This window comes from Nicotiana sylvestris, chromosome 3 (genome assembly GCF_000393655.2).
Source record: "Nicotiana sylvestris chromosome 3, ASM39365v2, whole genome shotgun sequence".
Lineage (NCBI taxonomy): Eukaryota > Viridiplantae > Streptophyta > Magnoliopsida > Solanales > Solanaceae > Nicotiana > Nicotiana sylvestris.
In genome coordinates, this window is record NC_091059.1 from 6029518 (window position 1) to 6173696 (window position 144179).

Sequence of the window (144179 nt, forward strand, 5' to 3'; positions counted from 1 at the left end):
ATTTCGTGAATTATTCGCCGGGAAGTTCATAAAATTGATGAAAGAGGATATGAATGCTCAGCTCAGGGTTGGAGCCCTAATACCGACTAGCTGGGGAGAAGTTCAGTTTAGAGTTGAAACTCTAACGCTGATCAACTGGGGAAAAGTTCAGTTTAGGGTTGGGGCCCTAATGCTGACTGGAATGGAAAAATTCAGTTTAGGGTTTAAGACCCTAATGCTGACCAAATGGAAAAGTTCAGTTTAGGGTTTAAAACCCTAATGCTGACTAAATGGAAAAAGTTCAGTTTAGGGTTTAAAACCCTGATGCTGACTAAATGGAAAAAGTTCAGTTTAGGGTTTAAACCCTAATGCTGACTAAATGAAAAAAGTTCAGTTTAGGGTTTAAAACCCTAATGCTGACTGAATGGAAAAAGTTCAGTTTAGGGTTTAAAACCCTAATGCTGATTAAATGGAAAAATTCAGTTCAGGGTTTAAAACCCTAATGCTGACTAAGTGGAAAAGTTTAGTTTAGGGTTTAAAACCCTAATGCTGACTAAATGGAAAAAGTTCAGTTTAGGGTTTAAAACCCTAATGCTGACTAAATGGAAAAATTCAGTTCAAGATTTAAAACCCTAATGCTGACTAAGTGGAAAAGTTTAGTTTAGGGTTTAAAACCCTAATGCTGACTAAATGGAAAAAGTTTGGTTTAGGGTTTTAAAACCCTAATGCTGATTGAAGGGAAAAAGTTCAGTTTAGGGTTTAAAACCCTAATGCTGACTAAGTGGAAAAGTTCAGTTTAAGGTTTAAAACCCTAATGCTGATTAAAGGAAAAAGTTCAGTTTAGGGTTTAAAACCCTAATACTGACTAAGGAAAAGAGTTCAGTTTATAGTTTAAAAACCCTAATCCTGATTAAAGGGCAAAGTTCAGTTTAAGGTTTAAAACCGTAATGCTGATTAAAGGAAAGAGTTCAGTTTAGGGTTTAAAACCCTAATGCTGACTGAAAGGAAAAAGTTCAGTTTAGGGTTTAAAACCCTAATGCTGACTAAGGAAAAGAGTTCAGTTTAGGGTTTAAAACCCTAATCCTGATTAAAGGGCAAAGTTCAGTTTAAGGTTTAAAACCCTAATGCTGATTAAAGGAAAGAGTTCAGTTTAGGGTTTAAAACCCTAATGCTGACTGAAAGGAAAAAGTTCAGTTTAGGGTTTAAAACCCTAATGCTGACTAAGGAAAAGAGTTCAGTTTAAGGTTTAAAACTCTAATCCTGATTAAAGGGCAAAGTTCAGTTTAAGGTTTAAAACCCTAATGCTGATTAAAGGAAAGAGTTCAGTTTAGGGTTTAAAACCCTAATGCTGACTAAATTGGAAAAGTTTAGTTTAGGGTTTAAAACCCTAATGCTGACTAAATGGGAAAAGTTCAGTTTAGGGTTTAAGACCCTAATGTTGACTGAAGGAAAAAGTTCAGTTTAGGGTTTAAAACCCTAATGCTGACTGAAGGAAAAAGTTCAGTTTAGGGTTTAAAACCCTAATGCTGACTAAAGGGAAGAGTTCAGTTTAGGGTTTAAAACCTTAATGCTGACTAAATGGGAAAAGTTCAGTTTAGGGTTTAAAACCCTAATGCTGACTAAATGGGAAAAGTTCAGTTTAGGGTTTAAAACCCTAATGCTAACTAAAGGAAAAGTTCAGTTTAGGGTTTAAAACCCTAATGCTGACTAAATGGGAAAAGTTCAGTTTAGGGTTTAAAACCCTAATGCTGACTAAATGGGAAAAGTTCAGTTTAGGGTTTAAAACCCTAATGCTGACTAAAGGAAAAGTTCAGTTTAGGGTTTAAAACCTTAATGCTGACTGAATGGGAAAGTTTAGTGCAGGGTTTAAAACCCTAATGCTGACTGAAGGAAAGATTCAGTTTAGGGTTTAAAACCCTAATGCTGACTAAATGGGAAAAGTTCAGTTTAGGGTTTAAAACCCTAATGCTGACTAAAGGAAAAGTTCAGTTTAGGGTTTAAAACCCTAATGTTGACTGAGAGGAAAAAGTTCAGTTTAGGGTTTAAAACCTTAATGCTGACTGAATGGGAAAGTTCAGTGCAGGGTTTAAAACCCTAATGCTGACTGAAGGAAAGATTCAGTTTAGGGTTTAAAACCCTAATGCTGACTAAATGGGAAAAGTTCAGTTTAGGGTTTAAAACCCTAATGCTGACTAAATGGGAAAAGTTCAGGTTAGGGTTTAAAACCCTAATGCTGACTAAAGGAAAAGTTCAGTTTAGGGTTTAAAACCCTAATGTTGACTGAGAGGAAAAAGTTCAGTTTAGGGTTTAAAACCCTAATGCTGGCCAAAGGAAAGATTCAGTTTAGGGTTTAAAACCCTAATGCTGATTAAAGGAAAGAGTTCAGTTTAGGGTTTAAAACCCTAATGCTGACTGGTTGGGGGTAAAGTTTGAGAATGCTAGCTAACCTCTCTTTTTTTTTGGATTTTCTTGTTTTAGTAGAAGATAAAAGGGAGTCTCGTGGAAACTTACCTTTCGAGTGAGTTCCTTATTGCCAAAATATTTCTTGTACCCATGTACCTTCTTCTTTGGGCGACACCTGCTTCTTGCACGATTGTCTTGGATTATACCTGTTTCAACTTTTCAGACAAAGAACAATTGTTAGTTCGGAAATGACGGTCGGTTCGGTGACCTTGATCATTCCCAGTTGCTTTGTTGCGTCCTTATTTCCGTTGCAAAGTCCTGCCATTGATTGGATTCAAATGGCGAAACCCTTTAGACTGCTCAGGCTTGTATTTCCAGATTCTGTGATGATTTGCCTCGTAAGGCTCCATTTTTTTTTTGTGTGCCCCGTTTTCCTTGGAGACTCTCAACGGGGATGTTATTGGAGGTATTCTGTGGGGATTTGTACCAAGGGAAACTCTGTGAGGGAATATCTACAAAATGGATTCTTTGTAAGTACAAAAGGGACATGCTGGGGATTTGTCTTAAAGCGGACTTTCCAGGATTTGTTGGTGTAAGCTTGCTGGGGGATTTTTACAAAAGGGACTCGCTGGGGATATGCTGGGGAAATCCTTTTTTTTTCTTTTTTTTTGTATATATTTTTTTACTAAGAAAGGGAAGACTCTGTGGGGATCTGTACAAGAGAAAATCCGTGTGGATTTCGCTGGAGCAAACCTTTTGGGGAATATTTACAAAGTGGATTCTTTGTGCGGATTTGTACAAAGGGAAGCCCTGTGGGGATTTGTCCGAGGCGGACTTGCTGGGGAAATTTCTCTCTTTCCTCTTTACGTCGAACGCCGTCAAACATCATGATTCATTAGGTTTGGACAGACGCACCAACGAACGAAGTGTTTTCCTTCATGAAACGGAATTCCGTGAAACCAAACCTGCCACATGTCCTTTCCGGTATATCTAGAACTTGGGGTTAAACATGAAAGAGATTTGAAGAAGAACAAAGAAAAGAGAAAACGAATTTCAGAAAAGGAGTGTCCCCTTCGGGACGAGAAAGACTTATCTGAGGAAGACAATGCTGGCTTTAAATGGACATGACATGCTTTTTGGACTGGACGCCTGATCTTCAATGAACTTAAGTTTCCTGCCGAACCAAAACGGATCTGTGATTCCAAACCGCTGGAACTTTGCCGAGATCTCCTTGGGTGGAGTCATTCTTTCGGCCAACAGCGCCCTTTGCGGGTTTTCGCTGGCTGACCTCTCTCATTTCTCTTCCTGTCATCGCTTGATAGCACTCTTTGCGAGTTTTTACTAAACAAGCTCTCTCATTTTGGTTTCCCTACTCTCGTCGCCTCATGGTGCCCGAAGGTTTTCACCAATGAAACTCTCTCGTTTTATTTCTCTCAATTTACAGTGTACCGGTCTCCATTTGTGACGTTTTTTGGTTCCCCGTTACCTTTGGTAATTGATCTGGAAGGCTTGTGTTTGGCGAAGAAAAGTAGATGATCTAAACCGCTTGACGTGCCCCGGTTTCAATTTCAGGGTGAATGGGATTTTATTGTTGGTGTGACTGAACCTCAGGGAGAGGCTGCCTACGTATCCTTTCGGAATCAAGTCAAACATAGTTCAGGCTCAATCAATTGTTTTTTTTTCTTTTTTCGGAGCATCGGGGATTTTTTGATCCTCAAACCTAACTGCAATGGCTAGTCGCGTGGGACTTAACCTTTCCAACTTTATTTTGCCTTTGTAGGCATTTCTTTTCTGTCTTCTTTCTTCCAACTTCAATTTTAGAGCATTTGGGGGTACCTTGGTTTCTTCTACTTTGCTGAGGCGATTAGCCATGTGAAACTCAACCCTTTCAACTTCAATTGCATTTATAGGCACTTTAATTTGATTTTCTCCTTCCAAGAGTTTTGATTCCTGAGCATTGGCCGCCATGGCCAGTCGAGGTCGACTTGATGCACCTGCTGAGGCTGGGTGCCTTTTGCACATTAGCGTGTGTCAAACGAAAGCCCTGTAAATCAGTCTTGCCAATCTTTCTTTGTCTTGGTTTTGGAACAGTGTTAGACCAAAAGGGATTCAAAGAGAAACAAATAATTGAATGGAGAGAGTTTAAAACTAGAAGTGTCCCTTTCGGGGAAAGGAGAGAAGGACTTATCCGGAGCACATGCGGACTTCAATGAACATGACATGCCTTTTGGACTGGATGCCTGATCTGTGTAAACCGTCTGACTCCCAAAAATTTATCACAACTTTGTTTTGAATACCGAGGAACCTTGCTAGGACTCTGTTGATGACGGTGGTTGTGAGGATCTCATTTTCGATCATGGGCGCCCTTTGCGGGTTTTCACGAGCTGGCATTTTCATTTCATTTCTTACCATCTCCTTATAGTGCCCGTGTGGGTGTTCACTAATAAGACTTCTCATTTGATTTTCTCTGCTTACCGTCGCCTTACGGTGCCCGTGTGGGTTTTCACCAATAAGAGTCTCTCATTTTATTCTTCTCATTTTGTTGTATCAGGTCCAAATAACTCCATCATCCCATTTTGAACCGCTTTGTCGATTGATCAGAAGGACTTGAACAAGGTTTGGGGTAAAAAGAATTTGGGTTGAACTACAACTTTGGAACCTTTTGGGTGGGATCATTGCCGAACCATTATAACTTCTGCCCCAGTTTCACTTTTGGGAGACTTCTTGGATTTTATTTTGGTGTGACTGAACCCCAAGGAGAGGTTGCCTACGTATCCTTTCGGAATCAAGTCAGACGTAGTTCAGACCACTTTTGTTTTTGGATTTTTTTTGTATATATATTTTCTTATTTTTCCAATTCCTTCTTCTTCTTTTTTCATTTTTCTTTTTCATTTTATTTTCAATAATATTTTCAGGTTCCAAAGAGGGTAATCAAAGAAGAGTAACCAACTCAAATGGGTTTTGCAAAGGGTTGATAGTGTTTGGGTAGCGAGAATGAAAGCCTTCGTCATCTCAAACGGATAAGATTTTATTATATAAAGGATCCAACATAGTACCTTTTGACTGCATTTGCATTGATAGTTATTTCAAGGACATTTCCTTCGATGTGTCCCAAGTACAACGCACTCTTTCTGGCAGTACTCTTGTTGTAATGTATGGACCTTTCCAATTTCGGGAATCAATTTTCCTTCAGTTGTTCCAACTCTTTGTCTTGTTTCCTTAAGCTATTCTTCATGGCGACCCAATTCTTGATTCATTATTTCGAGGTCTGACAGAGTTTTAAGATCCGGGCATGAAGTCCGCAAGCATGTCATATTATTGAAATCTGCATTTAACAGAACTAAAAGAGAATGAGAAAATTGACAAGATTTAAGAAAAGAGACATTCCGGGAAAATGAAATATCAATTTCATTTGATTTTCTTCTTTTTTCTTCTTTTTTTTTTTTAATTTTTGAAGATAGAAGGGTTTACATCGGAAAGTAAGACAATAAAGTAAAACATCTGGATCACACCCTGAGATAATCCAGATGCAGAAAGGATAGCAAGACAGGCTACCGAGACTCCCGTCTGATGGGGAACTTTCAGGCTTGACAATCATTTTTTGGCTTTTCTTCTGTCTCGACAATAGTTGCAATAGCCTTCAATGCCGGATCAAATTCCTCAGCTTCACAGATCATTCCGTCTATTGGCCCATTTGTGAGAGTAGGCATGGGAATGTTCATCATATTAGGAACCTTTTCGTCCCGGGGAACGATTCTTTCAGCTTCAATCAAGTCTTCAACTGCCATTTTGAGGGTCCAATGACCAAAAGTCCTTTGTACCGTGCCCCACTGCTCCAAAGTGGTATTCACATCTAGTATCAGCTCGATGCGGGGAGGGGTGACTCGGTGTTTGGCCGATTTGGGGCCACTGGCTGCAGCAAACTTCGCCTGACTAGCTTTTGGAACAAGCCTGAGTATGATTCACCAATAGAGGTGAACTGATTCCTTTTGAAAGACTCTCTTGGGTGAGGATTGTACTGATGAACATTTGATTGGGGGACTATATGGAGCTTGGTAAGGATGGGCGTTTCTGGGAGGTGGAGCTCAGTTTTGTATAATGTTGTGGCGCGTGCGAGGCTGCTCATCACTGCATACCAACAAAACCAATCACCTGAACAGAACCTGGCTAATTTACTCACACACACAACCTTGTTAGTTTTGAAGCATTTAACATATAGGAAATCGCAAGATGGGATGCAATGCACCTAAACAGTTAAACGCTTTTACCATGTGTTTGAACGGGTTGCATGTTTCATCCCGACCCTAAACTAGCCCTCTTCACTATGTACCTCTTTTCTTTTATTCTTGCCTCTCTTTAGTCACTCTTGATCTTGTTTTTGCCGCTCTTTTATTTTTTGCACTCTTTTTTTTTCTTTTTTCCTTTTTTGTTTTTTTTTCTATTTTCTTTTTCACTCGATTTTCTTTTTCCTTTTCTTTCAGTTTGTTTTTTTTCTCAATTTATTTTATAGCTATGATCGAATCCGATGGAGATTGCCTACGTATCATGACCCCGCATGAATCAGATCTTGCGTAGTTCGGGCCAAATGAAAGGTAAAAGTAATGAAACATTTTTTTTTCTTCATAATAAAAAATTGGGTTTCAACACTCACAAAATGCAACCGAACGGTTATTTTTTGCAAACGTGGCCCCTTCCAAATTTCACATGAATTTTGAGGCCGGGGAGGATCATTTTACAAACTTGTCCGTTCTTTTACGAAAATAACCTTTCGACAACTGAAAGATACTCTAAGGCTACTTCGGCAAGAACGGTTTAAGACGCGACCGAAGCTGGCTCGGCTTATTATGACAAAATTCAAATGGTATTCACCTGACCGCTGACTCTTTGTTTTGTTTTTTTTGTTTGTTTTTTTTTTCAAATTACAATAAAAACCTGGTGTTGCAACCACGGCCCTTCAGCGCCTCGGGGCGAAGGTTTTTAAGGCTGTGTGGGTCAACTGGATAAAAAATACTAAACAAGACCCAAAGGTGGCTGTTTATGCAAAGTCAGCCTTCCGGCGTCCCTTTCGGGAACATTCGGCTATTTATGACAAAACAGCATCACCTGACTTATTTATGACTCTTTTTATCGTTTTTCAAATTAGAAAACTCAATATTGCCAACACGGCCTTTCAACGCCTCGGTGACGAAGATTTTAAGGCTGTGTGGGTCAACTGGACCAAACCTTAAAAAATGACCCAAAGGTGGCTGTTTATGCAAAGTCAGCCTTCCGGCGTCCCTTTCGGGAACATTCGGCTATTTATGACAAAACAGCATCACCTGACTTATTTATGACTCTTTTTATCGTTTTTCAAATTAGAAAACTCAATATTGCCAACACGGCCTTTCAACGCCTCGGTGACGAAGATTTTAAGGCTGTGTGGGTCAACTGGACCAAACCTTAAAAAATGACCCAAAGGTGGCTGTTTATGCAAAGTCAGCCTTCCGGCGTCCCTTTCGGGAACATTCGGCTATTTATGACAAAACAGCATCACCTGACTTATTTATGACTCTTTTTATCGTTTTTCAAATTAGAAAACTCAATATTGCCAACACGGCCTTTCAACGCCTCGGTGACGAAGATTTTAAGGCTGTGTGGGTCAACTGGACCAAACCTTAAAAAATGACCCAAAGGTGGCTGTTTATGCAAAGTCAGCCTTCCGGCGTCCCTTTCGGGAACATTCGGCTATTTATGACAAAACAGCATCACCTGACTTATTTATGACTCTTTTTATCGTTTTTCAAATTAGAAAACTCAATATTGCCAACACGGCCTTTCAACGCCTCGGTGACGAAGATTTTAAGGCTGTGTGGGTCAACTGGACCAAACCTTAAAAAATGACCCAAAGGTGGCTGTTTATGCAAAGTCAGCCTTCCGGCGTAGTTCGGGCATCGAAAATGGAGTAACTAGACTAACCCTTTGAAAGAAATGCTTTAAAAGAAGAAAGAAATTTTTGTTTATTTTGATTTTTGTTTTATTTTTTAAAGAAAGACTTCTAAAATTTTATTTGCTTTTGACTTGAACTTTAGAAATGTTTTTTTTATTTTTTAAACAAAAAGGAAAATGTGTTTGGTTGATTTTTTTTTGTTTGTTTTACCTTTTCTACGGAAGAAAGAATGTATATTTTTTTTTATTCGTGATGTTGCCTCTTAAATTTTGAAAGAGGGACTTTTAAGAAAATGATGTGGAATTCTGAGTTTTATTTATTTACAAAAGCACTTCTAAAGAAAAGTCCTAATATTTTGGAATTCAATTTTTCAATTTTTTTTTGGACATTTACAAAAGAGATACTAAAAAGCAAAGAGTATTTTTGGATTTTTGTTGCTGATTTTTAATTCTTATTTTATTTTATTTTTTCGTATAAAGACTTCCGAAGGAAACTTTTTTTTTATTTGAGTTTTTTTTTAAAAAAAAAACTTCTATATTATTTTTTATTTCTTTTTTTTTGTATTTTCTAAAGAAAGATTTATAAAGAAAGAACTAAAGGAAAATATTTTATTTTTTTTGGATTTTTGAAAATTGGGGCCGGAACCGATGAGGTTTGCCTACGTATCTCACATCCGGTGAGAATCAGATCCGCGTAGTTCGGTTAAATTAATCGAATTATTTTAGAACAAAATTCTTTCCTTTTCAACAAACAACTTTCCAAAAATAAAAGACTATTTTTCTATATTTTTTTTTCTTTTTCTTAGTAAAGCAAATTATTGAAAACAAAACATTTTCCCTTTTTATTATCGCAAAATTTCGGCAGAGTTTTGACAGTAATTGGGCATTGCTATTTTTCAAAGTAGAAAATTAGCCCTATACACTGTTATTATTATTTATTTATTTTTGTTTATATTTTTCAAATACTCCAAAGTCAGGCAGCATGCATGTCCGAGACAAATAAATGCACGGAAACAAATAGGATGCAACAGGATGGTCTTTTCATTTCAGGTTGCTAGTCCTAGACGGACCCAACCCCTGTGTTGAGTCCCCTAAGTCAAATGCAACATGATGCAAATAAGCGTTCCTACTAGGGATCCGGCATGAAGTCAAGTTATTCTAGGTTCGTAACCTGGGTATTTGTTCTAGACTGTGTACCCGAGCGGACAACTCGAGTCGAGGAGGGGGCTACGTACCGGGGACCCGCGAGATCGTCCGGCTTTGTAACTTGTCCGGCCTCTTTCTTATTTCAGGTATTGACACTAACAGAATAGGGAGTCTCGACCAGCGAGCTTCTCCCCGGAGGTAAGAAGAGAAGGGTTTCGGCACAGTTTATATATAGTTCAGATAATATCAAAGCGGTAAAAGACAACATTTAGCACGTTATGCAAAAACATGTAATAAAGATCAGATAATAAAGCCAAATATAACAATTATTGTAAGCTCGAATTATTGAACCCTGAACCAGTGGTTCTGGGAACAAATCCCCAGCAGAGTCGCCAGAGCTGTCACACCTCCTTTTTGCGCGCCCGCCCCGAAGGGTTAAATACGCGAGGGAGCTTTTCCAATTTAAGTGACAATATTCGAAATGAGATTATTTATTTAATTCAGAGTCGCCACTTGGGAAAGGTTTGGTTTTTGGTGTCCCAAGTCACTGGTTTATCTTGAATCCCAAATCGAGGAAATTTTCGACTTTTCCAAATGAAGTCTGCGAACCAGAAATTCTAAGTAAGGAATTCTGTTGACCCGAGGGAAGGTGTTAGGCACCCTCGAATCCCGTGGTTCTAGCACGGTCGCTTAAATTGTTATAATGGCTAAATATCTGATTTAAATACATGTTGTGACTTATGTGCTTTTATTAAGTTTAAACCGCTTTTATTATTATCATTTATTTTTATAGAATTGCAACGTCGTGAAAATGCATCTCGAACCACGTCACAATCAATGCACCCGTAGTTGTTAACACATTTCGACTCCGTTGAGATTTGAATTTGGGTCACATAAATGCGCACCCGAATTTAAGAATGTAATTTAATTAAGTCGCGCCTAAAGAGTCTAACGCATTATTATTTTTGGGGAAGGCCATGAAACTCACTAAACGGCCTGTCCTGAATTCTAAATATTTATTATGGTTAGTTATTGAGGGCCCCGCAATTTGCATTTTATTTGGCGAGGCTCGTCTCCATTTTAGAAAGGATATCCTAAAGCGACTACATTTCTAATGTGTTTGTCTCTAAAAATAGAAGAAGAAAGATACATGCTAATTCAAGTATATGCTTTGGCCTAATCCGGATCCTTATCAATTTCTGATTAATTATTTATAAAATGAAGAGATGTCATACCTTATGAAAAATGCTTTAATTGGACAAAGAAGTTACATACGAGATTGACGAAATACAACACTTAATCCGAACAACATCCTTAAGTCGGATTTAAATTAACTTGCTTAAACAGGATTAATAGAATTCCTTATTAAAGGATGTTACCGAGGATGTTCAAAACTCGTCCTATAAACTGCCTAAGGAAGTCGAAACTGGGTGATTCAAAACTGTATTATATTTGGCTAGATTTAACAGCCATTCGCCCTTACCTATTCAAAGCATGCTAAAAGAGTGAGTTTAATTTTAACAATCGTATTAAATAGTTGCACATTCCATGAATTGTATTTACATCCTGTATATTACTAAACGAGTCAAATGTCACAGTTTCAGATCAGCATAAACTTTAATTAAGTACAAACTTACTAATGTATTCTCTATTAGACTAACAAACTAAAACTTACACAGCTTAACAACATTTATAAAAATTTGCAAGTGAAGCAACAGATGATTATAATTCCTTCAGATCTTTCGATTCAACTTTCATTGCGACATCAGTTACATCAGACGGATTCGAAATGTGTACCTGAGGAGATGCTTACAATGAAGAAAGCAGGGGAGTCAGTTGAGCAGCAGTGTAAACGAAACAGCAGCAGTAACAGATAAATAGCAGCAGGACAAATTCCAGTGCAAGATGAAATTATAGACGAGGGAAGAGGCAGCAAAATGACAGCAATAAGCAGGGAAGTAGAATCAGAATTCAGACAATCCAATTCCAAGAGAAACAGCCAATACAAACCAAACAACAAACTTAGCTGATACTTGAGAGAAAAACAGAACTGATTTGAACAGGTTGAACCAACTAAGAATCGAACAAACAGCAGGAAGAAAATAGTTTCTGATTTTGTTTGTTTTATCCCTCTCACTATCTCCTTTCTTTTCAAAATCCAATGTCAATTTTCAGTCTTGAAATCTATTTGAGCTATCAAAAAGAATTCTTTTTCAGTGTTCTCTGTTTTTCAGAACTCAGCTCTCAATGTTCAATCTGAGTTCCCTATATGTGTCTGTGTGTGTATCTCAATGTGTATCCCCCACTCTTATAAGCCTAAAACTCAACCCTTTAACAGCCTGTTTATCAATCAGAAAACCCCTCCCATATGTTGTCTTCTTTTCAGTTTCCACTTACTATTTAAATAAAAACACACCCCCATGATATTCCCTGGCAGACTTACCTTTTGAGTAAGGTTTATTATTTCTGAACTAAAGCAGAATATGGGCAGCAGAATGTAATCTGACAGCATATGCTGTCAAACTATTTTAACCCAAAAAGGGCCTTTATGCACATGTTGTGCACAAGTGCACATGCCCTCCAATTCAGATTGCAGCTAACAATCTAACCTTTTTATTTTCAGATTCAAATACAGCAACTATAAGTGGCCATACTTGATTCTTACTTTGATTCAAACAAAGTTGCAGCAAGCAACAGATTCAATTATTAACATTCTAACTACTGAGATTAATTGACGACATTTGTCGACTCGACTATACTAATTATAACATATACAATCAAAGACCATGATCAGAAATCTAACAGTATCAAACATGCGATTCAAATTACACTGTCAAAACAAAATGCCCTTGGGAACTAAATAATCTAACAATTTCGAATTCAACTGACTACACAGTTTAACCACACACTCATTATTAGTGAATGAAGAAGGACTTGACCAAATGCAAGGTCCCGGGCAAGGTGGACAACAACAGTTGATGAAAATCCGAAACACAAACTAAACAAGACATTTCGGCCATACAAACGGACCTTTAACAAACACATGACATGAATAAAAACAAAGAGAAACAAGCTTACCTTAAAAATCCTTGGAAAAATCAGCTTGTGTTTGAACAGACCCTTCTCAAGGTTGAACGGACTTTAATCGAAGTGTTTCTCAAATGAGAAACACTTCGATTAAGGTCCATTAGACCCTAATCTCTTGGCTTAAACGGACACGGACCAGGCTTGGGGTTTCTAGGGTTCGTAGATGGTAGATTTGGGACTTGGGCTTCCATGGTTAGATTCGGACCAAACCAAGCATGGTTTGGTCACGAGGGAGGTCCGGGGACTATCTGGTATGAAACTGGGGTGCATCGGTGTAAGTTGAGGTTCTGCTCGAATCTTTAAATGAAGATTCGAGCAGCTAGGAACTGATTCGAGGGAAAAGGATAACAGCTCTATGCTCAGGATAATGAGGTGGTCCTATGGTGTCAAAGAGGGGGTCACCGGCGTCCATGCCGCCGGCTTTCATGGTGAAGGTGTACAGGGGCGGCTAGGGTTTGGGGGACTATGGTGAGGACGATAGAAGGTAGGGGTATTTGGATAGGGGGTGGGGTACGAGTGGAAGCTTATATATGGAGTGGGTGAATGGATCCTGGCCGTTGGATGAGACACGATGAAGGGCCAGGATCCTTCAGCTAACGGGAAACGGTGTCGTTTCAAGTGTAAAGGGTTGGGGTCGGTCCGGGTGGAATGGGTCGGGTTCATCATGGGTTATGGGGAAGTGATTCTTGGCCGTTGATCAATCTGAGATCAACGGCCTAGATCAGACTCGATCACTACGACGTCGTTTGGACGCTCTGGATGTCAGCTGGTGTGGACCGGGTACACATGGGGTTTTGGGTTTGATTTTGGGCCTCGAATTAAAACGAAAACTGGCCCAAACTGATTTCAACCCAATTCTGCACTCTCTTTTTATTATATTTTTTATTTTAAAACAAAACCTAAGTAAATCAAATTAAAATTTATTACTTAAACATTTAATACAATTATTTTCACACATATATTAAAATATTTAAAGCAAGTAAAATCAAACAAAATAACAATCACGGACAAAGATGCATATTTATGATTTTTCTATTTAATAACCGAATTACAGTTCAAACTGCACATGACACACACATTTTTTGTATTTTGTTTTAATAATAATAAAAAATGGACAAAAATCATAGATAATTAACAAAATGCCACGTGAAAAATCCAAAAATTGTACAGCAAGACCGATCGCTATTATTTTTTGTTTCTTTTGGAGTGATTGTCGCGTAAAACAAAAATCACGTGCTCACAACTTGAAATCGAAGAAGAGGCCCAATTCCGACTATGGTGAAGGCTTGATACAACTTGTTCAGACTTATACAATGTGTAGATGCGAGATTCTGATCTTATAGAAATTCCGGATGTTGGGAATTGGATTCTAAGGCATATAGGCTAAGGTTGAAGTAATGATTTTCAGTTATGTTGTGTTGTCGGCCTATATGGAATATGGCGGCGTGGTATCACCCTCGGTTATGTGCATGGTAAGGTTACACGACAATTTGATGGCTTTTGGAACAACTCTAAGCACGTTCGAGGACGAGCGTGTGTTTAAGTGGGGGAGGATGTAATGACCTGATCAGTGATTTTGAGCATTTCCATCCCGTTCAGCTATTTGAAGTCTTGAGTAGCATCGTTTCATGTATTATGATTTATGTGAATTGTCGGTTTTAGTTTTCAAGTTATTCAGAATTGATTTGGAAAAATGATTCTCAGCTACAAGATTTAAATTTGAAAGGTTTGACCAGGTTTGACCAAGTTTGACTTTTTAGTATCTGACCTCGGATTGAATTTCTGATGGTTCTATTAGCTCCGTTGGGTGATTTTGGACTTAGGAGCGCGTCCGGATTGTGATTTGGAGGTCCACAGTAGAATTAGGCTTGAAATGGTAAAAATAGGAAATTTAAGTTTGGAAGTTTGATCGGGGAGTTGACTTTTTGATATCGGGGTTAGAATCCAGTTCTGAAACTTTTCATAGCTTCGTTATGTCATTTATGACTTTTGTGCAAAATTTGAGGTCAATCGGACTTGAATTGATAGGTTTCGGCATCGAATATAGAAGTTAGAAGTTCTTAGTTTCATTAAGCTTGAATTGGGGTGTAATTCATGATTTTAGCTATGTTTGATGTGATTTGAGGTTTCGATTAAGTTTGTATCATGTTTTAGGACTTGTTGGTATGTTTGGTTGAGGTCACGAGGGCCTTGGGTGGTTAACGGATCATTTTTGGAATTTGGTTGATGGTTGATGTCTGTTGGTGTGATTCTTCTAGTTTTCTTCATCTGTCAAAATCGAGGTCATGATCGAGGTCATAATCGAGGCTATGATCGAGGCTATGATCGAGGGCAAAATCGAGGGTAGAATCGAGGTCAGGATTGAGGTCAAGAACTAGGCCAATCGAGGTCAGGATCAAGGTCAAGATCGGGGGCAGCGATCGAGGGCAGCGACCAAGGGTAGCCTGGGCAGAAACCTTAAGTTATAAAAAGGGGGGGCTTCGCCCCATTTTTCATTTTTGATGAATTGGAGCTTGGGGAGAGGCTATTTTGAGATATTTTCAAGGAAAAAACATCGGGGTAAGTGATTCTAACTCAGATTTGGTTAATATATATGAATATACCATTGTTTTTATCATCCAATTAGTATATTTGAGATGGAACTTTGGGGAAGATTGTAGAAATTTCATAAAATGAATTTTTGGGATTTGAATATCGATTTGAAGCCGGATTTGAGTGAAACTAGTATGGTTTGACTCGTAATTGAATGGTTTGTCGAATTTTGTGAGTTTTGTCGGGTTTCGAGGCGATGGGCCCGGGTATAATGTTTTGACCGGTTTTGGGTTTTGATTAAGGATTCGATCTTTATCATTTGGAATTGTTTCCTTGGGCTTTATTTGATGCATTTGAGTTGCTTTTGGCTAGTTTTGAGCCGTTCGGAGGTTGGTACGTGCGAGATGCCATTTTCGGAGCATCGCTTGGCTTGCTCGATATTGGAATTGGCTTGTTCGGAGTAAGTAACTCTTCTAAATTTAGTGTTGAGGGCATGAAACTCCAAATTATATGTTATGTGATTGGTATTGAGGTGACGCACATAATAGGTGACGGGCGTGTGGGCATGCACCGTGGGAATTGTGACTCTGTTGTTTCCACGGGATTGTATAGTGGTCCTATTTTGCTGATTTTTGTGTTTTACCATGTGATAAAGTAATGAGTTGTCAATCATGCTAGATATCATGTTTAGGCTTTATGTCGGTATTGTTGGGACCCATAGTGATCGTTTCTTGTTGTCATCTCACTGATTTCATTAATATTTTATACGCAGTCATATTCATGCATTCATATTATATCTCAGTATCAGTTATTATTTATTTGTACATCACATCATTGTTGTTGGGCTAGCTTCATGACATTTGTGAGCCCGTGAGTGAGACTGGAGAGATTGATGACTGAGTGATGACAAGGGCCTGATTGTAAGATATTGATACTTTAGCACGTGAGTTGTCCGTGCAGATCCAGATATTGATACCATGGCACATGAGTTGTCCGTGCGGATTTAGATATTGATGTTATAGCATGTGAGTTGTCTGTGCAGATTATAGCGCTTGGGTTATAGGAGCCCCTCCGGAGTCTGCACACCCCTAGTGAGCGCAGTTGACTATATATATATCGGGTTGCACGTCACAACAGTATTGTTCAGTGTTGCGTGATTGAGTGTGCTGAGTATTGATCACGGTAAAAAAGAAATGCGAGATAGTGAGATGGAGTACTCTGAGAGTGTGAGTACATGAGTTCATCACTGAGAGGCATTGCATTTGACATGCGTACTTCAGATACATGCATAGAGATGCATTTCCCTCTACTGTCCGATTTTGGTGACATTCAAGATTTTACCTGTACCTTGACATGTAGGCATAGAGATGTATTTTCCTCATGCTATTTGAAAACAAAACATTTACCTAATGAAAGATTTTTTGGGAAAAATTAAACTTTCAAACTTACTCATATTCTTTTGACAATTTCGGTAAAGCATTTGGGTTTTCACTATTATACTTGAAAAGCGAAACTATTTTTGGAAAACTATGAAAAGGTTGAGTATTTTATCTCTGAGCTACTTCTTTATGTAATTGTGTTACATTGTTATGAACTGCTGTTGGTTTTTGGTGTTGGATCCGACCTATGTTTCAGCTCGTCACTACTTTCAATCTAAGTTTAGGTTTGTTACTTATTGAGTAGATAGGGTCGGTTGTACTCATACTATACTTCTGCACATTGCGTGCAGATATTGGCTGTTGTTGCTTATGTGTTCGATGGGAGCTGGATTTGAAGGTGTACCTGCGTCCTTGTTGTAGCTGCCTTTTGTTCATTGTAGCCTTAGATTTATAAAAACTCTGTTTATGTACTTTTCAAATAGAAGATGTATTTACTTCATATCAGTTTTGTAAACTCTATTCTTAGAAGCCCATGATTTGTACTACCTTGGGAAATGTATAAGATTTAGATAAATTTCTTTGTTTAATTGTCTTATTAACATTATTGGAAATTGGATAGTTGTTAGTTGGATTACCTAGCGGGTTGGGTTAAGTGTCATCACGACTAGTTGGATTTTGGGTTGTGACAATATCGGTCTGAGAAGATGAATCCTGATGTTATTGACCATTTACATGTACTCGTGTTACTTGCCTTCGGTGTGGGAGTTGTCCTATTGACACGTGAGTTGTCCGTGTACTCGTGAGTCATTGTTATTGTTGGCACGTGAGTTGTCCTTGCAGATATGAGATATTGTCACTCCCTCGGCACGTGAGTCGTCCGTGTGGTTACGAATTGTAATGTGAGCACCAGATGCCAAGAGATTAATGTTCATGAATTGGGACCCATGAAATGTGACTATGAGGTGAAGCATTTCGGAAAAATCCTTGATCAAATCTTGTGTGAAAGCGGTTGTTCTTATTGAGTTGTTACTTACTTTCCTTTATTTGATTTCACCAGACTTAAACTGTGTTCAGCTTACTCTACGGTGTACTACCTGTTTGTTCCTTGTTGCTAATTATTATCTCTAGTTTCCTACTATGAGCGTTGTTTTGTTATTTCTACCATGCTTAGCTTTATAATGATATTGTTCCCTGTCAGTTTCACATTCATACTTGTACAGGTTACTAAGTCTAGTAGGTGTCTTGACTGTCCCTCATCCCTACTTCACCGATGTTAGTCTTGATACTTACTGGGTACAGTTGTGGCATACTCATGCTACACTTTCTGTATATTTTTGTGCATATCCAGGTACTTCGGAGGGTTGATCATTAGCTAGCTAGCCGGGCATTACTGCAGAGACTGTTGCTTTCACAAACCTCAGAGTCACCTTCTGAAATTTTTACTTTGTGTATAGAAACTCCCGCTTTGTAATTAACAGTTGTTGGTTAAATTTTGCTATTGATTCAGTAGGTGTTAGGCTTACCTAGTCCCCAAGACTAGGTGCACTCACGATATCCTATGGAGGAAAATTGGGGTCGTGACAAGTTCCTTTTGGGTTCATCAGTTAGTCTTGGAATTACTTAGGGTTTGTCAATGGCATTCATTCTATTCTAAGCTATTTTTTGTCTTTTCTTTTGCTTTTTTCTTTTTTAAATTTGGTTTTTTGGAGGGTAAGCCTAAAAATAAGGCAAAGAAAGGTTGTTTGTACAAAATTTAATTAGGATGCATTACAGCTAATAAGTTACCATTCTAATATACTCCACTATTTATCAATCATTACATGTTCAAATGCTTACTATAGCCTGTTCGGCCAAATTTTTTCAAAGCCAAAAGCACTTTTTTGAAAATAAAAAGTCTTTTTTTAAGTTGAAGTGTTTGGCCAAGCTTTTAGAAGGAAAAAAAGATGTTTTTGAGTAGAAGCAGAAGCAGGTTTGGAGAAGCAGAAAAAAGTAGCTTATCCCCAAAAGCACTTTTTTTAAAAGTATTTTTGAGAAAAATACACTTAGAAACACTTTTTAAAAGCTTGGTCAAATACTAATTGATGCTCAGAAGTGCTTTTTAAATTAATTAGCAAACACAAACTGCTTCTCAACAAAAGTACATTTGAGAAAAATACTTCTAAAAAAGTATTTCTCAAAATAAATTGATTTTTGAAGCTTGACCAAACAGACTTTTATTATATGTTCCAACCAATTTATGTGGTACTAATTGACTAAACATAAAGTTTAATAAAGAGTGGAAGACTTTTGAATTGATAGTCTAAAACAAACCTTAAATATTTATGTGGCTATAAATTATAATTTAAAAGTTAAATTATTTTTAAATAAATATGCGATATTTATTTTAAGGATATATAATAAAGAAAAGTGTGTAATATAAATATGTGATTCAGAGTTGAGGGTTGGACCCTCACGATTTCATATGATTTCATACGTTTGAACCGGGCCGCGTACCGCGGTGGGAGTTATATCAGGATGAGAACTTTATGATTTTTTCATGTACTTTGATTTTCCTATTTTAAATTTATTTATAGTATGGTATTGATAGAGCGTTGTGCCTGTCGGATTTGTTTGATATTTCTCTTATGTGTTTCTCTTTACATATTCAATCATTTTCGTTCTGTGCTTCTTGAGTTTTAGCTTACGGGGTGTGTGCCCGGTGGTGTTAGTTGTGACTTGTTGATTCGGCTGCATTGCTATGAGGTCTTCGCGGTTCTTGCATCATCCCCAGTGTTGTGGAGGTTTGAAACAGGTTTCTATCAGATATGAGGCTAATGGTCGGTGCTGGTTTTGATTACGAGCAGCTATTATGATCAGAAATGTTATTTTCGGCCTATATGTGGTGTGTCATGTTGTGTGGTCGTACCTTGGAGGTGTAGGCATGAGTTGTTGCATCTGGTTGAGACTGATATTGGATATGGATTAAGAGTCGGGTCTTTTGGAAATGAGCGGAAGGTGAGAATTTTGACTATAAGGCTTATCGGTGTTAGTAGAAAGGCTAATTTACAGTTGAGATGGTGTCGTCTGGCTTATGTGGATTGGGGTAATGTGGGATCACCCGCGGGTGTATCTTGGAAGTGTGTATTCAGTGATTTGATAACTTCGAGGCGATTCTTGGCACGTTCGAGGACGAACGTTTGTTTAAGAGGAGGAGGATGTAATGACCCGGCCGGTCGTTTTGAGAATTTAAGTTCCGTTCAGTGGCTTAAGGTCTTGAGCAGCTTCGTATTAGGTGTATTGACTTGCGTGCGTGGCCGAAGTCAGTTACCGAATGATTCGGAGTCAAATTGGAAGAAAGATTTCAATTTTGGAAGCTTAGGTAGTAAGAATTGACGGAACTTGTCTTTGGTGCAAAAGGCTCCAGAATGAGTTTTGGATGATGTCAACAGCTTTGTATGGTGATTTTGAACTTAGGTGCGCGTCCAGATTTGGATTTGGAGGTCGGTAGGTTGGGGACATCAAGCACAACTCTATATTGAATACTCATTGAGCTCATAACGATTAGAATGAAAGTCATGAACGAGTTATGAAGCTAGATAATAGAAGTTTTGCGACTATTCAAGGAACTAGGCTTAACTATATTTTTTTAGGCAAGTAGTAACGTCTTAAAAGAAATGTAGTGTAGGGAGAATTATTAACATTACCAAACATAGAGAGTTAGCCTCACATACCTTGACACTGGTCCTTTTTAAGAGTATCACGATGTTCGTCGCCTCTTTCAACGATAATCTACTAAAGCAGAATATACATCAAACCAGCTGAAACCTTCTACTAGATCATTTTCCGTCACAAAATTTTAACAAGTATTGGCTCCCACATCGGTGGGGCATCTAAATCACACCTCGTAACCAAAATACTCAGGAATCACATCAACTTACGTAATGGACAACATGAATTCCACTACTAGTCTCATAACTCTCAATAATGAATAAAAACAAAGGATAGACGTGGCTATCGCTCATAGAATCTCCCAACATGGCAAACCATAAACAAAATACTAAGTCATGAACTCACTCATAGGTGGGGCAACAAATAGGGGAACCTGCCCTGAAATGTAACAAAATACGGATGGTGCTGCTCTAGAACAAATCGAAAGCATACATGTATGACATCATCTGGTACAGCAGCCTCAAGCCTACTATATAAAACACATCAACAAGCCGGGCCTCCCCTTATTGGGCGCCCTCTACTCACCTGAATACCTCGTTGTGACACATTTGTCTGAACTCTAGGACAATCTCTCACCATGTGGCTAGTATATCCACACTCAAAGCAACCTCTCTGCTAATGTGACTGTGGAAACTGTATGGTACGGGTGCTCTGAGACGCAAAGGCACCTGAAACACCATGCGAAGCCAAAGTGCAAACTGAACTGGCTGACCCACAAAACCTCTACCATGTCGTACCTAGTAGATCTCTCCGATATACGAGGTCTTCTTGCCTCTCTGTCCTCTCTCTCTCCTGACCTCGCCTCGTCTTCCCTCTCTCTCCTGGCCTCGTCTTCCCTCTCTCTCCTAGCCCTGCCTGTCCTCTCTCTCCTGATCCCACATGCCCTCTATCCGGCGAGCGATCCCTACCACCTGCTGAAATGGAATATCCGACTCTAACTCCCGAGCCATGTTGAACTGATTATCATGCCTGAGCCCCTCAATGGATCTACGGACAGTTCTCTAACTATGGCGACCAAAGCAAGTGCATGCCTGGACGAATCATTAAATCTTACAGCATACTCTGATACTGACATAGTGCCCAGGCGCAAATGCTCAAACTTCGCACGCCATGCATCTCTAAGGGACTGAGTTACAAACTCTCTTAGAAATATCTCGGAAAACTGAACCCCTGTGAATGAAGCTGACTCACCCCCCCCCACCACTAATAAGACGCTCCCCTGAGCTGAAACGTAACAAAAGAAACCCCGCTCATCTCCACAATACCCATAGTGCGAAGAATGCGGTGACACTCCTCCAGAAACCCTGGGCATCATTTGTCGCCAATCCACTAAAGGTAGGAGGATTGTACTTCTTGTACCTCTCAAGTCTAACATGTTCTTCCTTAGATGTTGTTGCCCTAACCACGGGCTGAACTGGGGCCATAGGTTGTGTCGTCATGACTCCTGGAAGCTGACCAACATGAACTTGCCACTCTAGAGTGCGGGCGGCCGGAGTCTGAGATCCTCCCCCGGCCTGTGAAGTAGCTGGTGCAACCAGAACCAACTCCGCCTGAGCCAATGTACCAAATATACTCAGAAACTGTGCTAAGGTCTCCTGAAGTCCGGGGGTAACAGCAGGCGCCTCTGATACCTTCCCCCCAACTGGAGCTACTGGCAGCTTCTCAACTGCTTCTCTAGTAGGTGTTCTAGTTGCGGCACGTGCTCCTCGTAGGCCTCTGCCTATACCTCTAGCGACACCTGCTTCGGGAGCAGCATCGTCGGTAACTATAGCTCATGTCCTCACCATCTGTGAGAGAATGGAATGATAAAAGTTCAAACTTTCAATGAACTCGCATGATATGAATGAAGGAAATGATATTGTCCTAATAGTTTTGTAGCCTCTCGAAGATAAGTACAGACGTCTCCGTACCGATCCACAAGACACTTACTAAACTCGCTTATGAATCGCAACACCTATGAACCTAGAGCCCTAATAGCAACTTGTCACGCCCAATTTTCCCTCTGTTGGGTATCGTGATGGCACCTAGTCTTAGGTACTAGGTAAGCCTAACATTAATTAAATTAACATCAATATTTAAATAACATCTAACAATTGAAATAGAAATCTCTTTAAAATTTACAACCCCAAAACCGGTAGTACAAGTCATAAGCTCTATAGAATTATTGCTAGAAAACTTTTAAATATAACTGTTCAAATTTAAGAATAAACAGTGCAAAAACGAAAACTAGAAGGTGACTCTGAAGCCTGCAAACGCGGCGGCAGGTTTACCTTGAGTCTCCACAGCAACAATCCGCAGAGCTGTCACACCTCCTTTTTGCGCGCCCGCCCCGAAGGGTTAAATGCGCGAGGGAGTTTTTCCAATTTAAGTGACAATATTCGAAATGGGATTATTTATTTAATTCAGAGTCGCCACTTGGGAAAGGTTTAGCTTTTGGTGTCCCAAGTCACCGGTTTATCTTGAATCCCAAATCGAGGAAATTTTCGACTTTTCCAAATGAAGTCTGCGAACCAGAAATTCTAAGTAAGGAATTCTGTTGACCCGAGGGAAGGTGTTAGGCACCCTCGAATCCCGTGGTTCTAGCACGGTCGCTTAAATTATTATAATGGCTAAATATCTGATTTAAATACATGTTGTGACTTATGTGCTTTTATTAAGTTTTAACCGCTTTTATTATTATCATTTATTTTACAGAATTGCAACATCGTGGAAATGCATCTCGAACCACGTCACAATCAATGCACCCGTGATTGTCGACACATTTGGACTTCGTTGAGATTTGGATTTGGGTCACATCAATGTGCACCCGAATTTAAGAATGGGATTTAATTAAGCCGCGCCAACAGAGTCTAACGCGTTATTATCTTTGTAGAAGGCCATGAAATTTATTAAATGGCCTATCTTGAATTCTAAATAATTATCATCAGTTGTTGAGGGCCCCGCAATTGTTTTTTTTTATTTGGCGAGGCTTGTCTTATTATTTTTAGAAGGGTATCCTACAGTGACTACATTTCTATTATTTTTATTTCCAGAGATAGAAGAAAGGAAAGTGTGTGTGCTAATTGAAGTATATACTTCAGCTTAAACCAAACTCCTGTCAATTTTGATTGATTACTTTTAAAGTAAAAAAAACGTCATGCCTTTTACGAAAATGATTTGGTCGAATAAAAGATTACATATGAGATAGATGAAATGCAATACTTAATCCGAACATTTCTTAATTTGAACTTAACTGAACTTATTTGAACTAGGTTAAAGGATAACTGGCGAAGTAAAATGCTTTAATTTGACAAGGAATCATATACGAGTTAGCGAAATACAACGTTTAATCTGAGCATTTCTTGTATTGAACTTAACCAAACTTATATGGACTAGTCTTACTAAAAAAAACTAAATGAAACAGAAAACAGTATTGTGTAAAGTCGAAATATGCATACTTATACTAACAGACAATTGTCGAGCTCAAATACAAAGGGGTGAAACTCAGTCGGCTATCAGTATACTCTTTTGAACTATTGAAACATAAGCTAAATCAATTTCCACAAGGCCTGTTAATGTACTATGAATATTACAGCAAATGCTTGAACTTCTTCAACCTTTTTCATTTCATGCTTTCAAACTGTTCCAATTACATCAATATGGGACTTGAAATGTGTACCTGAAAATGCTGAAAGTGCAAAGGAGAAGAAGAAGAAGATGGGAATCAGCAGCAGCAAAAGGGCAGAATTAACAGTAGCAGCAGGACAAAAATGCAGCAGCAATAGCGAGCAAGATAGCAGCAGCAATCAGAACAGCACAACAGAAAGGATTCTGTTGCGAGATGGAACTAGAGTTGAAGGAGAAACAACTCGATAAAACAGCACACAGGGTGATACTCCAGACAGTCCAATTCCGGAATATACCAAATGCAGCAGAACACTAACAATAATCCCGATTGAAATTTAGAAGAAAGAACACTGCCTAACGTATTGACAATAAATGAACTTCAGACAAACAAGACCAAGTTTCTGATTTCTTAATCTGTTTTCTCTCTTTCTTGCTCTCTTTCTATTCCTGTCAACTCTCTCTTTTCTTTCTATCTTCACAGTGTGGGTGTGTTTCTTTTTCTAATCTTTTACCTACAGAAAATCCAGTCTTCCTCTTAAGCTCCTCACCTCCCCCTCTTATAGGCCTCAACACTATCCCTTTTAAACAACCTGTTCAGACTATTACCATACCCCTCCCATGTGCCTTTAAACTTTTCAGTTCCACTTTAGTTAATTAGGTATAAAAACCCCATCATTCCCTGGCAGATTTAGCTTTTCCATTTTATTTAACTAAAAGCAAGTATGGGCAGTAGGATATGTTGACAGCATATGCTGTCAAACCATTTTAAAATTAAACAAGGACCTTTATGCAGGCCACAGGTTGTGCACAAAGCACATGAGGTGCACCAATGCACATGAGGTGCACCAATGCAAATGCTGTGCAAGAGTGCACATGCCCTCCAATTCAGCATTTAAACCAAACATCCCTTTTACATTACTAATCCAAATCAACAGCTATAAGTAAACAAAATTGGTTCTTAATTGATTTAACAAATGTTCAACAGAAGAAAATCGATTTGCTATGCTCAGACAGTTGAAACTAATTGACGACTCATGTCGACTTGACTATATTAGCATTAACGTACACAATCGTAGCCAAAAATCAGGCATTCAGAAGTATGGGACACATGACTCGACTTATACTGATTAAAATAGAATGGTACTTCGAGGAATCAGTTAGTCAGTACAAATTGGAATACAACCAATACGCATGCCGTATCAGAATAGGAGGAGAGGGATTCAGACAAACACAGATGTTCAAACAAAGTGGACAAACAAAAGTTGATAAAAATTAAAACAAATATGAACAGTCTTTTAAAACAAATCATACGGACTAAAAACAAATAAAGGAAAAGAAAGCAGACTTACCTTAAAACTTGAAAAGTTTAACAGTTTGAACTTGGATTTGGACAAACTTTCTTAAGGCTGAATGGACTTTAATCGAAGTGTTTCTCAGATGAGAAACACTTTGATTGAAGTCCATTAGACCTTAATCTCTTCGGTTGAACCGGTATGAACCAGTGACGAAGGACACAAAACCTTTCAAACTTAGATCTGGGATTCAGGCTTCCCTGATCAGATTCGGACCAAACCAAGTATGGTTTGGTCACGAGGGGGTCTGGGGAGTATCTGGTGTGAAGCTAGGGTTGAACCGTGTAGATCGAGTTTCGACTCGAACCTTCAAATGAAGATTCGAGAAGGTGGGGAGGGATTCGAACTACAGGGTTAATGGATTCATGCTCAGGATGGCAAGGGGGTTCTAGGGTGTTAAGGGGAAGGTCACCGGCGTCCATGCCGCCGGTTTTCATGGTGGAGGATACAGGGGCGGCTCTAGGGTTTGATGGGGATGAGGTTGAAGACGGGAGCTGGGGTATCTGATGGGGGGGCAGGGTAAGGTTATAGGCTTATATATGGAATAGGCGGCTGATCTCAGCCATCGGATTAACTGGAATCAATGGCTTGGATCTAAAGGCCTCGGGGAAACGATGTCGTTTCAACTAAAGGGGGTTCGGGTTGGTCCGGGTGGAAACGGGTCGGGTTCTGTTCGTGGGTATAGGAAATGTGATCTTGGCCGTTGATCAATTTGAGATCAACGGCCCAGATCAACCTGTACCAAAACGACGTCGTTTGGATTCTCTGGGCATCAGGTGGTGTTGGACCGGGCAGGCCTGGGTTTTGGGCTGTTTGTTTGGGCCAATTTTGTTAAAATTGGCCCAAGTCCGGGAGGGAAAGGGGTCCTTTCAATATTTTTTTTTTCTTTTTTTTCTTATTTATTTTAAAACTAAGCCAAAAAAATCAAATTAAAATTAAACACACACTCAATACAATTATTTGCACACACACTAAAATATTTCAAAACAGGTAAATTTAATCAAAATAAAATCACGGACGAAGATGCCCATTCGTGATTTTCTTATTCAATGACCGGATTACGGTTCGAATTATGCAGGACACATATATTTTTTTGAATTTTGTTTTAATAAAGTAAATAAATAAAAATGGGCCGAAGTCACAAATAAATCAACAAGGTGCCGCACAGAAATCCAAAATTTGTACAGCAGGGCCAATTATTATTTTTTATTTCCTTTTGGAGCGATTGTCGTGCGAAACAAAAATCACGTGCTCACAGCTGCCCCTCTTTGTTCGGAAACACGAAGGGTTTTCGTGCAAAGATAAAGTGAGCGTGTATGAGCGATTTTTGCCTATAGACCACTCCGTATGAAGCATGTTTTTAAAGATCTGACCGAATCTTGCTTCAAAGATTTCCTACATATCCTGGGCTAAACAGGAATCAGGTCAATGTAGTTCGGGAAGTTTTGGTAGCTAGGACTACCATGGGATTGCAATGCTTGCTGCTACTGTTGCTGTTGTTGTTACTGCTACGTCACTGACCGCCTTATTACAACCAAACAAAAATTAGAAACTGAACTAACTACTTATATGTATGTCAACTGCTAGTTACAAGATTCCTATCTATGATTCTTTTACGACTTGATCTTGGGTCTTAGCTGATTCTGCTTGTAGACTCTGATCTGAATCTTGATGCTTGCGAGTTGCGGCGACTTGTTTAATCTCCGGGATACCGAATAAAATGTGACTGGCAGAGTTCAGGACCTTAGTCAAATGTTGGAGTCGATCTGCTTTCCCTTTACTCTGATATCTCGGGATATCTTCTTTTGTCTTTCTTCTTCTTTGATTCCGAACTGGGATTTATCTCGTGGGTCATTTCGATCCATGTGGCTCGAGGTCAGACCTGCGGGAGAAAACAAACAAACGAACGAAATTTTCTGCCCCAGTTTCACTAGGAAAATTTCGTTAATTATTCACCAGGAAGTTCATAAAATTGATGAAAGAGGATATACATGTTCAGTTCAGGGCTGGAGCCCTAACACCGGCTAGCTGGGGAGAGGTTCGGTTTGGGGTTTAAAAAACCTAACGCTGAACAAAGGAAGAATTCAGTTTAGGGTTTAAAACCCTAATGCTGACTAGAAGGAAAATTCAGTTTAGGGTTTAAAACCCTAATGCTGATTTCATGGAAAAGCTCAGTTTAGAGTTTAAAACTCTAATGCTGGCTGAAAGGAAAAAGTTCAGTTTAGGGTTTAAAACCCTAATGCTGACTAAAAGGAAAATTCAGTTTAGGGTTTAAAACCCTAATGCTGATTGCATGGAAAAGCTCAGTTTAGAGTTTAAAACTCTAAATGCTGATTTCATGGAAAAGCTCAGTTTAGAGTTTAAAACTCTAATGCTGGCTGAAAGGAAAAAGTTCAGTTTAGGGTTTAAAACCCTAATGCTGACTAAAAGGAAAATTCAGTTTAGGGTTTAAAACCCTAATGCTGATTGCATGGAAAAGCTCAGTTTAGGGTTTAAAACCCTAATACTGATTGCATGGAAAAGCTCAGTTTAGAGTTTAAAACTCTAATGCTGGCTGAAAGGGAAAAGTTCAGTTTAGGGTTTAAAACCCTAATGCTGACTAAAAGGAAAATTCAGTTTAGGGTTTAAAACCCTAATGCTGATTGCATGGAAAAGCTCAGTTTAGGGTTTAAAACCCTAATGCTGGCTGAAAGGGAAAAGTTCAGTTTAGGGTTTAAAACCCTAATGCTGACTAAAAGGAAAATTCAGTTTAGGGTTTAAAACCCTAATGCTGATTGCATGGAAAAGCTCAGTTTAGGGTTTAAAACCCTAATGCTGATTGCATGGAAAAGCTCAGTTTAGGGTTTAAAACCCTAATGCTGGCTGAAAGGAAAAAGTTCAGTTTAGGGTTTAAAACCCTAATGCTGACTAAAAGGAAAGTTCAGTTTAGAGTTTAAAACTCTAATGCTGGCTGAAAGGAAAAAGGTTCAGTTTAGGGTTTAAAACCCTAATGCTGATTGCATGGAAAGCTCAGTTTAGAGTTTAAAACTCTAATGCTGGCTGAAAGGAAAAAGTTCAGTTTAGGGTTTAAAACCCTAATGCTGACTGCATGAAAAAGCTCAGTTTAGAGTTTAAAACTCTAATGCTGGCTGAAAGGAAAAAGTTCAGTTTAGGGTTTAAAACCCTAATGCTGACTGCATGAAAAAGCTCAGTTTAGAGTTTAAAACTCTAATGCTGGCTGAAAGGAAAAAGTTCAGTTTAGGGTTTAAAACCCTAATGCTGACTGCATGAAAAAGCTCAGTTCAGAGTTTAAAACTCTAATGCTGGCTGAAAGGAAAAGTTCAGTTTAGGGTTTAAAACCCCAATGCTGACTAAAAGGAAAATTCAGTTTAGGGTTTAAAACCCTAATGCTGATTGCATGGAAAAGCTCAGTTTAGGGTTTAAAACCCTAATGCTGGCTGAATGGAAAAGAATTCAGTTTAGGGTTTAAAACCCTAATGCTGATTAAAGGAAAAATTCAGTTTAGGGTTTAAAACCCCAATGCTGATTGCATGGAAAAGCTCAGTTTAGGGTTTAAAACCCTAATGCTGGCTGAATGGAAAAAAAGGAACATTCAGTTTGGGGTTTAAAACCCTAATGCTGATTGGCTGGGGATAAAGCTTGATAATACTACACGACCTATTTTTGAGTTTTCTCGTTTTAATAGAAGGAAAAAGGGAGTTTTGTGGGAACTTACCTTTTGAGCGAATTCCTTATTGCCAAAATGTTTCTTGTACCCGTGTACCTTCTTCTTTGGGCGACACCTGCTTCTAGCATGGTTGTCTTGGATTAACACCTGTTTCAACTTCTCAGACAAAGAACAATTGTTAGTTCGGAAATGACGGTTGGTTCGGTGACCTTGATCGTTCCCAATTGCGCTGTTGCGTCTTTACTTCTGTTGCGAAGTCCCGCCATTGATTCGATTCGAATGGCGAAACCTTTAGACTGCTCAGGCTTGTATTTCTGGATTCTGTGATGATTTGCCTCGTGAGGCCCCCTTTTTTTTTGTCTCATTTTGATTGAGGGTTCTCAACGGGGGTTTCATTGGAGGTGTTCTATGGGAATTTATACAAAAAAACGCTCTGTGGGGGAAATATTTACAAAATGAATCCTTTTGTGCGGATTCTGTACAATGGGGTGTGCTGGGTTTTTATTTCAAAACGGGTTTCCCAGGGTTTGTTGGGGTAAGCTTGTTGGGGAATATTTACAAAAGGACTCGCTGGGGATGTGTTGATGAAATTCCAACGGGGATTTTTTTTTTTATTATTTTTTTTATACTGGGGAGACTTTGTGGGAGATTGTACACAAGAGAAATTCTGTGGGGTTTTGTATAGGGGGAGACTCTGTGGGGATTTGTCCGAAGGTGGACTTGCTGGGGAAGATTCCAAGATTTCATTCTTTTTTCTTTACTCCAGAACACCATCAAACGTCATGATTCATCATGCTTGGGTAATCATATCAATGAGATGAGGTGCTTTCCCTCATGAGACGGGATTCCGTGCAAACAAACCTGCCACCTGTCCTTTCCGGTGTGTCCTGAACTCGGGGTTAAAATGCGAAAGGGATTCGAAAAGAAAACAAAGAAAGGGAAAAACAAATCAGAAAAGGAATACCCTTTTCGGGATGAGAAAGACTTATCTGAGGAAGATAACGCTGGCTTTAAATGACATGACATGCTTTTTGGACTGGACGTTTGACCTTCTAAAAGCTTGCGTTTTCCTGAACCAGAACAGATCTGTGATTCCAAAACCGGTGGAACTTTGCCGAGACCTTCTTGGGGTGGCGTCATTCCCTTTCGGCCAACAGCGCCCTTTGCGGGTTTTCGCTGGCTGACCTCTCTCATTTCTCTTCCTGTCATCGCTTGATAGCACTCTTTGCGAGTTTTTACTAAACAAGCTCTCTCATTTTGGTTTCTCTACTCCCGTCGCCTCGTGGTGCCCGAAGGTTTTCACCGCCGAGACTCTCTCATTTTATCTCTCTCCATTCAGAGTGTGACGGTCTTCGTTTGTGACGCTTATTGATTCCCCACCATATTTGGTAATTGATTTGAAGGCTCGTGCTTGGTAAAGAGAGGTAGTGATACTAACTTCTCAACTACTCGATGTGCCCCGGTTTTCAATTTCAGGGTGGATGGGATTTTATTGTTGGTGTGACTGAACCTCAGGGAGAGGCTGCCTACGTATCCTTTCGGAATCAAGTCAAACGTAGTTCAGGCCTCAATCAATGTTTGTTTTGTTTTTCTTCTCTTTTTTTTTGTTTTGTAAGCGGCTCAAAAGTTGGTAGAGAGAATTGGGTAGTTTTTCTTTTTGGGGAGTAGTGGGGAATAAACACCTTCGCCATTTTCAACGTGTCAGGACTATTGGAGTATGATTTAGACGTAGTACCTCTTGACCGCATCTGCATTTACTGCTGTGTCGGGGTCATTTCCTTCGAGATCACCTAAATACAATGCTCCTCTTGGCAATATTTTCCTTACGATGTATGGGCCTTTCCAATTTGGGGCAAACTTTCCTTTTGCTTCTTCATGATGCGGCAGAATACGCCTCAGTACCAGCTGACCTACTTCGAAATTCCGGGGTCGGACTTTCTTGTTGTAAGCACGGGCCATCCTTCGTTGGTATAACTGTCCGTGACAAACTGCAGCCATCCGCTTTTCATCAATCAACGTCAATTGCTCTAACCGAGTCTTAACCCACTCGCTGTCCTCGATTTCTGCTTCGACAATGATTCGAAGCGAAGGAATTTCTACCTCTGCCGGTATTACAGCCTCGGTCCCATAAACCAAAAGATAAGGAGTCGCTCCCACCGATGTGCGTACCGTAGTGCGGTACCCCAATAATGCAAAAGGTAACTGCTCATGCCACTGTCGGGAACTTTGTATTGTCTTCCTCAAAATCTTCTTGATGTTTTTATTTGCAGCTTCCACAGCACCATTGGCTTTTGGCCGATAAGGAGTGGAATTCCTGTGTGTTATCTTGAATTGCTCGCACACATCTCCCATCAAGTGACTGTTCAAGTTTGCCGCATTATCTGTAATGATAGTCGCAGGAATACCGAAGCGACAGATAAGATTTGAGTGTACAAAATCCACTACAGCTTTCTTGGTGACCGACTTGAGAGTGACAGCCTCTACCCATTTCGTAAAGTAGTCTATGGCAACTAGTATAAACCTGTGTCCGTTTGAGGCCTTTGGTTCAATTGGTCCAATGACGTCCATGCCCCAGGCGACAAATGGCCATGGTGCGGACATGGGATGCAGTTCCGTGGGAGGTGCATGAATCAAATCACCGTGCACCTGACACTGATGACACTTCCGAACGAAACTAAAGCAATCCTTTTCCATGGTCATCCAGTAATAACCTGCTCGGAGGATTTTCTTCGCTAAGACATACCCGTTCATGTGAGGTCCGCACACACCTGCGTGTACTTCGTGCATGATCTTTCTCGCTTCCTCGATATCGACACATCTTAAGAGATTGAGGTCCGGAGTCCTCTTATATAACAATTCACCGCTCAAAAAGAAACCACTTGCATGTCGCCTAATGGTCCTCTTTTGATCTCCAGTAGCGTGCTCGGGGTATTCTTGCGTCTTCAGGAACCTCTTGATGTCATGGTACCAAGGCTGCGTATTTGATCCCGCCTCGATTACACTGCAGTAACCGTGTCTTTCCTTGATTTGGATTTCCAAAGGATCGACGTGGGCGTTGCCCGGGTAGGGTAGCATAGAAGCCAGAGTAGCAAGTGCATCTGCCAGTTCATTGTGACACCTCGGAATATACCTGAACTCTATTGAGGTAAAGCGCTTGCTGAGGTCCTCTACATGTTGTCGGTATGGGATAAGCTTGACATCCCGAGTTTCCCACTCGCCTTGAACTTGCCGGATGATCAGGTCAGAATCTCCCATAATCAGTAAGTCTTTGACATCCTGATCGATTGCCATATGTATGCCCATAATGCAGGCTTCATATTCAGCTGTATTATTTGTGCAGAAGAAACGAAGTCTAGCTGTGGCGGGATAATGCTGACCGGCAGGTGAGATCAAAATTGCCCCAATCCCTATACCCTTGGCGTTCACGGCTCCGTCAAAGAACATCTTCCAAACATGAGCTTCCTCCGAGATCACTTCTACGGTGTTTACCTCTTCATCTGGAAAGTAGGTATCTAATGGCTGGTATTCCTCATCGACCGGGTTTTCGGCCAAATGATCTGCTAACGCCTGGGCTTTCATTGCCGTGCGAGTGACATAAACTATGTCGAATTCCGTAAGCAAGATTTGCCATTTAGCCAGTCTCCCAGTAGGCATTGGTTTCTGAAATATATATTTCAAGGGATCCAACCTGCTTATGAGGAATGTAGTGTGGGCTTGGAGATAATGCCTCAGCTTTTGAGCAACCCATGTGAGAGCGCAGCATGTCTTTTCCAACAGAGTGTATTTGGCCTCGTAGCTGGTGAATTTCTTGCTCAGGTAGTAGATCGCCTGCTCCCTTTTCCCGGTTACGTCGTGTTGCCCGAGGACGCAGCCAAAAGAGTTCTCCAAGACTGTCAGATACAAGAAAAGTGGCCTCCCTGGTTCTGGAGGGACCAAGACTGGGGGATTCGAAAGGTACTCTTTGACTTTATCAAAGGCTTCTTGACACTCCGTTGTCCACTTAATCGCCGCATCTTTTCTTAACAACTTGAATATGGGCTCACACGTGCTTGTCAGCTGGGCAATAAACCGACTGATGTAGTTCAGCCTGCCCAAAAGACTCATCACGTCTTTCTTCGTTCTTGGGGGAGGTAGATCTTTGATAGATTTTATCTTAGTCGGATCTAGCTCGATACCTCTCCTGCTTACGATGAAACCCAAAAGTTTACCTGACGGAACTCCGAAAGCGCATTTGGCTGGATTTAGCTTCAAGTCATACTTCCTTAGCCTCTCGAAGAATTTCCTCAAGTCTTGGATGTGATTATCCTGCGTCCTGGACTTGACTATTACATCGTCCACGTACACCTCTATTTCCTGATGCATCATGTCATGGAAAATGGCGGTCATGGCCCTCATGTAAGTAGCCCCAGCATTCTTTAGACCAAATGGCATGACCCGATAACAGTAGGTGCCCCAAGGCGTGGTGAAAGCGGTTTTCTCGGCGTCCTCTTCATCCATCAGTACCTGATGATACCCAGCATAACAATCTACAAAAGACTGTATCTCGTGTTTGGCACAATTATCAACGAGGATGTGGATGTTGGGCAGCGGGAAATTATCTTTGGGACTTGCTCTGTTCAGATCTCGGTAATCTACACATACCCGAGTTTTCCCGTCCTTTTTCGGTACTGGAACCACATTCGCCAACCATGTTGTATATTGGACTACCCGGATCACTCCTGTTTTCAGTTGCTTGGTGATCTCCTCTTTAATTTTGTCACTGACCTCGGTTTTGAACTTTCGTTGCTTTTGTTGAACCGGAGGACAATCAGGATGAATCGGCAATTTGTGAACCACTAGATCGACACCTAGTCCCGGCATGTCATCATATGACCAAGCAAACACGTCTTTGAATTCGAAAAGAAGTTGAATTATCGCCTCTCTCATTTTCTTGTCCGTGTGAATGCTTATCTTGGTCTCCCGGATTTCTTCCGGGGTTCCTAAATTTACCGGTTCAGTGTCATTTAGATTCGGCTTAGGTTTATTCTCAAAATATTCCAACTCTCGGTTTATCTCCCTAAAAGCCTCTTCCGCATCATATTCTGGTTCTGGGTTCATTAATTCGCAGTTAAATAGCTCATTGTGATCTGGGCGTGAAGTCCGCAAGCATGTCATATTTAAAGCCGCATTATTAGGACTGAAAAGGAAGATGAAAGGAAAACTAATAAAAATCAGAACAAAGAAAGAATAGGAAAGCAATGATGATTTTTTTTGTATATTTTCTTTGGAAAATTGGAAGACAACAACGTTTACAACTAGGAACAACAATTGAAAAGAAGAAAACGTTCAAGTCATGTCCCGGAGATAACTTGTGATACAGGAAAGGTGGCAGGACAGGTCTACCCGGACTTCCGTCTAGTTGGGAATGGCGTGATCTCCCAGTTTTGGAGTTTGGCGTTTGGCCCCATGTACATCATCTCAGCAGTGCTCGTGCCTTCGCCTGGTTGAACCATGTGGACCTCGTAGAGCATTTCCCTCATTGCCCCACATATTTCCTCGATTTCCTCAGCTGTGAAGACCTCATCATCTTCTTCTTCAGCGTACCTTGGCCTGACGAAAGTCGCATGTAAATCCGGCAGTGGTTGAGGCAACTTCCAGCCCTCATTTCTCCTTTTCTTTGCCCATTTTTCGTCTGCTGGGGTAGGTTTGAAACCTAGTCCAAAAGGTTTCTTGATGACTGGTAAAGTAATGGGTTCCGTCATTCCCTGAAGGGTTCGTCCAAGCCCCTTCCCCGGCCTAAATCCGTGTCGGATCATCTCTTTGGCCACCATAACCGAAGTGTTAGACAAGAAAGGCTGGGGGCAAGGTACTCCCTCTTCGTGCTGCTCTGCCAATACCACCTCGAAAGCTTGATAGACCGTATGCTCGCTCCCTTCTCTTGGTTCAAGATACGGGATGGATGGGTCCCGATAAATGGCATGTTCGTCTTCCCCATGGACCACGATCTCTTGGTCTTCATACTCGAACTTCACCATCTGGTGAAGAGTAGAAGGCACGGCTCCTGCCGCATGGATCCAAGGCCTGCCAAGGAGGAAATTGTAAGATGTGTCCATGTCGATCACTTGGAAAGTGACTCGAAATTCGACTGGTCCTATGACCAGCAGCATGTCTATTTCTCCCATGGTGTCTCTCTTGATACCATCGAAAGCTCTCACGCAGACATTGTTGGGTCGGATTCTTCCGGTCCCAATTTCCATTCTCTGTAGCGTGGAGAGCTGGCAAATGTCAACGCCTGAACCTCCATCCAACATTACCCGCTTGACATAGTAGTCCTCGCATTTGACTGTTAAATGCAAAGCCTTGTTGTGTGCTGCTCCTTCCGGGGGTAGATCTTTCTTGCTGAAGGAGATTTGGTTGACGGCGAAGAATCTTTCTGTCATCCGCTCTAATTGTTCAACCGAGGTTTCAACCGGCACATATGCCTCATTCAGGGTCTTTAGTAAGATCTTTTGATGCTCGGCCGACCTTGTCAATAATGATAGCATGGACACCTGCTCAGGGTGCTTGCGCAGCTGATCTATCACTTCGTAATCCGGCATCTTCATTTGTTGGAAGAACACTTCCGCCTCTTCAACACTCACAGGCTTCTTTGGAGGAAAGCGCCTTTGTGTGGCGTTGTTCAGTTCTTGGGTATTTGAGTACCCTCTAATGAAAGTATTTTCTGGAAGTTCTCCCACGACCTCTTTTCCTTTGTACATCACCAAGGTCTTTTGATAATTCCACGGCACTGTGGTCGGGTTGGTCATTGGCTTTTGTGGCACGCGTCCGATAACCACTGGCTCATTCAGCCGAGGTGGTTGAATCGTCCCCCGGACCACATAGGCCCCTTTTGGCACATACATAGGTTTTGTCTTTTTGATCCCGGATCTCTGCGTCTTCTCAGCTTGACCTCGCGGTACGTAAAGAACTCCGCCCTTTGCTGGTACCACTTTCTTTTCCACCTTCTTTTCAGACTTGCTCTCTGCGACCTTGGCCTCCTCCCCTTTTTCTGATTTTTGGTCTATTTCAGGCCTCTTCCCCGTGTCGACAATGGCAATTATGGCTTTCAAAGCAGGGTCGAACTCTTTGTCTTCACAAATCATGCCGATCAACGGCCCATTATTGTGAGCGGGCAATGGATTGTTTGTTACATTCGGGATCTCCTCGTCCCTTAGCACTATTTTCCCCTGCTCTATCAAATTTTCGACCACTCTTTTCAATGACCAGCAGTCGTTTGTATCATGTCCCTCGGCCCCTGAATGATAGGCGCATCTGACTCCGGCTTTGTAAGAAGGAGATGTCGGGTTTTGCCTTGTTTGAGGGATGGGTTGCAAGAAACCCAACTGGACCAACTTTGGGAACAAAGTTGAGTATGGCTCACCGATGGGCGTGAAAGTCCGCCGTCGAGGTGGCTCTTGGGGGCGGTAGTTATTCTTGCGGGGGTTGTGGGTTATAGTGGTTGCGGTAGTGAGGCTGATTTCTGGGAGGTGGAGCTGGGCCTCGGTTGGCTTGTTGTGGTGGATGGTTATAAGGTTGGGCATTCATGACCATATAAGGTTGATGAGCATATGCCGAATTTGAATGGGGGTAATAGTGTTGTGGGGCTCTTCCCGGAAAATGGGGCCTGGGATGACGATACTCCCTTGCTTCAGAGGCTGCCATAGTCGTTTCTTCTTTCTTCTTCCCCCTTGTTGTTCCTCCAGACCCACTTTGGACGGCCTGGGAGGTTGCCCTTATGGCTGCTTGACTCAAAATCCTTCCCGTTTTCAAACCGTTCTCCACCATCTCTCCAATCTTGATCGCTTCCGCGAATGGCTTACCCATGGCCGACATCATGTTCTGGAAATAGTCAGACTCTTGAGCCTGGAGAAAGGTAGTGACCATTTCCACTTCATCCATGGGAGGCTTCACTCTCGATGCCTGTTCACGCCACTTAATAGCATACTCTCTAAAGCTTTCTGAAGGCTTCTTCTTCAAATTTGAAAGAGAGTTTCGGTCTGGCGCAATGTCGATGTTATACTGGAATTGTTTTACAAAATCTCTGGCGAGATCATCCCATATATGCCATCGGGACATTTCCTGATCCATATACCATTCCGAGGCTATCCCTACTAAACTTTCCCCAAAGTATGCCATTAGCAGTTCTTCTTTTCCGCCGGCTCCCCGCAATTGGTTGCAGTATTTCTTAAGATGTGCAATGGGGTCACCGTGCCCATCGTACTTCTCAAACTTGGGGGTCTTGAAACCCGTTGGCAGGTGTATGTGAGGAAACATGCATAGGTCGGCGTAAGAGATGCTCTTTTGCCCGCTCAATCCTTGCATATTCTTCAGACTTTGCTCAAGGCTTCTCATCCTTTTGGCCATCTCGTTTTGTTCTACAACTCTGGGGTTCTGATCCTGCCCTGGTACAAGCTCGTACTGAGGTGGTAGAGGATTAGTACTGGTAGCGAACCTATTTGGTTCCATTGAGAACGACGGTGCTTGGAATGTAAAAGAGGATGAGTCAAGGCTTGGCTTGTACGTGGCAGGCTGTGCCGTAGCTGGGCAAGGCGATGCAGTAAAGATGTTCATGCTTGCATCATTGGCCGACATTCGGGGATGAGGCTCAGAAGGTGATCCTGCAGAGAAGGCGGAGGTGGCTGGGTACCCAAATGGGGTAGCAGGGTAATTTATGGGAACATTAGAAGTCCCACTTGACCTGGAGAATAGTTCAGGGAATCCGGGGACGACACTTGGCGGCTCTTTCCCATTGTTCCAGTCATCCAGCATTTCCAACATGCGGAGCCGTAGGATCCTATTTTCCTCCGCAGTTGCGGATTCAGGTGTGAGGACGGCTGAGATTGAGCTCTCCTCAGAGACGGGGACTGTTTGCAATGGAATTTCCGAAGACATTTCCACACTTCCTTTTGACCTGGTGAAATAAGTGTGAGTACTGCTTCTGGTCCTAACAATAGGTAGTTGAACACCTTTCCTTGATCTCGTGAAGTATGAGTGCGAGGCCAGACTTTCACCAAACCAACCGTCTTTTCAAAAAACCCTGAAAATGCTGAATGACAAATGCACGGTCAATTCTGAAGCAAATAATAGATAGTTAATCTCACGTTGGGCATGATGCACCTATACAGTTAAGTGGATTACTATATGTTTGCTACGAGAGCATGCGTCATTCCGGCATTTTTTCTCTTATTAGTTTTTCCCTTTTTTTTCTTTTCTTTTCTCTTTTGTTTTCCTTGTATTTTATATATATATATTTATTTATTATATATATATATATATTTTTATTTTTGTAGTAAAAGAAATGCGACCGGATCCGATGAGGATTGCCTACGTATCACGATGCCTACGTGAATCAGATCATTACGTAGTTCGAAAAACACAAATGGACGTAAAAGAAACAACCTCTTCATTGTTGAAATGTTCTATTACAAGCTACATTCTGCAAAAGAAAAAGCAAACTTGGAAAATGAACCTAGACTCAAAATAGACTGAAAATCACCTTGATGAAAAAACAGGCAGAAGATGCTAAAATACAGATTTGACCTATGAATGCATTATGGTTTTAAAAATTGGTTTCCGCGGGGCATCGTTCGGCCTCGCCGCGGTCCTAGGCGTGAGATCCCTCTCAAGTTGCTCCAGCTCGTGCATAGTCTGCTTGACATAACCCATTACTGCCGAGAGGACGGTAGCGCTGGACATGTTCTCACATCGTAGACATCGTCTGGTGATGGCATGGGCAATGGCCTTGATCCTATCTCTGGTTTGCTTCTTCTCTATGAGTAGGTGCCTTATCTGATCACTGCTCGTCTTGAATACCTGTGAGTCCTGTATGTGCTGATCCCTCAACTGCCGCACTTCTTCCTTCATTTGGGCCAACAAGTCGTAACAGTATCTATTCTCCATTTGGAAATCCCTGGCCTGCTTAACTGCTTTAAACTCAAGTGTAGCCATCTCCCTTTTTATTTTGGAAACAGCCTTCTCGTGATCACGTTTCAATTGGTTCAAACATCGGCGATGCTTATCTACTCTTGTTTCCCACCGTGCCTTGAATTCTGTCATGACCTTTTCGGATTCTTCTAACCTGTCTCGCCATTCCGTGATCTCTCTTTTCAAACCCTTTATCAACCGCTGGTCTGATTGACTTCTGGGTTGCTCATCAAGAGACAATCTCAATTTTTGGACTTGGGCCTTAAGTTCTTCATTCTCTTGGATCAACCTATTCTTTTCGCTTCGATCCGCCGCGATTTGTATGCTGTTATCGAATTTCAAACTATCTATTTGTAGCTTCAAATCGCCAATTTCTGCTCGATAACCCTTCTCTTTTGCTAACCAGTTCCATTGCCCTTGGGATGATTCTACGAAATCTTTGAGATGCGGCCTCTTAGCCGGTCTTTCGTAAGACAGACTACCTCTAAACCAAGCGTAATATCCTGGGGCGACTTCCCCTTTTGCCGTATCGATCACACAAGTGTTTGCTGTCAGATGTTGGCATTCAATCCAGATTTGGCGAACTTCTTCTTCAGGGAAATGACCGTGCGGACTGATTTCAATCACTTGGGTACTCAAATCTTCGTCTTTCGGTACCACTTGGTACCTCCCAAGTTGCCTCAAAACCCGATACGGTGCATAGGGTTGGATACTTTTCAGTCCCATCAACAGAAAGTGAGGCCGGGTTGCCGGCATGTATATGATTTCCTCGATAGGTGACCATCCGAGCGTCCATTGGATTTGGCTGGCAGTGAGAGTTCGGAGAAATGAGGTCCATGATGTGACTCCCTCAGGTAAATTGAGCCCTTTGATTCTCGTGTAGAATTCTCCAATACAAGTTTTCTCTGGCGAACCATAACCCACAAGTGAGGAGCGATGACATAAATGATCGGTCATCCATACTTGCAACAGTAGGTTACATCCTTCGAAGAAGTCACCCCTGGCTCGACAAACAGTGAGAGCCTGGAAAATGTCAGCCATAATCATAGGCGCCAGAGTACTTTTATCTTGGGTAAGCAAAGTACTGACAACCCCAGTTATTCTTAGATCGATGTTGCCGTCCTTCCTTGGGAACACTATAAGACCTAAGAAAGCCGTCATGAAAGCCAATTGCCTGTGTTCGTCCCATTTTTGCCGGTTGCCTTTACTACATAGTTTGAAATCCGGCTTATTGAACCCACCCTCATGACCGTATCTAGCATACATGAGATGGAGACTGCAGAAGCCTTTGGCAAGATCTGGATGGTGAAATGTTCGGGGTATTTTCAGAAAGTCCAAAAATCGGTGTACCGTGACGGCTCTAGGTGCAATCAAGTACTTGAACCTTAACGGAGCTTCATCACCCCCAATGTATCCCGCTATTTCCTCCAGCGTCGGGGTGAGTTCGAAGTCTGAAAAATGGAATACATTGTGCGCCGAGTCCCAGTAAGTGACCAATGATCTGATAATATCACCCCGAGGCTGAATGTCTAGTAAATCCGGGAGATTTTTCAGATATTTCCTCACTTTTCCTTGCCCCTCTTTGCCTAAGTCATTCCACCATAATCGCAACTCAAAAGGGATCTTGGTCATTATTGAAAACGATTCATTTTGTATCGTGCTCATCCTGCACATTTATTTAAGGCCATAAACTTTATTAGACTCAAAAAAATTAAAATTATCTAGATTTTTTGAAAACGGGAGGTTGGACCCGCCGAGGGTTGCCTACGTTTCTCACCCCGTGCGAGAATCAAACCGGCGTAATTCGGTCATATCGCGAATAGAGAAAATCAAATAAACCTAGTAATCAAGAATAAGCATTTTTATTGCTTTTGGAGAAAGATAAATACTAAAATATATATATATATATATATATATATATATATATATATATATATATATATTTTTTGTTTTTTTTTTTGCAATATTTGGACTATTAGTCCTGAATTTATAAAAGGATATTACAAAAGAAACAACACATTTTTTGAATTATGAGTTTTCCATTTTTTTTATTTTTTTTTTGAAATAAATACCCCTTTTTTTCTTAAAAGAAAAGAAACAATTTTTATATGTTTTTTTTTAATCAGACTAAAAGGCAACTTTTGGTTTTATTCTTTTCTTTTTTTTAAAAAAAAAAAATTCCGACGAGGTTTCGACACTACTTGGACATTGGTTTTATTTTTCCAAAATAAGTAATTATCTCCCTACGCTGCTATTTTTCTTTTTTTTTAGAAACCGATCAACATGCGGAACCGAAGCAAATAAATGCGCAAAACAAATAAGATGCAGCAGGGTGGCCTTTTCATTTCTGGTTGCTTGTCCTAGACGGACCCAACCCCTGTGTTGAGCCCCCTAAGTCAAATGCAACATGATGCAAATAAGCGTTCCTACTAGGGATCCGGCATGAAGTCGAGTTATACTAGGTTTAAACCTTGGTATTTGTTCTAGACTGTGTACCCGAGCGGACAACTCGAGTCGAGGAGGGGCAACTTACCGGGAACCAAAAGGCCGTCCGGCTTCGTAACTTATCCGTCCTCTTTCTTATTTCGGGTATTGACACTAACAGAATAGGGAGTCTCGACCAGCGAGCTTCTCCCCGGAGGTGAAGAGAGAAGGGTTTCGACACAGTTATATAAAGTTCAGATAATATCAAAGCGGTGAAAGACAACATTTAGCACGTTATGCAAAATATGTAATAAAGATCAGATAATAAAGCCAAATATAACAATTATTCTAAGCTCGAATTCTTGAACCCTGAACCAGTGGTTCTGGTTTTTTTTTCCCAGTGGAGTCGCCAGAGCTGTCACACCTCCTTTTTGCGCGCCCGCCCCGAAGGGTTAAATGCGCGAGGGAGTTTTTCCAATTTAAGTGACAATATTCGAAATGGGATTATTTATTTAATTCAGAGTCGCCACTTGGGAAAGGTTTAGCTTTTGGTGTCCCAAGTCACCGGTTTATCTTGAATCCCAAATCGAGGGAATTTTCGACTTTTCCAAATGAAGTCTGCGAACCAGAAATTCTAAGTAAGGAATTCTGTTGACCCGAGGGAAGGTGTTAGGCACCCTCGAATCCCGTGGTTCTAGCACGGTCGCTTAAATTGTTATAATGGCTAAATATCTGATTTAAATACATGTTGTGACTTATGTGCTTTTATTAAGTTTTAACCGCTTTTATTATTATCATTTATTTTACAGAATTGCAACGTCGTGAAAATGCATCTCGAACCACGTCACAATCAATGCACCCGTGATTGTCGACACATTTGGACTTCGTTGAGATTTGGATTTGGGTCACATCAATGTGCACCCGAATTTAAGAATGTGATTTAATTAAGCCGCGCCAACAGAGTCTAACGCGTTATTATCTTTGTAGAAGGCCATGAAATTTATTAAATGGCCTATCTTGAATTCTAAATAATTATCATCAGTTGTTGAGGGCCCCGCAATTGTTTTTTTTTATTTATTTGGCGAGGCTTGTCTTATTATTTTTAGAAGGGTATCCTACAGTGACTACATTTCTATTATTTTTATTTCCAGAGATAGAAGAAAGGAAAGTGTGTGTGCTAATTGAAGTATATACTTCAGTTTAAACCAAACTCCTGTCAATTTTGATTGATTACTTTTAAAGTAAAAAAACGTCATGCCTTTTACGAAAATGATTTGGTCGAATAAAAGATTACATATGAGATAGATGAAATGTAATACTTAATCCGAACATTTCTTAATTTGAACTTAACTGAACTTATTTGAACTAGGTTAAAAGATAACTGGCGAAGTAAAATGTTTTAATTTGACAAGGAATCATATACGAGTTAGCGAAATACAACGTCTAATCTGAGCATTTCTTGTATTGAACTTAACCAAACTTATATGGACTAGTCTTACTAAAAAAAAAACTAAATGAAACAGAAAACAGTATTGTGTAAAGTCGAAATATGCATACTTATACTAACAGACAATTGTCGAGCTCAAATACAAAGGGGTGAAACTCAGTCGGCTATCAGTATACTCTTTTGAACTATTGAAACATAAGCTAAATCAATTTCCACAAGGCCTGTTAATGTACTATGAATATTACAGCAAATGCTTGAACTTCTTCAACCTTTTTCATTTCATGCTTTCAAACTGTTCCAATTACATCAATATGGGACTTGAAATGTGTACCTGAAAATGCTGAAAGTGCAAAGGAGAAGAAGAAGAAGATGGGAATCAGCAGCAGCAAAAGGGCAGAATTAACAGTAGCAGCAGGACAAAAATGCAGCAGCAATAGCGAGCAAGATAGCAGCAGCAATCAGAACAACACAACAGAAAGGATTCTGTTGCGAGATGGAACTAGAGTTGAAGGAGAAACAACTCGATGAAACAGCACACAGGGTGATACTCCAGACAGTCCAATTCCGGAATATACCAAATGCAGCAGAACACTAACAATAATCCCGATTGAAATTTAGAAGAAAGAACACTGCCTAACGTATTGACAATAAATGAACTTCAGACAAACAAGACCAAGTTTCTGATTTCTTAATTTGTTTTCTCTCTTTCTTGCTCTCTTTCTATTCCTGTCAACTCTCTCTTTTCTTTCTATCTTCACAGTGTGGGTGTGTTTCTTTTTCTAATCTTTTACCTACAGAAAATCCAGTCTTCCTCTTAAGCTCCTCACCTCCCCCTCTTATAGGCCTCAACACTATCCCTTTTAAACAGCCTGTTCAGACTATTACCATACCCCTCACATGTGCCTTTAAACTTTTCAGTTCCACTTTAGTTAATTAGGTATAAAAACCCCATCATTCCCTGGCAGATTTAGCTTTTCCATTTTATTTAACTAAAAGCAAGTATGGGCAGTAGGATATGTTGACAGCATATGCTGTCAAACCATTTTAAAATTAAACAAGGACCTTTATGCAGGCCACAGGTTGTGCACAAAGCACATGCGGTGCACCAATGCACATGAGGTGTACCAATGCAAATGTTGTGCAAGAGTGCACATGCCCTCCAATTCAGCATTTAAACCAAACATCCCTTTTACATTACTGATCCAAATCAACAGCTATAAGTAAACAAGATCGTTTCTCAATTGATTCAAAAAATGTTCGACAGAAGCAAATCGATTTGCTATGCTCAGACAGTTGAAACTAATTGATGACTCATGTCGACTTGACTATATTAGCATTAACGTACACAATCGTAGCCAAAAATCAGGCATTCAGAAGTATGGGACACATGACTCGACTTATACTGATTAAAATAGAATGGTACTTCGAGGAATCAGTTAGTCAGTACAAATTGGAATACAACCAATATGCATGTCGTATCAGAATAGGAGGAGAGGGATTCAGACAAACACAGATGTTCAAACAAAGTGGACAAACAAAAGTTGATAAAAATTAAAACAAATATGAACAGTCTTTTAAAACAAATCATACGGACTAAAAACAAATAAAGGAAAAGAAAGCAGACTTACCTTAAAACTTGAAAAGTTTAACAGTTTGAACTTGGATTTGGACAAACTTTCTTAAGGCTGAATGGACTTTAATCGAAGTGTTTCTCAGATGAGAAACACTTTGATTGAAGTCCATTAGACCTTAATCTCTTCGGTTGAACCGGTATGAACCAGTGACGAAGGACACAAAACCTTTCAAACTTAGATCTGGGATTCAGGCTTCCCTGATCAGATTCGGACCAAACCAAGTATGGTTTGGTCACGAGGGGGGTCTGGGGAGTATCTGGTGTGAAGCTAGGGTTGAACCGTGTAGATCGAGTTTCGACTCGAACCTTCAAATGAAGATTCGAGAAGGTGGGGAGGGATTCGAACTACAGGGTTAATGGATTCATGCTCAGGATGGCAAGGGGGTTCTAGGGTGTTAAGGGGAAGGTCACCGGCGTCCATGCCGCCGGTTTTCATGGTGGAGGATACAGGGGCGGCTCTAGGGTTTGATGGGGATGAGGTTGAAGACGGGAGCTGGGGTATCTGATGGGGGGGCAGGGTAAGGTTATAGGCTTATATATGGAATAGGCGGCTGATCTCAGCCATCGGATTAACTGGAATCAATGGCTTGGATCTAAAGGCCTCGGGGAAACGATGTCGTTTCAACTAAAGGGGGTTCGGGTTGGTCCGGGTGGAAACGGGTCGGGTTCTGTTCGTGGGTATAGGAAATGTGATCTTGGCCGTTGATCAATTTGAGATCAACGGCCCAGATCAACCTGTACCAAAACGACGTCGTTTGGATTCTCTGGGCATCAGGTGGTGTTGGACCGGGCAGGCCTGGGTTTTGGGCTGTTTGTTTGGGCCAATTTTGTTAAAATTGGCCCAAGTCCGGGAGGGAAAGGGGTCCTTTCAATATTTTTTTTTTCTTTTTTTTTTCTTTTTTTTTCTTATTTATTTTTAAACTAAGCCAAAAAAATCAAATTAAAATTAAACACACACTCAATACAATTATTTGCACACACACTAAAATATTTCAAAACAGGTAAAGTTAATCAAAATAAAATCACGGACGAAGATGCCCATTCGTGATTTTCTTATTCAACGACCGGATTACGGTTCGAATTATGCAGGACACATATATTTTTTTGAATTTTGTTTTAATAAAGTAAATAAATAAAAATGGGCCGAAGTCACAAATAAATCAACAAGGTGCCGCACAGAAATCCAAAATTTGTACAGCAGGGCCAATTATTATTTTTTATTTCCTTTTGGAGCGATTGTCGTGCGAAACAAAAATCACGTGCTCACAACAGCTACTAACGATCAATACCTGGATTTGCACAAAAATGTACAGAAGTGTAGTATGAGCATACCACAGCGGTAACCGGCAAGTATCAAGACTAACCTCGGTGGAGTAGTGACGAAGGACAGTCAAGACATCTACTGGACTAAATAATATGAACAAGTATAAGTATGGGAACAACAGAGTATGGTATCTATATAAAGACTACGCGATATGGCTGACAATACAGTAATTACAATAAGAAGGAGAACAACAAGTATCAGTGGAATACCATAATAATGATACAGAAGAGTGAACGGAAACATAACCTAAATTCAAAATCACATATACAATAAAAGACAAGTAATAACTCAGCAACTACGACCGCTTTCACATCAGGTTTTAGTCAATAACTCCATGAGGTACCGAACCTCGGACAAATCACAACTCACGGGTCTCAATACCTGAACCCTAACACTGGGCATCGTGTGCCCTCATTACACCTCATAACTGCAATGATGACTCACGTGCCAAATAGAGCCATTCTTACATAGAAGGCAAGTAGACAAGGTGTGCATCTATACTCAACAATATCAAGAAAACCTCTTAACCAATAAGAGTGCTTAACTACTTGTATGCTTGTGCAAGTGTCCTAACATAGTTCATACTAGCTAGTAAGCATTAGGAAAAGAATGGACAATACATAGAATATTTTCTCACAACCTTCACAAGATAAAGCTCACACAGGTAAGTGTACCACTACACAAATATCAACAATGAGAAAGCCCCCAGGTCATCACAAATCATCACAAAAAATTCCCTGACATAGCCCACCTTGTCTCGCCAAGTGTGCAATAGTAAAGTAAATGCCCGCCTTATCTCGCCACACGTACATAATAATGTTCCCACCTTATCTCACCACATACGCAACCCCCCCATACACACACACACATACACACACATATACACACACACACACACACACACACACACACACATATATATATATATATATATATATATATATATATATATATATATACACACCCGCCTTATCACGTCGCATGTGCAAATATCAATAGTAACAACAGCATGGTAGAAACCTCGTGCAACCCCATAACAACACTGCATGGAAAAACCTCATGCATCATCACAACAAGTACAACAACAACAATGACAATAATACAAAGTACGACAAGCAAATCAACTCAAGGACCTTTGATCACAAGAAATGGTAGAACTAGTTCACAAGAAATAATCATAATAAAGAATACTAGGAATAATAAAAACAGCTCAACAAGTAAGGAAAATAGTATGTAACGGCGGTCCCACAATGTACAGTTTAACAACAAGGAACTAACACGAGTCAAATAATTCCAAATAAGGGCAAGTCAACTAAGGCATAAGTATCTAAGCTTCTTTTAAAGTTGGGTAATTACGAAAAAGATACAACCAAGTCAAATAAAGGTAGGCAGCAGGAACATAACCATAACCTCAATTAAGGGTGAACATTCACAAAAAGGGTAACTACAACTTCAAATAAAGATAAGCAGTTTAGGGAAAAGATAACATGACTATAAAAGAGATAACAGTTTCAATTAAGGCATATATGAATCAACTAACAATAGTAGTAGATCATGAAGCAATTGACTCTAATTAAGTAGCTAGATGTGGAACTAGTAGTTAAGGAATGTAATCATAACAAGAACAACTGCATATTCATGAATACAAGGATCTAGGAAACCTAAAAGGCCAATTTCCACAAATAAGTCCGAGCACGTACTCATTACCTCACGTACACGGGCTACAATCAACATAGAAAACTCAAATCCTAAAGGGTGGTTCCCCCACACAAGGTTAGTCAAGATACTTACCTCAAAGAAGACAAAACGATGCTCTAAAATGAACTTCTCGGGTGAAATGACCTCCAGACAGCTCAAATCTAACCAAAATAACTTCAAAGAACAAATAAAACTCATAAGAAACTATTCACGATCATAAAGACTCAATCTTCATCAAAATCTTAAAATCGACCCAAAAGTCGACCCCTGTGCCCGCACCTCGGAACCTGACAAATTTCACAAAACCTGAACACCCATTCCGATACGAGTTCAACCATACTAAAATTATCAATTTTTTATACCAATTCGTCCCTCAAATTATGATTTTTCATTTTTAAAATTTTCTTCAAAAACCTCCATTTACCTCAACTCAAAACACAAATTAAATGATAAAAATAAATATAAAATCATGGAATATAATAAATTCTAGGTGAAGAATACTTACCCAATCGATTTGCTTGAAAAAATCCACAAAGAATTGCTCAAAACTGAGCTCTACAAGTCAAAATATGATAAAATGGCCTAACTCTCGATTTGAAGATATTATATTCTGCCCAGGTCTTTATGCATCGTGAACGCGGAGAAAGGATCGCGTTCGCGAAGAAGAAAAATGAAAGCTGCCTAGTTGGTTCATCGTGAACGCGACAACAAGCTCGCAAACGCAGAGAAGGATAAGCCTGATGGCTCACAACTGGCCTACGCGAACACTAGGAAAGGTACACGATCGCGAAAGAACGAAAAGCATACGTGCGTTCGCCGATAGAAGAATCAGAATGCGTAGAAGGAATGGTCACCAGTTTCTAGGGCCTAGTCTATACGAACGCGAGGAGGTAGCTGCGAACGCAAAGAAAGAAGAGGCAGACCTTCGCGATTGCGGATGGAGGCTCGCGAACACGAAGAACAAATAATCCCTCCTCCAAAATAACACTTAGCAAATGCAAAGGAAGTGACGCGAATGCGATTAAAGAAACCAGATGACAGAAAAAAAAAGTTCAAAATAGGGGAAAATGACTCGTAGCCTATTCAAAACACACCCGAGGACCCCGAGACCCCGTCTAAACATACCAGCAAGTTCCATAACCTAACACGGACTCGTTCGAGGTCTCAAATCATATCAAACAATGCCAAAACTATGAATCGCACCATGAATCAAAATTATGAACATTCAAATCTTCCAACTTCTAAAACTTGTGCCGAAACCTATTAAATCAACCCAGAACGATGCCAATTTTTGCAGACAAGTCCCAAATGAACTAACGAAGCTGCCAAAACTCTCAGAGTTGCATTCCGACCCTGATATCACAAAAATCATCTATTGGTCAATCTTCCGAACTTCAACGTTTTTCAACTTTCGCCAAAATGCTTCAAATTACCCTACGGATATCAAATCCAAATCCGGGCGCGCACCTAATCACCATACAAAGCTGTTGATAACATCCAAAACTCATTCCGGAGACGTATACACCAAAGTCAAATTCCGGTCAATTTGATAAGTTGGTATTTTACCAACTTATGTTGTCTTTAAACGTATACTTTTGCTATGTTTGAGTGATAAAATCGTGTGTTTAATGTCATTTGCTTCTATTTCACAGGTTGTATGTGATTTAGAGATAATGGTGAAGAAACCAAGTGAAAACAAGTCAAAAAGAAGCTAAAATGGACAATGAGAACTTGCCCAGTGATTTACTCTTCGCGAACGCGAAGAAGCAAGAAGCCAGACATTTGCGAATGCGAAGGACACAATTCAAATGCGATGCATTAGAACTCAAACCTTCACGAATGTGAAGGACCAAATGCGAACGCGAAGCCTAAGGAAAGCAAACCTTTGCGAATGCGAAGAAGGAACTGGGCGAGAAAACTTGGTAGTTCTGGAAATTCACATTTTTGACCCCAAACCAGCTCATTTATAAATATCTTTTGGCATATTTTCAGTTCCAAATACTTGAGAGAACAAGGTTGGAAGCTAGGGTTTTGCACATACACTTTGGTCTTGAAGATTCGAAGCTTTTGGTTGAGAATTTCTTACCCATTTATATTCATTTCTTCATTTCCTTGCTTGGTATCGTATATCTAAGTGTGTAATATTTTATTCCACACTTGAATCTTGTTTATGAAAATATTCATGTTTAAGGTGTGGATTAAATACCTTGTTGTGCTTATGTATTGAATGATTTTTATTCTTTTATGAAGAGAGTTATTGTTACTTTAATTATCCTTGTTCTTTAATATTTCCAAAGGGATTAGCTAACCCTAGGACTCGCCCATTAACTCTGAATTAATTTTGAGAAAGATTATTTGGGGTTGGGAAAGTTTAATTAACAAGAACTTGAGGCTTTAACCCTCATTTTATAGATTCTACCTAGGGATAGGATTGAACTACTTGTAGCCATATTCGGGTGTGATTAATCTCTTAATTGTTTTAGGGATAATTCAATTAATAAGTCTTGTTAGTTTTTGGAAGAAGCTAATATAGAATTATTACCCGTGGCTAATTAACATTAACTCGCTCATATTTGTAAAATCGTAAAATATATTGGATCGTTACTTGAGTGTAATTCCCGATGCATCCATCCTTGTAGCCATTGATTATTTTACTCGCTTTCTAGGTTAGTTTACATTTCCTCATTTAGGTATAAATCTTTTCTAAAACCAATTCTAAGTGTTTGGCATTGCATAACAAGTGAAAATTCTCTTACATTCCTAATAGCCTACATATTGTTCTCTGTGGGATTCGACCCCGACTCATAGTTGGGTATATTATATTGCATGCGATTGTGTCCATTTACCTTTTAGTAGTGGATTTGGACGTCATCGAAAATTGGCGTCGTTGCTGGCGAACAATTTGGCGTAATTTTGGTTGTTTGAGAAATAAGTGTAAGTGCTTTGGTCCAAACTTGTGAATATTTGTGTAATTATTTTTCTTATCTTGGTCTATTTTTCTTGTTTGTTTCTTGTTTATTTTTTTATTTTTGAAAAATGGCATCATATAATGAAAATTGGTCGGATGGTAGTTGTTCATACTTTGATGACCCTTGTCTTTATTGTGGAGGACCACACTCGTGGCAAAATTGTTTAAATCTCCCGGAGGTGGATTGTGCGTACCATCTCAAACCCATGAGTGGAGTATTTATGATAAGTGTGGTTTTCAAAATGGTCATTGGGATGATTGTGATTATTTGTCCTTCCCTTCCTCAAGCCCCCGCTATGATGATTCTACTTTTTGTGATGAAAATGATAGGGCTATGAAAATGGAAGAAGTTGAGCATGGTCAAAATGGAGAGTTCAAGCTCATGTTAGAATGCCTACTTGAGGGAGAAAACAAAGAGTAAAGTGCCTTGGATGAGCTTTTGGAGAATAGTCTTCAAAATGACTTGGCACTTGAAAGGTTGCACTCACAAATAGGAGAAATGCTTGAAACTTTAGAGGTCCAAAAATCCTCGGAAATTTATGATAGCCAAAAAAAATTCTTAGATGTGGAAGCCGAAAATCCTTCCTTGGCACTTGATCAAAATGAATAAGAACTCTCAAATGCTCAAAATGAGAAGATGATGCTCATGTTGGAGACCATTCTTGAAAATGAGGAGAAGCACAACTTTGCACTCGAGGACTTGAAACAAGGCTTGGCTCACAATGATGAACATATCCGCACTTTGGAAGAGCAAATGAAAATATTAGTTGAGGCTCACTATGCCCACCAACTTGAGAGTGTGGAAGGAAGTCAAGAAGAGTCCAATTTCAAGGAAGAAAGTGAGCTCTACTTTGAGGAATCAAGAATTGAACATCTGCCAACCGACTCCATGAGTGTTAGTAATGCCAAGAAAAATATGGAATTAGAGTCAACCGGTGTAAATGAAAATATGGTTGATATTGACTATAGTTCGGGGGAAAAAGAGGATGTCAAAATCCGGGAAGAATTGAAATTTGAAGGGTTGATGTCACATTCCAAGCATTTTTCAACATTGGAATTGTGTGGTGAAATGGGAATTGAACTACACGAGTCAATGAGGGATTGCAAGGAGGAAAGACAAAGGCCATACATTTTACAATTTGAAGGAACAAGAAGGCAAAATGGCATTCCTCACATGAAAGCCAAGAAGTGCAAAATGAATAAATTGAGGTTTGGCTTGATCATCAACTTACCACCCCTCACCGCTCGTGGTGACAAGCTTGATTCCAAGTTGGGTGACCAATTCATATCATCCAAGTGGCAAGAAAAGTGGTAAAGTTGTTTTGCGCCATACCACGACGTTAAATGTGGCGCTTCCAGAGAGCCAAAACCAGTAGCTGTCAGAACTGTAGAACTGCATAAAAGAACAACTCTTCGCGTTCGTGAGGACATATCACGTTCGCGTAGGTTTAGCAAATTTTAACCCTTCGCGTTCGCGTGAAAATCACTCGTGTTCGCAGCCTTTGACAGTTTTTACCGTTCGCGTAGGCGACACATCCCTCGCGAACGCGGGGGGTCAGGTAAGTTAAAATACATAATGCCCACTGGAAACGAGAAACTCACCCCCTGCTCAAACAACAATTCCCTCTACTCCTTAAGCCTCTAAAAATCAAATCATCCATAATCTTCAAGTCTTTTGCAATTTTCCATCTCCATTCTCAAGGTATGTGATTTCTTCGCTTCCCTCTTGAATCTTTCTTCTCTTTCGTGATATGAAACAATGGAAGAACAACCATGGTTGATTGGTTCTTAGGGTTCAAAAATTTTGTGATCTTAAATGTCAAATTTGTGTGTGAAATTTGTTGTGCTTGCTGGGTGAGGTTGGTTGAGTGTGAGTGTTTGTTGTTTAAGAAAAATTTGGGCAAGATCTGTGCTTAAATGGTCTATAAAATGAACAAAGAAAAGAGGGAACCCCAACTATTTGAAAAAAAGCCTGAAAGAAAGCTAGGTCTGGGGGAGGAAGACAACCTTCGCGAACGCGAGGGTATTCTCGCGAACGCGAAGGCAAAACAGTGGAGCAGAATTTTTTGACCTTCGCGAATGCGAAGAGCAACCACTGGAAGTCCCAAAACTGGACAGCTCTGCCCGAGACCCTTTTTGCCCATTTCTTTGGCCTAAATACTTCCTAATACATTGTTTTAAGTGTCTATATGAGCTTTTAACATTGTTGGTATATTTTGTAGGTACTTTGGGCATAAAATGGATCCGGAACACAATGAAATTAAGCAAGAACATGTCTTTGGAGCTGAACAAGAGGAACCCTTTGATAATGACCGATTTCTATCTACAGCATGTGAGCAAAGATATGATGAACTCTTGTCAAAGACCATCGTTCGGGAAAGAGGCATAAACTTGGAAAAGGTCGAAGCTAAAATGTCGGGCTTCTACACACGGTTGATAGAAAGCAGGTGGATTTGTTTTGCCGAGCAACCAACCAATGCCAGCCACACAATAGTTTTGGAATTCTATGCAAATGCCTTGAGAACCAACTTCCAAGGTGCCTTTGTTACTACTGTACAGGGCGTGCAATTCCATTTCGGCCCTGAGATAATCAATGGTATTTATGGCCTTCTCAATGCTAATAATGAGGTCTACAGAGACAGAGCTAAAGCAGGAGAAAACCAGTAGCTAGTGGATAAGTTACATGACGGGGTTACCCCGAAGTGGATAACAGTGCACAAGGGAGTTGACTCTTATGATTTCACGGCTGAGGCAAAGACATGGCTCTCTATTATCTATTCAAGAGTGTCTCCCTCTACAAATAACACTGATGTGACACCATACCCGGCACTGATACTTGCTGCTATCATGGATGGACTACCTGTGAGCGTGGGGGAGCACATTATCCGAGAAATTGATGAAGCCACTCGTGGGAGGTCCAAGATCCTTTTCTTCCCATCCTTGATCACTAGACTTTGCTATGATGTTGGGGTGCCAAAGTACCCAATTGATGTTGAGAAAGGTCCAGGAAAGCCAATGATCCATCCTTTTTCTGAAAAGGGGACCTAGTGACAAGCAGAAAAAAGGAGAATTGATGTTGCTTCCTCTTCATTTGGGCAGTTCTCTGAGGCCACCACTGATCCCGCCGGATCCTTTGCACCTGCATCAGGGTCCTTTGACCCCATGGGACCACTCCAGTCCGGTCCCCACACTATGAGCCACTTATCCAGTCAGATACATGGAGTAGATGCGCATATTAGGCAGCTTATTGCTGGCCTTCCCATTGGACCACTTGGGGCTGGCACATCTACTAGGGCGGCTTCCCCACTATCCATGGAGGATGTGGTCAAAGAGCAAAAAGCAATCACGGGCAAGATGGAGGCCATTAACACTAGGTTGGAGAACATGAGTCGCTGGCAAGGAAAGATTGATAAGAGGCAGGGAAAGTTCAAGGAGCATGAGAAGAAGAAAAGCAAACTTATGTCCAAGATGATGCAAAAGCTGAGTACATTTTGTGGTTCACATGAATCGGAGGATGATAATGATGCAGACTTGGAGCTCAAATTTCCCACCACCTCCAGCTCCGACTGATGCAGTATTCAGGGAGCACTTTCCACCATTTTACTCTATCATGTTTAGTTGCATTGGGGACATTGCAACATCTTTAGTTTGGGGTGGCTTCTTGTATAACTATGGTTCTTGTATAATTGTGGATAACTGTGGGTATGGCAGATTGGTACTGTGGTTGTTTTCATTTTGCTGTTACAGTATTTTCATGTGATGTGTGATGTTATTATGTTTATTAGCTTCTTAAATTCTTGTTTTTATATATATTATGTTTTAGTTACTTGATGTTTATTAGCTTCTTAATTTTGGTTATTAGCTTCTTAAATAATGTTTTATACATAGTATGTTTTATGTTAGTGGCGATATCCTTGGTTTTCTTTGTACCACGGTTCTTTTTCCAATGATGCCAATTTTCTTCTTGAACCGGGTAATTGTTAGTAAATTTTTGTCGATTTTTCCCGATGATGGATAGATAGACAACTTTCTTAAGGGAATTAGTCTTGTAGTTTAGATATAGCTTATGATAATTTAGGAAGAATAAATGGTTTGAGTTGGGGTTTGTGCCCATTGACCAAGTTGTGGCTTGCTTGGTACCAACATGATTGAAACCTCGGCATATGAATTTTTGGTGGTTGAAAAAGAAAAATAATTGAAGTAAAGATGTCATGACTTTTAGACTCAAATTTTGGCTCTTTGATTCACTAAATAGCTTCATATGCTATATGTAACCTTTTGAGTCATTGGTTTCAATTGGATTTTGGATTTGTATTCCACTTGAGTGTTCATGTGCCATGTGTGGTGAGATTTATTGTGAGTTTTTTTGCATTACTTGTAGTCTAGAACTTGCCCGGAATGTGCTTCAAGGCAAAATCATAGACTAACTTGGTTTGAAAAATGATATTAGGCCTTCCTTGGACCGCCATTGTGCCTTAAATTTCCTACCCTTGAATATTCTCCCTAGTCAACCCATTTTGAGCCTTTAACCTTGTTCTTTGGCAACCATGTTACAAGCTTTAATCCTTTGTTCTTTATTGGTCTAGCTCTCGACACCCTACCTCCCTAAGTACTTTGTAAGTGTAAACATAGGCTAAAAGCCTAAGTTTGAGGGTGAAGGTTGGGAAAGTTGTGATATGGAAGTTGTTTAAAAGGTGGAAGGTAGAAAAAAATGATAAAAAGTGAAACCTTTCTTGATTTTGAAAAGGAAGGAAGAAAAAAATAAAATAAAATAATAAGAAGTTGTGAATAAAGGGAAGATTAGATGTGGAATGAAAAGTGAAGAAAGGATGGAAAATGTTTTTGAAGGAATTGGACTTTAATTGTAAATTTTGTAGTGCTTGGGGAGGTTTTGAGTCATTTTAACCAAAATTGTGTCTTACCTTAACCAAAAGCCTAAACTACAACCCTTTAAGTCCTAATTGATTTTGAACCAAGTTGTCTACATTAGTGGAGAATTACATGAAGGTAAAGCCTATGGTACTACTTGTATGCATTTGAACATCTTTGAGAGAGTGAGAGTTAATTCTTTCCAATTGATATCCCATGTATGTTTAAATTGCAATTTAAAAGTTGGTATTCTCTCTTAAATGTGAGGGCACATGAGATTTGATTTGTGAATTTAATCACATTTTTAATTGGAAGGAATGACCAAAGAAAGTTAATTGTGATAAAGAGGCAAATTGTGAAGCTTTAGTGTCATGACTTGATTGCTACTTTGATTTGCATAGTGTTTGAGCACTTGAAATGTAATGAAGTTCATGAGAAATGTTTGATAATTCATATGCTTTGGAGTAATTTTTGGTACCAATCGAAGTCATGCGTTTATGCTTATAGTAGATCTTTTTGGATTGGCATGATATGGATGCACTATTGAGTTAAATACTTGGGAGGAGATTTTGTCGCTTTCATTACTTGAGGACAAGCAATAGTTTAAGTTTGGGGGTTTGATAAGTTGGTGTTTTACCAACTTAGCTTGTCTTTAAACCTATACGTTTGCTATGTTTGAGTGAAAAAATTGTGTGTTTAATGTCATTTACTTCTATTTTACAGGTTGTATGTGATTTAGAGGTAATGGTGAAGAAACCAAGTGAAAACAAGTCAAAAAGAGCTAAAATGGACAATAAGAACTTGCTCAGTGATTTACTCTTCGCGAACGTGATGGACCATCGCGAACGCGAAGAAGCAGGAAGTCGGACCTTCGGGAACGCGAAGGACACAACGCGAACGCGATGCATCAGAACTCAAACCTTCGTGAATGCGAAGGACTAAACGCGAAGCATAAGGAAAGCAAACCTTCGCGAACGCGATGGTACAGTCGTGAACGCGAAGAAGGAACTGGGCAAGAAAATTGGGCAGTTCTGGATATTTACATTTTTGACCCCAAACCATTTAATACCCAAACCAGCCATTTGTAAATATCTTTTGGCAAATTTTCAATTCCAAAGACTTGAGAGAACAAGGTTGGAATCTAGGGTTTTGCACACACACTTTGGTCTTGAAGATTCGAAGCTTTTGGTTGAGAGTTTCTTACCCATTTATGTTCATTTCTTCATTTTCTTGCTTTGTATTGTATATCTAAGTGTGTAGTATTTTATTCAATGCTTGAATCTTGTTTATGGAAATATTCATGTTTAAGGTGTAGATTAAATACCTTGTTGTGCTTATGTATTGAATGATTTTTATTCTTTTATGAAGTGAGTTATTGTTACTTTAATTATCCTTGTTCTTTAATGTTTCCAAAGGGATTAGCTAACCCTAGGACTCGCCCATTAACTCCGAATTAATTTTGGAAAAAATTAATTAACAAGAACTTGAGGCTTTAACCCTCATTTTATAGATTCTACCTAGGGATAGGATTGAACTACTTGTAGCCATATCCGGGTGTGATTAATCTCTTAATTGTTTTAGGGATAATTCAATTAAGAAGTCTTGTTAGTTTTTTGAAGAAGCTAATATAGAATTATTACCCGTGGCTAATTAACATTAACTCGCTCATATTTGTAAAATCGTAAAATATATTGGATCGTTACTTGAGTGTAATTCTCGATGCATCCATCCTTGTAGCCATTGATTATTTTACTCGCTTTCTAGGTTAGTTTACATTTCCTCATTTAGGTATAAATCTTTTCTAAAACCAATTCTAAGTGTTTGGCATTGCATAACAAGTGAAAATTCTCTTACATTTCTAATCACCTACATATTGTTTTCTGTGGGATTCGACCCCGACTCATAGTTGGGTATATTATATTGCATGTGACCGTGTCCATTTACCTTTTAGTAGTGGATTTGGATGGCATCACAATTCTTACCGCCTAAGCTTCCAAAACTGAAATCTTTCTTCCAATTTAACTCTGAATCTTCCGGTAACTGAATTCGGCCATGCACACAAGTCAATACACCTAATACGAAGCTGCTCAAGATCTTAAGCTACTGAACAAAAATTAAATTCTCAAAACGACCGGCCGGGTCGTTACATGTAGATAATATTCAATTGGTGATCAAGCAATCAAATAATTAAGCGCACGATTGAATAAATAAACCAATATGATAGATCAAGAAATCAAAATCAATATTTAAATAACAATAGTCATGAAAGAACCACAATCCCGGAACGTGAAGTTTAGCTCCGCATAGATATGGTACCCAAACAACAAATCATACAAAGAAACATAAAAATTACGTACTAAGTTTGATAGAAGAAATATGAAACCCAAGCCTCCACAGCGACTCTGTGCTCTCCCTTGATCAAAGTTGTATAAAAATTATATTTTAGGACTATTTATAGGCATAAGATAAAAGTCTAGGCAAAATAACCAAGTCAAAAAAAGACAAAATAGCTTCGGACCCGTGCGTCACCATGCGGAACGTGCGACAACCCCACGTTGGACCTCTCGTCGCGAGGCTTAACGCTGAGGTAAAACCCTCGCGCCGCCTGCTGCTGCCCACTTTGTTTCGTGTTCAATTTTGGCTTATTGCCTAACTTTTCTCTTCCAGCTGATTTTGTTGACGCTTCTTTCTTGGAAAGTGTACTTTGAATTGGCCTAGAACATACTTGTAAAACATGACTTCCCACTGATTTCATATATTATGTCACCAAAAGCCTCCTATGCTTATTTTTTTCCTTTGTACGTACGGTGAATTTATTTTTCTATGTTTTATTACATCAAGAATTTATTTTACCTTCTTTCAAGTAATTTTTACTCACTTCGGAGACGATTTGGCTTGCCGATCAGAGAGGCAAGTTCGACATTTACCTAAACTTTGGCTTTGTCATGCTTAGGATAGTGGCGAAGCTAATCTTAAAGGTACGGGTTCGATTGACCTAATAGTTTTATTCTAACCTATGTATTTATTATAAAAAATTTGTTTAGTATATATAAATTACTGATTTTGAATCCACCAATTTGAAAGGGATGGATCATCATTTCTGTCTTAGGGATGATGCATGCTAAAGAACATACTTTTGACTTGTACGTAAAACCAAGCAACTAGTACCAAATTCACCTTTTCTTTTAGGCAACTTGTACTAACCTATTACTAAAAGAATTCCAATTCACAATATACTCGTTAGAAAAGCTTAAACACGGACAAACAGGAAGTTCCCAAGGCACACGATTAAAGCTGACCAAGTCTATTAGGCTAGTTCAAGCCCGTACCATAGCATTAAATGGTTGTACCAGCCTCAAATCCTTGTAATAAATGTGTATGTACTATGTTGGGATTCCCCCTCATATATAAAGGGGACCCTTATCATTTTGTAATATAACATATAACACAATATTCAATATACAAGAACATTCTCTGGTCTCTAACTTAAATACATTCTCCTTTGATTCTATCGCTTATATTTATTGTATTTCCTTAATTGTTCTTCATTTATTACTCATTATTGATCTTGAAGAGCCTTCATCAAAGCTCTTAGAATTGCTAGACCTTCATCGGTTGGTCACAGCCTAACGCTTAGCTCAACTTTGAGGCCCCGTGTAGGTCATCTCGAGGCCTCGATTCTCAGCCTCTCGGTTTGCTTAACATACTACCCTCAAGCTCTTGCCTTACTTTCTAGTCTAACACTTAGCATCTACTGTCTAACAACTAGCATAAAAATAAATCACATATTTTTAGAACCACAAAATCAAATTTTAATTGTAATTACCATTTTCAAGGTAAACATGGAGTCACTAATTTCTAATAAACTTGGAAGTTGGTTGATTTACCACCAGGTTGTAAAACAATTGGGTGCAAATGGGTCCTAAGAAAAAAATTAAAACTGGATGGATCTGTTGATAAGTATAAAGCTAGGTTAGTTGCTAAAGGTTTTAAGCAACTAGAAGGCCTAGAATTTTTTGATACTTTTTCTCTGGTAACCAGAATTACATTCATTTGACTTTTAATTGCTATTGCTGCAATTTTTGATATGCATATTCATCAAATGGATGTAAAAATTATTTCTTTAAATAGGGACCTAAATGAAGAAATTTATATGGATCAATCTGAGGGTTTTATATAAGCAGGCCAAGAAAGTAAAGTGTGTAAACTTACTAAATCCTTAAATGGCTTGAAACATACACCTAAGCAATGGCATGAAAAGTTTGATTCTTGCATGATTGAAAATGGTTTTATATCAAATGAGTGTGATAAGTGCATCTATCCTAAGTCTTGGAATAATTCACATGTAATTGTTTGCCTCCATGTTGATGATTTGTTAATATTTGGCTCTAACATGAATGTTATTGGAGAAACTAAAAGCATGCTTAGTAGCCATTTTGGCATGAAAGATTTAGGTGAGGCAAATTTCATTCTTGGAATGAAAATTACTAGAACATGTGATGGAATTTTACTTGACCGGTCACATTATGTTGAGAAAATTATGAAAAAATATAATTTTATCGATTGCAAGCATGTTGTAACCCCTTTTAATTCAAGTGTTCACTTATTTCATGTACAAAGTGACAATGACGTGTAAATCAAAAGGAATATGCTAGCTTAATTGGAAGCTTGAGATACATGACTGATTGTACTCGGCCTGATATTGCATACGCAGTAGGAGTACTTAGCAGGTTTATAAGTAAGCCAGGTGGTGAACATTGGCATGCCATAACAAGATTTATGAGGTATTTACTTGGTACAAAAACCTTTGGCTTATTTTATAAAAAATACCATATTGTACTCGAAGGCTTTTCTGATGCAGATTGGAACATTTTATCTGGTGATTCCTATTCTACTACAGGTTATATTTTTACTTTGGGGGTGGTGCTATTTGTTAAAAATTAAAAAAAAAACAACAATTGCCAACTCTACCATGGAGGTTGAACTAACTGCTTTAGCTTCAGCTAGTGAGGAAGCGAATTGGTTGAGAGATTTATTATTTCAAATTCCTTATTTTGAAAAATCAATTACTCCTATTTTAATTCATTGTGATTGCACTGCTGCTGTTGGTAGAGTATAAAACTGTTATTACAACGGTAAATCCAGACCTATAAGGAGAAAACATAATATTGCATGATATTTAAAAAGTGGTAAAATTGATGTTGATTTTGTGATAATCTTGTAGATTCCCTAACCAAGGCCTTGGCAACAGAAAAGGTCTAGAGCACATCGAAGGGGATGGAATTGAAGCCCGTAAACTCATAAGTCATATATGAGGAAACCCAACCTGGGGACTAGAGATCCTGTAACCAGGTTCAATGGGCAAAACGAATCATATGATGGCTTAGTTTGAAATGCACTATTATATTTGTTATTGTTCCATCCCTATGGTGTGAGTGCATTTATTCTGTAATGATATGCGAGGTTGAGTTTTGTTAACTCTTAATGAAAATCTGTAGTTCGTATGAGTGGGATGTTAGAATTACAGGAGCATCCTTGATAGATTTCACCTATGTGAGTGTGGAAGTAGACTGCTTCCTATAAGAATTGGGCTTATTCTCAAAAATAGTCATGAAAATCGGGATAGCACAAGGCCATGATGTGTTGGCTAATAAAGCTCATGTCAACACCTTGATTATTATGTGTAAGTAGTGATACTTTATTTCTCTAAAGTAGTCATAGTTCAAGTCTGAGACCACTACTTACTCTGGAGTGGAGATTGCTATTTTACTAAGTGGAGGTTCAATGCAGAGCACACCTTCATTATACATAATAGTCTCCTTTCAATTGGTAAACTCACTTATTTTAATATAAAAATGAGTGGGGGAATATTGGTGCTAGTGCATTTTAATATTAAAATTATAATATTAAAGTGTATTATTTCTTGTGAGATAGTGGTTATAAATTGGCAAGAAAGTGGTCATTATTTTCGTGTAACTCTTGAAACCACTAATGTCATGATCTACCACTAATTACCCACTAAATGTAAAATTTTGTAACCACCAACCCATGATCTACTATTTTAATATCCCACTACTTTGTTATTTATTCTATGGAAGAAATTTACACCTATAAATAGTGGTGTTTCTTCCTTGTGTTGTAGATGGAAAAATATGATAGTGTGTATGAAAAAGGTAAACTTGGTGTAGTGAAAAAAGAGTTAAGAGAAGAGAATATTATTTTTGTTGAAGGAAGGTGTTCATTTTGGTGGAGATTTGGACTCAACAACTTGTCCAGAGTTTGTTCGAGTCATACGACATTGTCGGGCTATTGTATTGTTACAACCCATATTCATATGCGTTAGTTCATGTTGTAAGTTAGTCGATGTAAATCCAATAAGAGATTATCTTTGAGATGATAAGAAGTTAATCCTATTGGTCTTAAATGACACAAGGGTGTATAAGGGTGGTTAACAAGTATTATAAGTTAAACGAATCAAGGATGTTGTAACCCGTATTTTCGGGTAAACCTAGAGGTTCTTAATATACTTAAGAGATCGTATTTTAAGGTATTTGAATCATATAATATCCGTATCATAAGTCTTGAAGTCAAACGAGTTATGAAACAAAAGTCGACAAAAGTTATCGCAACTTAGGTTCATAAGTTTACTTAAACTTTAGGTCAAATGTTACTAAACATTTCTCCCAATTTACTTGGAATTACAGGGTAATCTACCCACCAAATTGAATATCTATGAGTCTAGTTTCCAACGCATAAAATCGTTCATTGATATGATCTCGGAGTAGAGAGATATTTGCATTTTCGCAAGACTGCGCCAAACAGCTCTCAATGGGCCCCACATAGGCGATTTAAAACATATGGATATATATAAGATGTCTCAACCCCGTTTTAAGTCACTATATTTCAGTGTATTCAGACCTTTGAATCCTAAAAATATTCTCTCAAGTTTCTCTCATGATCCAAGACCCAAACAAAGGGCAAACAACACAATTCAAGTGTCAGGAATCCTGTGGAGCTAGTAAGTTTCTTGTTCTTCATGTTATTGCTCATTTTTGTGTTGTTCCAGCTCGTGTGGGGGGTTGTTTTAAGTGGTTTATGTTCTGTAAATACTCCATCAAATTTTTAATATCAACCCTATATGATTTCAAGTCTTCTAAAGTGATTCTAGTGCCGAAAACCTTTAATTGATTGCTAGTTTCGCTTCCTTGTTCTTGTAGCAGCATTGGAGGGATATTTCGTAGACAATTAAAGTCAAATTAGAGTTGTTCTTTCTATTTAAAGGTAAGGAACCTCTTACTCTATATGTATTTAAGATTATCCAAACTGCGGCTAAGTCATTGAAGCTAGAACTTGTGAAATATATATTGAAAGGCTTGGTAGTAATGTTGTTGGTTGGTGGACTGTTTTGGGAGGCTCAATATGATTATTATTGATATTTTTTGGGCTGTTTGGTGATTTTTTTGACTTGTGGGAAGTCATATAAATAGGGAAGGTGCTGTCTGTTTCATCGTAAAATAGGTTGCGGTCGATACATAATAGCTATGACACCTAAACGATAAAGATAGTGTCATTTCTCTTATTGTAGACTAAGGAGTTGTGACATTTGCATAGCTTGAGGTTGGACAATATATACAAGGTATGTGAGGCTATCCATTTCCTTATTTTGCACGATTCCGATTGTATTTAATATAATGAACGAGCTTCCAAAGATACTCTATTTTTAGAAACTAACAATACTTATATTGTTTTCCTTCTTATGGAGCGATTGATGTTGATGTCGCTTCTCTTATTCTTATGTTATCAATGTTGTTGGTACTTCTTGATTCTTATAAGATTCATGATGAAAAGTTAGTCCTAATAACGTGTATGGAGAATACCAACCTTACGTTACTCTGAAAGGTTCAGAATATTATTCCAATGAGTCCAACATGCATTATATATATGTATCTATTTTATTCTACCGAGCAGCACTATAGTCGACCGGGTACGACACCTATTGTGCAATTACTGATCAGTTAGGTTTTACCGAGCTTTATGTGGCCGGGTACGATTTTACCGACCTATTGCGGTCATGTATGATATGATGATGATGATGATTCCCATAGAGGCGTATGTTTTAAAAGTTTATGTATATATATGTCTGTATCATGCATTTCATATCAGTAGCCCTCAGAGGTACCCAGATGTTACAGGTTGTATATTCTCTATCCCTGCTTATATTACTATTTTTACTTATGCTTTCCTGTCTTGCATACTCAATACTTTATTCATACTGACGTCCTTTTTATTTGTGGATGCTACATGTCGTGCTGCAGGTCCTGATAGATGGGTAGACACGACTCCCCCACCACAGTAGGCTGCTCAATTCAGCTTTATTGGCGAGATCCTTTCTCCGAACTTGCCATGATCTTGGTATGTATTTTTGTTATAGACATTATGGGTACGTCGGGGCCTTGTTCCGGCAATGTTGCAGCATTTATATTTCTTTAGAGGCTCATAGACAGGTGTCGACTATGTATGGTTTGGAATGCCTTATCGGCTGATTTTTGTTGTATAGTCTTTCATGCCAGCGTGGTAGCTCGTACCTTATATATAGGTTTTTTGACAGTCTTGTCAACCCATGTTATGTATGTTCATGCCATTATCTTTCATTGTTGGTTGTTCATGATCTATGTCTACTATTTATATTGATCTCGTCGGCTTTTAAAGATAATAAGATTAGATAAAATGTACGTTGGTACTTGGCAAGTATGGCCTGGGTACCAGTCATGACCCTCCAGTTTGGGTCGTGACATGTACACTTCTTTACTTGAGTCTTCTCAATTTTTCTTACGTTTTAACTGAGAAGAATCCAAGTAAAGTAGACAACTCCTCCATGATGATGATGAGCTAATTACCTTTCAAGAAAAAATTAAAAAATACAACGATGATTCATACAAGTGTCGGTATTATGTTCTTAATTGTCTATCTGATAATTTTTATGATTATTATGATAGAACTTACTCTACTGCAAAGAAAATTTGGAAAGCATTATAGAGTAAGTATGATACCGAGGAGACATGTGCAAAAAAATATGCTGCTAGCAGATATTTTTTTTTTGTTTTCAAATGGTAGACAACAAATCTGTAGTAGACCAAGCTCAAGTCTTTGCTGCAATGGGCTTGAATCTGCTTAAAACTGTTGGTGAATTACAAGTAATTACAGTTGAAAAATAAGATGTAGAAAAATAAATAAATATTTTTTTGGCTGAGGTGCGGATATCTCGCTCTCTTTAAGGAGATTCAAGCCCACTGCAGTAGCATCTTCACCAGTCCAGCAGTAATACTCTTGACTTGTCCCCTCCAGGATACAACAACCTGACAATGTCGTATGACTCGAACAAACTCTGGACAAGTTGTTGAGTCCAAAGCTCCACCAAAATGAATACCTTCCTTCAACAAAAATAATATTCTCTTTTGTAGAGAATAAGTTGGAGACTTAGATTTTCTCCTTCTCTTAACTCTCTTTTTCACTACATCAAGTTCATTTTTTTCGTACACACTATCATATTTTCCCATCTACAATACAAGAAAGAAACACCACTATTTATAGGTGTAAACTTTCTTCCATAGAATAAATAACAAAGTAGTGGGATATTAAAATAGTAGAACATGGATTGGTGGTTACAAAATTTGACATTTAGTGGGTAATTAGTGGTAGATCATAGCATTAGTGGTTTCAAGAGTTACACCAAAATAATGATCACTTTCTTGCCAATTTATAACCACTATCTCACAAGAAATAATGCACTTTAATATTATAATTTTAATATTAAAATGCACTAATACCAACAATACATTACCGCCGCTCCGTCATTGCTGCTCCATCGCTACTGCTCTGCCAATCTCGTCTGTCACTGCTACTCTGTCGGTAAAGCTTCGTCCTCTCCGGCGAAAGGCCATCACTAGCTAATGTTTGGCTACAATGAAGGATCTCTCAAATCTGGTCGAATATTCAAATTAGTGTACTCTTAGATCTAGCCAGATTTTTGTTTGTCTCTGGTGAAGAAAAGCCTTGAAGCCTCATTCTCAGATCTGGCTAGATTTTTGATAGATACAATGTGATAGTGGAATCTCAAATCTTGCCAGATTTTTGTTCATCTCCATTTTTAGCTTTAATATAATGTATACAGTGTTTTGCTTGGTCGAAGACGCCATCTCCGGCAAACTTTATTCTCTTATTTGCTATTGAATCACACACAATAATACAAATACATTGTATTTTATACAAACACACTCAAATTTGAGTGTATTATGTGTTTTTCAATGCAAATACAGTTTATTTATTTTTTTTGTGTTTTCACTTGTATTTATGTTTTTTGAAGGTGATTTTTTTGGCAAATCTCTGAATAATTTGAATTTTTGTTGTTTGAATACAACTAAATTAAATACAGTAAATTAAATGTAATGTAAAAGTAGATACGAATGAATATAGTGAATTGAATACAGTCGAATATCATTATATTTTTATTTTCTATTGGTTGAATACAGTCGAATTGAATATAATGTAAATAGTTAATAATGAATATAACTGTATTGAATACAATGTAGACAACCAAATTGAATACAGTGGCATGCACCTTATTTCTTGATTTTTTGTTGCTTGAATACATCTGAATTCAATACAGTGAAATTGAATATAATATAAAATATATAAGAATGAATACAATCGAATTGAATATAATCGAATTGAATACATCGACATATATCCTATGGCAAGCAATTAGTAGCTACAAAATATAATTAGCTAAATTATAACTACGACTTGCAATAAGCCTCCAAACAATAGTCATTGCTGAAAACATCATCAAGAGACAAAGTTGCTATAAAGATTCAAGAAATTGTATTTCTAGAAACTAAGATAGGGTTTCTAAAGCCCTATGGTGACTTTATACACCTAAAGCTAAATTTATAATTTTAGTAAAGTTTATTGGGTTATCTGCTAAATCATTGGGAAATGAAATTATTACTTAACTATACTATAAACTTATTTACTCCTGTTAGAGAGGTTATCACTTAATTATATTTTAATATACAATTTATCAATTTATATTCAAATTAATAATAATAATAATAATAGTGCATTTAATAAGTAATAATCGATATATGTCACACCTCCTTTTTTCCGAGCGGAGTAGGGAGTTTTTTCAATTTAAGTGACATTATTCGAAATGGAATTATTTTTTTCAATTTCAGAGTCGCCACTTGGAATATTTATGGTGTCCCAAGCCAACGGTTTATTTTAAAATCACAAATCGAGGAAATTGACTCTGTTTTTTGAAGTCTACGAACACAGAAGACCGGGTAAGGAATTTTGTTAACCCAGGAGAAGGTGTTAGGCATTCCCAGATTCCGTGATTTTAGCACGATCGCTTTTAATCATACCTGGCTTATTTAAATTGTTTAATTACTCATTTTAGAACCTATGTACGTTTTACCTTTTATCGCTTTTAGATTGTTTGATTATTCGTAATTATGGAATTATCTTGAAATGAGTCACGCTTATGTGTACTCGTTTTGTTTGGCCTGTCGAAGTCATGTTACGCGTGCGTGTACACAACTAATAACACTTTATTAATTAAAGATTGTTGGGCCGAAGTTGCGAATGCATACCTCAATTTATTTTGGGAATCGTAATCATGTCACGCGATCGTGTATACAATCATGACAGTAGATTAAATGCGTGCCAAAAGCATTTATTCGAATATTTAGTTTTTTTTAAAAAAAAAACATGACCATGTCACACGAACGTGTACTTCTATTATTTGCTAAATTTGATGACTACGTGAAGCACAAGGGTTATGGAATTTTACTGTGTACAAGTTAAAAGAACCTAATTAATATGAATACTATTAAAAGACATCTATTGCTGCAAAGTTATTTTTTAATTTACAACAATGCGATAATCTAAACTTGTTTGGATGTTATGTTTGGGCCATGAGTTAATCAAATTAAATAGGGGTTTTGACAAAGTTACCCACAAAAATAAAATTATTTATCTTTGTTTGCTTATTTATTTTTCTATCCATAAACTAATTACATTTTCTACCCATAGTAGTTTTTGTGGGAAATTTTTTCTTTATTCTCCAATTCTTTTTTATTTTTATGCTTTTTTTCTTTTTTCCTTTTCTTTTTTCTCGTTTTCTTCTTATTTTTTTCTTTTTTCCTTTTCTAATTTCATTTAACTTCTTTTTTATATTCTTTTTCTCTTTATAGTCTAATTTCATTTACTATTTTACTAATTATTCTTTTTTTTATCCTATTACTAAAGAAAAATCAAATTGTGTATCAGTTAAATGTATCTAATACAACCAAAAAATATTAACTAACATATGATACCAGTATAGTATATAGATATACCAACAGGGTATACAATTGTAAGTAAAGAGTTAAAAAAATTTAAAAAACTTAATTCAATTATTAAACTGAAATAATATCAATTGTCAATAAAAATTTCAAGAAATTCTAAAAGGATCTAATTGTAAGAGTATATCTTTACATTATATAGCATACTATAATATTTATTTATTTATTTTTGCTTTTCCCTCACGCTGGATAAAAGCTTAAAGCAAATTAAAAGGGAAAAGGCAAGTGAATTTACGGGTAATAAGTATACTATTATAGTATATTGTATACTATTACAGTATACTGTTGTAGTTTATTTCATATTATTACAGTATACTATAACAATATATTGTATACTATAATAGTATATTATTGCAGTATAACTATATACTCCTATAGTATAGGATGTAGCGGTATACTGTTACGTAATTGTGTTCTTTTTCGATTATTACAATATACCGTTACAGTATACTGTTGTAGTATAGCTATCATCCTTGCATTATTAGAATGTTGACATCTCTCTGTAGACAAAATAAAATCAAAAATTGAAGGACTTATGTGGAATAAGCATATAGGACTTTAGTAGTAATCCACAATGAAGGAAAAAAGAAACTAATGTTCAATAAGAAAAGTTGTTATAAAAGACGACTACAAATTCTCCACTTCTGGACGTTAATTATATTCCTAATGATAGATTCTATTCTCGCTCATATTACAAGCTGCCTCAATTTGAGTAAATTCTATCCCGAGAGCTATGTTCTTATTCAAAAGATGAAAAGGATATTGTTTCTCAACTACTAAAGGTCAACGCTAATGGCGTAGCTAAAAATCTCGCTAAGAATATTTAAATTTTGTAAAAGTAAATAATATTTTTCAATAGATGAGTGCACCGAAAATTTTAACTTAGAGTACAAAATATTTAGCTAAATCATATGAACACTTATAAACAAACTAAAAGTTAGTATAAATCGATCAAGACTAATTTTGGAGAAGACTGTAGATCTCTTGTCTTAAAATATTACTCCCTCATATTAAGTGGTCTTGGGAAATTAGGTAACATGTTTCAAACAGAAAAGGGCAACAAATCATTTGAACACGAAATCACAATTCTGTGGGACAAAAGACAGATCGGAGATGTCACGCCCTGAACCTGGTCCTGGACGTAACACGGCACTCAGTGCCTGTCTACATGTGACCGAGCGAACCAACTGGCTGGCTGAATCAACATGTGATATCATAACATACTGAATGCGGAAGATAAACTAACACATGCTGATATACTGAAAGTCTGAATGATATAAATCAAAGTACGAAAATACTAATACAATTTCTGAAACGTATTTGTAGCAAATATAGCTTAACATGAAAAACTTGAGACTCTATCTAACTGTTACTGTAGTCTATGAAGCCTTTATTGAAGTATTGAAAACACTAACTATCTGTAAATACTGAAAGGCTGTAAAGTAATGATAATGCCCCGAAAGAACTGAGGATCACCAAACAGCTGATACGAGAGTCCTAGCGCTCTGAATCGTCAACCTATAAATCATTACCTGCATTGTGAGATGCATGCCCCATGCAAAATGGACGTCAGTACATTTGAATTGCACTGGTATGTAAAGCAATTGAAAGAAAGAATTATAAATGCTGAAACTGAAACTAAGCTGATAACTAAGAATTGATAATTGATAACTGAAATGATAACTATTGAAACTGAAATTGAAATGATAACTGATGACTGATAACGGATAACTGAACTGATAACTAGTAACTGAAATGATAACTGATAGCTAATAACTGAAATGTTAAATGATAGCTGATAACTGATAACTGAACTGAATAAAGAAAGTAAGGTTATGAATACTCCCTCTTCTGAATGATGAACAACCTGTTTATCTGAATATTAAACTGCGGCCTCAGGCCCAATATATATATATATATATATATATATATATGTGCACAACTGTGGCCTCGGGCCCAAGTATACGTATACATAACTGCGGCCTCAGGCCCAAAGATGCATAAAGCATTAACTACGGCCTCAGGCCCAAATATAGGTGTTCGATATTCAGGGATTTAAAATTAGGAATTGAGAATCATACTGCAATACATAATAGTGAAATACTGAATCACACTGAGTTACATGATACTAAATACTGGATCACATTGAGTTACATAATACTCGAATACTGAATCATACTGAGTTACATAATACTGGAATACTGAATAGGACAAGAATGAGACATGTATTCTTGAACTGATTATGAACACTAAAACTTCAACTGTTTATGATATGTTTAGTAAGCTATACTGAGACTTAGGGATATCGAACCCAAGTCTATATTGAATACGAACTAAGCTCACAATGTTTAGAATGAAAGTCATGACCGAGTTATGAAGCTAGAGAATAGAAGCTCTACAACTATTCAAGGAACTAGGCTTACCTATATTTCTGAGACAATCGATACGCCGTAAAAGAAACATAGTGTAGGGACAATCATTAACATTCCAAAACATAGAGAGTTAGCCTCACATACCTTAACTTCCTGCTCTTGAGCATAATACAACATTTGACAACCCCTTCAACTTCAATCTATATCAATACAAGTCAAAGGGATTCCGAATTAGCAATAATACTCATGTTTTGGTCACTTAGGCATTTTCTCAAACACTTGGTGGCATAAAGCTTCATAGTCCTTATAAATGGTGTTTCTACACCCAATAACCCATTCTCTTGCTCCTAGATAAATTCTAAAGTCTCAAATAGTTGTAATCAACATTATTCTTTATCGCCAATAAGGTAAACAACACTCTTAACCAATAATCAACAATCAACAAGTCAAACCTATAACTGTTCATGCTTTTCTATCAAACCCATCAACTCATATCTCATGAACTTGAGTCAATAATCATTAATCCATTGCTAGAATCAATTAGAGGGTGAAGACATTACCTTTTTGACGTTCAATCTTCTTGAATTCGAGTTCTAGGGTTTCTTCTCTCAACAATGATGCTCCAAAGGAATATCTAATGATATGGAGGGTTTACCCATATTAATAAAATATTGGGATATTGAAATTAACTTAGAATCACCATTAGAACTTACCTTGGGTAGTGGAAGGACCCTTAGGGAGTTAGGTTTTTGATAGTCTCCTTTCTAGAGCAAGTTTTTATGTTTTGGGGCTGTGGGGGATGAAATATAGCTTTAAAACGACCCCCCCCTAGCGCGCCTGCGCGTATGGAGGCCTGCCCATGCTACTGACCGCGCTAAACGGTAGTAACACTGCCTCAAAATTAGCGCGGCCGCGCTAAGGGTGCGCTACCGGCGTGCATATCTCATACTTTTATATAAAACGCGCATAACTTTTTGTAAATAAATCCGTTCGGGTTCCATAATATATCGTTGGAAAGATATTTCAAAGGCCTACAACTTTCATGCTTTGAATGTTCCCAAATTCCTTACTCATTTTCACTAAATCCTGCTGGAATACAAACCTTCTGCAAACTTAGTCGATTTTGTCAAATCTTATGCACCTCACTTTCCATCTTGATTTTGAAATAACTATTTTCACCCATAATCATCCCGATGGGACTTTACATGCCCAAAATATAACCTTACTACTCCTTTAACTCATTCATACCTGAGCCGAATTTACGGGGTGTTACATTATCTCCCCCTTGGGATCATTCGTCCTCGAATGATTGTCCTGACTGTAACTTCTGCTAACTTCGAACCTTAAACGGGTCTGGTGGAAACATGACCTTTTATTAACATTTGTATACTAAACTAAATGAATACCTGATTACTGAACTGTTGCAATACTGAACTGAATGACTACTATATTGACTGAATATTGGTTTGCCATGGATACGTGAATACTGAACTAACATGGATATATGAATATTGAACTTGCACGAATATTTGAGTAATCTAAGTACTAAGCTGGCATGAATGTCTAAGTATCGGACTAACATGAGTAGCTGAGTATTGAGCTGACATGAGTATCTGAGTACTGAACTGACATGAATATTTGAGTACTGAACTGACATGAGTATCTGAGTACTGAACTGACATGAGTATCTGAGTACTGGAAACTTGAATGTTATAACATGACACGTGAAATACTGGCTGTACCACCACTAATTATGGTGGCAACTCCAACTCATAAGCTAATTGACCGATCTTTCGCAAGAATCTATATGGCCCAATATAGCAGAGACTATGCTCCCCTTCTTCCCAAATCTCATAACGCTTTTCATAAATGAAACTTTCAAAAACACCCAATCATCAACTTGAAACTCTAGGTATCTATGTTGCACGCTCGAATAGGACTTTTGGCGTCTCTGAGTTTTCTTCAAACGCTCTTGAATCAACTTAACTTTCTCCATTGCCTGATAGACTAAATTTGGTCCCAACAATTCCTCTTCACCAACTTTGAACCAACCAATTGGCGATCTACACCTTCGCCCATACAGAGTCTCTTACAGTGCTATCTTGATACTAGAATGGTAGGTGTTATTATTAGCATGGTCAATGAGAGGTATGTGATTATCCCAATTACTTTAACATCAAGGACATATCCTCAATTGTTTGAATAATGCACTCTGCCTGGCCATCTTTCTGAGGATGAAAAACTTGTGCCTAATCCTTTCTGAAAGGACTTCGAAAAGTTCATTTTAAACTGAGCACCACAATCCGAAATGACGTACAATGGAGTACCATACATCAGACGATTTCCTGAATGTACAACTCAGTATAATCTTCTACTATAATCTGTAGTTTTTTCTGGCAAGAAGCATGCTAACTTGGTAAGTCGATTTACGATCATCCAATCAAATCATGCTTTTAAAATGAGCAAGATAATCCCGTTATAAATTTCCATATTTACCATCTCCACTCAAAAGTATATGTATCCTGGGATGAAAACACTAGACTTTCTACTGCTCGACTTTCACTTGCTAGCAATTCGGACAATTGGCCACAAAGTCTGCGACGTTCTTTTTCATATCGTTCAACCAATAAATCTCCTTGGTCATGATGCATATTTGGGGAACCTGGATGGAAAGAATACCTGGGATTATGGGCTTCTAACATGATTTTCCCTCTTTAAGTCCATCTATGTCTGGAACACACAATCTGTCTTGGTACCTCAAAGTACCATCATCTCCCTCTTATTCAAAAGCCATCGTTTTATGCTTGTGAATCTACTTTTTCAACTGAAACATGTAGGGATCATCAAACCATTTCTTCTTCACTTCGGCTACTAAGGAAGAACAACTTTTGTTCTGGACGACAATTCCACCATCTTCAGAATCCGAAAGCCAAACTCTTTGCTTGGCTACGTGGTGAACTTATTTCACCATAGTTCTCTTGTCTGTCTCAATCATGAGCTACACTTCCCATACTTGATTATCATTCTAAGCACTTCCTGAAAACACTTATAGCATTGTTGCGATCTAAGTCTTTGACTTGTACTCCACAATTAGTGTCTCATGCAATGGCACTACCCTCATAACACATAAATAGGCATGATTTTATAGCTTTTCTTTGATCACTTTATCATCAATAACTAAGCTCGGTGATCATTCTACTCACTTTGTATTTCTTACACATGCTATACATAATCCCTGTGGTAATTATACAATTTTCCCTCATTACCGAACTAATTTTCTTTTTCATATCCCATGCTGACTATTTGGGTTTCAAATCACTAACTGGGCTTACAAAAAAATTTCACATCACCCCTTAGACCAAAGGTCTTATACTTGCGGATCCTTCCTCTTTTTTTTCGGGATTCTAACAACTTTCTTTATCTTTTGCAACTCTTTGCACTTTACGTTAATGACGACTCATCTCCCAACTTACCTCTGAGAAATCTTTCTTACTAGGAAAAACTAAATTATTTACATAAACGGAAAGTTATGTCTGCATAACTATCCTACATAATCGTAATGATTTAACTCAGCCCACACTGTCAATCCTGGAGAAATCATATTTCGATAATTCCTAAAAGCTATTCTTCTATAGTTTGCTCTCTCACTGCTAGTTGATTTTTTTCCACTGCCACTGTACTTCGGGTTTAACTTAAACTCTTTGTGCTCTGACACATGCGTTCGGTATTTTTAAACTGCCATCCATTCACTAGAGATAACCTGGCTAAATGGATCAAATCTCACCTCTACTAGCTCAGCTGAAATTGCTAATTCACTGTATCTACTCAAAACTTACTTAATATCCTTTTACTAACCACCTGATAGCATCATATTTTCTTCTCCTGCTTTGAATAACTAAAATGAAGCATAAGGTTACTCCTAACTTCCCTCATCATCTGACCATATTCTTTTGCCACACACTATCATTTTTTTTGAACTATGTACATGGATCACACTTAGGGAAATTCATCTGTCTTAAACAAAATTAGAATATCTAACCCCAAACTTTCTATATAATACAAAATCATATCATACTATAAACATCCACGATAATCACTTAGTCACATAACCTAAGGGGGAACTGCCATATCTTTTATCTTATGTCAATAGCTGCTTCTTATAGTAGCTTACTAGCGTGGTACTTCTAGTTCTGATTTGAATAATTCTAAACAACTTAAAATCATTCCCTGAAATTCAATATTGGTTGCTCTTGGTTCTTATTTCATACAGCATATCTTCTTGTCATTTGCATGAGTTGTACGAAATCACAACTTTGGTAATAACAAACGTTTCTGACTCCTAGGTATTTTCCCCTTAGTCTCCCTTTTTTTCCAAAACTATAATGACCAATTCTAGGCCATTTGCGGTCAAATTCTTAACCTGCTATACTGTAGGGTCTGACATACAGATACACTACCACACATATCTAATAAATCACTTCATGCACCATCCGGTGAGTCTTGGATCTTAATCCCTAAAACATGCGAAGATTTCGCTATAATCATGGGCAATATAATCATAAATGCGAAATAAACGTGATAGAACAAAGAAAAACCATCCCAACTCAGCCCGAAATCGGGGTGTCACAAGTCATGAGCTACTACAGAGTTTACTAATATTTTACAAAGTCTGGACTTATCATAAATAACAAAGATAAGGGAGAAAACGGGGTTGCGGACGTCAACAGCTACCTCGTTACTCCTAGTCACCGCCTGGTCTGGAAAGAATCAGCGCTCAGGAGCGAACTCAGCTCTGCATGTATCTGCACACATGGTGCAGGGAGTAATGTGAGTACTCCGACCTAGTGAGTAATAAAAATAAATACAGTCCGAAGATAAGAAAATCCAGTAAATACACAGAGTAAGCTAAAATCCAAATATGCAGTAACATATGGAACTGAGCAGCTAAACAACAGTATAGATACAAATACATGAATACAATGCAATGCATATGATGGTACATTCCCGTACCCACTGCGGCGTGCAGCCCGAGCCATCCCTATTTATTTATCGTCGATGGCGCTCACTGGGGGTGTGTACAGACTCCGGAGGGGCTCCTACAGCCCAAGCGCAATATCTTGGTCAATCATTGTTACCTGACCGGTCAGCCATTGTTACCTGACCAATTTATATCATACAATGCCATTGTTACCACTGTTCAAGTATATCATCCAGTGTCATTGTTACCACTATTTCAAGTATATCACACAGTGTCATTGTTACCACTGTTTCAAGTATATCACACAGTGTCATTGTTACCACTGTTTCAAGTCACTTTATAATCAGTCCAGAAAATAATATAATAAGCCCCTTGGGCATTTACAAAACAGAAGTTCCCAGCCCGGAATACATTTAAAAATATCATTTAAGTTTTCAACACTTAGAATTATGGCTGAGTTTGCAAAACAGCATTTAAAACCTTGGACTGAAATTAAATGATATGCAAATCATGCTAAGCAGTAATATCAATCCTCGAAGGATTTTACAAATCGGCACAAGGCCCCAAACATGGCATCAAGCCCAGTAATATCAATGAAGTATGTGTATCAATCACCAGTATAGTATAAACATCACACGGGGTGGACCAAGTCACAATCCCCAGTAGTATCCGACCCCGCACTCGCCATGGAGTGCGTGTCACGCCTCAATATAGCGTTACGATGTGAAAGTCCGGGGTTTCAAACCCTCAGAACAGCATTTACATCTATTACTCACCTCTAGCTCGCTATGCCCTTGCCTCTCTAATTGGCCTCCTCGTGTGACGAATCTGCCAAAAATCACACAAACCTCGATGAAGTTCGATTTCTAAAAGACGGGGTTTTAACCATACATATCTGAAATTCGCCCCTTAATGATACTATAATGATCCCATACAGTTATGTAACTTCAATCTACCATATAACACTCAATATGGCCAATATTAGTACTAGATCCCATAAATTATGCCATTTAGGCATATTATCAAACATCTTGTAGGTATAAATATTTACACCTCTTAACTATAGCATTGGTTCCTCCAACTATCACCATTAACCAATAATTCATCACACTATTATTCTTTAACAATTTATACTCCTAACATCACATGTGTGATCAACCATTCACACCCAAACCAACAAAAAATCCATCAAATAAATACCTCTAAATCCCTACCATGTTCATATATTTAAATAGGGAATTTATGGCTTCCAACCACCATACAATAATTTGTAATACTTGACTCATACTCATATTTCCATAATATATCCATATATGTGAGTCTAAGGTGTAGGATTTACCTTTTGGAAGAAATCTTGCAAAACCCTTCTTTGAGTTCTTGAAGGAATTTCTTGAAAATCTAAGGATTTTTAAGATCAATCCATGTTAATATAAGTGTTTGGGAGTAGTAATCAACTCAAAATACTCCAAAAATCTTACCTTAGGAGTGCAATTGGGTGCCTTGGTCGAATTGGGGGTGTTGGGGAAGCCCTAGGCTTGAGAATGACTCAATTCCTCTCATTTCCGGTCTTTAGAGTACTTAAAAACCTTCAGTCGCGTAGTTCGCGCGTTATTCGTGCGTTTGTTCGCGCGTTTTGCTGAGCATTCTTCCTCAGACGTGCGAAATACGCGACTTCGCGCGATACTTCGCGCGCTTTGACACCTGACCCGTGAAATGGTTATAACTTCCTGTATACACTTCCAAATGATGAACGGTTTGTCGCATTGGAAACTAGACTCAAAGGGATTTAATTTAATAGGTTGTAGCTCACACAAATCCTTATATAACGAGAGATATTATCGTTCAAAGTGAGGCCTTGTGCGCACTCATTTACAACTTTCGTCTATTATGAAATTTCCAACTTCAAAAGTTCCCGTTAGCCATCCGAAATCATCCCGAGGTCCTCGGGACCTCAACCAAAAATACCAATACATCTTATAATATTATTCAAACTTGTTCCAATTATCAAAACACCTCGACTAATACCAAAATTATCGAATTACACCGAATTCAAGTCTAAGTTCCTTTAAAACTTCCAAAACGCGCTTTCGATCAAAACTCGACCAAAATATGTCCGAATGACTTGAAATTTTGCACACATATCCAAAATGGCATAACGAAGCTACAGAAATTCTCGGAACTCCATTCCGACCATCGGATCAAAATTTCACCTATCAACCGGAAATCGTCAAAATACTAACTTCGCCAAAATGAGCTAATTTCTTCACCGGACCTCCAAAATTAATTCCGATTGCGCTCCTAGGCCTTAAATCATCCCCCGAAACTAACCGAATCATCAGAATTCAATTCCGAGCCCTCTAACTCACAAGTCAACGTCCGGTTGACTTTTCCAAACTAATTCTTCCTTAAAGAGACTAATTGTCCCATTTCATACCAAACTTGATCCGAATTGACTCAAATTCACCAAGTACACATATTGAAACATGAATAAGCATTTAACGGGTAATACGGGACGAAAATACAGGAAACGACGGTTCGGGTCGTTACATTCTCCCCAACTAAAACAAATGCTCGTCCTCGAGCGTACCCAGAGTTGTCCTAGAAGCCAACCAAAAGCTGAATGACCTTATCAAGCATAAACCCGGAGATGATCCCACATCACCCTATCTCACATGGGTCCGATAACGCATTGTAACCAAGATTACACAATCTAGTCTAGCCCATAAATCATAGAGCCACATTTCACCTTTTCGGAATCATACACAAGATCAGAACCTCACACTTACATTCAGAATAAGTTTGAACCAGCTGTAATAGACCATGCATGCAACCTTAGGTGCAATTGTATGATATACCAATAACTCAAACAAATGCAGCAATAACTTCCATTCACAGCAGCTGCCCACAACAACCAAATACCCATAGAAATCTCTTATTAGCCAATGTCTCATTCCAACACTCTCATATACTACCAATGATAATTGAAACACGCAATAAATCATAACCATTGCTCAGATCAACCATTCATGAGGCCATTTCTCCTCTAGCAATTATAGTAACATTTTTTTTTAAAACCGAACCTCGATATTTACCCATCAAACATGCTGAAATCAAATCCGTTCGTATTCGTCAATGACCCCAATGATCACCTCGAATCCAACACACTACTCTGGTGATATGACACCTCAATACATGCCTAAGCCACAACTTTCATAATACGCGCACCAATAAGAAACAGCCTGAACATACTCAAGTCATGAAAAATGACTCAAACGAAAGAGCCGTACCTCAAGCTCATCAGTACCATCAACAGACTCAACAAGAACATGCCGCAATACTACCGAAATATCATTAGTTTAATAACATTACCTTTTTATGAGACATATACTCTCGTCAAGTCACTTTCAATTAGCAATATTATTTCCCCAATCATCCGAAGATCATTCGCCCTACTCATCTGAAGCCTTATTTTAATCACCTAGAAGAAAATCACTACACATCTCATGTTCTGCATGATGTACATAGGTATTGTTCTAACTCTTACAATATTGACATGACGGATGAGGTATGCATAAATTCATGACCACTGTCGAGACAACGATTCGTTGGTTCTATACTCCTGGCAAGAACTATCACCTCATTTTGAGCAAAATCATGGTCTTAGCTCCTTAATTTACTTCATATACTCAGATTGCACTAATCTCAAATTCAATGATCTCATCTCACCCGGTACGAACTGCTCAAGCAATAAGCCACCCCAGACATAATCAAAAGTCGCATATGATGCCTCAATATGCCAATAAGCTACCGATTCGAACGCGGTACAAAAGGAAAACAAACTCTGGAAGGAATTACCAATCTCACACACTAATACAGACTTTCCTTAGAAAATAGGAAGCAAGGCATACAAAATAGCATATAGAAAACTATACTCAACATCACACTGTTGCGGCGTGCAACCCGATCCAGATAACATACCCATGGCGGCGTGCCACCCGATCCACACATAGATCTCACATAAGGAGATGCACATCGAGCCAAATTTGCTCATTACAACAAAATACCGAGTATCGGTCGTAAGCATGCTAAGTGCATAATAATATCTCTGAGGGACATATAGCGTTATAAGCTACAAAACTCAAGCACAACTGAGGTGCGATGTACAATCTGAATTTCAAGAGCCAAGATGCTCATATAACGTCATTCCTACACAGATTCTCAACACATAGCAATTTCTCAAGTCGTCTCACAACTCACACGACGCAATGTATCACTACGCGAAATATCTGACAATGAAACATCAACCTAACTACTCCTCCATGAGGACCGCGTTACTAAAATGCACACATTTGGCCTGATATAGAGCCATTATTCACATTAAATCTATCCATCGACTTCAAGACGATTCTGATCACACTGAACTAGTCTGATAACCTTTCAAAGGTCCATAATAACTCCCATTTTTCTCATAACACACAAGAACAACCATCACAATCGGGGTAATCCTCCCCAGTTCACAACCCAATATGCCAAGTGCCCTCCAGGCATGAATCTTTAATTTAACGACACCATCACAAACTTCATACTTGGTTTACATCTTTAATCAATCAAGTGACTACATGTCACACTTATACAATCTTCCTATGGGACAAGCTCCCACCGGCTGCACTAACGCTGAAAAGTGATCAAGAATCCCTAACCAGGATGCAAAGCCTTTCTCACAGAACACCGGTCTCAGGTGATACTGACATCAATACCCATCTTACTCAAAACACTGGAACTCCTTTCCTGCTCATCCGAGCTTGTGACATTACAGTCATTGACCAAACTGCGACCTTGGTCCTTACTTCAAATTCCATACCACTCACTGCACCTCAGTGCCGATATACGATAGACATGATTTCGATCACAACTCTGGAACCGCCGATAGGCTAATATTTCATCACATAAGGCTTTCCATTTAACTTACTTCGGGAGAACCATAGCAACATACAGGTGAATTCTCATAACCGTCGAATATGCCAATATCTAAGTAGTGGTCCAAGCCACCATAACCCTTCTGGGATTTGCCTCCACATAACAAGCCATAACAGAAGAATGCTTCTGAACAAAATCCATTACAGTGGCCGACAAGCCTCACACGTACCGCCACAAATCACTTGCATAACTTGCTCACGCTGAAAGAACTGATCACTGACACCAATATGCCAATTCAACTATGGCTAATCAACCTACCTCCTTCCAATTTTCCCTTAGTTTCCTTAGAAATAATACTTCTCCATTCAACACCTAACATACTCCATATGCACTCCTCCGGAGTGACCTTGAATCACGAGACCATGCTGTCTCAAATCCCACGAACCATTTCATATCTCCCAAATGCTACACCGCAAGTCAAAATATTATAGAACATTTTGGGAACCTTCTCATAAGCTGCTACAAAGCTTGATTCTTATCTGTATCTATAATGTCGACATCATTAGGCACCACACTTTGCCCTTTGAATTCATGAGGACCGTTACTGAGAGCCACCCGCTCCGACTTGGCCCCGAATGCAACCACTCCACTGAATTTTATAACATATGAATACCCTCTCTATGAAGCACCCAGCGGGATCACTTCCCTCGAAGCCTGCACCTATACGAGGCATAAATCATGAATCTTCCCTTAGGTCTGAACATGAGCCAATAAGGCTAACCATAACATGCATTCAACAATTCATTTACCCAAATTACCACTCATGGTCCTTTTCCGTAGCCGCAATAACCCATCAATACGCTAATAACTAGAATTCACGCAGGTAATTAACCATGCAACCCAATCGTAAGCGGTGGGACTCTCCCACTTAGCTCAAAGACACTATTACACGACTTTCGAACACATTAGAACCATTCTCTCAAGTCATTTACTCTTATTCAAAATGCAATTCACCTGATCCAAGGAACATAACCACACGTGCCTCATTAGCATTTTGACACCGCAGGGTATGACCTCATTCCAGTACAACCAAACATCTTTCTGCTCCATGCACCGAGCATTCTTTACCAACGACAGCTTAAGACATACTGTGATTCTCACACATCTATAAAGCACCATGTAGCCTTTGTCCAAGTTTTCCCTCACTCGTGCCATCTTCGGACCAATTTTCGTAACCAGAGCTGATTTGCCAGCATGCCTCGAACCGCACAATTATCTAATCAATAGCAAACTCCCCAACTTGGCTCGAAGCCATAGATCACAACACATATACACTATTGTTGCCGTAATACCATGGTGAGATTAAACTCACTCCTTCATTCACTCACACAACAGTTAAGCCCACTATTAGGCGATAATTTTTTTTTTACTAAGTCCCAAATTTTTCAAAAATTTCGGCAGAGTTTCCTTTGTAATTGGGCCTATCCACCTGCCAGAGAATCACCAAAACCATCCTAACAACATATCCACAACTTGACAAAGCATCAAAATGAAAAATCAAACACTTAATAGTCCACCTATCATCCAACAGGTCTCCATCGTCAATTCCAAGTCATATAGATGCATCTCGCAGTTGTAACATACTCATCACATAGCTATCCATCCATCATTCCCACTAATAGAGACAATACCGAACATATAAGTTCAAAACACTTGCTCACATAATCAGCACCCCGGTGCTCAAGCCATAGGCAATGATCCGGCCTCAAGTCACATCCTCCCGACTGGCCTAACATCAAACTCACAGAGACTACACCTCGCCCATCGATCGGGGAATTACAAGATATCAAGGCACATCTAATACTGAGCATTCGTTCGCGCATACGAATATGTGGAAGGAACTGTAAAAGTTACTTTTTCAAGCTGAATCAAGGAGGCACAATTAAGAATTCAAGAATATGAAGTTTTTCCTAAAGGTTCTGCAGCCTCTCGAGGATAAATACAGACGTCTCTTTACCGATCCGCGAGACTCTACTAAACCGGCTCATGATTCGCGAGACCAATTAACCTAGGCTCTAATACCAACTTGTCACGACCCAAAATCCCAACCCGGTCATGATGACGCCTCTCGTGAGGACAAGGCCAGCCAATCAACAAAACAGTACATCTATTTATAATTACTTAGCAGGAATAAGTCTAAATCATGGGCAATATAATCATAAATGCGAAATAAACATGATAGAACAAAGAAAAACCATCCCAACTCAGCCCAAAATCGGGGTGTCACAAGTCATGAGCTATTACAGAGTTTACTAATATTTTACAAAGTCTGGACTTATCATAAATAACAAAGATAAGGGAGAAAACGGGGCTGCGGACGTCAACATCTACCTCGTTACTCCTAGTCACCGCCTGGTCTGGAAAGAATCAGCGCTCAGGAGCGAACTCAACTCCTCATGTATCTGCACACATGGTGCAGGGAGTAATGTGAGTACTCCGACCCAGTGAGTAATAAAAATAAATACAGTCCGAAGATAAAAATTCCGTAAGCACTCCGACCTAGTAAGCACGTGATTTTTGCCCTATGAAAGAATTACTCCCAAAAAATTCAAAATAAAATGATTTTCCTTGGTGTGCAATTTTGAGAATTTTTGTGACATTTTGGATAATTATTTGTATTTGTCTATGCATGTTTATTTGTTAAAATTAATAAAAAAAATACAAAAATATGTCGCATTTTGCATGTAGGATTTAAGTCTACAATTGTTAGTAATTAAGTTTGTTTTACAAAAATTAAAAATTACAAAAATAGGCATCTTTTGTATTTTTAGCATTTAATGTCCAAATGTACAATTTTATGCTTAATTATTACTTAATTGTGCGTTAATTATTATTGGGAGTTAATTTGCGCTTTTATAACTTAATAATAATTTAAGAATTTTTAGAATTTAGTTTTAGAAAAATAAAAGAAGAAAAGAGAGCAAAAATACAAAGAAAATCGGAATGGGGCTCTTCTTCAAATTCAAGCCACAAGCCCAAAAAATACCCAACCTTCCCCATGACCCGGTCCATTTCAAACCGGGTCGACCCGGTCCATAACCCAAATACCCAACACCCCCCTATCTTACACAAAACAAAACAAAAAACCCTAAAAAACAAAAACCTATCCGCCCCCACCCCCTCCTTCTTCTTCTTCTCCAACACTCCCAAAGAAAAAAAAACAGCCATGGCTGCTGCCCTTTCCCCCTCCCCCACGTCAATACACACATACACGCACACACCTTCGAGCTCCATCTCGCCCAGCCTCCGTCCTCGTCGAAACCATATCAACATCCATGGCAACAACCACCTTCGAGCTCCATATCGATGTCCATGGCAGCAACACCAACAACCCTCCACCACCTTCTCCTTCACGTCCAAATGGACCCATGGCTGCTGTGTTGCTCCATCTTCTGCCTCATCCAAGCTCCTACAATGGCGAACCCTTCACCATTTTCTTCGAGCTCGAGTGCGAGCTCTCATGGTTGTTGCTTCATCTCCTCCACATGAATAGTAGCTCCGCCAACAACCATCCCATGCTCGCCGCTGCTACCTACTACTTCCTCGACGAACAACGACCAGCTGCCTTGACTACTTCTGCTTCTGCTTCTGCTACGTTGTTGCTGCCATAGCCCGTTCAGCAGCTGCTTGGGGCAGCGAAGCTGCTGTTTTGTCAAGAAACTGGACTTAAAACCAGCTCGTCGCTGCTTCACCTCCAGCTGCCTCGACTCCTTCTACTTCACCTCATTGCCACCGTATTCAACCAAACGCCCTCCTGTGTCATCGCGGCTACTCCCAAAACCAAGATCTTTCTGCTGCTACCGCGATGTCCAACCATGTCCATCACGTCTAAACCCAAACCACATCGCTTCTGCTGTGTTGCTGCTGCTTCGTCAAGCATTTGATTCAAAACAAACCCCGTTCCTGCTCGCCAAGATATTTGCCGGGCAGATTCGAGTTATGTTGGTTTCAAGGTTTTCGGGCAGATTTGTTTTCATCAAGTTCTTCGTGGTTTCGATCCGGTTAGTAGGTTCAATTTTCACTTTTGTCCGTATTTTGTTTTTGATATTCTCGAATCTAAAATCGGTAAATGTTTGATTTTTGTTTTGTTTGTGTTCATTGTTTTGTTAATTTTTCAGTTTGGTCATGCGGAATTGTTAGTTTAATGTCGTTAGATTCAAATTGGAGTTTAATTAATTATTTCTTCAGTTTGTTTCATGTGTTATGTATGTTTTTCAGAAATTATTAATGTTGGTTAAATCATTTGAATCCGTCTTGTTTGTTGTTTAATATAGATTTAATTCGTGTTCATTTTGTTTGAAGTTCGTTTTTAATTCAGTGATTTAATGTGAAGTTATGTTTTGGTTTTTAATTTTTTGATTCAATGTATCTTTGTTATAATTTTGTTGGATTTAATTTAAAAAGATCAATTGATTATTTGAAGTTTAGTGATTTGAATATGTTTATTTGTTTTGTTTAAGCTTAATTCGAGTTTAATTCGAATTTGAATAAAACTTGCTTGTTATTGTTGTTGAATCTTTTCATTTATGTCCATACTTTGTTTGATTGTTCTTGAATCCGAAATTAGTATAAGTTTGATCTTGTTGTTTGTTGATTATCATTTTTGATTATTTCTTCAGTTTGTTTCATGATCTTGTTTTGTTTTAATATATAAATTGTTGGTTGTAATGTTGTTAGATTTAATTTTAAGTTCAAATGATTATTGAATTTAGAAATCTGAATATACTTGTTTGTTGTTGTTGTTGTTGAATCTAAAAGTAGGTTTGTTTGTTGTTAAAAAATATTGTTCAATCAAAATAATTTCGATTGTTGATTTGTTGTTCATCGTTTAAGTTTGAATTTGTTGATTGAACTGGATTAGAGATTGGTTATAGCTGGTAATTTAATTTTAGGTTCTTAGATAATTTTGAAGTTTGAACAGATTTTGAATAAGGGCGTAACAGTAGTTTTAGGAATAAAACGGGAATTAACCAATTACGGATTATTTAATTATGGTGGGGAACAAGACATAATAATAAAAGCAAAAAGGAAAAGGTTGATACTGATGTCTTCTTTTCAAAAAGAGGGAACATGGGGGCCCACGTTGACCACTTTTACTAAAGTAAAAGTGTAGGTAATAATTAAAAGTTAAAGGGTACACATAGTAAAAGAATATTGGGTTAATAAAGTAAAAGAGGTAAAAGGGGTAGTAATAATGGTTTTAAAAAAAAAGTAAAAAGGAATGGGGTAAAAAAGAAAAAGAAAGAGTCTTGTTTTTGGGTATAAAAGGAGGACTCATTTGACACTTAAAAGAGGAGAAAAAAGGGAGAGAACATTTTGGGGAGAACTTTTTTTTTTAGAGAGGAATACATTCTGAAAAATCTCAAGAGTGTTGGAGAGTTGAAAAAGAGAAAACAAAAACACAGGGAGAAACGAGTTTAGTTTCGGGTTTAATACACGCGTGGTTTGTTGCTGTTTAGTTTTTTTACAAACTTTTGGGTTTGCTCTATTGAGCTTGTCTGGTTTTCTTCAAAGTTTTCTGGGTCTTGAATCTGGTTCGGATTGCTGCCGTGGGTTTGCTGTTGCGTTGCTGTGTTACTACTGCTGCTGACTCTCTTTCTTTTCTTCTTGTACTGCCACTTCCAAGTAAACATTTGTACACTCTCGGCTTGAAGCAAAAATGAAGTATTAACCAGGCTTTGTTCTTGTTGAATTCCTCCTATTTAGATTTGTGCTTAAATAGAATTTTCCTTTCTTTGTGTAAAAATGTGGTTGACTGATTAATGAGTAAGGAGGTTGCATATGTATAACTCTTTCATCTAATAATGTTAGTTTAAGTTAATCAAAGAATAGTTAATTTGTTTTGATATTATTGGGTGTCAATCTCATGTTCTAGTGTTATTAAATAATAGAATATAGAACGAAAGCAATCTTTCTTTGTACAAGCTCGATTGCAATTCTCCATTCGCATTAGCCGTAAAATAATAACTAATAAGTTACGTCTTTTTTAGCATGTAATTAATCGGGAGATTTTCTTTTATTTTAGAGACGAACAAAAAATGTAGTCACTGTAGGTTTAGCCTTTTAAATAAAAAATGAGACGAGCCTCGCCAAATACAACGCACAGATTGCGGGGCCCTCACAAAAATGTATGTGTTAATTACTTAGAACTCGGGATAGGCCGCTTAGCGAACTCCACGGCCTTACCCAAAATAACAACACGCTAGTTTCTTTAGGACGCGTCTTAATTAATCTTACTTTCTTAAACTCGGGTGCACATTTATGTGACCCAAATCCAAATCTTAGCAGAGTCGAAATATGTCTCTGATCACGGGTACATTGATTGTGACGTGGTTCGAGATGCGTGTCCATGACGTTGCAAATTCCTTTTAAAAAGTAAGAATGAGATGAGCCTCGCCGAATAAAAATACAAAATTGCGAGGCCCTCAGTAAATATTTGCTTTAAAATCGCTTAGACTTTGGGATGGACCGTTTAGCAAAATTTCACGGTCCTACCCAAAGTAAATGATACGCTAGTCGCTTTTAGGCGCGCCTTTAATAATTTAATTTTCTTAAACTCGGGTACACATTTATGTGACCCAAATCCAAATCTCAACGGAGTGGAAATGTGCCAACAACCACGGGTGCATTGATGTGACGTGGTTCGAGATGTATTTCCATGATGCTGCAATTCTTGATAAAAAATAATAATAATGACAAAAGCGGTTAAAAGTTAAAACTTGCGCATGAGTTCATAATTGTGTAAAATCAGATAAACAAGCCGAATATGACAGTTGAGCGACCGTGCTAGAACCACGGAACTCGGGAATGCCTAACACCTTCTCCTAGGTTAACAGAATTCCTTATCCGGATTTCTGGTTCGCAAACTGTAATACAGAGTCATTCTTTTCCTCGATTCGGGATTAAATTGATGACTTGGGACACCCTAATCTCCCAAGTGGCGACTCTGAAATAAATAAACAAATCCTGTTTCGATTGTCCTTTAATTGGAAAAACTCCTCCACCCCTCGCGGGGGCGGAAAAATGAGGTGTGATAGCTCTGGCGACTCTGCTGGGGATTATTAACCCAGAACCACTGGTTCAGGGTTAGAAATTCGAGCTTAGATAAATTGTTATATTTGGCTTTATCTGATTTTTACATGTTTCAGCCTAATGTGCTAAATGTTGTTTTTACCGCTTTGATATTATCTGAACTGTATATAAACTGTGCTGAAACCATTCTCTTCTTACCTCTGGGGATATGCTTACTGGTTGAGACTCCCTATTCTGTTAGTGTCATACCTTGAAATAGGAAAGAGGCCGGACAAATTACTAAGCTGGATGGCCCTTTGGTTCCCGGAAATTTGCCCCCTCCTCGATTCGAGTTGTCCGCTCGGGTACACAGTCTAGAACATCGACTCAGGTTTTGAACATAGAATAACATGACTTCATGTCGGATCCCTAGTAGGAACGATTATTTGCATCGTGTTGCTTTGACTTAGGGGACTCAACACAGGGGTTGGGTCCGTCTAGGACTAGCAACCTGAAATGAAAAGACCATCCTGCAGTATCCTGTTTGCTTTACGCATTTATTTGCTTCAGACTTGCATGCTGACCGGCTTCAAAAAATCAGGAATATTGGAAAATTATGGAAAAAAAAGAAGAGCGAGGTAACAGTGTAGAGAATTAATCGCCTATTTTAGGAAGAGAAAAAAAACAATACTGTCACAACCCGAATTCCCCACCGTCAGGAGTCGTGATGGCGCCTACTGTCGGAGCTAGGCAAGCCAACCTTAACATACCTTTTCAACAAGATAATAATAAAAACAATAAATTCAAACGGAAGCCTTAATTTAATATTAAATGAACGAAAATGCGGAAAAATTAACATCATCCTCTACCCAAGATTTAGTGTCGCAATACTCACGGACTACTATAAGATACTACAAATAAGAGTTTGAAAGAAAATAAATAAGGAGTCTGCTTCGATACAATGAAAACAAACAGAAATAAAATAGATGAGACTCAGGGCCCACACACGCCAGCAAACTACCTAGAAGTCTCTGGACTGAAGGCACGCTCCCAATCCACTGCTACTATGGTCCGTAAGCTACTCCCGAATCTGTGCACAAAAAGTGCACAGAAGTGTAGCATCAGCACAACCGACCCCATGTGCTGGTAAGTGTCTGGCCTAACCCCGGCGAGGTTGTGACAAGGCTAGACCGGACCTACCTCAAATAACATGTACAGATATATGTGCAACAACGGAAAGATATACAAAATTTAAACAGATAATACGGAGGAGACATGCTGTGGGGTGTAACAATTTAGATATAAGACCAACGAACAAAGAGATGGAAACTGAATAATTAGCATCTATGAAAGAGAGCAAGTGAAGCAACAACTGCACGGCACCAACCTTCGTGCTTTTACTCTCAATTCTCACCAAAACTGTCAAATATAGTGCACGGGCATCACCCTTCGTGCTTTTCCTCACATAACTCTCACATCAAGGCATGGAATGACCCTTCGTGCTCAAATAATTAGAGACATGGCACGGAAAGACCCTTCGTGCATAAATAATTAGGGACATGGCACGGAAAGACCCTTCGTGCATAATTATCAAAATATGGCATGGAAAGACCCTTCGTGCATAATCGCTCTTCCTCACCTAATCATCAGTCACAACCAATCGGGGAAAGGGAATATACAACAAGATTAAACATCCCGGCAAGGGAGAACAAATCAACAATAGGTCCCGGCAAGGGAAAAATACCACACTTCCTTCTTTAACTCATCTGCTTCTCAACTATCACTTCATAATTATATTAGCAAGTAATTAGCTCAACTGTTTCACATCTTTCGAATTTAAAAGCAACTTTGACTCACGGTCATCCTAGACTCCGGTGTATAGATAACTGTCACCATGCCTATACACCGTACTCCACAGTTAACACGTAGCAAATAATATCCAAATCCTAATCCCTCAAGCCAAAGTTAGAACAAACACTTACCTCGAATGCTCCAAACTCAACTCACGCTTCTAGTATAGCTTTACCTCTTGATTCCACCACCAATCCGCTCGGATCTAGTCATAAGTTACTTAATCACATTAATAATTACTAAATGAATCATCCCCAATGCATGAAAATAGATTTTTCAAGGTTTTTCCCAAAAAGGTCAAAAATACCCCCGGACCCACGTGGTCGAAACTCGAGGTTCGGACCAAAACCCGGTTACCCATTCCCCCATGAATCCAAATATATGATTTGTTTTTAAATCGGACCCCAAATTGAGGTCCAACTTCTTCAATTTGTAGAAAACCTAGGTTCTACCCAAAACACCCAATTTTCCCCATGAAAATCTTTGATTTGAAGTTGAAATTATATTAAAAGATGTTAAGGGATAAAGAAATTAAGTTAGAAATCACTTACCAATCGTTTTGGAGAAGAAAAGTTGTTTGGAAAATCGCCTCTTAGGTTTTGGGTTTTTGAAAAGTGAAAAATGACTGAGATTTCCGAACTTGTATACCTTTCTGAGGACCTGGCGCGGACCGCACAAAAATGTGTTGCGGCCGCGCCGAGTGGGAGAAAAATTGGGGCTTCTCTGAACCCTTCCAGCGCGGACCGCACTGTTTTGGTGCGCGGCCGCGCTGGTTGACCTGAAACCCTAGCTCTCCGACTCAGCCACGCGGACCGCACAGAAAGGCATCGCGGTCGCGCGTCTCCAGCGCGGACCGCGCGGAAATGACCGCGGCCGCGCTGGTGTCTGCAACACCTGAACCTGCATTTTCTTAAGTCCAAGACCTCCCGGGCCCCATTCAAAACTCACCCGAGCCCTCGGGGCTCCAAACCAAACATGCACACAACCTTAAAAACATCTTACGGACTTACTCGTGCGATCAAATCGCCAAAATAACATCATATACATAGGATCAAGCCTCAAACACATGATTTTCTTTTCTTCAACTTTCATAACTCAAATTCTCCATTTTTTAGTCCGAAACACGTCATATGACGTCCGTTTTTAGCCAAACTTTACAGATAGTGCTTAACACATATTTAAGACTTGTACCGGGCGTCGGAACCAAAATACGAGCCTGATACCTATATTTTCTAACTCCTTTTCATTTCAAATTTTCATATCAAATTTCAGAAAAACAATTTCTTTCAAAAATTCATTTCTCGGGCTTGGGACCTCAGAATTTGATTCCGGGCACACGCCCAAGTCCCATATTTTTCTACGGACCCTCCGGGACCGTCGAATCACAGGTCCGGGTCCGTTTACCCAAAATGTTGACCGATGTCAACATTATGCATATTAATACCAAAATTCATCAAATGTTTCACATAATTCACATATCCTAACATAAAAACTTTCCAGCTACGCGCCCGAACTACGCACGCCAATCGAGGAAACTAAAAGCAAGATTTTCAAGGCCTCAAAAGCACGGAAAAAGGAAGAACTACGGTGATGACCCTTCGGATCGTCACATTCTCCACCTCTAAAACAATCGTTCGTCCTCGAACGGACAAAAGAAAGAAGTACCTGAGTCGGGAAATAAATGAGGATAACGGCTCCGCATATTGGACTCGGACTCCCAGGTCGATGCCTCAGGAGGCTGACCTCTCCACTGAACACGCACCGAAGGAAAACTCTTCGACCTCAACTGTCGAACCTACCGGTCTAGAATAGCCACCGGCTCCTCCTCATATGACAGATCCTTGTCCAATTGGACAGTGCTGAAATCTAACACGTGCGATGGATCTCCGCGATACTTCTGGAGCATAGACACATGAAACACAGGATGCACAGCTGACAAGCTAGGTGGCAAGGCAAGTCTATAAGCCACCTCTCCCACACGATCAAGAATCTCAAATGGACCGATGAACCTAGGGCTGAGCTTGCCCTTCTTCCCAAATCTCATCACGCCCTTCATAGGCGATACACGGAGCAATACCCGCTCACCAACCATGAAGGCAACATCTCTGAACTTGCGGTCTGCGTAACTCTTCTGTCTGGACTGAGCTATACGAAGTCTATCCTGAATAATCCTGACCTTGTCCAAGGCCTCCTGAACCAGATCCATACCCAATAATCAAGCCTCTCCCGGCTCAAACCATCCAACTGAAGACCTACATAGCCTACCATACAATGCCTCGTACGGAGCCATCTGAATACTGGACTGTAGTTGTTGTTGTAGGCAAACTCTGCTAAAGGCAAAAACTGGTCCCACGAGCCTCCAAAATCATTGACACAGGCTCGGAGCATGTCCTCAAGAACCTGAATAGTCCTCTCGGACTGACCGTCCGTCTGGGGATGGAATGCTGTACTCAACTCAACCTGGGTGCCCAACTCTCGCTGAACCGCTCTCCAGAAATGCGAGGTAAACTGCGTACCCCGATCCGAAATGATAGATAGCGGCACCCCATGAAGGCGAAAAATCTCCCTGATATAAATCTCAGCTAACCTTTTGGACGAATAGGTGGCTGCAACAGGAACAAAATGCACTGACTTGGTCAGCCTATCAACAATGACCCAAACTGCATCAAACTTTTTCCGAGTCACCGGAAGTCCAGTAACGAAATCCATCGTAATCTTCTCTCACTTCCACTCGGGAAGTGCAATCCTCTGAGATAGACCACTAGGTCTTTGATGCTCGTACATAACCTGCTGACAATTCAAACATCGAGCCATGTGCGCAACGATGTCTTTCTTCATCTTATGCCACCAATAGTGCTGCCTCAGATCCTGATACATCTTCGCGGTGCCCGGGTGAATAGAATACTGAGAACTGTGGGCCTCCGCTAAGATCAACTCTCGAATCCCATCAACATTGGGCACACAAACTCGCCCCTGCAATCTTAATACACCATCATCATCTAAGGTTACTTTCTTGGCACCTCCACGATGCACCGTGTCTCTCAAGACACATAAATGGGGATCCTCAAACTGCCGCTCGCGGATACGCTCTAATAGTGAGGAACGAGCAACCGTGCAAGCTAACACTTTGCTAGGCTCAGAAATATCCAACCTCACAAGACGATTGGCCAAGGCCTGAACATCCAAAGCAAGTGATCTCTGGATGACTGGAATATAAGCAAGACTACCCATGCTGGCGGACTTCCTGCTCAATGCATCGGCCACCACATTGGCCTTCCCTGGGTGGTATAAGATAGTAACATCATAATCCTTTAGCAACTCTAACCACCTCCTCTGCCTCAAATTCAACTCTTTCTACTTGAACAGATACTGGAGACTCTTGTGATCAGTGTAAACCTCACACGTCATGCCATATAAATAATGCCTCCAGATCTTCAAGGCATGAACAATGCCTGCCAACTCGAGATCATGAACCGGATAATTCTTCTCATGGATCTTCAACTGCCTCGAAGCATAGGCAATGACTTTGCCTTCCTGTATCAACACTGCACCAAGCCCAATATGAGACGCATCACAATAGACCGTATATGGCCTTGAACCTGTAAACAAAACCAATACCGATGTCGTAGTCAGAGCCGTCTTGAGCTCTGAAAGCTCGCCTCACACTCGTCCGACCACCTGAACTGGACACCCTTCTGGGTCAATTTGGTCATAGGGGATGCAATGGATGAAAACCCCTCCATGAACCGACGGTAGTAACCTGCCAACCCCAGGAAACTCCGAATATCCGTAGCTGAAGTTGGTCGAGGCCAGTTCTTGACTGCCTCTATCTTCTTCGGGTCTACTTGAATACCTGCTGCTGATACGACATGACCCAGGAATGCGACCGAACTCAACCAAAACTCGTACTTTGAGAACTTAGCATACAACTGACTATCCTTTAGGGTCTGAAGGACCACTCTGAGGTGCTGCTCATGCTCCTCCTGACTGCGGGAGTATATAAGAATATCGTCAATGAAGACTATCACGAACAAGTCCAAATAAGGTCTGAACACTCGGTTCATCAACTCCATGAACGCTGTTGGGGCATTAGTCAATCCGAATGACATGACCAAAAACTCATAGTGCCCATACCGAGTGCGAAATGCTGTCTTAGGGACATCAGACGCCCTAATCCTCAACTGGTGGTAGCCAGATCTCAAATCTATCTTTGAGAACACCCTCGCACCCTGAAGCTGGTCGAACAAATCGTCAATCCGCGGCAGTGGATACTTGTTCTTTATCGTCACCTTGTTCAACTGCCGGTAATCAATGCACATCCTCATTGACCCATCCTTTTTCTTCACGAACAACACTGGTGCACCCCAAGGTGATACACTGGGTCTAATGAAACCCTTATCAAGCAAGTCCTGAAGCTGCTCTTTCAACTCTGGCGGGGCCATGCGATATGGCGGAATGGAAATAGGTTGAGTGCCAGAAGCTAGATCAATACAGAAATCAATATCCCTGTCAGGCGGCATACCTGGCAGGTCTGAAGGGAAAACCTCGGGGAACTCCCGAACAATAGGAACAGAGTCAATTGATGGAACCTCTGCGCTAGAGTCGCGAACATACGCTAGATATGCTAGACACCCCTTCTCGACCATACGTCGAGCCTTAACATACGAAATAACATTGCGGGTGGAATGGCCTGGGGTCCCTCTCCACTCAAGTTGGGGCAAATCTGGCAAGGCCAAGGTCATAGTCTTGGCGTGACAATCCAGAATAGCATGATACAGGGACAACCAGTCCATCCCCAATATAGCGTCAAAGTCCACCATATCTAAAAGTAATAAGTCGACACAGGTCTCAAGACCGTCAAATACCACCACACATGAACGATGCACTCGGTTGACCACTATAGATTCACCAACCGGTGTGGACACATATATAGGAATACCCAAAGCCTCACTAGGCATGATCAAATAGGGTGCAAAATAGGACGACACATAAGAATACGTAGATCCCGGGTCATATAACACAGAAGCACCCCTACCACAGACCAGAATAGTACCTGTAATCACAGCATCTAATGACTCAGACTCTAGCCTGGCCGGCAAAGCATAACAACGGGGCTGACCCCCACCTCCCTGAACTGTATCTCTAGGGCGATCGGCTGCTGGCTGACCCCTGCCTCTGGCGGTCCGAGCTCCACCTCTACGGTCTCTCCCTCCACCCCTATGATCCCTACCCCCGCCTCTAGCTGGCTGGGCGGCCTGTGGATCACCTACTGCCTGAATCGTAGGGCGAGGACCCTGCTGCTGAGAACTACTCGAGGCTCGGGGGCAAAACCTGACAATGTGACTCGGGTCACCACAACCATAACATGCCCTCGGCTGCTGGGGCTGCTGGCCCTGTTGACCTGTATGTCCTCCCCTGAAGCTCTGAAGTGGCGGTGCACTGATGGGGGATGGTGGTGCGCTGAAGGTCTGTTGACCCGAATAATACTGCTGAGGACCACCACCGCCTGGAGTACCAAGAGAAACCTGAAGTGCCGACTGGAAGGGCCTTTGAGAGTGGCCTCTGTCATATGAATCCCTACATCCAGATGAAGTACCACTAAATCTACCGGAATAACGTGGCCTTTTATCAGACCCATGACCACCTCCCTGAGCAAGTGTTATCTCTATCCGGCGGGCGGCACCATCTGTCGCCTCCTAAAATGAAATCTCACCACCGGCACTCATGGCCATCTGAACACGGATCGGCTGGGCCAACCCATCAACAAACCTCTGCACCCTCTCTCTCTCGGTGGGGAGTATCATAATGGCATGACGAGCGAGATCAATGAACCGGGTCTCATACTGGGTGACCGTCATAGGACCCTGCTGGAGACGCTCAAACTGCCTGCGAAGAGCATCTCGCTGAGTAACTGGAAGGAACTTCCCCAGAAATAACTCTGAAAACTGATCCCAGGTCAATGATGGCGACCCTGCTGGCCTGGCTAAACAGAAATCCCTCCACCAAGTCTTGGCGGATCCTGCCAGGCGAAAAGTGGCGAAATCGACCCCATTGGTCTCTACAATGCCCATAGTCCGTAGAACCTCATGACAGCTGAATATGAAATCCTGAGCATCCTCTGAGGGAGTGCCACTATATGTAGTAGTGAAGAGCTTGGTGAAACGATCAAGCCTCCACAAAGCATCCGCGGACATAGCCGCACCATCACTGGACTGAACCGCAATACCTGGCTGGGCTGCCATAGCTGGCTGAACTGCTGGAACCTGAGCCTGAAAAGCTACCGGCTCTGGAGTACGAGTATCGGGAGTCTGAACTCCTCCCCTAGCCTGAGATGTGGCTGGAGTTGCGGGAAGCAAACCCGCTCTAGAAATGCCCTCCATAAAGCCTACCAGTCGGACCAAAGCATCCTAAAGCACTGGAGTGGCTATGAAACCCTCTGGGACCTGAGCTGGGCCCACTGGAACAGCTGGGGCCGGAACCTCCTCCTCAAAATTGACCTGAGGCTCCGTCGCTGGAAATGCTGCTCGGGGCTGAGCCCTGCCCCGGCCTCGGCCTCTGGAACGGCCTCGGCCGTGCCCTCTGCCCCTAATAGGGGCTGCTGCTGGGGGCTCAGGCTGTTGCACGGTAGAAGAGGAAGCACGTGTCCTCGCCATCTGTGAAAGAACAGAGTGGAAAGACAATCAGTACTTGAGAAACAGAATCGCACGACAAGAATGAACAAGGTGAAGTTTTCCTAACTCGGTAGCCTCTGCGGGATAAATACAGACGTCTCTGTATTGATCCCTCAGACTCTACTGAGCTTGTCCATGAGTTGTGAGACCTAAGTAACCTAGGTCTCTGATACCAACTTATCACGACCCGAATTCCCCACTGTCGGGAGTCGTGATGGCGCCTACTATCGGAGCTAGGCAAGCCAACCTTAACATACCTTTTCAACTAATTTTCAACAAGATAATAATAAAAACAATAAATTCGAGCGGAAGACTTAATTTAATATTAAATGAACGAAAATGCAGAAAAATTAACAACATCCTCTACCCAAGATTTAGTGTCACAATACTCATGAACTACTATAAGATACTACAAATAAGAGTTTGAAAGAAAATACATAAGGAGTCTGCTTCGATACAATAAAAACAAATAGAAATAAAATAGATGAGACTCAGGGCCCACACACGCCAGCGAACTACCTAGGAGTCTCTGGACTGAAGGCACGCTCCCAATCTACTGCTATCGCGGTCCGTAAGCTACTCCTGAATCTGTGCACAAAAAGGGCACAGAAGTGTAGCATCAGCACAACCGACCCCATGTGCTGGTAAGTGCCTAGCCTAACCCCGGTGAGGTAGTGACGAGGCTAGACCGAACCTACCTCAAATAACCTGTACAGATATATGTGCAACAACGGAAAGATATACAGAATTTAAACAGATAATAGGGAGGGGACATGTTGTGGGGTGTAACAATTTAGATATAAAACCAACGAACAGAGAGATGGAAACTGAATAATTAGCATCTATGAAAGAGAGCAAGTGAATCAACAACTGCACGGCACCAACCTTCGTGCTTTTACTCTCAATTCTCACCAAAACTGTCAAATATAGTGCACGGGCATCACCCTTCGTACTTTTCATCACATAACTCTCACATCAAGGCACGGAATGACCCTTCGTGCTTAAATAATTAGAGACATGGCACGGAAAGACCCTTCGTGCATAAATAATTAGAGACATGGCACGGAAAGACCCTTCGTGCATAATTATCAAAACATGGCACGGAAAGACCCTTCGTGCATAATCGCTTTTCCTCACCCAATCATCAGTCACAACCAATCGGGGAAAGGGAATATACAACAAGATTAAACATCCCGGCAAGGGAGAACAAATCAACAATAGGTCCCGGCAAGGGAAAAATACCTCACTTCCTTCTTTAACTCATCTGCTTCTCAACTATCACTTCATAATTATATTAGCAAGTAATTAGCTCAACTGTTTCACATCTTTCGAATTTAAAAGTAACTACGACACACGGTCATGCTAGACTCCGGTGTATAGATAACCGTCACCATGCCTATACACCGTACTCCACAGTTAACACGTAGCAAATAATATCCAAATCCTAATCCCTCAAGCCAAAGTTAGAACAAACACTTACCTCGAATGCTCCAAACTCAACTCACGCTTCTAGTATAGCTTTACCTCTTGATTCCACCACCAATCCGCTCGAATCTAGTCATAAGTTACTTAATCACATTAATAATTACTAAATGAATCATCCCCAATGCATGAAAATAGATTTTTCAAGGTTTTTCCCAAAAAGGTCAAAAATACCCCCGGACCCACGTGGTCGAAACTCGAGGTTCGGACCAAAACCCGGTTACCCATTCCCCCATGAATCCAAATATATGATTTGTTTTTAAATCGGACCCCAAATTGAGGTCCAACTTCTCAATTTGTAGAAAACCTAGGTTCTACCCAAAACACCCAATTTTCCCCATGAAAATCTTTGATTTGAAGTTGAAATTATATTAAAAGATGTTAAGGGATAAAGAAATTAAGTTAGAAATCACTTACCAATCGTTTTGGAGAAGAAAAGTTGTTTGGAAAATCGCCTCTTAGGTTTTGGGTTTTTGAAAAGTGAAAAATGACTGAGATTTCCGAATTTCTATACCTTTCTGAGGACCTGGCGCGGACCGCACAAAAATATGTTGCGGCCGCGCCGAGTGGGAGAAAAATTGGGGCTTCTCTGAACCCTTCCAGCGTGGACCGCACTGTTTTGGTGCGCGGCCGTGCTGGTTAACCTGAAACCCTAGCTCTCAGACTCAGCCACGCGGACCGCACAGAAAGGCATCGCGGCCGCGCGTCTCCAGCGCGGACCGCGCGGAAATGACCGCGGCCGCGCTGGTGTCTACAACACCTGAACCTGCATTTTCTTAAGTCCAAGACCTCCCGGGCCCCATTCAAAACTCACCCGAGCCCTCGGGGCTCCAAACCAAACATGCACACAACCTTAAAAACATCTTACGAACTTACTCGTGCGATCAAATCGCCAAAATAACATCATATACATAGGATCAAGCCTCAAACACATGATTTTCTTTTCTTCAACTTTCATAACTCAAATTCTCCATTTTTTAGTCCGAAACACGTCATATGACGTCCGTTTTTAGCCAAACTTTACAGATAGTGCTTAACACATATTTAAGACTTGTACTGGGCATCGGAACCAAAATACGAGCCCGATACCTATATTTTCTAACTCCTTTTCATTTCAAATTTTCATATCAAATTTCAGAAAAACAATTTCTTTCAAAAATTCATTTCTCGGGCTTGGGACCTCAGAATTTGATTCCGGGCACATGCTCAAGTCCCATATTTTTCTACGGACCCTACGGGACCATCGAATCACAGGTCCGGGTCCGTTTACCCAAAATGTTGACCGATGTCAACATTATGCATATTAATACCAAAATTCATCAAATGTTTCACATAATTCACATGTTCTAACATAAAAACTTTCCGGCTACGCGCCCGAACAACGCACGCCAATCGAGGCAACTAAAAGCGAGGTTTTCAAGGCGTCGAAAGCGCGGAACAAGGAAGAACTACGGTGATGACCCTTCGGGTCGTCACAAATACTCAAATACTGTCGAAATTCTGCCGAAAATCTTGAAAAAGTGAAGAAAAGAAAAATGTTTTATTTTATTTCACTCAGAAAAAAGAAAAAAAAAGAAGAGTCTTTTTATTTTTTAAGTTTGGAAGATAGGTTAGTCATTTTGGTGAAACGAAAAAAAAATCTTCACTTTGTCTTGTTTTCAAAATAAAAATAAAAAAAAATAGTTTGTCTTGCCATGAAAAATGAAAATGAAAAAGAGTCTTGTTTTTAAAATAGTTTTTTTATTTGTTTATGAAAATGCCAAAAATGAAAATAAAAAAGAGTCGTGTGTTGAACGTGGTTTTATTATTTGTTGCAAATATATATATATATATATATATATAAATCCAAAAAGTATTTTTCTTTATTTCCTTTCTAGAAAAGTTTTTTTTTAGACCTCCAATTTTCAAAAGAAAAATCCAAAAATATTTTCCACTATTTATTTCATTAGAAAGTTTTTTTTTATTGTTTTTTTTTAAATAAAAAAAATGTTTTCTTCTAATTTCTTCAAAAAAATCCAAGAAAAATATTTTCATTCTTCTTTCAAAATTGAAAAGAAAATTCAAAAATATGTTTTAGAAGCATAGGATATTTTGGGTTCATCCGCCCTCGAATAGGATATTTTGGGTTCATCCGCCCTCGAATAGGATATCTTGGGTTCATCTGCCCTCGAATAGGATATCTTGGGTTCATCCGCCCTCGAATAGGATACTTTGGCTTCATCCGCCCTCGAATAGGATATTTTGGGTTCATCCGCCCTCGAATAGGATATTTTGGGTTCATCCGCCCTCGAATAGGATATTTTGGGTTCATCCGCCCTCGAATAGGATATTTTGGGTTCATCCACCCTCAAAATAGGATATTTTGGGTTGTTGAAATCAGGAGCCCGCCTGAAGAGAGGAAAGGCATTTTATTTTTCAAAGTTGTTGAAGTCAGGAGCCCGCCTGAAGAGAGGAAAGGCATTTTATTTTTAAAGTTGTTTAAATCTCGCCAACCTAAAGGAAGGAATGGCACTTTATTTACAAAAGTTGTTGTTGAAATCAGGATCCCGCCTGAAGAGAGGAAAGGCGTTTATTTTTCAAAGTTGTTGAAGTCAGGAGCCCGCCTGAAGAGAGGAAAGGCGTTTTATTTTTAAAGTTGTTTAAATCTCGCCAACCTAAAGGAAGGAATGGCACTTTATTTTCAAAAGTTGTTGTTGAAATCAGGAGCCCGCCTGAAGAGAGGAAAGGCGTTTTATTTTAAAAGTTGTTGAAATCTCGCCAGCCTAAAGAAAGGAATGGCATTTTATTTTCAAAGTTGTTGAAGTCAGGAGCCCGTCTGAAGAGAGGAAAGGCGTTTTATTTTTAAAAAGGGTTGTTGAAATCTCGCCAGCCTAAAGAAAGGAATGGCATTTTATTTTCAAAGTTGTTGTTGAAGTCAGGAGCCCGCCTGAAGAGAGGAAAGGCGTTTTTTTATTTTTAAAAATTATTGAAATCTCGCCAGCCTAAAGAAAGGAATGACATTTTATTTTTAGAGTTGTTTGTTGAAGTCAGGAGCTCGCCTGAAAATAGGAAAGGCGTTTTATTTTTCAAAGTTGTTTGTTGAAGTCGGGAGCCCGCCTGAAGAGAGGAAAGGCGTTTTATTTTTCAAAGTTGCTGTTGAAGTCAGGCGCCCACCTGTATAACGAGAGGAATACTTTTCAGTCTTTACATTTCATGTCTCAGGCGCCCACCTACATAACGAGAGGAATACTTTTCAGTCTTTACATTTCACGTCTCAGGCGCCCACCTGTATAACGAGAGGAATACTTTCAGTCTTATACTTCAGGTCTTGAAATCAGTAGCCCATCCGGAAGGCAGAAGGTTACAACAGGAATCCCCAGCAAGAAACAATAAAAATCCCCAGCACCGGAAAGCAGAAGGTTGCAATAAGAGGTCCCAGCACAAGTTCAAGCGCATGAGTCAAAAGGAAGAAAAGACGCGTCTTGAAAGAAGCGGCCTGTGAACATTAAATTATGCCCAGCATAACAAATCTGATGAAGAGAGCCGTATCCCTAAAGGAACCGCCGAAAAGCTTAATGAAGAAAACCATGTCCCCAGCATACCGAACAAAATGATGAAAACTGGTATTCAGAAAAGCAAAAGGCCAGTGTCATCCCCAAAGTCTCGGAAGAAAAGCACCGGAAGAAACACAAGCCGACAAGAAAGCAAGGCAACAAGAACAAGTTGAAGATAGATGAGATCTTATGATCCGTAGTCTAGCCTAGCTTCTTGTTTTCTTTTAAGCACGGTGTAACAAGGAGATCGGTAAGCAGTGGTAATAGCATGCAACATCAGTAACATTGCAGTCCCACGGTAGTCCCAGCTACCAAAACTTCCCGAACTACATTAACCTGATTCCCCTTTAGCCAGGGATATGTAGGAAACCTTTGAAGCAAAGGTTCGGTTAAATCTTTTTCAAAAAATGCTTCACACGGAGTACTCGGATGGGCAAAAATCGCTCACTTTATCTTTGCACGAAAACCCTTCGTGTCTTCGGGCAAAGAGGGGCAGCTGTAAGCACGTGATTTTTGCCCTATGAAAGAATTACTCCCAAAAAATTCAAAATAAAATGATTTTCCTTGGTGTGCAATTTTGAGAATTTTTGTGACATTTTTGGATAATTATTTGTATTTGTCTGTGCATGTTTATTTGTTAAAATTAATAAAAAATACAAAAATATGTCGCATTTTGCTGTAGTATTTAAGTCTACAATTGTTAGTAATTAAGTTTGTTTTACAAAAATTGAAAATTACAAAAATAGGCATCTTTTGCATTTTTAACATTTAATGTCCAAATGTACAATTTTATGCTTAATTATTACTTAATTGTGCATTAATTGTTATTGGGAGTTAATTTGCGCTTTTATAACTTAATAATAATTTAAGAATTTTTAGAATTTAGTTTTAGAAAAATAAAAGAAGAAAAGAGAGCAAAAATACAAAGAAAATCGGAATGGGGCACTTCTTCAAATTCAAGCCACAACCCCAAAAAATACCCAACCTTCCCCATGACCCGGTCCATTTCAAACCGGGTCGACCCGGTCCATAACCCAAATACCCAACACCCCCCTATCTTACACAACAAAACAAAAAACCCTAAAAAACCAAAAACCTATCCGCCCCCCAGCCCCTCCTTCTTCTTCTTCTCCAACACTCCCAAAGAAAAAAAAAATAGCCATGGCTGCTGACCTTTTCCCCTCCCCCACGTCGATACACACACACACACGCACACACCTTCGATCTCCATCTCGCCCAGCCTCCGTACTCGTCGAAACCATATCGACATCCATGGCAACAACCACCTTCGAGCTCCATATCGACGTCCATGGCAGCAGCACCAACAACTCTCCACCACCTTCTCCTTCACGTCCAAACGGACCCATGGCTGCTGTGTTGCTCCATCTTCTGCCTCATCCAAGCTCCTACAATGGCGAACCCTTCACCATTTTCTTCGAGCTCGAGTGCGAGCTCTCATGGTCGTTGCTTCATCTCCTCCACACGAATAGTAGCTCCGCCAACAACCATCCCATGCTCGCCGCTGCTATCTCCTACTTCCTCGACGAAAACGACCAGCTGCCTCGACTGCTTCTGCTTCTGTTTCTGCTACGTTGCTGCTGCCATAGCCCGTTCATCAGCTGCTTGGGGCAGCGATGCTGCTGCTTTGTCAAGCAGCTGGACTTAATACCAGCTCGTCGCTGCTTCACCTCCAGCTGCCTCGACTCCTTCTGCTTCACCTCATTGCCACCGTCTTCAACCAAACGCCCTCCTGTGTCGTCGCGGCTACTCCCAAAACCAAGATCTTTCTGCTGCTTCCGCGATGTCCAACCATGTCCATCACGTCTAAACCCAAACCCCATTGCTTCTGCTGTGTTGTTGCTGCTTCGTCAAGCATTTGATTCGAAACAAACCCCGTTCCTGCTCGCCAAGATATTTGCCGGGCAGATTCGAGTTATGTCGGTTTCAAGGTTTTCGTGTAGATTATTTTTCATCAAGTTCTTCGTGGTTTCGATCCGGTTAGTAGGTTCAATTTTCACTTTTGTCCGTATTTTGTTTTTGATATTCTCGAATCTAAAATCGGTAAATGTTTGATTTTTGTTTTGTTCGTGTTCATTGTTTTGTTAATTTTTCAGTTTGGTCATGCGAAATTGTTAGTTTAATGTCGTTAGATTCAAATTGGAGTTTAATTAATTATTTCTTCAGTTTGTTTCATGTGTTATGTATTTTTTTCAGAAATTATTAATGTTGGTTAAATCATTTGAATCCGTCTTGTTTGTTGTTTAATATAGATTTGATTCGTGTTCATTTTGTTTGAAGTTCGTTTTTAATTCAGTGATTTAATGTGAAGTTATGTTTTGGTTTTTAATTTTTTGATTCAATGTATCTTTGTTATAATTTTGTTGGATTTAATTTAAAAAGATCAATTGATTATTTGAAGTTTAGTGATTTGAATATGTTTATTTGTTTTGTTTAAGCTTAATTCGAGTTTAATTCGAATTTGAATAAAACTTGCTTGTTATTGTTGTTGAATCTTTTCATTTATGTCCATACTTTGTTTGATTGTTCTTGAATCCGAAATTAGTATAAGTTTGATCTTCTTGTTTGTTGATTATCATTTTTGATTATTTCTTCAGTTTGTTTCATGATCTTGTTTAGTTTTAATATAGAAATTGTTGGTTGTAATGTTGTTAGATTTAATTTTAAGTTCAAATGATTATTGAATTTAGAAATCTGAATATACTTGTTTGTTGTTGTTGTTGTTGAATCTAAAAGTAGGTTTGTTTGTTGTTAAAAAATATTGTTCAATCAAAATAATTCTGATTGTTGATTTGTTGTTCATCGTTTAAGTTTGAATTTGTTGATTGAACTGGATTAGAGATTGGTTATAGCTGGTAATTTAATTTTAGGTTCTTAGATAATTTTGAAGTTTGAACAGATTTTGAATCAGGACGTAACAGTAGTTTTAGGGATAAAACGGGAATTAACCAATTACGGATTATTTAATTATGGTGGGGGACAAGACATAATAATAAAAGCAAAAAGGAAAAGGTTGATAATGATGTTTTCTTTTCAAAAAGAGAGAACATGGAGGCCCACATTGACTAAAAAGTTAAAGGGTGCACATAGTAAAAGAATATTGGGTTAATAAAGTAAAAGAGGTAAAAGGGATAATAATAATGGTTTTAAAAAAAAGTAAAAAGGAATGGGGTAAAAAAGAAAAAGAAAGAGTCTTGTTTTTGGGTATAAAAGGAGGACTCATTTGACACTTAAAAGAGGAGAAAAAAGGGAGAGAACATTTTGGGGAGAACATTTTTTTTGAGAGAGGAATACATTCTGAAAAATCTCAAGAGTGTTTGAGAGTTGAAAAGGAGAAAACAAAAACAAAGGGAGAAACGAGTTTAGTTTCGGGTTTAATACATGCGTGGTTTGTTGCTGTTTAGTTTTTTTACAAACTTTTGGGTTTGCTCTATTGAGCTTGTCTGGTTTTCTTCAAAGTTTTCTAGGTCTTGAATCTGGTTCGGATTGTTGCCGTGGGTTTGCTGTTGCGTTGCTGGGTTACTACTGCTGCTGACTCTCTTTCTTTTCTTCTTGTACTGCCATTTCCAGGTATACATTTGTACACTCTCGGCTTGAAGCAAAAATGAAGTATTAACCAGGCTTTGTTCATGTTGAATTCCTCCTGTTTAGATTTGTGCTTAAATAGAATTTTCCTTTCTTTGTGTAAAAATGTGGTTGACTGATTAATGAGTAATGAGGTTGCATATGTATAACTCCTTCATCTAATAATGTTAGTTTAAGTTAATCAAAGAATAGTTAATTTGTTTTGATATTATTGGGTGTCAATCTCACGTTCTAGTGTTATTAAATAATAGAATATAGAACGAAAGCAATCTTTCTTTGTACAAGCTCGATTGCAATTCTCCATTCGCATTATTCGTAAATTAATAACTAATAAGTTACGTCCTTTTTAGCATGTAATTAATTGGGAGATTTTCTTTTATTTTAGAGATGAACTTAATAGAAAAAATGTAGTCATTGTAGGTTTAGCCTTTTAAATAAAAAATGAGACGAGCCTCGCCAAATACAACGCACAGATTGCGGGGCCCTCACAAAAATGTATGTGTTAATTACTTAGAACTCAGGATAGGCCGCTTAGCGAACTCCACGGCCTTACCCAAAATAACAACACGCTAGTTTCTTTAGGACGCGTCTTAATTAATCTTACTTTTTTAAACTCGGGTGCACATTTATGTGACCCAAATCCAAATCTTAGCAGAGTCGAAATGTGTCTCTGATCACGGGTACATTGATTGTGACGTGGTTCGAGATGCGTGTCCATGACGTTGCAAATTCCTTTTAAAAAATAAGAATGAGATGAGCTTCGCCGAATAAAAATACAAAATTGCGAGGCCCTCAGTAAATATTTGCTTTAAAATCGCTTAGACTTCGGGATGGACCGTTTAGCAAAATTTCACAGCCCTACCCAAAGTAAATGATACGCTAGTCGCTTTTAGGCGCGCCTTTAATAATTTAATTTTCTTAAACTCAGGTACACATTTATATGACCCAAATCCAAATCTCAACGGAGTGGAAATGTGCCAACAACCACGGGTGTATTGATGTGACGTGGTTCGAGATGTATTTCCATGATGTTGCAATTCTTGATAAAAAAATAATAATAATATGACAAAAGCGGTTAAAAGTTAAAACTTGCGCATGAGTTCATAATTGTGTTAAATCAGATAAACAAGCCGAATATGACAGTTGAGCGACCGTGCTAGAACCACGGAACTCGGGAATGCCTAACACCTTCTCCCGGGTTAACAGAATTCCTTATCCGGATTTCTGGTTCGCAGACTGTAATACAGAGTCATTCTTTTCCTCGATTCGGGATTAAATTGGTGACTTGGGACACCCTAAATCTCCCAAGTGGCGACTCTGAAATAAATAAACAAATCCCGTTTCGATTGTCCTTTAATTGGAAAAACTCCTTCACCCCTCGCGGGGGCGGAAAAAGGAGGTGTGACAGTAATCAACTCAAAATACTCCAAAAATCTTACCTTAGGAGTGCAATTGGGTGCCTTGGTCGAATTGGGGGTGTTGGGGAAGCCCTAGGCTTGAGAATGACTCAATTCCTCTCATTTCCGGTCTTTAGAGTACTTAAAAACCTTCAGTCGCGTAGTTCGCGCGTTGTTCGCGCGTTTGTTTGCGCGTTTTGCTGAGCATTCTGCCTCAGACGCGCGAAATGCGCGACTTCGCGTGATACTTCGCGCGCTCTGATACCTGACCCGTGAAATGGTCATAACTTCCTGTATACACTTCCAAATGACGAACGGTTTATTGCGTTGGAAACAAGACTCAAAGGGCTTTAATTTAATAGGTTGTAGCTCACACAAATCCTTATATAACGAGAGAGATTATCGTTCAAAGTGAGGCCTTGTGCGCACTCATTTACAACTTTCGTCTATTATGAAATTTCCAACTTCAAAAGTTCCCGTTAGCCATCCGAAATCATCCCGAGGTCCTCGGGACCTCAACCAAAAATACCAATACATCTTATAATATTATTCAAACTTGTTCCAATTATCAAAACACCTCGACTAATACCAAAATTATCGAATTACACCGAATTCAAGTCTAAGTTCCTTTAAAACTTCCAAAACGCGCTTTCGATCAAAACTCGACCAAAATATGTCCGAATGACTTGAAATTTTGCACACATATCCAAAATGGCATAACGAAGCTACAGAAATTCTCGGAATTCCATTCCGACCGTCGGATCAAAATTTCACCTATCAACCGGAAATCGCCAAAATACTAACTTCGCCAAAATGAGCTAATTTCTTCACCGGACCTCCAAAATTAATTCCGATTGCGCTCCTAGGCCTTAAATCATCCCCCGAAACTAACTGAATCATCGGAATTCAATTCCGAGCCCTCTAACTCACAAGTCAACGTCCGGTTGACTTTTCCAAACTAATTCTTCCTTAAAGAGACTAATTGTCCCATTTCATACCAAACTCGATCCGAATTGACTCAAATTCACCAAGTACACATATTGAAACATGAATAAGCATTTAACGGGGAATACGGGACGAAAATACTGGAAACGACGGTTCGGGTCGTTGAAGAGAAGGTTAACTATTGCTTTAAGCTTCATGGCACGATCTAGAGTAGAAAGAGATGAGACAATCCTAGATGTCTTGGTAGTTAACCGTTTATATGAGTGACCGGCACACACATATAAAGGAAACTCCACTGGACACAGCTTCATAGACTCCCTAGGACTCTTGAACCTAGTGCTTTGATACCAAGCTTTGTCACGCCCCGAACCTGGTCTTGTACGTAACACGGCACTCGGTACCTGACTACATGTGACTGAGCGAACCAACTGGCTGGCTGAATCAACATGTGATATCATAACATACTGAATGAGGAAGATAAACTAACACATGCTGATATACTGAAAGTCTGAATGATATAAATCAAAGTACGAAAATACTAATACAATTTCTGAAACGTATTTGTAGCAAATATAGCTTAACATGAAAAACTTGAGACTCTGTCTAACTGTTATTGTAGTCTATGAAGCCCCTATTGAAGTATTGAAAACACTAACTATCTGCAAATACTAAAAGGCTGTAAAGTAATGATAATGCCCCAAAAGAACTGGGGATCACCAAACAGCTGATACGAGAGCCCTATCACTCTGAATCGTCAACCTATAAATCATTACCTGCATTGTGAGATGCAGGCCCAGGGCAAAATGGACGTCAGTACATTTGAATTGCACTGGTATGTAAAGCAATTGAAAGAAAGAATTATAAATGTTGAAACTGAAACTAAGCTGATAACTAAGAATTGATAATTGATAACTGAAATGATAACTATTGAAACTGAAACTGAGATGATAACTGATGACTGATAACGGATAACTGAACTGATAACTGGTAACTGAAATGATAATTGATAGCTAATAACTGAAATGTTAAATGATAATTGATAACTGATAATTGAACTGAACAAAGGAAGTAAGGTTATGAATACTCTTTCTTCTGAATGATGAACAACCTGTTTATCTGAATATTAAATTGCGGCCTCAGACCCAATATATATATATATATATATATATATATATATATATATATATGCACAACTGTGGCCTCGGGCCCAAGTATACGTACACATAACTGCTGCCTCAGGCACAAAGATGCATAAAGCATTAACTGCAGCATCAGGCCCAAAGATGCATAAGCATTAATTGCGGCCTCAGGCCCAAATATAGATGTTCGACATTCAGGGATTTAAAATTAGGAATTGAGAATCATACTGCAATACATAATAGTGAAATACTGAATTACGCTGAGTTACATGATACTAAATATTGGATCACACTGAGTTACATAATACTGGAATACTGAATCATGCTGAGTTACATAATACTGGAATACTGAATAGGACTAGAATGAGACATGTATTCTTGAACTGATTATGAACACTGAAACTTCAACTGTTTATGATATGTTGAGTAAGCTATACTGAGACTTAGGGACATCGAACCCAAGTCTATATTGAATATGAACTGAGCTCACAACGTTCAGAATAAAAGTCATGAACGAGTTATGAAGCTAGAGAATAGAAGCTCTACAACTATTCAAGGAAATAGGCTTAACTATATTTCTGAGGCAATCGATACGTCGTAAAAGAAACGTAGTGTAGGGAGACTCATTAACATTCCCAAACATAGAGAGTTAGTCTCACATACCTTAACTTTCTGCTCTTGAGCATAATACAACATTCGCCAACCCCTTCAACTTCAATCTATATCAATACAAGTCAAAGGGATTCCGTATTAGCAATAATACTCATGTTTTGGTCACTTAGGCATTTTCTCAAACACTTGGTGGCAAAAAGCTTCATAGTCCTTATTAATGGTGTCTCTACACCCAATAACCCATTCTCTTGCACCTAGATAAATTCTAAAGTCTCAAATAGTTATAATCAACATTATTCTTTATCACCCATAAGGTAAACAACACCCTTAACCAATAATCAACAATCAGCAAGCCAAACCTATAATTGTTCATGTTTTTCTATCAAACCCATCAACTCATATCTCATGAACTTGAGTCAATAATCATTAATCCAATGCTAGAATCAATTAGAGGGTGAAGACATTACCTTTTTGACGTTCAATCTTCTTGAATTCAAGTTCTATGGTTTCTTCTCTCAACAATGATGTCCCAAACGAATATCTAATGATATGGAGGGTTTACCCATGTTAATAAAATATTGGGATATTGAAATTAACTTAGAATCACTATTAGAACTTACCTTGGGTGGTGGAAGGACCCTTAGGGAGTTAGGTTTTTGAGAGTTCTCCTTTCTAGAGCAAGTTTTTATGTTTTGGGGTTGTGGGTGACGAAATATATCTTTAAAACGACCCCCACTAGCGCGCCCACACATCTGGAGGCCTGCCCATGCTACTGACCGCGCTAAATGGCAGTAGCACTGCCTCAAAATTAGCGCGGTCACGCTAAGGGAGTGCTACCGGCGCGCATATCACATATTGTTCTATAAAACGTGCATAACTTTTTGCACAGAGATTCGTTCGGGCTCCATAATATATCGCTGGAAAGCTAGTCAAAGGCTACAACTTTCATGCTTTGAGTTTTCCCAAATTCCTTACTCATTTTCACTAAAACCTGCTGGAATACGAACCTTCTGCAAACTTAGTCGATTTTGTCAAATCTTATGCACCTCACTTTCCATCTTGATTTTGAAATAACTATTTTTACCCATAATCATTCCGATGGGACTTTACATGCTCAAAATATAACCTTACTACTCCTTTAACTCATTCATACCTAAGCCGAATTTACGGGGTGTTACAGGAGAATTGTTGGCCAAGGACCATATTCTTCTTGTATTGATGAATATTTATGAAAAGTAATACTCCTATAGTATTACAAGAAGGCATATACAGTTGGAACTTGGAAGTTAGAAGGTGCCGGGTAAATAGTTTAGGCCCCATGGGTAAGAGTAGTAAATAGTTTGGGTCTAGGCATTAAAGGTTAAATAGTTTAGAATTAATGGGTATAAAGTGACATTTTCTCAATTGAATAAGCTATAATTCAAATAGGGGCATTTGCATCTATACCCGCTTTTTGTGCCATGTTTTAACTTGTGCCCGCTTTGCAAAAAAATTGCAAGCATACCCGCTTTTTCACATCACTTCAGCATACGGGGCTGAAGTAGTAAAGACAATCACGCAAAACTTCAGCATTCTAGTAGTCGGCCTAAAGTTCATCTCTAGAGCTGAAGTTTTTTTGTTTTGTAATTGTCGAACTACAACTCTAGAGCTGAAGTTTCTGTTTGTAACTGGCGAACTTCAGCTCTAGAGTTGAAGTTTTTGTTTTGTAACTGTCGAACTACAGCTCTAGAGCTGAAGTTTTTGTTCTGTAACTGTCAAACTTCAGCTCTAGAGCTGAAGTTTTTGTTTGTAACTGGCTTTTGTTTGTAAGCTTCAGCTCTAGAGCTGAAGTTTTTGTTTTGTAACTGTCAAACTTCAGCTCTAGAGCTGAAGTTTTTGTTTGTAACTAGCGAACTTCAGCTCTAGAGCTGAGGTTTTTATTTTTATAACTGGCGAACTTCAGCTCTAGAGCTGAAGTTTTTGTTTTGTAACTGTCGAACTTCAGCTCTAAAGCTGAAGTTATTTGGAAGCTAGCTTTAGAATAGGATCTGCTCAAATAAGCTGGGGATCCATCCATCAAACAACTTGCACTGGGCTCAAGAATTTTTATGTGCTAACATACTCAATTTAGCTTTACAAGAAACAACTTCACCTTAATAAAATTTATCAAAACAACCCCAAAAAAAAAGAAGTAAATAAATGCAAATTAATCATCCCTGATTGCGAGAACAAATAATGAGCTCCGTAATACGATTAAAATGCAAAGACGTCGTCACGTAACAATGGTATCTTAATAGTTTTCACTCACAAAAGGAATTATGAAAAATAATTTCTTTTTTAATCATATAAAGGTACAAAAGAAAGTTTTAACTTCTATGCACCAACAGTTTAAAAGAAAATTTACCTAAAAAATAATCTGCACCAACAACAGAAGAAGAAAGAAGAAGAAAACGAAGGAGGAGAATGAGGAGGAGAAAGGAGGCTGAAGTTATTTAAAAAGTGAGTATAAGTTAAAAAAATTTAAATAAATAGTATATATTAAATGGGGGCGACCAAATAGGGCGCCCCGTGCAATTTTTACATTATTCACTAGTGGCCTCTGCCACAACGCCACTGGCCTAGCTTGGGCCTGAAATCGACAGGGCCCAAAAGCAGGCCCTCGTAATTTTGTGACACAAGATCATGTGAAACTAAACGCATTTATGGAAGAACAAAATCTCCATAACATAATTTAAATATACCTTGCACACAATAAATTCTGGGATCCAATTTCTATGTTTAACTAGAATAGTGACGAAGGAGTTATGCACTCATCAATTTGAACTCAAATTTAATAATAACAAAGGTATAGATTACAACAAGAATCTCAATCTTACTTTCGAAATTACAAACTTAGGCATTTACAATTACTGACTTTACAACTATAGGACTTTCATGTTTCAGCCTCTCCAGAAAGAAAAACCAAAAAAAAAATATTTACCAAATCAATATCAAAAGAGTTCTAATACTTAACCTTACTTAAACTTCCGATTCCTATACAATCTTTGCAGTGTGCTCTCTGAACTTGAGCTTTGAAAACTCGAAACCAAATGAAAACAAATCTGCTACTGTGACAACATTCAATTTGTAGTTTAACAAGACATGGAGTCTAATTTGAACATAAGTTGCTTCCCTTTAAACAAATCAGCATGTATTCATGGAACCAATTTGCAGCGTAAATTCGATATAAGTGCATGAAATAAAATGCAACTACAACCTCAGAATCGATTTCAACCAAACTGATCATTACTATTAAATTTTCAGCATGCTTTTAGGTATCATACATGGTCAAGTATTCAGCAATCAATTATCAACCATCTGAAACAGGATCATTTAACAAGCACAAAATGAACAAATCTCATATCATTTATGGCATCTACACAGTCATGCTATCTGAAGCTGAATCCATACCTCAGTAGACGAGAGAACAACTCAGAAGAGCCAAATAAAAGCTAGAAATGGAGAATAAGCTCAGCAAATTCAAGAAAACAGCAACAAGTAATCAGACAACAGCAGTGAAGAACTCCAGAATAAACTTCAACCTCAGCTCAAAAACCAACTTGAGAAAACCAAGGGTTGAAGAAAACCAGAACTTCTGAATCGATGTGAGTGTGTGTAAAAATGCAGTAAATTCTGTGTGCTTTCTTCTAAATGCAGGGATGTATTTTCTAAGAAAAATGCAGAGACTCAAGAATTGCTGAGTGTGAATTTTCAGAGAGTGTTTTCTGTGTAAAAATCTCCCTAATCACGAGAGGATTAGGGATCTTATATATAGGATGTGAGTGTGTTAAGGGATAGGAATGAGAGAGGGGTGTGTGAATATTCTACAGCTCCCTAAAAATGAGGGAAATAGTATCTTGTGTAACAAAAAATGGACAACTGTCAGATATTTACTCATATTTTCCCAACCTTTTACTTCTGAAATTAGCCCTTTTCACCCCAAATTTACCTAATTTATTTTATCCTTCTTGCATTTTAATCCTCCCCTTGTTTTCAGAATCTTCTCGGGAAGTTACTTCCAAAGATTCCTTCAATTTTAAATACTAATCTACCCTCCTACACCTCTGTAATTACTTTAATCAGCACCACAAAATTCTGGACCAAACGGTCATCATGGCCTGTGCCTTCTATGCCAATGGGCCTGTCCAAATAACAACAAACAAGCCCAACTCCGGATCCAGCCCAATGACCAAAGAAAAATCAAGACTAATGAAAGATCAAACAAATAACCTTTGAATTAAAAACAAACTTTTGAAGTAAAAACAAAGAAATGACAATACATCACTATATGCGATTAAACTAATTGTTAACAAACCCATAATTACCATTCAGAAACATGATAAACATTCAGGAAAAAAAAAACATACTAAACAATCACATATTGATGCAACCTTCAAACATGATCAATTAACAATCTAACCAAATCGAAACTAAACTAAACAATGTTGTAACTAACTATTCTAGTAACATTTCTCAGATTCAAAATTCAAGAGATTTAGGTGGTTTTATGGTGAAATTACATGGAGGTATGAGGTGAGGGGGAGATGGTGGTTGTCTGGTGAAGTTTTGGGGTGTCGCTGCCGCCGTAGGTGATTTCCGGTGGGCGGCGACGGTGGAGGTAAGAGAGAGAGGTGAGTGAGATGACTGATATGTTCTCTAGGGTTTTGGGGGCATGGGGGATATTTAGGACAGTTATATGGGTAAGGGGTGATCAGTTAAGGGCCGCTAGATTAGGGAAATGAACGATCAAGATTGGCTTAAGTGAAACGGGGTCGTTTTGGTAAAGGGGAAATTGGACCGGGTGAGGGATTTTGGAGCTGGGCGGAATTGGGAACAATTGGGCCATTGGGTTGGCCCAAATCGCCCCTTTCTCCTTTTCTTTATTTTCTCTTCTTCCTTCTTTCTTTTCTTTTAGGGATTTTTACCTTCCTATACCACATAGCAAACCTTATTACCCTCAATGTTTAAGGTTTGATTTAATTACAAACCCGTATACCAAATTACCTATCATATACCATACTTAATTAAGGGTTTAATTAATGGGCAGTTTTTACTCCTTAATTAAAGGTATCCATATATCCCACGTTTCTCTCTCCCTTTAATTCCTAAGATCTGACCAGCGTCGTTTTCCCCCTCCCATTTCTTTCTCTTCTCCATTCCTTCTTCTTCTCAAAAAATACAGAGATGAGACCCATTGAGTATAATCAGATTTTTAGCCAAAGAGATTCAATATGAAACTCATTGTTTCGGTTATTGTAATTTCTGGTAATTGTCAGATATTGTTCTGAATTTTAACAACTACAAGATCGAGAGTAGATGTATGACACAGAAGACTTCCTCAATCTATCAATCAACTCAACAATTCTCAATTGTAAATTTGTGGGGTAGCCATATGAATCTTCTGTAACCTCTGGCTCCATTTTGTCTATATTATTTCAATATTAAATAAATTGTCTTTTTAGGCAATTTAGAGGTTCTTTAAAGGTAGAGATTCTTCAAGTGTCACACTTATCCAGCATTGACACACAAGTTCTTGACCAAACTAGAAAAAAAACTTAGGTTAACAAACATCTGACCCAATATAAGTGTGACAGTGTGGGTGCAATTGTAGTTTATTTGTAGTTTTTTGTAGAAATTTTGTAGATGAAGAGCAAATTTTGTTGTCAATATTTTTTTTCACATAAGATTGTAGTTTAATTGTAGTATAAATGTAGTAATTTTGTAGATACCCTTAAAAACAATACAACTTTATACAATACTTAAACTGATTTGTAGTTTATTTGTAGAAATTTTGTAGATAAAGGGAAAATTTTGTAGTCAACATTTTTTTTTCAACATAGATTATAGTGTAATTGTAGTATAAATGTAGTAATTTTGTAGATATCCTTCAAAACAATACTGCTTTATACATACGTAAATTGATTTGTAGTTTCTTTGTAGATTTTTTGTAGAAAATTTGTAGATTAGGAGAAAATTTTGTAGTCAAAATTTTTTTTCAATATCGATTGCAGTTTAATTGTAGTATAAATATAGTAATTTGTAGATACCATTAAAACAATATTGCTTTATACATACTTAAACTGATTTGTAGTTTATTTGTAGATTTTTTGTAGAAAATTTGTCGACCCAAGCGCATCAGCTCACTCTCATCAAGAACAAGAGCTCATCCCTTCGAATAGTTGACGAAAACAGAGCCTTGCATATTTAAATATGCTCAGCCATTCCTAAAAGAAAAAAGAGGAGAACCAAATCAAAAAGACCCTGAGCTTTAGAAAGGGAAAACTGGTATATACTTAGAGAAACAGAAATACGTGAAAAATAAAGAAAGAGAAGCCTGCAGAAAAAGGAGGAAACAAATCTGATGTGAATATGAAAATATATTTAGTCCCAAATTTTTAGGCGCCTAATTTGGAAGGAATAAGCTATTCAAATATTTATCTCAGATTTGTAGGCGCCTAATTGTAACACCCCGAAAATTTTTGAAGTACTTAAGCGCTATTAAGAAAGTTGACGGGCGCTAATTATATTACTTTGTCTGCGAACGAGGACTATTAATATAATCGATATCAATTAGATATGATAATAAGTGTACGAGGCATATTATAGGTGATTTGGGGTCTAAGGAGAGGCTTAAGTCCAAGTCAAGTTGAAAATTTTCATTATAGATGAAAGTTGCAAATGAGTATGCACAAGACCTCACTTTGAACGATAATATCTCTAGTTCTATAAGGAGTTGTATGATGCATAGCCTATCAAATTAAAGACCTTTGCATCTAGTTTCCAAATCAACAAACCGTTCATCTTTTGGAGGTGTATAAAGAAATTTATGACCATTTTACTGGGCAGGCGTCTCTAGCGCGAACATTAGCACGAAGTCGCGCATTATGCTGAGTATTCTGCCTCCCGCGCGCGAACAGGCACGCGAGCTCACGCGCCTGGAAGTTTTAAATATCCTAAAGACCGGAAATAAGAGAATTTGAGTTATTTCTCAAGCTTAGGGCTTCCTCTACACCCCCAACTCGACCAAGGCATCCAATTGCACACCTAAGGTGAGTTTTTAAGTGTGTTTTCATGGTGATTTCACTTCTCAATCACTAGTTACAACATGATTTTGATTGGGTTTCATAGGATTTCTTCAAAATCTCAAGAACACTCCAAAAGTTGTCTTTCAAGATTTGGTCTACAAGAGGTAATCCTACACCTTAGACTTACATATGTGGAGTTATTATGGAATTATGAGTATGAATCAAGTATTACAACTTATGGTATGGTTATTGGAAGATATAAATTCCCAATTTAAATACATCATCATGGTAGAGATTTAAAGGTGATTATTTGATAGGATTTGTTGGTTGGGTATGAATGGATAGTCATACATATGTTGTTGGAAGTTATAAATTGGTTGGGATAGATAGTGGAATGAATTGTTGGTTAATGGTGATGATTGGATGAACCAATACTATAGTTATGAGATGTAAATATCTATGCCTACAAGGTGTTTAATAATATGTCTAAATGGCATAAGTTATAGAATTCGTTACTAATATTGGTCTCATTTAATATTGTATTGTAGATTGAAGTTGCTTAAGTGTATTGGATCATGGTAGTATTATTAAGGGGCGAATTTGAGGTATGCATGGCTAACTTTAACTCTTGAAGAATCCCCTTGTTATGACGAGCATACGGTATGTGTACCTTGTATGAAAATGTGTAAATTCATATGGGATTAATTCCTACGACTTGCATTGGGTATATTGAATAATTATGACTAGATTGGAAGAGACGAATTCGAGAGGGCAAGCGTGTTGCAGAGTAGCTTTCCGGGCTAGTACGAGGTGAGTAATTGATGTAAATGATGTCCTGAGGGTTTGAAACCCCGGAATTTCACATCATAATGCTATATTGAGGTGACTTGCACGCCGGATAACGGGCGTGGGGTAGAGCACCATTGGGGATTGTGACTTGGTCCGTCCCGAGAGATGTTTTTACCGTGTTTTCTACTTGAACAAAATTGAGAATCATCCTTACTTAGATTTGATTGTTACATTTGGGCTTCTTGCCAATTATTTGAATCCGTCAGGGATTGATATCACTATTTTCGCATATTTTGCATATCATTTGATCTCAGTCCAAGGTTTTAAATACTGTTTTGCAAACTCAACCATCTTTCTAAGATTTGAAAACTTAAATGATATTTCTAAATGATATTTCGGGCTGAGAACTACTGTTTTACAAATGCCGAAGGGGCTTATGATGATTTCTGGACTGAGTATGGATCGGGTTGCGCGCCGCAGCAGTGTTACATTGATATTGAGGTTGAGGGCCTGGTTGATTACATTGATATGGAGGTTGAAAGCCTGGGTGATTATGCATAGAGTGGGTGATTGCACTCATGTATAGAGTGTACCATCATGTACATTGCATTGCACTTATGCATTTATTCTTTATCTGCATTATCTGCCATAACAATTATGTGCTCTTATTTCATTGACTGGTTGCTTCATACTGTTCTGAGCCTGAGGGGCTGATACTGTTCTGAGATACTAAGCCCGAGGGGCAGATTTTTACTTATTATTTTGATACTGAGCCCGGGGGCAGATTTCTAATTATTACTTTGATACTGAGCCCGAGGGGCCGATTTCTACTTGTTGTTTTAATACTGAGCCCGAGGGGCATATTTCTACTTGTTATTTTAATACTGAGCCCGAGGGGCAGATTTCTACTTGTCGTGCTGATACTGAGCCCGAGGGGCAGATTTCTACTTGTCATTTTACTGCTAAATTACCTGTTTTACTGGTTTAAAAGAAATTTCACATGATATTTCACTGAATTGTTATTTTAAATGATTTCACTGCTTCTGTATAGAATGTTGTGTGCCTTAACGTGTTTTCTTACCTTCAGTCATTATTTATATTTATTACTCACTGAGTTGGAGTACTCACTTTACTCCTTGCACCTTGCATGCAGTTGCAGGTATTTATTCACCCGGTAGCTGGTATTGGCTGCGTGAAGGCAGCGTTGTAGAGGTTTTAGCAAGGTGACTGCCAGCGTTCGCAGCACCACTGTCTCTCTATGTTATTCATTATTCTTGTTCAGTGTATTTCTAGACCGTAATGTGGAAATTTATTCTTTTAGATGCTCGTGACTTGTGACACCCCGGTTAGGGCTGAGTTGGGTTGGGTTTTTGTATTTTATCTATAATTTCCGCTATTGGATATTACTAAACCATGTTTATACTATAATTGTGTTAATTAATTGTACTAAAAGGATGAATTGGGTAGAATGGCTGGCCTTGTCTTCATGAGGGGCGTCATCACGACCAGGTTCGGGAATTGGGTCGTGACAAGTTGGTATCAGATCCTAGGTTATATAGGTCTCACGAGTCATGAGCAGGTTTAGTAGAGTCTTGCAGATCGGTACGGAGACGTCTGTACTTATCTTCGAGAGGCTGCAGAACCTTTAGGAAAATTTTCACACTCTTGAATTCTTATCGTGCGTCATTGATTCAACTTGAAATGTAACTCTTGAAATTCCTTCCACGTGTTCGTATGCGCACATGAGCGCTCGATATCAGCTATGCATTGCCGACTTGTGATTCTATGAACGAGATTCTAGATGTGTATTTGGTGTTTCGGTAATGGGATAGTCTAGAAGACTTGAGGCTGGGTTTCGACTGTAGCTTAGGCTCGGTAGCTTCAGTGGTGTGAATTTGTACATTTGGACTTATGTGTCCGGTAGTGTCCTTATGAGTTAAAATTTGTGGCTCGACAAGCGGTGGGATGAATAAATAATGATTATGATGCGATTCGGGAATGCATTTGGAAGGTTTGAACGTGAAGAGAAGAGTTTCTCGAGAGGTTAAAAAAAATAATTCATGTCTTGTTGATGAGTCAAACTCAGAAAGATTATGTGATGGTGTAGTAGTTGTGGCCGTGAAAGGTTATAGAGAGACGTCAATTTGAAGATAAGCATGTGGGTTATCACCTGCAGGGTAAACTATGTATGTGAGATCATTATAATATTGTGTGGAGAATTTTATTACTACCAGTACGGTAGATGCATTAAGATTTGAATTTGAATTAGTCAAGAGAGTTCACCTGACCGTCACGAGAATGAAGGCGAGCTTAGTAGACAAATTGAGATACCATATAAACTGTGTTGCATAAATTGGGAAGAATTTGACTGAATCTCACTATAGTATTATGGCAGTAATAGAGTATGGGCATTGTAAGTTATCAAATGTTTTGATTTAAGGCTTAGAGCCAAGTGGGGGAGTCTGCTATCGATGAATTAATTACATGGCATGCGTTATGTTGGTTTCGGTTTGAGGCATACTTGTGAATTGATTGTGATTCGAGGAGATTGGGGTCGAAGATGACTCGAGTAAGAAATTTCTGGATACGAGGTATGTTATACTTTATGAAGATATGAAAATCATGGAATGATTAAGTGGTTATTTTGTAGAATGTAATGCACATGAAGTATGAACTTGATTGATAATGTTAAGACATGGTTACTTCTTTAGGTGTTTTGTGTTAATATGGCAGGTGTCTTTTGGCCATTTGGGCGGTACAATTTAAATTGAGCAGAGTAGACGACTCTTGAGAGAGTTCTAATGGATTCAAAAAATGTATATGTGACAATTGAAAATTGTTCGGATTTGTATACCGCTATAATCAATTATTTACATTGAGATAATATCAAAACTTGTGGTACTTCTATATGACTATGGATTCCGTATTCCAGTACAAGGGAGGTAAAAGAATGATTTTTAAATTCATAAGGTACTTTTAGAGTGGGCGTTTTGGGTTGTGATACTTAAGGGGTGCTTAAGAAGAATATCATGGCTTATGGGCCTTATGGCCATGTGATTTTATGCTGGGATATCTGGTAGTGAGCTTTGGGTAACATTACTGGTGTATGTCAAGTAAGAGTGTCAACCTGAGGGTAAATCGGAGAGAAAACAAAGTGATATAGCTTGGTAGTAAGCAGGATCCAAACGATAATGGATATGATCAGTTCTTGGTTTACTTATTATGAGATGATTCTCTACATAGGTTTTGGGTGACAACATTCATGGGTTTGGCAGCCTACGTGGCTTGGTCGAGTTAGAGAAATCCATATTTGATATGTTGATTATGTGCAAAAAAAAATTAAGGTGTTCTTAATGGTTTCTACCATGGTTTAAGCCGGACATTTTCTACCGGTGTGAGGCACATGTTGTGTATTATGACTTGCCCTGGGGTGGGAGCCATTGGAAGGTTTCTAACTAACCGCCAGGTAATTTGCTGGTAACTCGGAATTGATAATGAGATTCTTGTGCTTGTCATATGATGGCGTGGTAGACATGGTGTATTGTGTGAGATTAAGAATTTCATGAAAAGGGTGGCAGTTCATTCTTGAATGGAGTATCACAAAATTTGGATATCATGGCCCATTTCAGATATTTAGGTGAATGTTATCATCTGCCCGGTAATCCTTGAGAATGATGTGCATCTCAGAAAGTGTATTGTGTTTTTTACTTACGGATGCTCATTAGTATTGCGGTACTCACCTGGTTGATAGACTGTTGATATTTGAATTATTATTTTGGGGTACAGAAGAATTATGGAAGTATTCCTAGTTGGATGATCGTGCATGAGGAATGTTTTAGTCATTCGAGTGTTGGAATTGTGATCAAATACGGTGATTTATGTGATCTATGAATTTGGAGACTGGGAGTTCCCAGAAGTATAATAACCGGGATTCACGGCATGTTTGATGTGAGAATTTTATTTGAACTCAGTGGAGGTAATAGTTGCACTAATTGATTGTGATAACTATGCGTTGTGAGTGTGCATATATGTGAGGTTCGAACCCATGTGCGAGCACCAGGGCAACTATTCATGATCATGAAAATGTTTGGGCTATAACAAGCTTAGAATTTACTATTAAGCTTTAACTACAATGTTTCTCATCTATAACATTGTGTGAGCTATTTTGGGTATGTTTGAGGCTGCGTAGGGGTTAAAATCCCTGAACGAACTTGATAAATGCCTCAGTGATGATTTTTTTTTTCGATTTGAGCTATGATAACATACTTGGTACATGCTTACACTTTAGCATGTCACCTATACCAGTCCAGGAATATGAAAGTCTTATCTTACTCAGCATGAAAATGTATACATGTTTGAATGCTCCCATATAAATGTTTGAACTGGAGGTCTGAGACTATACCGGGCAGATTATATTATTGGCATGTGAGTTGTCCGTGCGTATTTTATTGTTGGCACGTGAGTTGTCCGTGCATATATATGTATTGATGTGATTGGCACGTGAGTTGTCCGTGCGGGTGCTATTGTTAGCACGTGAGTTATGTGGAAATTGCGATTCCCCGTTCAATTATAGATTAATGGTTTTCTTCCTATTCATGCTATGATATTTCCAAATCAGGGCAATCTGAGAAAATTGGGTGCATGCACGTATAGATGGCCTTCTCACAGAATTTGATGAGTTGGATTTAAATTCTAAGCCGAAAAGGCAGGATTACATCGGAATAGTGGGAATAGTTGTGTTTGGTGATATAAGGTCATTGAACATAGAATGAGTACTATGGGATGTGATTATGGTAGATTTGGGAATCAGGAGTGTACGAAGATTTTGGAACGAGACTTATGGAAAATGGAGTTTTATACTAGTATTGGTTGGTTTTGAGCAGTTATTGTGATCGTAAATGGTGTTGCGAGTATGCGAGTTGCGTAGTATATTGTGTAATTATATTTGGGATTATGGTTAAAGGTTAATATAACTTGCTCTAATTCATACAGTGTGTTGACGTAAAATTCAGGTCTTGAAAGGAAATTTTTGTATGTTGGAAGTTTGATTTCAAGGTTTATGGGCTAAGGCCAAATTAGTAATTTTTAGTTATGTGGTGTCGTCAGGCCTATATGGTATAGGATGACGTGGGACTACCCTCGGGTATGCATGTGTGATAGGTGAATTAGGGATTTGAAGGTTCAAACATATCAAAGGAGAAGCATTACCCAATGATCAAATATATAGGACATGAAATTTTATCATCATTTTTGTTCCAGAACATCTTAGAGTAATTGTTGAAGGTCGGCAAAGGTTTAGTTCAGATGTTTGGGCGTGGAGATTTAGAGTTGAAGAAAGTGAACGGGTTATTCTCAATATTTTCTCCATAAGGATGTTATGTGAATTTCTAATACGGGTAAAGTATATATAGTTACATCGGGCCTTATGAAATCCCGATGGGAATATGCCAAACTATGAGCATGATGTCTCCCTATTATTTTTCTCCATGTGTTTTGTGTTTTCATGTATCTATGTCTAAGAAGGTAGTTGAAAATCCTTTGTGTATCATTCTGGCGGGAAACTACTAAAGGTAAAGTTAAGGGGTAATTGGCTTATGAGGGAAATCTATTTGTCATACTAGTTAGATAAGTCTAGGAGTTGAGATCGCTTCTATAAATGTATTATGACGAAATCTATTAGTCGAGGAGCCCACCTTGGAGGTCGAAAATGTTAAGGAAAGAAAATGTTCTTACTTGGTTGAATAGCCCAATAATGGTGGATCTAAAGGTATTTTCTATGTATTACGATTCAAATAGGTGCAACTCATGTCCATGTATCAATTTTGATAATATAATGCATGTAATATTGAGATTAATGTTGTTGATATACATTGTGATGCTTTATCGAGTTGTGGATGTGTTGTTAGTATGGTTTTGGTGATTCTCTGACAGGTGGATAGGCCCAATTACAAAGGAGACTCTACCGAAATTTTTAAAAAATTTGGGACTTAGTAAAAATTTGGGAGCGGACTCTAATTCTCATTCGAGGACGAATGATCCTAAGTGGGGGAGAATGTAACACCCGAAAATTTTTGAAGTACTTAAGCGCTATTAAGAAAGTTGACGGGCGATAATTATATTACTTTGTCTGCGAACGACGACTATTAATATAATGAATATTAATTAGATGTGATAATAAGTGTACGAGGCATATTATAGGTGATTTGGGGTCTAAGGAGAGGCTTAAGTCCAAGCCAAGTTAAAAGTTTTCATTATAGATGAAAGTTGCAAATAAGTATGCACAAGACCTCCATTTGAACGATCATATCTCCAGTTCTATAAGGGGTTGTGTGATTCACAGCCTATCCAATTAAAGCCCTTTGAGTCTAGTTTCCAACGCAACAAACCGTTCGTCATTTGGAGGTGTATAAAGAAAGTTATGACCATTTTACTGGGCAGGCGTCTCTAGCGCGAACATTAGCGCGAAGTCGCGCATTATGCTGAGTATTCTGCCTCCCGCGCGCGAACAGGCGCGCGGGTTCGCGTGCCTGGAAGGTTTTAAATATCCTAAAGACCAGAAATAAGAGAATTTGAGTCATTTCTCAAGCTTAGGGCTTCCTCTACACCCCCAACTCGACCAAGGCATCCAATTGCACACCTAAGGTGAGTTTTTAAGTGTGTTTTCATGGTGATTTCACTTCTCAATCACTAGTTACAACATGATTTTGATTGGGTTTCATATGATTTCTTCAAAATCTCAAGAACATCCCAAAAGTTGTCTTTCAAGATTTGGTCTACAAGAGGTAATCCTACACCTTAGACTCACATATATGGAGTTATTATGGAATTATGAGTATGAATCAAGTATTACAACTTATGGCATGGTTATTGGAAGATATAAATTCCCAATTTAAATACATGACCATGGTAGGGATTTAAAGGTGATTATTTGATAGGATTTGTTGGTTGGGTGTGAATGGATAGTCATACATATGTTGTTGGAAGTTATAAATTGGTTGGGAATGATGGTGGAATGAATTGTTGGTTAATGGTGATGATTGGATGAACCAATACTATAGTTATGAGATGTAAATATCTATGCCTACAAGGTGTTTGATAATATGCCTAAATATCATAAGTTATGGAATTCGTTACTAATATTGGTCTCATTTAATATTGTATTATAGATTGAAGTTGCTTAAGTGTATTGGATCATGGTAGTATTATTAAGGGGTGAATTTGAGGTATGCATGGCTAACTTTAACTCTTGAAGAATCCCCTTGTTATGACGAGCATACGGTATGTGTACCTTGTATGAAAATGTGTAAATTCATATGGGAATAATTCCTACGACTTGCATTGAGTATATTGAATTATTATGACTAGATTGGAAGCTTCGGACGAATTCGAGAGGGCAAGCGTGTTGCAGAGTAGATTTCCGGGCTAGTTCGAGGTGAGTAATTGATGTAAATGATGTCTTGAGAGTTTGAAACCCCGGAATTTCACATCATAACGCTATATTGAGGTAACTTGCACGCTGGATAACGGGCATGGGGTAGAGCACCATTGGGGATTGCGACTTGGTCCGTCCCGAGAGATGTTTTTACCGTGTTTTCTACTTGAACTAAATTGAGAATCATCCTTACTTATATTTGATTGTTACATTTGGGATTCTTGCCAATTATTTGAATCCTTCAGGGATCGATATCACTGTTTTCGCATATTTTGCATATCAGTTGATCTCAGTCAAAGGTTTTAAATACTGTTTTGCAAACTCAGTCATCTTTCTAAGATTTGAAAACTTAAATGATATTTCTAAATGATATTTTGGGCTAAGAACTACTATTTTACAAATGCCCAAGGGGCTTATGATGATTTCTGGACTGAGTATGGATCGGGCTGCGCGCCGCAGCAGTGTTACATTGATATTGAGGCTGAAAGCCTGGTTGATTACATTGATATGGAGGCCGAAAGCCTGGGTGATTATACTGATATTGATATGAGGCCGAGGGCCTAGATTTGATGCCACGAGATGGCTTGATATTGCGTTTGGGCTGTAGGAGCCCCTCTGGAGTCTGTACACACCCCCAGTGAGCGTCGTCGACGATAAAGAAAATGGATGGCTCGGGCTGCACGCCGCAGTGGGTACTAGAGAGTAGCATCATATGCATTGCATTGCACTCATGCATAGAGTGTACCATCATGTGCATTGCATTGCACTCATGCATTTATTCCTTATCTGCATTATTTGCCATAACAATTATGAGCTCTTATTTTATTGACTGGTTGCTTCATACTGTTCTGAGCCTGAGGGGTTGATACTGTTCTGAGATACTGAGCCCGAGGGGCAGATTTTTACTTATTATTTTGATACTGAGCCCGATAGGCAGATTTCTAATTATTATTTTGATACTGAGCCCGAGGGGCAGATTTCTACTTGTTATTTTAATACTGAGCCCGAGGGGCAGATTTCTACTTGTTATTTTAATACTGAGCCCGAGGGGCATATTTCTACTTGTTATTTTAATACTGAGCCTGAGGGGCAGATTTCTACTTGTTGTGTTGATATTGAGCCCGAGGGGCAGATTTCTACTTGTCATTTTATTGCTAAATTACATATTTTACTGGTTTAAAAGAAATTTCACATGATATTTTACTGAATTGTTATTTTAAATGATTTCACTGCTTTTGTATAGAATGTTGTGTGCCTTAACGTGTTTTCTTACCTTTAGTCATTATTTATATTTATTACTCACTGAGTTAGAGTACTCACTTTACTCCCTGCACCTCGCGTGCAGTTGCAGGTATTTATTCATCCGGTAGCTGGTATTGGCTGCGTGAAGGCAGCGTTGTAGAGGTTTTAGCAAGGTGACTGCCAGCGTTCGCAGCACCACTATCTCTCTATGTTATTCATTATTCTTGTTCAGTGTATTTCTAGACCGTAATATGGAAATTTCATTCTTATAGATGCTCGTGACTTGTGACACCCCGGTTAGGGCTGAGTTAGGTTGGGTTTCCGTATTTTATCTATACTTTCCGCTATTAGATATTACTAAACCATGTTTATACTATAATTGTGTTAATTAATTGTATTAAAAGGATGAATTGGGTTGAATGGCTGGCCTTGTCTTCATGAGAGGCGCCATCACGACCAGGTTCGGGAATTGGGTCGTGACACTAATTTGGAAGGAATCAGCTCTTAATATTGGGTATTTAATGAATGGTATAAATTTTGTAGAAAAAATATAAACATGGCGGGTAATAATGGAAATATGCACATTTTTAGTAATAAGGTTTCATATATGGTATAGATAGGAAAAAATCTCTTTCTTTTATTTTAAAAATCTTAAGTACTCTATACTTCTTCACTACTCGTACAGGCTTGACGGAGTTAAGCTGTATTGAGGGAATCGTTTTGTCTCAATAAAACTAATTAACTAAAAACCTAGATTAAGTCCTAAATCAAAAATCTAGTTTGTGAAATAAACCTAATTAACTATTTCTAACATTTACAAAATTAATTAACTTAAATTAATGAAAGAAAGTTACTAATTTAACACTAAAGCTAACAAAATGTAAAAATGAACATCATTTTGTGATTTTTATTTAATAATGCAATTAATTTATGCAATTAAACTCTAAATACAATTAAGACCTAAAAATACTCTGTAATGAAGATTTGGACATTTTTGATATTTTTCTATGATTTAAAAATGTTAAAAATGCAACTAAGTGCAAACAATTAATTAACAAAAGTTTCTACAAATTCTATAAAAATTAAAAATAATTAAAAAAAATCTAATTGTGAATTTTGTAGGAGTATTTTAGTTGGCCAAAAATTGCGTGCTCACAATACACACGTCTATAGTTACCCACCTTATCCATGTCTGTCATCTAACTCATCCACTTGCTGAAACAACTACAATATTCAAGATGTTTAGACAGCTCAATCAGTTATTTAAGCAACTCGATCAATTATTTTAACATCTCAATTAGTTGTTTAAACAACTATTGAAGTTGCTTAATCAACTTAATCAATTACTTTTTGGCCTTCCTATATTTTTTGTTGCAAACATAAAATATTTTTGGCTATAGTGAGGTGCACGGTGGCTTCGGCTTTGGTAATAGGAACGGGGGTGGTACCTCACTGTTGGATTTGGCTAAAGCTTTTGAGTTGGTGATCGTGAACTCTATGTTTCCGAAGAGAGAGGAGCATTTGGTTACTTTCCGGAGTATGGTGGCTAAGACTCAATTGACTATCTCCTCCTCAGGAGGTATGATAGGGGGTTGTGCGAGGATTGCAAGGTCATCCCGAGTGAGAACCTCGCAACTCAACATAGGCTTCTAGTGATGGACATCGGTTTTTCGATGAAGAGGAAGAAGAGGCTTGTACGGGGTCCATCGAGGATCGGGTGGGGAGCTTTGTCTAAGGATAATACGCGAGAGTTAGAGGGGCGGCTGACAAATATGGGTGCCTGGAAGAGTGGTGGGGACGCTAGTGCTATGTGAACGGCGACGACAGATTGTATAAGGGAGGCAGCAAGAGAGGTTTTGGGAGTTTCGAAAGGCTATTATGGCGGGCACCGAGGCGACTGGTGGTGAAATGACGTGGTACAAGGTAAAGTGGAAGCCAATAAAGTGGCGTACATTAAGTTAGTTGAGAGCATCGACGAGGATCAGAGGAGAGCGAACAGAGAAAGATATAAGGAGACTAGGAAGGAGGCAAAAGTAGCGGTCACAGAGGCTAAGACTACTGATTTTGGTCGGTTTTATGAGGAACTTAGGGGCAAATATGGGGATAAGAAGTTATTTCGATTAGCCAAAGCGAGAGATAAGAAGGCTCGCGACCTGGATCAAGTGAGGTGCGTCAAAGACGAGGACGGTCGAGTATTGATGAAAGAGGCCCAGATTAGGCAAAGATGGCAGTCGTACTTTCATAAACTTTTGAATGAAGAGAGGGATGGAAATATCGTGTTACGTCAATTGGGGCACTCCAAGAGTCACCGAGAATTTAGGTATTGTAGGCGCATTAAGGTTGAGGAGGTCGTGGGTGCGATGTGTAAGATTAGTCGGGGCAAAGCGACCGAACCGGACAAGATTCTGGTAGAGTTTTGGAGATATACGGGTAGGGCAGGCTTGGAGTGGCTGACTGGATTGTTTAATATTATCTCTAGGACAAAGAGGATGCTTGATGAGTGGCGATGGAGTACAATGGTTCCGGTGTACAAGAACAAAGGGGATATCTAGAATTGTAACAATTATAGGGGTATCAAGTTACTAATACATACCATGAAAGTCTGGGAGAGGGTGGTGGAAGTGAGGATGAGGAGAGCAATGTTTATATCGAAAAACCAGTTTGGATTCTTGCCGGGTCGTTCTACTACGGAAGCTATCCACCTTATCAGGAGGTTGGTGGAACTATACAAGGATAGGAAGAGGGATTTACATATGGTGTTTATTGACCTAGAGAAGGCATATGACAAGGTCCCTAAGGACGTCCTTTGGAGGTGTGTGGAGGTGAAAGGTGTGCCGATAGCTTACATTAGGGCAATAAAGGATATGTATGATGGAGCTACGACTCGGGTTAGGACTGTAGGAGGTGACTCCGAGCCTTTTTCGGTAGTTATGGGATTACACCAAGGATCTGCGCTCAACCCATTCTTATTTGCTCTGGCGATGGATGCACTGACACACCATATCCAAGGAGAGGTACCATAGTGCATGTTGTTCGCTGATGATATAGTTCTGATTGATGAGACGTGAGGCGGCGTTAATAGGAGACTGGAGGTATGAAGGCAGGTTCTAGATTCTAAAGGTTTCAAGTTGAGTAGGACTAAGACATAATATGTGGAATGTAAGTTCAGCGACATAATAGGAGAAGCGGATGTGGAAGTCAGGCTTGACTCACAGGTCATCCTCAAGAGAGAAAGTTTTAAGTATTTAGGGTCAATTATCCAAGGAGATCGACAGGGATGTTACGCACTGTATTGGAGTGGGGTGGATGAAATAGAGGTTAGCATCTGGAGTCCTGTGTGACATGAATGTGCCATCAAAACTCAAAGGTAAGTTCTATAAAGCAGTGGTTCGACCGACCATGTTGTATGGAGGTGAGTGTTGGCCAGTCAAGAATCCACATATCCAGAAGATGAAAGTAGCAGAAATGAGGATGTTGAGATGGATGTGTGGGCACACTAGACTGGATAAGATTCGGAATGAAGATATTCGGGAGAAGGTAGGTGTGGCTCCCGTGTACGACAAAATACGGGAAGCGTGGCTTAGATGGTTTAGACACGTGCGGAGGAGAAGCCTAGATGCACCGGTTAGGAGGTGTGAGTGGTTGACTTTGGCAAGTACGAGAAGAGGCAGAGGACGGCCTAAGAAGTATTGGGGAGAGGTGATCAGGTAGGAAATGACGCGACTTCAGATTTTCGAGGACATGGCTCTTGATAGGAACATGTGGAGTCGAGCATTAGGGTGGTAGGCTAGGAGGTGTCACACCTCCTTTTTCCGCCCCCGCGAGGGGTGAAGGAGTTTTTCCAATTAAAGGACAATCGAAACGGGATTTATTTATTTATTTCAGAGTCGCCACTTGGAAGATTTAGGGTGTCCCAAGTCACCAATTTTAATCCCGAATCGAGGAAAAGAATGACTCTGTATTACAGTCTGCGAACCAGAAATCCGGATAAGGAATTCTGTTAACCCGGGAGAAGGTGTTAGGCATTCCCGAATTCCGTGGTTCTAGCACGGTCGCTCAACTATCATATTTGGCTTAAATATCTGATTTTTATACAATTATGAGCTCATGTGCAAATTTTAACTTTTTACCACTTTATTATTATTTTTTTTATTTTTTTTTAAAAAGAATGTGAACATCGCTTAAAACACGTCTTTGGACTACGTCACATGAAATGCACCCACAATCCGGAACACATTTTATTTGATGTTTTGGGATTTGGATTTGGGTCGCATGAAATGCACACCCATGTTTAGGAATGTATTATTATTAAAATCGTACCTAAAGCGATTAGCATATTATTATTTCTGGGTAAGACCGTGGAATTCACTAAACAGTCCGTTGCCACTGCGGGCCCAGGCCCAACGTGTATGACATAAAACTAGACCTGGGCCGTCTTATTCACATGTTACTACCTAGTTACATTATACTAGGCATGTTCTCAGTTTGTCAAATTAAAAAAAAACTTAGCAATCTAATTTTAATCCTAAACCATTTACATGCTGAAATTAACCAATATTATTTAACTAAACAATATTCCTACAAGTTCCGAAATGGTCTATTCGTTTGATTTTTAACTAGACGGAGTTACTACACCATTTATTTATTTTTAAGCAATATATATAGATAGTTCATCCGTTAAGCTATCGTCAGATGTTCCACTATATATATTAAATAGCTACATGATTCTGATTTTTGTAAGATAAATAATTTATATATACAAATAAAATTCAGAATATAACTAAAATATATTTAGAACTTCAACTCTTCATTTTCGTATTCATACTTCCTGTTTCAGTTTACAATAATCAGCGTGTCAGTTGTGTACCTGATATTGGAAGCAAAAGAAAAGGGAGATCAGCAGAAATTTAGTAGCATACAACAACAGCAACCCCAACAACCAGTAACAACCAGCAACGAGAAACTTAGTGACAGATTTTAAAATCAAGACAAAAATCCAGAAACACCAACAACAATCAACGGACATAAGCAAAGGGAATTTTTTCAGATTTTGAAAGACTAGTTAGTGTTTTAACCCTTAATTTTTGAATCCGTATATCAGAATATTTGGATTGTAATTAGGTGTATACTATTCTTCTTTTGAATTTCCAGAATGTTTTTCTTTTTATTTTCTGAAGTCTTAGTATTTTTCGGAATTTCCTCTCTCTTAAAATTTTCTTCTGTATTATGTCCGTCTAAAAACTCTCTCCCTAAAATCTGATTCAAGACCTCTTATTTATTTTCCATCCCAAACCCTTTAATCCATTAATAAAACCACACTTTCTCCTACCAAACCCATTATCTTCCCACTCATCCCCCACTACATTAAACTAATATATCAAACCAACCCATTACATCTTGTCCCCCATGCCTACCATAAACAATTACCATATTCCCCTCCACTACATTTTGTCTTGTCCCCCATTTATATTAAACAACTATATCACCCACACCCCATTACATTTTGTCCCTCATGCTTAACATAAAGAATTAATCAAAAATGTTCAATTACCAAACTACCCCTCCGACCTTATTGCAATTACCATTTTACCCCTACGTACTGCGATTCACCAAACTACCCCCATCAGCTATAACTAATTCACCTAATCAATCTTAACCAAAATATAGCCAATATGATCAATTTCTAACAATGTTCAACAACAAAATTCAAACTAAATGATGAACAACAAAGAAACAACTAAAATTATCTTGATTGAACAACATCTTTAACAACAAACAAACCTACTTTCAGATTCAACAACAACAACAACAAACAAATATATTCAGATTTCTAAATTCAATAATCATTTGAACTTAAAATCTAACAACTTTACAACCAACAATTCCTATATTAAAACTAAACAAAATCATGAAGCAAACTGAAGAAATAATCAAAAATGATAATCAACAATCAAGAAGATCAAACTATACTAATTTCGGATTCAAGATCAATCAAACAAAGTATGAACATAAATGAAAAGATTCAACAAACTCAAATCACAACTTAAACTATGAAACTCGATTCAGACCAAGTATCATCAAAATAAATATTGCGTGACTAAACTAACACACTTCTATATTAAGCCTAAACAAGAACAAATGAACACTGCCAACATACTGAATGAAAACAAACTAACTTCATATGCAAGAAAATGATGAACAATCGACAAGAAAGGAAACCAAACATCACACAAAATGAAATCATCCGAACCAACTCAATATTAGCAAAGATACTATACATTTTACAACTAATAATCACGAATGACAAACCAATCAAACTCAAATTCGATTAAACAAAAAATCTAATTTTTACAACCCAGATTCAACTAAGAAGAAATTCGAATTCCTTAAACCATAACATTTAAACAGATTTTAGAGGCTCTTATCTCACTCGCATATAGATCCTAAAAATGAGAAAGGGAGATGAGATGGACCTTAATAGCCTTTAACACTCCGCAGACCAATAGATCGAACAAACGACGGGCTACGACGACGAGGCGGGACTGGGGGTGAATGATGACTGTGACGGGGTAGCCATGGCTTGGGTTGTCGTGGGCTGCTGGGCTATCATGGTGGACGTTCAGCCATGAACGATGGGGCTGGGTTGTTGGTGGATGGAGATGGAGGATCGTTGGAGCTGCTGGTCGTCGACTGTAGAGCTGGACGTCGACGAAAGACTGGTGGTCGTCCGGCTGTGTCGACGGAGCAGGCTGGCTCGTTGGAGGCGGGGGGAGCTACTGGAGATGGTGAAGCATCCATGGATGAGCTTGAGCTCTCCATGGAGGAGACAACTACGAGAAAGGCGGTCATGGTGGTGACGAACGACGTGAAGACGACGCAGCAGTAAGGTTCGTTTTTATGGCTGGACATGGAGGCTGGGGTGTGAGGGGGTGAGCTTGTGTTTCAGTAGAAGAAGAAGGAGGGAAGCAGGTGGTCATGGGACTGTTGTGAAGGGGCAGCCATGGATGGAGCTTGGTGAAGCTTGGAGAAGAAGGAGAAGATGAAGGCGCAGCTGGGTTGTCCATGGTGAGGGTGAAGATGAAGCCGTGAGGGGTCGTTTGGACGTGAGAATGGAGGGTAAAGGGCAGTTATGGGAGGCTAAGGCATCCATTGGAGGGGGCTTGGGGAAGCCATGGTTGTGTGTTTGAGATTTTGGAGAAGAAGAAGATAGGGAGGGGGGGCGGATGGTTTAGGTTTTTAGGGTTTGGTTTTTTTGTTTTGTTTTGTGTTGGACCAAAAATGGAAAATGAAGAGGGGTTGGGTATTGGGGTTATGGGGCGGACCGGGTCGATCCATGTGGAGATGGACCGGGTCATGGGGAAGGTTGGGCAATTGTTTGGGCCTGGGGTTGAAATTTGAAGAAGTGGCCCAAATCCGATTTTTCTTTGTATTTTTTTTTCTTTTCTTATTTTATTTTTCTAAAATTAAATTATAAAAATACTTTAATTATTATTAAGAACTAAAGTAAGTTATAAAAGCGCAAATTAACTCCCAATAACAATTAACGCACAATTAAGTAATAATTAAGCATAAAATTGTATATTTGGACATTAAATGCTAAAAATGCAAAAGATGCCTATTTTTGTAATTTTTATTTTTTGTAAAACAAACTTAATTACTAACAATTGTAGAATTAAATCCTACATGCAAAATGCGACATATTTTTGTATTTTTTATTAATTTAACAAATAAACATGCACAGACAAATACAAATAATTATTCAAAAATATCACAAAATTGCACACCAAGGAAAATCATTTTATTTTTGAATTTTTTGGGAGTAATTCTCATATAGGGAAAAAATCACGTGCTTACAGCTGCCCCTCTTTGCCCGAAGACACGAAGGGTTTTCGTGCAAAGATAAAGCGAGCGATTTTTGCCCATCCGAGTACTCCGTGTGAAGCATTTTTTGAAAAAGATTTAACCGAACCTTTGCTTCAAAGGTTTCCTACATATCCTGGGCTAAACAAGAATCAGGTCAATGTAGTTTGGGAAGTTTTGGTAGCTAGGACTACCATGGGACTGCGAGGTTACCGCTGTTGCATGCTATTACCATTGTTTACCGATCTTCTTGTTACACCATGCTTAAAAAAAACAAGAAGCTAGGCTAGACTGCAATTTGTTCTTGTTGCCTTGCTTTCTTGTCTGCTTGCTTTTCTTCCGGTGCTTTTCTTCCGATGCTTTTCTTCTGAGACTTCTGGCCCTTTGCTTTTCTGAATACCAGTTTTCATCATTTTGTTCGGTCCGATGGGGACATGGCTTTCTTCATTAAGCTTTTCAGCGGTTCCTCTGGTGATTTTTATTGTTTCCTGCTGGAGATTCCTGTTGTAACCCTCTGTTTTACTGTCTTCTGACTTGATCTTGAAATGTATTCCTCTGTTGTATGGGCGGGCTCCCAACTTCAATACTTGAAAAGTAATACTGAAATGTATTCCTCTGTTATATGGGCGGGCTCCCAACTTCAACACTTGAAATGAAAAGACTGAAATGTATTCCTCTGTTCTATGGGCGGGCTCCCAACTTCAACACTTGAAATGAAAAGACTGAAATGTATTCCTCTGTTCTATGGGTGGGCTCCCAACTTCAACAACAACTTTAAAATAAACGTCATTCCTCTCTTCAGGCGGGCTCCTGACTTCAACAACAACTTTAAAATAAACGTCTTTCCTCTCTTCAGGCGGGCTCCTGACCTCAACAACAATTTTGAAAAATAAAATGTCATTCCTTTCTTTAGGTTGGCGAGATTTAAACAACTTTAAAATAAAATGCCTTTCCTCTCTTCAGGCGGGCTCCTGACTTCAAACAAACAACTTTTAAAATAAAATGTCATTCCTTTCTTTAGGTTGGCGAGATTTCAACAACTTTTAAAAAAAATGCCATTCCTTTCTTTAGGTTGGCAAGATTTCAACAACTTTTAAAAATAAAACGTCTTTCCTCTCTTCAGGCGGGCTCCTGCTTGCTGATATTTCAACTGTTCTTCCTTGTTCTCCAGGTGGACGCCTGCTTGCTGATATTTCAACTGTTCTTCCTTGTTCTCCAGGTGGACGCCTGCTTGCTGATATTTCAACTGTTCTTCCTTGTTCTCCAGGTGGACGCCTGCTTGCTGATATTTCAACTGTTCTTCCTTGTTCTCCAGGTGGACGCCTGCTTGCTGATATTTCAACTGTTCTTCCTTGTTCTCCAGGTGGACGCCTGCTTGCTGATATTTCAACTGTTCTTCCTTGTTCTCCAGGTGGACGCCTGCTTGCTGATATTTCAACTGTTCTTCCTTGTTCTCCAGGTGGACGCCTGCTTGCTGATATTTCAACTGTTCTTCCTTGTTCTCCAGGTGGACGCCTGCTTGCTGATATTTCAACTGTTCTTCCTTGTTCTCCAGGTGGACGCCTGCTTGCTGATATTTCAACTGTTCTTCCTTGTTCTCCAGGTGGACGCCTGCTTGCTGATATTTCAACTGTTCTTCCTTGTTCTCCAGGTGGACGCCTGCTTGCTGATATTTCAACTGTTCTTCCTTGTTCTCCAGGTGGACGCCTGCTTGCTGATATTTCAACTGTTCTTCCTTGTTCTCCAGGTGGACGCCTGCTTGCTGATATTTCAACTGTTCTTCCTTGTTCTCCAGGTGGACGCCTGCTTGCTGATATTTCAACTGTTCTTCCTTGTTCTCCAGGTGGACGCCTGCTTGCTGATATTTCAACTGTTCTTCCTTGTTCTCCAGGTGGACGCCTGCTTGCTGATACTTCAACTGTTCTTCCTTGTTCTCCAGGCGGACGCCTGCTTGCTGATATTTCAATTGTTCTTCCTTATTCTCCAGGTGGACGCCTGCTTGCTGATATTTCAATTGTTCGTCCTTGTTCTCCAGGTGAACGCCTGCTTGCTGATATTTCAACTGTTCTTCCTTGTTCTCCAGGTGGACGCCTGCTTGCTGATATTTCAACTGTTCTTCCTTGTTCTCCAGGTGGACGCCTGCTTGCTGATATGTGGACGCCTGCTTGCTGATATTTCACTGTTCTTCCTTGTTCTCCAGGTGGACGCCTGCTTGATGATATTTCACTGTTCTTCCTTGTTCTCCAGGTGGGCGCCTGCTTGCGGATACTTCAACTATTCTTCCTTGTTCTCCAGGTGGACGCCTGCTTGCTGATATTTCAATTGTTCTTCCTTGTTCTCCAGGTGGACGCCTTCTTGCTGATATTTTCACTGTTCTTCCTTGTTCTCCAGGTGGACGCCTGCTTGCTGATACTTCAACTGTTCTTCCTTGTTCTCCAGGTGGACGCCTGCTTGCTGATATTTCAATTGTTCTTCCTTGTTCTCCAGGTGGACGCCTGCTTGCTGATATTTCAACTGTTCTTCCTTGTTCTCCAGGTGGACGCCTGCTTGCTGATATTTCAACTGTTCTTCCTTGTTCTCCAGGTGGACGCCTGCTTGCTGATATTTCAACTGTTCTTCCTTGTTCTCCACCTTCAAATTTTTTTTTTATTTTCTCTCAACACTGCTGGGGATAAAAGTGTTATCTTCTTGGGACGTTGTTGAGGATAACGCTGCTGGGGAATTTTATCCCTTCAAATCGATGCTTCATTCTTCTGGAAGCTGCTGGGGATGATAATGGCTTTTGCTTTTTCTAAACACCAGTTTCATCTCTTTGGTTCTGTCTGCTGGGGATACAACTCCTTTTATTAAAACTCATTATTTTCTTTCTTTTAACACTGCTGGGGATAACACCGGTTCAAAGACCACTTCCCTTGAGGCTGGTGTTATCTTTATTCTTCCTCGAATGGGTACCTGACTTCCAGAAAATTTTCTAAATGAAAGGAAAATTTTCTGCCCCAGTTTGACAGTCTCCCTTATGGCATGCATTTCTGTCATCAATGCCATTTCCTTTACCTGTTTCAAATTAAACAAAATTTGTTAGTTTAAAACGCGGTGGTTGGTTGTGATACTCCTACTGGGGATGGCTTTCCCTTTCTCCTTTCTTGCTCTGCGTTTCACAACTTGTTGGGGATGATATTATTTGCTGGGAATGATCCCTTTCTGACGGGGATATCCCTCTTCTTTTGTGGCATAGTTCGGAAACTGTCATTTTCCCGACTTTTTAGTCTCGCATGAATTTCCCAAATCATGCTCATTGCTCTCCTTGATTTGTCCATGGGCCTTAGCCTTGAGGTTTATAACCTTTGATTTTGGCAAGGGTATCCCTCTTGACACTCGTCAATCCTTTTGTCAATTCCCTTTTGCTAGGGATATCTTCTTTTTTTTGACATTGGCCTCGCGCTTGTTCCTTGCTGACTATACCACTTGGATGTACTAGTCAGATCTCATCTTGCATAATTGGAAAGCTGATGGCCTATTTTGAAGTCATTTCCCACTGGTTCTGACCAAACAGACTCTACTGGGGAATTTTTCCATGAAAGGAGAAAGATAAACAAAAGGGGAACCGAATAAAAGATAAAGGAAAAAAAAGATGACTCTTTAACAAAAGAAACTATAAATAAAAGCATATCAAATGCCGATACCGACTCTAATAATCATGACATGCACATGTGGCCTATCCTCTGCCGTCAATCGTCTTTCAATCTTCACTTGGAGATTCCCCATCTCATTCTTAAACTTATTCGACTTGTAGTGCCCGAAGGGTTTTCACTATCAAGCCTCTCTCATTTTTGGTTTTTTTCTCTCAGCTTTCATCGCCTTATGGTGTCCGTAAAGACTTTTACCGATAAGACTCTCTCATTTGTATCACTTTCCAGCTGGGGATTTGGAGTGTTTCCGGTATGACTCTTTCTGCTGGGGATTAGAGTCCTTTCTGCTGTGGAACAGAGTGTTATGTTCACCGGTAAGACTCTTATTTATCTGACTTGGCATCTTTTGAAGACTGATCAGAAGGTCTTTCTTTGGACCGTAATGTGGTTTTTTGGATAGGCTAGAAAGAAAGGGTATTAAAGGCTCAAAAAACAAATCAATTTGGGGTTCAAAATTACAACCTTCGGAACCATATTTGTTTACAACAAGCGCAACTCTTGCCCCAGTTTTTAGTTTGGGGATTTTTATTTTTGTTATACTATGTTACACTATGCATATTATGTACCCTATGACCGAGCCGTGAAGCGCCTACGTATCCTCTTTGAGGAATCAGGTCAAACGTAGTTCCCAATTCCTCTATTTTCTTCTGACTTTCTTTTGTTTTTTTTTTTGTTTTTTTTGTTAGCATTTTTCTTTTCTTTTCTCTTTTTTTTTATCTTCCATGTTTTGTGTTTCTAACATGTTGTTACTGATTCCGAATGAGGGGTATGAAAGAAAAATAAATAAAGCTCAAAAGGGGTAATGAAGGATAAAGTGTTTAGGTAGCAGAACAAAATGCCTTCGTCATTCCAGTCTTCAAAACGTGCCAAGTGCAAACAACACAATTAAACATCGCAACATTAAATATCCACGAATTCAACTTTTTATTTGTCATTTTTAAAACAACGCTGGGCAATACTCTCACTTTCATCACCACGAACGGCCCCCTTGTCAATATGGATAATTTGCTTTTCTTTATGTTTTACCTCACCCCAGTTTCACACGGTTCAGGCTTCAAATGATCTCAAACTGTTCTTATTTTCAAAGGGGTCCCGATCATCCCCAAATGGCTTTACGATCAACTTTTAAGATTAGGCCTAAACTGTGAGCGCATGTCATGTCACTAGAATCGGCGTTGAACAAAAGCAAAGCAAAAGGGTAAAGAAAACTAAACAAAGAAGATGACTGGAGATAATAAAAGACCGGAATTTGCATTTAGACAAATGGTAGAACTGTTTAAACAACAAAATAAATAGTTACAACCCTATAAGCAAACCAGATAACACCACATTAGGTACTAGACAAATAAAAGGATAAGGGGGCTTGACCACAAGACAATATCCGGATTACAACCCTGAAATAATCCGGACGACAGAAATGACAACAAAATAAACCACCAAAACTCCTCCCTGGCTGACCAGGAGATGGAGCGCCTTTCCAATTGCCAAACACAGTGTTTTAGCCATTGAGTTCTGCATCATCATTGCCAAGACCATTACCAACTTCAATATCATTATCACCAGTTAGCAGCTTCCCGGGATGAATCTCAAACTCCATGTCACCAGGCATCCTCCCCATAAAGTGTTCATCATGATGTGCAGGTAAAGGATTCTACGCGATATTCTGGGTGTCACTATCTTGGATCACAATCAGATTTTCCTGGATCATCCTTTCTATTTCTCTCTTCAAATCCCGACAACTTTCAACATTGTGCCCCTGGGCATTGGAATGGTATTCACACCTTTTAGAAGGGTCAAAGCTTCTTGCACGTGGGTCCACATGATTTGGAGGAATAGATGCAATCATGTCGTGATGCTTTAACCTCTCAAATAAGCTTTCATAGGACTCTCCTATTGGTGTAAAATTATCTTTCAACCTTCGTTCCCCTTTATACTTCTGGCTTGGATGTGGGTTATAGGGCACCTGAAAGTTATGTGGAGGCTTCTGGAGATTTTGTGACGCTCGTGCTCGCCTTCTGGGGCGTTTTGGTGGTCGGGCAACATACTGAGGTGGAACAATAGAGTGTTGTGGGTTGTGAGGGGGATAATATTGCTCAGGGGATTCATAGAAAACTTGAGGAGGCTGCTCATACCTTCGAGATGTTCTCCTAGGACATCTTCTTGACCCTGATGTCATCATGATTTCTTCAATCTTCTCATTTGTGTCGCAAAAATTATCAGACTCAACCCGGACAGCGTGAGTTGCAGCTTTAAAAACTGCTTGACTTATAATTTTTCCTGTCTTAAGACCATTCTCTATCATTTCTCCCATTTTGATTGCTTCCGAGAAGGATTTGCCAACTGCGGACATCATGTTCTGAAAGTAATCTGGCTCTTGCGCTTGAAGGAAGACAGTTATTAGCTCGTGGTCATCCATGGGTGGCTTAACTCGAGCTGCTTGCTCTCTCCATTTAATGGCATATTCCCTGAAACTTTCACTTGGTTTCTTCTTCAGGTTTGAAAGGGAAATGCGGTCTGGGGCAATGTCGATGCTGTATTGGAACTGTTTGACAAATGCTTGTGCCATGTCGTCCCAGACATACCAGCGAGACGTGTCTTGATCCATAAACCATTCGGAAGCTACTCCCGTAAGGCTTTCCACAAAATAAGCCATCAACAATTCTTCATTTCTTCCCGCACCTCTCAGTTGATTGCAATACCTTTTCAGGTGGGCAATGGGATCTCCATGTCCATCGTACTTTTCAAATTTGGGAGTCTTGAAACCAGGCGGCAAGTGGACATCGGGGAACATACATAGATCTTTGAAGGCAACACTCTTTTGACCAGACAACCCTTGCCTGTTTTTCAACCATTGTTCTAAGTTTTTCACTCTTTGGGTCATTTCTTCTTGTACCATCTTTCGGGCAGGCTCTTCAATCTTTGCAGGAAGATCAAACGAGTACGGGTGGTACTTAGGAGAGTGGTACTGCTCTTGTTGTGTCGCAAATTGTGACTCATGACGAGGCTGTCCTTGCCCACTGGCCCATGCTTGACATACTCCGGTCATTTGTTGTTTCAGTATTCTACTTTTCTCCGGCACAGTAGACTCTTGTTGAACCCTCTGACTCTGAGTCTCTTGAGCATTTGTAACAACTTTGATGTCAGTTATCATTTTCTTTGGATCTTGTGTTTCCATCTTACCACAAACCGACCAACTCAACTTTCTTCACAATTCAAAACAAAACATGTTAGAATGAACTCAGTCGGTTCTTATTACTAGCAACATCTTTTTCCTTTTTTTCGATTTTTTTTCAATTTTTTTTTCTTTTTTTTTGTTGTGGTCGAATCTTATGGAGATTGCCTACGTATCATGACCCCGCATGAATCAGACCTTGCGTAGTTCGGAACAAATAAAGATAAACAACAATTTTTTCAATTTTCATATTAAAACAAACTGGGTTTCAAAGGTTTGAAGATGACCTACAAACTCAGATCAAACAACCCACATATTCTAATTAAAGGTTTACAAACTCCAAAAACAAATGGCCAGCTTCCTTTCTCCGTTGGACAAATGCAACCAAATGGTTATTTTTGCAAATGTGGCCCCTTCCAAATTTCACATGAATTTTGAGGCCGGGGAGGATTATTTTATGACACTTTACAAACTTGCCCATTCTTTTACGAAAATAGCCTTTCGACAATTGAAAGATACTCTAAGGCTATTTCGGCAAGAACGGTTTAAGACACTACCGAAGCTAGCTCGGCTTATTTTGACCAAAAGCCCAAACAGTATTCACCTGACCGCTCTTTGTTTTTGTTTTTTTCAAATTACAATAAAGCCTGGTGTTGCAAACACGGCCCTTCAGCGCCTTGGGGACGAAGATTTTTAAGGCTGTGTGGGTCAACTGGACCAAATCTTAAAAAATGACCCAAAGGTGGTTGTTTATGCAAAGTCAGCCTTCCGGCGTCCCTTTCGGGAACATTCGGCTATGTTTTGACAAAACAGCGTCACCCGACTTCTTTATGACAGAATTAAAATTTTGACATGTTTTTTTTTTCTTTTTATTATTATTTATTTGTTTTTGACTATTTTAGCAAAAGGTGGGGTTGGACCCGATGAGGGTTGCCTACGTATCTCACATTCGGTGAGAATCAAACTCGCGTAGTTCGGGCAATTAACTGAAATATTTTAAAACAAGATTTTTTTTTTCCTTTTCAGCAGCAAATAACAAAACCACTTTCAAAGACTCTTCTCATTTTCATTTTCATTTTGGCATTTTCAGAAACAAATAAAAAACTATTTTAAAAGTAAGACTCTTTTTCATTGTCATTTTTCAGGGGAAGACAAACTATTTTCCTTTTTTATTTTTATTTTTGAAAAATAAGACAGAACAACGACTTTTTTTTTCTATTTTTCCTTTGCTTTTAATAAAACAAACTAATAAGACAAAAAAAAATTATTTTCTCAAAATTTCGGCAGAGTTTTGACGGTATTCGGGCGTTGGATTTTTTCAAAAATAAACAATCAATTCCCCAACCGCTATTTTTTTTCAATTTCAAGATATTATTCCTGATATTCAAAAGTCAGTCAACACACAAGTCCGAATCAAATAAATGCACAAGTAGCAGTAAGTAAGATGCATCAGGATGGTCATTTTCATTTTTGGTACACCTGTCCTAAACAGACCCAACCCCTGTGTTGAGCCTCCAAAGTCAAATGCACGTGATGCAAACAAACGTTCCTACTAGGGATCCGGCATGAAGCTGAGTTATTCTAAGTGAAAAACCTGAGGCATATTGTTCTAGCCCTGGCTTACCCAAGTGGACAGCTTGAGCCGAAGTGGGGGCAACGTACCGGGAGCACGAAAGTCTACCCGGCCTAGTTACTTGTCCCAACTTCGTCTTATTTGGTATGACTTCTAACAGAAAGGTGGGCCACGCGCACGTGTGCACCATAAATTCAGAAGACTCAGAAGGAAGGAGGGTTTCGCAGCAGTTTTATATGCACAATTCAGATAATATTAAAGCGGTAAAAAGCAGCATTTAGCACATTAATCATGAATACGTAAAAAAATCCGATAACAAACAACGCCAACTATAACAGTTTTTTTAAGCTCGAATTCTTGAACCCTGAACTAGTGGTTTTGGGTTAGGACACAACTCATCCCTAGCAGAGTCGCCAGAGCTGTCACACCTCCTTTTTTCGCCCCCGCGAGGGGTGAAGGAGTTTTTCCAATTAAAGGACAATCGAAACGGGATTTATTTATTTATTTCAGAGTCGCCACTTGGGAGATTTAGGGTGTCCCAAGTCACCAATTTTAATCCCGAATCGAGGAAAAGAATGACTCTGTATTACAGTCCGCGAACCAGAAATCCGGATAAGGAATTCTGTTAACCCGGGAGAAGGTGTTAGGCATTCCCGAGTTCCGTGGTTCTAGCACGGTCGCTCAACTGTCATATTCGGCTTATTTATCTGATTTTAATACAATTATGAACCGATGTGCCAATTTTAACTTTTTACCACTTTATTATTATTATTTTTAAAAGAATGTGAACATCGCTTAAAACACGTCTTTGGACTGCGTCACATGAAATGCACCCACAATCCGGAACACATTTTATTTGATGTTTTGGGATTTGGATTTGGGTCGCATGAAATGCACACCCGTGTTTAGGAATGTATTATTATTAAAATCGTGCCTAAAGCGATTAGCGTATTATTATTTCTGGGTAAGACCGTGGAATTCACTAAACAGTCCATCCCGAATTCTAAATACTCAATGTGTATGACATAAAACTAGACCTGGGCCGTCTTATTCACATGTTACTACCTAGTTACATTATACTAGGCATGTTCTCAGTTTGTCAAATTAAAAAAAAAACTTAGCAATCTAATTTTAATCCTAAACCATTTACATGCTGAAATTAACCAATATTATTTAACTAAACAATATTCCTACAAGTTTTGAAATGGTCTATTTGTTTGATTTTTAACTAGACGGAGTTACTACACCATTTATTTATTTTTAAGCAATATATATAGATAGTTCATCCGTTAAACTATCGTCAGATGTTCCACTATATATATATTAAATAGCTACATGATTCTGATTTTTGTAAGCTAAATAATTTATATATACAAATAAAATTCAGAATATAACTAAAATAAATTTAGAACTTGAACTCTTCATTTTCGTATTCATGCTTCCTGTTTCAGTTTTCAATAATCAGCGTGTCAGTTGTGTACCTGATATTGGAAGCAAAAGAAAAGGGAGATCAGCAGAAATTCAGTAGCATACAACAACAGCAACCCCAACAACCAGTAACAACCAGCAACGAGAAACTTAGTGACAGATTTTAAAATCAAGACAAAAATCCAGAAACACCAAAACCAATCAACGGACAGAAGCAAAGGGAATCTTTTCAGATTTTGAAAGACTAGTTAGTGTTTTAACCCTTAATTTGTGAATCCGTATATCAGAATATTTGGATTGTAATCAGGTGTATACTATTCTTCTTTTGAATTTCCAGAATGTTTTTCTTTTTATTTTCTGAAATCTTATTAATTTTCGGAATTTCCTCTCTCTTAAAATTTTCTTCTGTATTCTGTCCGTCTAAAAACTCTCTCCCTAAAATCTGATTCAAGACCTCTTATTTATTTTCCATCCCAAACTCTTTAATCCGTTAATAAAACCACACTTTCTCCTACCAAACCCATTATCTTCCCACACATCCCCCACTACATTAAACAAATATATCAAACCAACCCATTACATTTTGTCCCCCATGCCTACCATAAACAATTACCATATTCCCCTCCACTACATTTTGTCTTGTCCCCCATTTATATTAAACAACTATATCACTCACACCCCATTACATTTTGTCCCCCATGCTTAACATAAAGAATTAATCAAAAATGTTCAATTACCAAACTACCCCTCCGACCTTATTGCAATTACCATTTTACCCTTGCACGTACTACGATTCACCAAACTACCCCCATCAGCTATAACCAATTCACCTAATCAATCTTAACCAAAATATAGCCAATATTATCAATTTCTAACAATGTTCAACAACAAAAATTCAAACTAAATGATGAACAACAAAGAAACAACTAAAATTATCTTGATTGAACAACATCTTTAACAACAAACAAACCTACTTTCAGATTCAACAACAACAACAACAACAACAAACAAATATATTCAGATTTCTAAATTCAATAATCATTTGAACTTAAAATCTAACAACTTTACAACCAACAATTCCTATATGAAAACTAAACAAAATCATGAAGCAAACTGAAGAAATAATCAAAAATGATAATCAACAATCAAGAAGATCAAACTATACTAATTTCGGATTCAAGATCAATCAAACAAAGTATGAACATAAATGAAAAGATTCAACAAACTCAAATCACAACTTAAAATATGAAACTCGATTCAGACCAAATATCATCAAAATAAATATTGCGTGACTAAACTAACACACTTCTAGATTAAGCCTAAACAAAAACAAATGAACACTGCCAACATACTGAATGAAAACAAACTAACTTCATATGCAAGAAAATGATGAACAATCGACAAGAAAGGAAACCAAACATCACACAAAATGAAATCATCCAAACCAACTCAATATTAGCAAAGATACTATACATTTTACAACTAATAATCACGAATGACAAACCAATCAAACTCAAATTCGATTAAACAAAAAATCTAATTTTTACAACCCAGATTCAACTAAGAAGAAATTCGAATTCCTTAAACCATAACATTTAAACAGATTTTAGCGGCTCTTATCGCACTCGCATATAGATCCTAAAAATGAGAAAGGGAGATGAGACGGACCTTAATAGCCTTTAACACTCCGCAGACCAATAGATCGAACAAACGACGGGCTACGACGATGAGGCGGGACTGGGGGTGAATGATGACTGTGACGGGGTAGCCATGGCTTGGGATGTCGTGGGCTGCTGGGTTGTCATGGTGGACGTTCAGCTATGAACGATGGGGATTGGTTGTTGGTGGATGGAGATGGAGGATCGTTGGAGCTGTTGGTCGTCGACT